General features: G+C 41.7%; 1 protein-coding gene across 4 annotated transcripts; it reads right to left on the bottom strand.

Moving 5' to 3' along the window:
• Positions 1–1,158: 1,158 nt before the first annotated feature.
• Positions 1,159–49,970, bottom strand: PRDM11 (PR/SET domain 11). Of its 4 annotated transcripts, none has more exons than XM_074230517.1 (8): positions 45,501–49,970; positions 43,764–43,885; positions 42,072–42,175; positions 38,292–38,554; positions 33,130–33,197; positions 19,077–19,264; positions 14,419–15,060; positions 1,159–10,623 (listed from the first exon to the last, which is right to left on the bottom strand). In XM_074230517.1, the coding sequence occupies exons 1-8, from the start codon at positions 45,600–45,602 to the stop codon at positions 8,459–8,461; spliced, it is 3,654 nt and encodes a 1,217-aa protein (XP_074086618.1). In that variant the 5' UTR covers positions 45,603–49,970; the 3' UTR covers positions 1,159–8,458. The 4 variants fall into 4 exon arrangements, with proteins under 4 accessions (XP_074086618.1, XP_074086619.1, XP_074086620.1 ...); XM_074230518.1 differs by having other exon boundaries at positions 48,166–49,970; XM_074230519.1 differs by lacking the exon at positions 14,419–15,060.
• Between the last annotated feature and the right edge of the window lie 72,697 nt (positions 49,971–122,667).

Genomic DNA, 122,667 nt, shown 5'->3' with positions numbered 1-122,667 from the left:
GAGGTTTTTTCTTTCAGAAAGGTGATATTAACATATTAATACATATGTAATAATAGATTTCTAGATATTCCCCCTTACCCCCCTTTTTATTTTAGCTTTTCTTGGTGATTGAAATGAACTGTTCAGCAGCAAAGGGAGCGAGAGAGAGGGAGGAGGGGAGAGAACAGGGTGGGAAAAGCCCCCAAACCAATCTCTTGGTTTTCCCAAAGAGACAAAAGTGAAGATCTGGAGAGAGGGGATGCAAGTGGGAAAATCTGTGCCTTCACTTTTTTTTTTTCAACATTGTCCCTCTAGGGTCTCCCTGTCTTCTCTCACGGAGGGTCTAGGATTGCCTCCATGCCCCGAGGAGCTGAGGTACAGTGCATAAGGGATCCCTACCTACCCAGGGGATGCCCCATTTCCAGACAGCCCACTTGATTGCATTTCTATGGAGGGAGAGGCAGAGATCAAGCCAGGACTGTACATATCTCAAGCTGGGCAGCAAGGGGCTTTTTGAAGCCTGTTTGGCAGTTGTAGCCCAGAAGAGACCATGATGGACTGGGTGGTGGGGACTGGTAGAGCTGGGAGGTTGGCACACCAGAGGCAAGATCCCAGGACCCTGGATTGCAGTAGAAATGGGGATCTATTGGAAGATGAGGTACATCGGTAGAGTGGTGGGGAGGTGAGGATATGGTCAGGGGCAGAGGAGGCTGCTTCATCTCTCTGAGCCTTAGTTTCTTCATCTTTAAAATGAATTGGGAAATGGGGTTGGAACAGAGGACCTGGCTCAGAGATTTTAGGAGGTGACCCAGTTTGAGAGCTGGAGAGTGGACTTGGCCAAGGGGCCATCCAGCTGCTCAGTTCTGAGGTTAACCACCAGACCTCTTCTGATCCCTTCCTCCTCCACCTCTCCCTACCTCCTGTGGAAAGAAAACTATTCAGCTGCATGTGCAGCTGATTCCCATCAGGGCTAGATAAGCCCTCCACCTATGGTAAATATAAGATGGTACATCCAAGCTGCTCTATTTCCAGGGCTATTGCTGCCCCAGACACCTTCCCGGGAGCCAGGGAAGGACAGAAGAAGGAGGTCCTACTGGTGGGACCTCAGGCACTGGCCCTTGAATCACAGAATCAGAACAGTATAAAAGGACTAAATAAACCTGCCTGGGGTGGGGGGTGGGGGGTGGGGGGTGGGGGGGATGAACCTCTTGAGAGGAAGAAGAGGAAGAGGATGGGGGAAAAAGTGCTGTCCTGAGCTGAAGCCAGGTTGTGCAAAGTTGATTGGGCTGAAGCCCTTGGTTCTGAACTTGAGTAATTAGTGTGTGTGTGTGTGTGTGTGTGTGTGTGTGTGTGTGTGTTGACCCCATTCTAGCAGCGGGTGCCCACTCTGATCTCTTTATTGTCATCTACTTCTCATCTTCACCTGCAAGAGCACTGGTGAATTAATGGAGAGACAGACCTGGGTTGCTGGGCTTCAAGGGTCAGGACCAGAGGACTCAGATACCTTGGCTAGTGATAGCTCCATGAGTTTTAGGCTTTTCTGCTTGCTGGACCAACTATAGTGTTGGTCCCACTTTCTACCTTGCTGTGTCACTCAGGTACCAGACACTGCTGAGTAGCAGCCACTCTGAAAATTCTTGGCCACATTCCAATTGCCCCTTAAATCCCTGGCCTGGGGTGATGAGGGCAGAAGCTACTGCTCACCTCATGGAAGACACCATCTCCCCATCTAAGACAAAGGACACTGGTCCCAATGGCTGGGGGTGGAGATGAGGTTCTTGGGAACAAGAGAGCAAGCTGCTTCCCCCGACTTCCAATGTTGACTGTCCCAATGTCCTAGCAAAGAATAAGAACATCTCTTGGATTCTCCATGAGGAGAATCTTCTTCTGCCCCTCAGAGATAGGCATTCCATGGGGCTGCCTCAGCTCTCAATAGACTATTTTTATATCTAATCAAAAGATAGAAATGTATAAATATATAGGATATTATTTCTAGATATATAGACCATTTAATCTGTTCCTCTGCACGTATACATACTGCATATGTCCATATATACTCTCTCTATATATGTATGTATGCACCTAAATTAGACACTGATATAACCCCTGCATCCATGAATACACTCTATGCGTCTCCAAGGGAGACTGGAATTGCATAGGTCTTGGGGGGGGGGTGATACCATTTTAAAGATTTATGAGGGGAGGCTCTATAAAAGGAGGCACGTACCATTTTTTCCTACCCCAAGAAAATACCTTTCTTTAGGCTAACATGCAAAGATGAACTGTACACCCCATTCTCTACCCATGGAAAGCATACTGGCCAATATTCTGAAGTAGGGGAGGTCTGGATGATCTTACTGACAAATTTTTCCAGTCTGAGAATTCTGGAAGGCTAAAAGCTCCAGAGCAGCCTCTGGGAGGATGGAATGTGGAACAGGGGTAGGTGGATTTCATGGGTCCAGAAAGGGCCCTTTTCTTCTCTAAGATAGACTGACCTCAGCCCAGAGCATTCTGGTTAGGTCAGGATGGTTATATCAGACAGGGTTCCTGAGCCTCCTGTCCAAAATACTGGGTGAGTAGGCTCAGTAGAAATGGTGAGGGGAGACTCAGGTTTGGTAACTTAGGCTAAGTGCTTAGAGGAAAAAAATCAAGACTTTTTTTCCAATCTGAAGAGAAAGTATTCTAATGCAGAATCACAAGTCAGAAACCTGCTAAACACTGGACCAGATGGTGTGTGCCCCACTACTGCCAAAAGAAGGGGGGGGAATTGGATGTTCCTAGTCCAAAAGCTGGAGGTTGGATATAGAATGCTTCCTCTTAGAGAAGAACATGAAGAGACAAGATGGCGCCAAGGAGGAAACTGAAGGACTAAGAAGGTAGGGAATAGAAAAGAAAACAAGAAAGGAAGGTAACCAGGGTTTGCAACTGGAGTTGCCCCTGGCTCTTAACATCGCTTCTCAGGACAAAGGAACATCATTAGATGCCTTTCTGACATCTTCTCCCATTTAGAAGGAGCTTGGCCTCTCTCAGGTTACAAGGGGAAGGATAGGAGACATCCTTACTCTCCCTCGTCAGCCTTTACCATAGAAGCAAACCCAAGTGCCTTCAACTCCTCCATCACACCCTTTGCTCTACTCATCCCTATGTCCTTCTTCTTGGTACATTTTTGAAACAACACACACAAACACACAACAAAATTGAAATAAAAAAATCCCTTTCCAGAGAACAAAGAAATTAGCATCAACTGCTAGGTCAGGACACTGGTGAAATGTGACATGGAAACACATGGCAGGACTCCAAGTCATAGACGCACAACCCTGAATTGCATTAGCAGAATGGTGCTCCTTCTCAACACCATAGAGACAACAGAACAGGGAGGGCCCCATACCTAAATGAGAATGAGAGTATAAGGATGGGAGAGATGAGAAAGGACCTTAGATAGTGGAACACAGAATGAGAAAACTTCAAGATATAAAACAAGGAATGTCAAAGTTGGAAGAAAGCCCAGAACATAGATTTTGGAAGCACCTTAGAACATGTAGAGGTTATTAGAACTCTATCTTGGCATGAAAAGATTTAATATGACAACAAGATAGCCTACAATACATATTATGAAATGCATGAATAGAGTACTCAGAATGTCAGTACTGGAAAGGATCTCACTCAGAAAATAGAACATAAAATAATAGAATGTGATGGTTCTTCAGAACCAAAATATCAGAATTGAAAGAGAACTTAGAACTCAGAATTCGGAGGTAGAAGTAATTTTAAAACATAGAACATTAAAGTGAAGAGACTTTAGAACATAGATTGAGCTATAATGGACCTTAGAACCTAGAAAACAGAATGTCTGAACTGGAAAGTACCTTAGAATATAGAATCTCTGAGGTAGAAGGGATTTTAGAAACATTAGAATTAAAAGGAATTTTAGAACATAGACTGAGCTATAATGGACCTTTGACCCTGGAAAATAGAATCTCTGAACTGGAAGGAACTTTAGAACATAGAATGTTTGAGGTAGAAGGGATCTTAGAACATTAAAACTAAAAGGAACTTTAGAACATGCTGTATGAAACATGACGGACCTTAGAACCTAGAAAATAGACTATCTGAGTTGGAAAGAGTCTTAGAAAATAGACTGTTAAAACTGAAAGTGACCTTAGAATCTAGAATGCTAGAGCTAGTCTGGACCTTAGATGAATTACATTATATTAGAGCAGGAAGAGGCCTTAGGATCTAGAAGTCAAGTTGAACAAGGCTTTGGAAATACAGAATGTCAGAGTTAGAAGAGACCTGAGAACACAGAGAATTCCATCTTCAGAGATCATCTAGTTCAGTTTCAGCATTTTTCAGACGAAGAAGAGGCCCAGAGAAGTGGTGACATGATTTTCCCAACATCACAGGTCTTTCCACCTTGAAACTCTCTAGTCTTGTACAAGTGGAAGAGCTGTTATGAACAACCCAACCTAGAACAGCAGTGGGTTGTTAAAAGACATTGTGTACTTTTCCAGAAACTGGGAACTGACTATTCTGCAATGACCTGAGTCTTATAAGAGATTAGAGGGTCATTCAGAGACATCACCTCTCAAGGATTTATCTTGAAGACCACACCAGATTGTTCTCTCATGAGAAATGCAAGGGCAAAAATGGACCCCCCCAGTTTAAAAGCACACAATGTTAGTCAGGGACCCTTCTCTCCTTTTCTTGATTCTATTGTACCCATTTGACCTGTTTACAAATGAAACCAAATGAAACCTTACCTTGCCCTTGCACAAGAGACTAAATTTTCCTCAGACAGTCCATGGTCAGGATCTCAGAGGGAGAGAGATCATTCCTGATCAATGCCAAGCCCACAGTTCCCAACTGGGACTGTAACAGAGAGTCCTGGGGCCCCAAGAAAAGGAGACTGTCAGTGGTGACTCAAAGGGGAGGTCTGAGGATCAACTTAAGGGAATGAGAAATAGACTATCCTGGACAGTTCACCTGAGAGTGCCGTCTACCAAAAGACCCCTTTCAAGAAGGCTGAAGGGGAAGGAGTAGTTTAGGAGCATGGGGACATAAGGATTCACAGGTTAGATCTGTTGTGGAGGAGGATCTGATCCCTTGGAACTAAATGGCACATGACAGAAGGCCTAACACAATGAGGCAAGATTACCAGGCCTTCTACCTGGGTGGTAATCTGCTAAAGGGCTCATGTTTCCCTGGAAGTTTTACATGGGACAGCCAGAAGCTCCTGCTTCTTCAGTCCTTCCCACACATTCTACTCCATCCAAGCTGGCTGAGACCACAGGAGTCAACCCAACCTTATAGCATAAGACGGGAGAGACTACGGTCCCTTGCTAGTGGACTTTTCTGGAGACTGGAAGGCCACTGAAGGAGGATTTAGGACGGAATGCTGACCAGAGACCTACGGTCATATCTGTGTCTAACCTTCTAGGACCAGAACCTAGGGCTAACCCCAATGGGTTTAAAGCCTGAGGCCTCCCCCATTTTACCTTTACAGATGAATCAAAGGATGCCCATCCCTGTAGGGCAGGCTAGGAAAAGGTGCATGGGGCAGATGACTTTGGGGATATCTTGGCACTAATCTTTAAGTCCACCCCAGCCCTCACATATTTCTCCCTGTCTTGTCCAGCCTTGCCAAGCTACCTCAATAGAAATCCTACAGATATGTTTGTGGGTTTGAGTGTGGTCCAGGTGGGGAAGAAAAGGGGAAAAGGAGGGGTTCAGTCTAATGCTTTCCAGGAAGTACCCAAACTAGTTGAAGATTCAGAGCTGGAAGGGACTTCAGACTCTTGGAATCTCTTGTACAGAGAAGGAGACCAGCAAGGAGTGACTTGCCCAAGGTCACAAAGGAAGTAAGTGGAAGACCAGGATTAGAACTCTGGTCTTCTCACTCTAAATTTAGTGCTCTTTTAGTGACATCACTACTGCCTTCCCATCACCATACCTACCTGATGAATGCAGGGGAGTTAGGGATCAGTGTGAAGCCAAGGCAAGTGGGCCTACTCTTTGGGGGTAAGGCAGGGAGTGCTTGAATCCTTAGATATGGTCCTGCCTACCTCCCTCCTAGGTTAGGGTAGGGGAGGGTACAAGTGTAGAGAATAGTGGGTGAGTGAGATTCAGGTTGGGTTGCTTTGTGTCATTGTGGAAGGCAGCTTATGAGGCCCGGCAGTGGAGCAAGTAAGTGGGAAAGACTGGATTTTGACAACATGCTACATCACTGTTGAAAACAAACAAACAAAAAAGTTCCAAAAATAATATATATAATATATATAATATATTTATATAATGAAAAGCTATCGACTAGCAGCAATGGTTCTAGAGTTCTCTTAGCACCAAGACCAAGGGGGATGAGGGATGGGGGTGGAACAGGATAGAGTGAAAGAACAGGGAAGGGAGAATGTGAAAGGTTCAGTGTTGATGACATCTACACCAAGGGTTCTAGATGGTCAGCTTCTGGTGAGAGACCAGGTCCTCTGAGATAGGAGAAAGTGAGAGAGGACCCCTTCTCAGCCCTGGTGTTTCTCAACAAACCAGGCTGAGGATGCTGGTGACCCGACCGCGCCATTCCCCATCTGACCCATGCCGCTGCCTATGATGAGGTGTGTGAAATGTGAACGGTCCCCACCCCCGTCCAACAAAATGGACTTACATCCATATGAGAGGGAATTGGATTTTGATTTAAATACATGTGTATATATAGACATATATATACATACATACATACATATATATATGTCATCCTTATAAATAAGTACAAAAGTTTATCAGCCCACATGATTCTTTCTGACTCCCTTAGGAGGTCCAGTGGTAGTAAATGAATGAAAATAGCCCTAATTTAGACTTCCTTGGTCTAAATTGGTATTTGTCTCAGAGGGCAGGTAAGTGGCTATTTCTAAAGCTTATGAAAGTTTCATTTGTCAGTATCTGTGTGTGTGTGTGTGTGTGTGTGTGTGTGTGTGTGTGTGTGTGAGAGAGAGAGAGAGAGAGAGAGAGAGAGAGAGAGAGAGAGAGATTATTCATTTGTAATGCCTTCAGGTAGGCTTTACTCGGACCCATGTCCAAGCATATAAGCATATCTATGATGATGTGCATGTTTGTGTATGTGAAAGTGCATCTGTGTGACTGTGTGTGCAACCATCTAAGTGTGGCTGTGTGTAGGCTAATTCACTGAGAGGCCTGCCCCACTTTTTACTTTTTTCATTCTCTTTAGGACATTTTTACCCTCTAAAGAAGAAAGACTTCACAGGGATAGACAAAGCATCCAGCTTCCCGCAAGCTTGTGGACTGTGTGATAAAACCTTGGTCACAAGAGAAGCAGTGAACCTCTGGGAAGTCTCCATTATGACTAACCCAGGACTCACCTTGCATTGATAGCACCCGCTATTAAATAAGAGCAGGTATTCTGTGACTCCATTACAAAATAATAGTAACGCCACCATCCCACCCCCCAACACAACAATCTTATGCCTACAGAATATAAATAATTAGAATATCTGTTTTGTTGTTGCCATTTTCTTATTTTCAGCCTCCAATCTCTGCCTTATTTTGGGTCTGGATTTGGAGGCTCATTGACTGTTCCCAAGGGCCCCGAAACTGAAAGTATTACTGTCTTATCCCCTATGACATCACAAGAGAAATGTAAATAGTCCACTCTCTCTTCCACCTGCTTCAAACCCTATCATCTATTGCCACTGGTAGACCACGTACTGAAGGGTCCCTGGGTGGACACCAGGGAAGGAGCAAGGGGAAATGAATGGATTGGCTTTCCTCCTCCTCCCATCAGCAGAAACTGTGGAGCCGGGATGGATAAAAAGGTGCCATGATTTGACTGACACTTTTGCTTCTAAGACAATGAGAAAAATAAAATCAGGAAGTGAATTCCCAAACTGAAGTAAATGGAAGGAGAAGGAAGAAAACACTCCATTTTGCAAATTGCCATCGGAAACAACAAACTCAATTCTAACTGGGCCAGAACCAGTGAGCAAAGCACCTTCCCCCCAAACAAACATAAAGACAAAAAAGACAACGACTCCTCTGACCAACCAGAGTAACCAGAAAACAAACAACAACAAAAAAACACCGAAAACCCAAATGAGAACGTACATGAGGTGAGCTACCAGAGAGGTGGTTGACAGAGACCCGTCATTTTAGCTTATACTGTTGGTTGATTGTTAGACTGGAACCCCACTGACCACATGGGTCATGATGAGTTAAGAGTGAATTGCCATGGATATTGCAGCTGCCAAGTTTTGTAGATAAGAGGAAAGTGTTCAACATCATCTCATTCTGAAAACTCCAAGTAGCTTCAGTCAGATGCATGTCCCCTTAAATTTTTTAAAAAATTTTCAGTGTGGGTTTATATATATATATATATATATAATATATTTATATAATATATCAAAGCTTAGGAGTATAGATATTTTTCTTTAAAAAAATTATTCAACAGCTTGGTAAAATCTGAGGCAATGACTTCCTAAAGATCTGAGTAAAATTCTGACCCATGGTCCACGCTTGGAAGCATTGGCTTCTGGTCCAGGGCAGACATCCTACTGAGGACTTCAGCAGACAGTGTGTAACTATTGCCAGACTTCTCCTCAAACCAGCTATCCAGTGCCCTCTTGGCATCAAAGTTGGCAATGGGGGGTCCATTTACAGCAATTGTCAAAAGGTCACTGAGCTGTTCCAAGGTCAAACGGGAGCGATTGTTTTTACGGACTCGCTGGAGGGCGACTCGGCCTTTCTCACAGCAGGCTGTAGATGTGGGAAGGACCTTAAGGATCTGGATGATTTTATTCAATAGGGGAAACCTCTGTTTGTACTTGCATATGTGACTGATCAGGTCTTTGAAACCATTTTTGGTGTAGTAGTCGGCCTTGAGTTCTCGCCACTCCATCAACAAGCTTCCCCTCGGGTCCATCCCCTCTCGGCAGATCTCCCTGGAGAACGATGGGATGGCTTCCAGATGGTCAAAGATCTGTACCATGTCCTCTTTGCCATAGCTCATGAGCTCCTCAGTGCTCCTAGGCCAGGCTGCCAGGTCAAACACCTGGCAGGCTTTCACAAAGGTCCGACTACGGGAGTCAAACCTCTGGGCCAAGATTACCTGGGTTTTTTGGCAGATCTTCTCCCGAATGGACTGAAATTTGGCCTCAGCCACCCGCAGGTTCTTCACAGCAACACCGTTGAAGCTCTCTCGGAAATTCTCTTCGAACTCTTGCAGGTACTCCCCGGGAGAGTCGGCCAGCCGACTGATCTCCTGGATGGCTTCCTCGATCTTGTCGTCCACCTGGGACACAAGGAGGTATTCTCCCTGGAAGATGTAGGCCAGGCGGGAAAGTACAGCAATCACGTCTAGTAAGAAGTAAATCAGCTTTATTGACTGGTAGTCCATGAGGAACTGGAGTAGGGCCAGAGCAATGGCAGATGCATCTGCCCGTTGTGTTTGCCCGCTGATGTCCTTGAGGTGGGCAACCACTTCCAGGTAGTCCTTGATTAGTGCATTAAGTACATTCTGTTCTCCAATGATCCACCTCACGGCCCGGATATCTCCCAGAAACTCTGTCTCCTCGCAAAGGGTAGAGGCCGTTAAACGAAGCTCACACATTAGGCGGGGTGAATAGCGGTAGAAGCTCAACAGCTGCTTCAGGTTATTCTCGAGCTCCTCCAGGCAAGGGAGCTCCTTTCCACTGATAGCATCCAAGATTTCCAGATGGGGCCGGTGCACCATGAAGGGCAAGCAGAGTAGCCAGGGCAAAGTCTTCCTGATTGTCATAAACATGCTAGCCCTCAAGCTGGCTGTGATGTTGGCCCCATCCACACCCAAGCCAATGGTTGGTTTCTCATCCTGCAGCCTGATCCCCAAGGAAGAGAATGCCCTATCTAAAGCCTGGAGATAACTATCTGTGGTTGAGAACCCCAGCTCCTGTAAGGACAGGAACTCTGTAGCAGGGGGTCCATCGCTACTTGTATATTGGACATAGACGGCCACAGTGTCAGCCAACACATCATCACTCTGTCCATCCAGGATGATGCTAAGGAAGGGTGACTGACGGATGCGCTCTACCAGGTCTTCCCTCAGAGCCCTGGCAATGTGGTGAATCAGAATTTGGCAGTCCCCTTCATTCATGTACTGGTCCACCACTTTGAGCTCACACTTCCTCAGCAATTCTGCCAAAGGCCGAAAATCAAAGTAAGGTCTGCCCTCCAGGGCCAAGTGATAGGCCGTATTGAATAGCAGGGTCATGTTCCGACACATTTCTTCTGTCTTTTCAGGGTGCATACGGAGCTTATAGAGCTGCAGGCATTTCTTATGAAGGTTGCTTTGGCTATGGAGCTTGATGGTATGGATCTTGAACTGTTTGGAGCCAATGATGAAGGCCGAGGTCCTCGAAGACTGCACGGTGTACTGGCGACAGACATGGCACCACATCTCATTGAGCGTGGGAGAGTACCGCAGGAACCAGAACTTTTTCAGCCACTCCTGCTTGAAGCGCCGGATCCGGCGTCCTGTGGCAGAGGACATCTTTGAAGGTTCATCTGTGGCGGTGATCATCTCATTAGAGACAGACTCGTCGGCCGAGTCCACCTCCTGGTCATCGTCCTCCAGCATGGTCGGGACAGAGACCACACTCTCTGAGGCTGGAAGAGAAATGGAAAGGGAAGTTTATGTCCTGTTGGAAAGGACATGGGATCTTCCAAAGCTAATGCATTATTATCCAAGTCTTGTACTAAATCAAATGAATAAATGCCTCACTTTTGGATCCCCTTCTTAAAAGATCTAATTTTTATTAAATTTATTTATTAAATTATTTTAATTTATTTTGTTAAGTATTTCCCAAATTTAATTTTTGTAAATATACATCTTTGGAAATTTTGAGTTTTAAATGCTCTCCCATCCTTTCCCCCCCACCAATTGAGAAAGCAAACAACATAATCTTGATTATCCATGTCAAGTCATGAAATCATTTCCATATTAGTAAGGGATCTGTTTTTACCAATAATACTAGTGACTCCTGTCAATCATTCAAATGCCAACTTGGCTAGCTCTTGCCACTTGGCATGCTCCTGCACTGTATCCCCTCACTCAGAGTCAGGGCATACTCTTGAAATGCAAAGAATCTTCCAGTATTCTGGCTCTGACAACTAAAAGCACTTACTAAATAGTGAGACTTTTATAAAGTCCCTTCTCCTCTCTGGGCATTAATTTCATTCTATAAAATGAAGACGATAAAGATGTGAACCACTCATCTCTCCAAGTTGCTGCAAAGAAAAGATGTAAGAAATCTCAAAGCACTAGGTTCCTGATTATTACAAACTATAATTTTTGCAGACTATAAGCCCTTCCTGCCTCAGGGAAAACACTTCTGTCCATTATGTTGTCAAGGAAGGAAACCTATCATCTGGAAGCCAACTTGGAGATGAACCTATATGGAGTGAGCAGCTGATCCTCAGAGGACAGGCACATGGTGTAAGTCTCTGGGCTCAGCTTGGAAGACTTTGTTGGAGCTAAATGGACTGTCCTAGTCTTTGAAAATCCAGGCTCACTTCTCTAGTGTGATGAGCCATTGAAGAAGGATTCAGAGAAAGAATGAGACATTAAGATAACAGAATTTTTAATGATATGTTTTGTGGGGTGTGTGTGTGTGTGTGTGTGTGTGTGTGTGTGTGTGTGTGTGTGTGTAAACTTAAGCTGAGTAATTCAGCAAGGCAAACTGGATGCCACACAGATTTGGAGAATGAGATGGAGCAATAACTTCTGGGGATCTTGGTCACTGTTGCCTGCCATGTCTACAGCCAATTGATACTAACAGCCCTGGAGGCAGTCATTACATAAGAGACCAATGAGATTTTAGCTAATTCCCCATCCCCAACCCATCATCGTCCTTCCTTCTGGTGAACTTGTATTTATTTTTAAATATTTTATATACAAGAGATAACAGTATATTTAGCTTTAGAACCAGAAGACCTGTGCTGGAGTGCTGCCTCTGATGGCAACCCCTGAAACCTCTCATTGCTACTGGTAAATCTCTAAGATTAAATAAAATAATTATTTTAACATAATATAATACCATATCATACCATACCACACCACACCACACCACACCACATCATACCACATCATACCATACTATGTCATACCATACCATATCATGTCATATCATAACAAGATATGGTATGGTATGGTATTATAATATAATAAATATTTCTATACAATCATATAATAAATAATATATAATTGTAATTATAATAAATAATATACAATTATATCATTAGAATGACCAACAATATATGATCATAACAAGGAATACTATAGAAGTATATTATTATAATAAATAATATACATATATAATAATAATATAATTGCATTTTATAAGTAATAGTATATGATTATAATATAATAATAATATGCTTACATTTTAATAATAATATAATTGTATATTATAATATTAAAAATAATAAGTTAATATTAGTAAAATGCAACAAACATATCAATCTGTTTTGATAGTGGAAGTCTTCTGAATTGGGAACTGCCTATATTCATTACACCACAGATCTGATCAAAAGCCAATATTTTAAATATACTGTATATATGTGTGTGTGTATATAGACATACATACATACATATATATATATAGTCTCCCCAAATATATATGTGTGTATATATATATATTTATATATATACATTGTAAACTTCCCGAGAGCAGGGACTGCTTTATTTCCATACTTTTATCCCTAAAACATAGCTCACAGAGACACTTAATAACTAATTGCTAACTGACTGACCGATTACATCATTGCATAGGTGAGTCAGCACCTCAATGGGTTATATGTGGTTCCTCAGCTTCATGGTCATTCATACCCAACAGATAAAAGTGATCAAGAGGAAGAGGCAGGTCCATGAAACCAAATGTAGCTACCAGGGGCTCTGCAACTTACCACCCCAAGGACAGTCTATCCTTCTGGTTATTTTAGCCCTGGATGGAAAGATGGCAGAAATGGTAGAAGGTTGGGGGAAATTCAGTGCAAGGGTCAGACAGTTTTCTTAAGAGTAGCATTTCTAGACTCTCCTCCTAGATTAAAAGACTGTGTCTCAATTTCTGGGGTTTTGAAGAAGGCTTCCCAAGTGCATAAATGCCAAACAGAGCTTCTGCAGACAACATCAATATGTCTCAATTATCTATGCATTGCTATTCTGTATATAGATACAATTATAAATATATTTGTGTATATAAGTATATATATATATATATTTACATATATATCCATATGTCTTTGTGGATGTGACTAAAAATAAACATTTCTTTCTATTTACAGATTTTTGTCAGCTTCTTTTCAGCTTTAAAGTTCAACTTTTGTCAGAAATAGCTATTTGAAAGGTATTTTTATAACCCACTCAATATCTTTCTGATTTCATCAACAGTAACTTTAATTATGCATAACCCTTTTAATTTTATATAATTAAGTCTCTTGATCTTGACATTTATGATCTTCTTTTACCCTGTTTTGAGTTACACATTTTTCATCTATCCTCATCATGAGAGATTTAACCTCCCATCATTCCCAGTTTGTCAAACTGACAAACATCAACAAGAGATTCAATGTAGCTTTGTGTCAGAGATCAGGGATATTTTTTCCAATCAATAGATAAGGGGATAGCTACTATCGGGTAGCTGATGTTCTAAAGGAGTTCTCATCTCCCAAGGACTGGAAACCACAGGACCGGGTTGTATGTCTTACTACTCATTTGCAGCCTGAGAAATAGGTGCTATTATTATCTCCATTTTAAGATGAGGCAAATTGAGGTGAAGTGATTTGCCCAGGATTACATAGTCTGAGACAGGATTTGAACTCAGGATTGGAATTTCTTGACTGCGGGCCTGGTGTCTATCCACTTTGCCACCTAGCCAGGCAAGGACTACTCCTTGTTTATAGTTCCTCCTTCACATGGTTGGCACTTGGTATTGGCTAGACTGATAAAAGTTAGGTCACAGGAGACAACATGTCTCTCTACTCTTGGAAAACCACTGTACTCCTCCCAACTTTATCTTCCATCCCAACCCCAGAAACAGTCTGAAAATGGGAGAGACTGTCTGGACTCTGAGACCAGTTTCAGGGATGCCCTCTATGGGGTTCTATCACAAAACAGTCAAGAACAGAGCACACACCCCCTTCCTGTGGTGAAACTTGCTTTATTGACAAGGGGCAGGGATACAATGGAAAGTTCTGGAATAGCCCATCCAGTGGAGAAGAACACAGGTCAATGGGACCTTCCCCACCCTGAGGCCATCGATGCCCTCTGCCCAAGGGCCACCCTGGTTCCAGACACACCACATCTCCCTTTGGAAGGCTCAGGCAGGGGCACTTCTGGTCACCCTCTGCACTGCCTACTGTGTGTTCCTCCCTCTAGCCATCATCTCAACCAGGCCAACTCACCTGTGGGATCTGAAAACTCGGGGAGCTCCGGTACCTGGGGTGGCAGCAGAGGGGGCTCGGGCAGCTTCCCGGACTTGAGCATGTCCAGTTCTGCCTGTAACTCTCGTATCTTCTTTTTTAGGCGGATACAGTTAGGGCAGAAGGAAGTGGTGGGGAGCTCATGAGGGTCGGATGCAAGGGAGGCCTCGGCTGGGCTGTCTGCCTTGAATGATGAAGGTTCTTCTTCCTCATCCTCCAGCAAGCCTGTGTCTTTGGAGGGACCATAGGAAGCCCCTTGGGGAGCCTTCCATTCCTTCTCCCCCTGGTTCCTGGAGAGGTCCTGGGGTTCATGGGATACAGCCATCCCACACTGATCATATGCATCTTCTGAGTGGTACTTGGGAGCTTTCCTGAGGACGAGGTGGGTGCCTGGGGCCAGAGGAGGCTCCTCAATCTTTGCTGTCTCCAGTGAGGCCTCCAAAACATCCTTGAAGATGAGATCAATCTTCTTCTTCTTGGGTGGAGGGTGGGCATCCACCTCATCAAAGCCACGTTTGAAGGCGCTTTTGCCATGTCTCAAGACCGTGAGCTGAAGAGGGCCTCGAAGGTCCTCCTGGTGATCTAGGACCTTTTCAGGCTTCTCTCGCTGCAGCTTTTTATCTCCTAGGAAGGAAAACCAGGGTGTGAGGAGGTGGGGAGAAAAGATCAAATTGGAAACACCCAGCTAGATTAACACAACCATCCTCTAGCCACCCATGGCTGGTGCTGGCTTCCAGATCCTACTCAAAACCTTAAGGTTTTCAAAGATACATTATTTCCTTTTATAATTTGGTTGAATCAATCACTTACTTCTCTAGTCCTAAATTTCTTCACTGTGGAAAATGAGGGGTTTAGACTTAGATGAGCTCCAAGCTCCCTTCCAAGTCTAAATAACCAAGTTTTCAGGAGCCATTCATTCATTGAAAAAGGAAAAACTTGAACAATATTTATGCTCCCCACCCCACTCCCTAGAGAACCCCAGGACCCTAGAGAAAGATGATTCATATAGCTAAATTGGGGAGAGGATGCAAAGCCAAGCCTGTGAAGTCACTCCCCACTCCCCACTCCAGTTTCCAAGGTCTCCTCCTTCATCCCTTCTCCCACTTTCACTCCTAACAACCTGGATGGGGGTAGGGGGGTGGGGTTGGACAGCTTCAACTTGGTAAAAGGTGTCAGGAAGAATAATTGTTGGAATTGAGTCTATGAGTCACTGGCTTCCCTGTTTCCTATCCCTGGACAACCTATTTTACAATAAGACCTTTCCTCTGGACCCTTCTCTGAAGTCAGAGGACCAGGTTCAAATCCTACCCAAGTTACTATCCATGTGACCCTGACCGCATAAGCCCTCTGTGCCTCAATTTCCTCATTTGTAAAATGAGGTCAACTAGAAGTCCTCTAAGGTCCTTTCCATGGCTAGACCTAAGAATCTTTTTCCTTGACTTAAAAAAAACAAAATCAAACTGGACAATATAAGAACAAGCGAGGTTTTTCCTTATCCTCAGAACTGTTAGTGTTTGCCCCAACAAAGTCCATCCCCAGGACACACACACACACACACACACACACACACACACACACACACACAAACACACACACACACAGATACATAGACATAGACAATACATGGGGAGGGGAGAGTCAGAGAGAAAGAGAGACAGAGAAGTTACATTAGAGTTATTATGTTACTGAAGACTCCCTTTGGGGGTCTAAGGAGAGGCAGTAGTAGGGAAAAGGTCATTAGGTTTAGAGTTAGGAAGCCTGACCCTGCTCTTCCTATCTCTAGGATCATAGAGAAGTTGGTTGACTTCTCCCAGGCTTCAATTTCCTCCTTTACAAAATGCAGATATCAATACCTATAGGGGCTGTCCATGAGATTTAAATGAGATAATGTCCATAACAATGGGCATGCTTATTAGTTCATCCTAACCAGTGATTAGCTCAATTTGAAGCTACATTATAAACCTGATGTTAGATAGGTAGATAGATAATATAATTGATAGATAAATGGGAATAGATAAGATAGGTTATTAGACAGATGACATATAGATTAACAGTTGTATAGAAAGATAGATGGCTAGCTATATGGATAGACAGATGGGTAGATAGGTACATTGATAAATGTATGTATAGAAAAGATAGCAAGATGGATGAGTAGACAGATTATATATGCTTGGGTAGGTAGATGAACAGATAGATGATAGAGTTAGACAGATAAATAGATAATTGATAGAAAAATAAATGAGGAGAGATAATAAGATAGGCAGTTAGACATGATAGGTAGATTGACAGTTGGATAAAGATAGATGGATAGTTATAGGGATAGACAGATGGGTAGATAGATTATATATATATATATATATATATACACATATATATATGTATATATATGTGTGGATGGGTGAATGGACAGCTAGATGATAGAGTTGGATAGAATAATTTATTAAGCACTTACTATGTGATAGTCTTGTGCTAATCTTTGAAGATAGACATACAAGTAAGTGAAACAGCCTAAAATTTATAGGTAGGAGGGACTTTAACAATAACCTAATCCAATATTCTCTTATTATTCTTAATTCAATAATCATTTATTAAATGACATGAAAGGGAAGACCTATGAGGGTCAACATTTCAAAGAATCACTGATTCTCTGTGTGGGCAAGTCACTTATCTTATATTCTTTGCATCCCAATGTGGGAACATCTAGAAGGAGGACTTTGACAAATGCACAAATACAACACACACACACACACACACACACACACACACACATGATCTGATCCAAAAAGCTGAATATATCAGTGCTTCTGGGCTTTGTGTCCAAGCTCATTCATTTCTTTCAACATGCCTCTGCATCTCTTAAAAACTTCCATGAGTTTTTATCTGTCCTTTTGATGAAGATCTCCATTGACAGGGCCTTCACTCCCACCTGAGGCAGCCTATTCTTTTGCAGGCCAAAGCTTCCGGTTCTCTTTCACTCTCTTGTTGCTTTCCCTTGGTCAGGAACATCATCTCGTGCATCTCTACTTGTCTTCACACCTTTTTTCATGTATATTTTGGGATCCTCTTTTACCAAAGCTCTCTTCTCTATTGCTCACTTCTCTAAAAAAGGTTTCCCCTCATATCTCTCAGCCTCTTCTGACAATGAAGGGCATTTGAGAGAAGACATCAGGAAAAAACAAAACAAAACCAAAAACCTATTGTAAACACTCCTGGGGGAATCCAAGAAAGTTGAAACCAAGAGTTGAAACTTTGATGGCCCCAGACAAGACTTCTTGTTTCCTTTTCTTCCAGCCCCATGCTGCCTTCAGAGACCTCTTCACTTCATTGGGTAGCCCCCGGTGCATGAATGATAGTCAAAAGAAGTTTATGACAATATTCAGGTCTCTTCAAAAGTCAGATTGAATTTACACTGAGGAAATTCTCTCCAAGAGATATCCCCAATTTCAAGGACTAATATCCCCAAACTCAAGAACTAGAACATTCAGGAAATGAGCTTAGTGTCCACTGAGTCATGAGACACCTTTTACCAAGTCAGGAAGCTGCTGCATGCTTAGTAGAATTCCAAGATTTCAAAGTTGAAAGGGACCTTTGAGGTTATCTAGTTCAACCTATACCTGAGCACGAAGTCTCACCTTAATGACCTCCAGTGATGGGGAGCTCACTACCCACTGAGGCATGGCTACATGTTAAAAGCTATGATGGTTGATAGTTTCAATTTTTTCTTTAAAAAAAAATAACTTCAATAGGCCAATTCTATTCCTTCCCATCTCCTCCACTTTTCTGTGCAATACTGAATAGATTCATGATCTAGTGAGTTTGACCTTATCCTTTATAGTTTGCAGATGGATCAAATGGACTTGGAGACTACTGGATAAATTTTATGAGTGAGGACTAAGAAGACTATGAAATTAGTTTGAAGGTAATACTAAGAAAAAACATGGATTTCATGGTTGACCAGCAAGCTCAAATGCCACTCAGGTTGTTGTAATGAGAATATTTTAAACTATTCCTTCTTGTAAAATTTTTATGTTCCAATGGAAAGGGACTCATTGTTTTTATTCCCTCTAAACATCCAACATTTATTTGTAAAAGTTTTCTGGTGCTTCAGCAACATTATCTTTTGGACAACCATGTGGTCCAAAGGCCAAAGAACAAAAGGAAGTCAATAGTTCAGCAAAGTATCAAGCACGGGAGTAGTGGGAATTTGGCCTTAATTTGAGATGAAGAAATAGGTCCTAATGAGATTCTTTGCCTCTTCCTCTGACACTGAAACTCCACTTCTCCCTGCCTAATGTTCTGGAATATTTGGTAAGGGTCTTTGTTCTTCTGGATATTCAAGGTAAGGAAATAAATATTTATATAGGGTAGGACATTATAAACATCCAACTAAAAAAAAACCTAAAATCTCCCCCCTTACTTTCTACAAATTTTTTCATGAGAAATTTATTAATTTTTCTTTTTCTTTCATCCCAAAGACAGTGGCAATCTGAGCAGGATAATGAGTTAGAGAACTGTGAAGAAGCTTAGGGCATCTTGTTTAGAGTCCACAAATAGGTAACACTCCATCAACCAGGAAGGAAGGTTGAGATGCCATAACAGAAGGGGCAGGGACATGGGTCCATGGGGGAGGAAAGGCTCACCTCTGGTCAGGTTGCGCTGTATTGTTTCCTGGGACATGCTGTGTAGACGTTTCATGTAATCCTCACTGTACCAGACTCGTAACCGCTCCCCAGGTCGGATATCACGGCACACCCGAAAGTATATCTTTTCACTGTGCTGGAAGGCCATCAGATTCTGCTCTCTTTCCTCTCGTGAAATGATCACATATCTGGGAGACAGGTAAAAAATAGCATAGGCTTAAGCATCAGGTCCTTAACACATCCTTATATAGAGAGATATTCATATGGAGACAAAATGGAAAGAACACCAGAATAGGAACTGGAGGACGTTGGTTCAAATTTGAGTTCTGCCTATGTGACCTTAAGTCAGTTAGGGTTAGGATTAACTAACCTTAGGTAATTCTAGGTAATTCAGGGTTACCCTGAATCTCAATATACTCATCTGCAAAATGAAAGGACTGGGATAGATTGTCTGGTTCATTCTAGAACCTACTAAACTCCAAACCCCTTATCCCAAGGGTATAATTCCAATTATTTTTCTTATAGACAACTCATCCTCCATAGTTTCAAAATAGAACTCATTGTCTTCCATCTGAAACTCACTCTCCCCAAAAATGCCCCTTTTCTATTGAGGGAATCATTATCCTTCAGATTATCTAGGTTCTTTGACTCCTCCCTTGACTTCACCAACAAAATCTAATCAGTTATCAAATCTGATCAATTAATTCTATCTCAATAGCTCTTATATCTATCCCCTTTACAACACTTATAAGATACCCTCTAGTTTAAGCCTTCATCACCTATTGCCTCAACTATTTTAATGGCTTCATAATTGGAATTCTGGTTTCTGGTCTCTGCCCCTTTAGTCCATCTTCCACATAGTTGTCATCATAGTCTTCTGAATGCTACCTCACCATGTAATTCCTGCACTCGTGAAGCTTTAGTGTTTCCCTACTGCCTTTAGGAAAAATACAAATTGCTCAGCTTGACTTTTTTTTTTAGGTTTTTTTTTTTTTTTTTTTTTTGCAAGACAATGGGGCTAAGTGGCTTGCCCAAGGCCACACAGCTAGGTAATTATGAAGTGTCTGAGGTCGGATTTGAACTCAGGTACTCCTGATTCCAGGGCGGGTGCTCTATCCACTGCATCACCTAGCTGCCCCTCAGCTTGACTTTTAAAGCTCTAACCTACCCTTCCAGGCAATTGCATATTGCACCCCTTCATACATTTCACATCCTGGACAAATGAATACTGGATATCACATCTCCTAACTCTTCTACATTAGCATAGCCTATCCTCTATGCCTGAAATGCATTTCTTCCTCATCTGTTTCAGAATCTTTATCTACCTTGAAGACTAAGCTCTGGTCTTACTCATTTTCTTTATTCCCAGGTCTGGTTCACAGTAGGTATTTGATTAATTCTTGTTGGTTTGCACTGGATTTGTAAGACAGAGAGATAATAAAAAGTGCCTCCTTGACCACTGTAATATGCTATGCTGACAAGAATAATAGCTTAGAGTCAAATGGTCTGAGTTAAAATCCTGGCTCTGAGATTTATTTTCTGTACCCTGCATTTGTATTCTTCCTCTGAATCTCTGGTTAGATGAGTTTCCTTTCAGTTTTAGATCTAGGACCCTTCCGTCTCCTAAGTGGCTGAGGTTAGGTGAGCCCTGCAAAAAGCATGAAATACTATTTCAACAATAAGAACTCCTTTCTTTTACAGATCAAAAACTTGAGGCTCAGAGAAATTAAGTGACTTGGCCAAGTTCACAAAGATAGTCTTGGGACAGATGATAAGATGCAATCAATAATGCAGTGGAAAAAACACAGAATGTGGTCAAAGATCCTGGGTTCAAGTCATGCCTCTATCACTTACAGGATATCCTTGAGCAAATCATTTCTCTTCTATGGGTCTCAGTTTCCTTCTTTGTAAAATGAGTGAGTTGTATGTACTATATGGCCTTTGAGATCCCTTTCCACTCTAGATCTTGGATTCAGGAGTCTTTCCCTAATTATTTGGATGACTGTGGACAAGTCAATTCCCTTCTCTTAGCCCTAATTCCTGAATCTTTATTTTGAAAGGATTGAACCAGAAGAATGTTAAGGTCCCTTCCAGTTTCAAAGCTTATGATCTATAAGACATGGGAGGCTGTCAAGAATTCTGTCTATTCAATCCAACAGCCAAAGTTTATTAGTTGGCTCCTAAATTTGAATAGTAGAATTGTTTCCTGCAATCAACTTTAATGAGGAAGAAAGAAATGGGTTCTTATTTCTAAAAACAAGTCCTAGGGAAAACCAAAAGAGCCAGGAAAGATTGATGATAAAAAACTGATTTTCAGGGCACAGATTCTGTGACTCTATTGGATTCTAAGTGCGGCCCTTGAATTCTACAAGAATTTTCCATTCAGGAACATTACAGTACCTCACCCTCCTTCGTAATCTACCTTGATGCCTCACTTCTTGTGTGGTGCAGAGGTGACCCTGGGTCTCTGAAGGTTGTGCCAGAAACCTCTGGCAAGTGTCTTTACCTCTGTTGCCTCAGTTTCCTGAACTGTAAAACTGTGGTAATAATAGTATCTTCCTTTCAGAGTGGTTGAAAGGATCAAATGAAATATTTGTAAAGTGCTTAGCATAGTGTCTGATAGGCTCTTTTGTTATTGTTCATTCATTTTGGTCGTGTTTGACTTTGAGATCCCATTTGGAGTTTTCTTGGCAAAGATACTGGAGTGGTTTGCCATTTTCTTCTTGAGTTCACTTTAAACAGGATTAAGTGACTTGCCCAGGGTCATAGTAAGTATCTGAGGGAGACCAAATTTGAATTCCAGTCTTCCTAGCAGACACAGTACATACCCATAGTTTGTACTGTATCAATGCTTATTCCCTCTGTCCCTCCCTTCTCTTCCCTACCCCATGGAGAGTAAGACTTTGAATATGTCCATATGATGTCTTGTGTTTCTATTGTCCAAAGACCCATCTCACTAAAGGTGGAAAGATTCATTTCTAGAGCTGACCATAAGGAGATGATTTATAAACCAGCGTCTGACTCATGTTCATATCTTTTTAGGCTTTTTTTTTTTGCAAGGCAATGGGGTTAAGTGGCTTGCCCAAGGCCACACAGCTAGGTAATTATTAAGTGTCTGAGGCTGGATTTGTACTCAATTACTCCTGACTCCAGGGCTGGTGCTCTATCCACTGCGCCACCTAGCCACCCCAACCATATTCATATCTTAATAAAGGATTGTTGATTGATTGAGGCAATTTTTTTTGTACAGCAACTCATGACACCATCTCCATAGGTCATGGAGGGGCTTCTATGACCTGTGTCTATGGGGTTATAATAATAATACATGATTCTAAAAGTAGTAAGTAATGATAATAATATCATAAAGCATCCATGGACATATCATTTTAATCAAATTAATTGCTAGTATGGAATATAACAAAAATTTAGTGCAGTTTTAAGGTATGATGACTTAAAATGGAACCAAGATTTTTTGGGACATCTTATAATTAGATGTTAATTTAAGGTTTAGAAAGTACTTTGTAGATATTATTTCATATCTTTTAAAAAGTCTTTTGATGTATTTTAAGTCTCTGAACATTAATCCCATATATATGCATAATAAGTCTTATTCCACTCAGATCATCTGAAACTTTTGGTCCCACTATTCCAGATAACTGGACATCTTCTCCTAACTTAAATGAACCTTTAAAAAATCTCAGGTATCTGGTCAAAGATTTGGGGCATGAAAGGATCTCAGATGCCATCTAATCACCTCATTAGTCACCTTTCAGAATTCTAGAGAAGGGAAGAGACTTGGCCAACATAACTCAGGGGAAACTAAAGTCAGGATTTGAATGTATGGTCTCTGACTCTCAAGAACATACTCTTTGCTATGGAACAAGTGATTTCTAACAATGTGGTTTCTTTTAGAAATTGTGAATGTGAAGGCATGAAGGAGTTTAGATGTGCTCCTAATAGTCCAGGTCTCCCCCCCTCCCCAATTTGGCAAATATTCCGATAACAAATCCCCAATGACTTCAGTCAGGGTCCTGTGCCTATCCCACCCTGTGAAAGCACAAAAAAGGCAACAATTTTTCCAGATTATTCTGGGCAAGTAGTTATTTCCCAGGTGGATTGATGGAGCTTCTATGCCATTTTATATTATGAGCCATATTGAAGAAAGTCATATTACATCACTGAAAAACAGAATGTATGAGGGAAGGGAAGAAGGGGCTAGGGAAAAACCCTTAAAAATCATCCAGATGACTGCCAATAGTAGAAACCTCAGTAGCTATTTCTGTTTCATTTGAAGTTAGACAAATCAATAAAATACCAAAGAGTCCTAGACTAGATGTCTCAAGGTTTTCCCCTCAACACTGCTGACTCTGACATGGAAAAGTTCCAAGGAAACTCATTGTCTGTTGGTTTTTCTCTAAACAAAGCAGGTTTCCCAGCCAAGTCCAGAAATGCCTCAGATTCACCTTAAGAAAAATAAACTTCTGTAGATTCAGTTGGCTATAAGGCATACGTAAACAGTAGTTGGAGTGAATGTTTCTGACATAATAAAACTCCTAAGGCAGTTGACTGAAGGTCCTTCAAGCATATCAAGGATTCTAAATCTCTTTCCTGCTCAGTAATAAGACATATATTTTTATACATTCTAGCCTTTCCCATTCACTTAAATGAAAAGTATTGGTATTAACATTTGCATCCTTTTCATTTGGGATATTGTATACAGTAAGTGCTTAATAAATGTGGGTTGATTAAGACCTTTAAAAATACTTCAACTGTTTCATGTGTATCTTGATTACTTAAAGGCATCAGGAGCTGTTTTAGCTGCATCTTGGGCTTTTCTTTATCTACCACAAGATGAAGTGAAAAGCTAAATACAGTTTTCATTCATTCATTCATCTTCTTATTTTCTATACTCCCATTAAGGCCTAGTGCAGGGCTAGGCTCATTCATTCGTTTTATTATGTTTTACATTCCCAACATGACCTATTGGAAAATAAGCTCACTTTTCAACCATCCCTCCATCCATCCATCCATCCCTCCATCCATCTATCCATTCATCCATTCATCTTATGTTTTTCTGTATCCTAAATAACATCAAGAAAAAGTCTGGGTACCATCATTCGTTCATATATTTCTAAAGTATCTACTTTGTGGGATGCATAGCTAATAGTGCTGGGGAAGATACAAAGAGAATTAGACATAGTTCTTAACCTCAAGGAACTTACAATCTATTAAAGGGGATCAGGTATGGGCAGATGAATACAATAAAAATTAGAATATGCTAAGTGCATGAGAGAAATACAAAGGACCTTGGAATCAGATCAGGAAAAACTTGTTTCCTGTTAGACATCTTCATCGATGAAGAAATAGTATGGGCTTAGAAGGATGAATCGGATGTCAGGAAGCACGATATGGAAAGGGACTGTGTTCCAAAGATACTTCCTAATTAGAGTGGTAGTGGAGGTATCCAGAAAGCAGATAGGGCTCTTCTACATACCATCTTCTTTTCAATCTGTACTAGCTTCTCAAAGACCCAAGGACACTCCATGATGAATTGGGAGAGGAATGGTAGGGGTAGGGGTAGGAGAGGATAGAAAGTGAGTACACACCAAAGAAAGAACTTGAATGCTAGGTATATTAGAAGTGTTAGATATTTCTTTTTATTGCCATTTTAACAAAAATACTTCCAAAGGAATTTTTTTTGGGGGGGATGAGGGTGGGGTGAAGCATTGCCATAGGATAAGGGAATTCTCAGCTCAGGTAGCAATGAAATGCTTTTCTAAGAGATCAGATTGGAGATGGAAGGCTGAGGAAAGACTTTGGGACACTCATTGTCTCCTTCTCTACTTCAGGCCTGAAAAGGATGGAGTTTAATCTGCCATGATGAGTCAGGGAGGGATCCACTCTCCAGGCGTACGTGGGATGGATGGCAGTCCTGATTCAGGGGACTACCGTTTAGACTAGCCTTGGGGACAGGAGCCAAAAAGAAAGCACAGTGAGGCTCACTGGGTTGAACTCCCCACATTCGTTAAAGCCAAATTCCCTCCCTGACACCATGAAAGTAGCTTTTATGCCATACATCAAACACTAAAATGATACTAAAGAAAGCTATCAAGGTGCATATTTTTATTCTTACATATTTTCTTATCTACAAAAGAGCTCTAGACAACCAGAACACCAAAAGGGATCCCAATGCTATTGGAATACCAGGAGGAAGGGGAGAGAATGCCCATTTCAGATGCTCTCTTGTGAGCCCCCATCTGGTCCATCCAAACCTCATCTTTGTCCCACCAAGACAGAAGAGGGGAAGAAAGATTCCACCCATGGGAAGTCTGCTTCCTCAGTGTCAAAGTCAAGAGTTCAGGGTCAAAAATAACCACAGGACAGGAAATAGGGTTGGGACAAAGGCCAGGCTTCCTCATTAAAAAAGGAGGATGCATTCACTTTTGTTATCATAGATTGAGCACTTGGCTGGTGGAAAGGAAAGAATGGAAGACTGAAAGACAGAAGACCCACATATATCTTTTATTGGTTCCTTGACCTTAAGCAAGTCACTTAAAAATCTCTCTGGGCCTCATCTTCCCCTCCTGTAAAATGAGACTCAAAATCTCATCACCACCTCCTAGTCTCATGGGAGTGTTCTGGGTGGGGGGGTCCTATGAAACATTATGTTATGAGTGAGCTTTGTAAGGTATAGTGAGTTGGCTGTGAACAGGCAGAGCTATTCTTCAGGGGGGTTCTCTTCCAATTCATTCTGTTCTCTTTCACAGATACCCCTGCCTCACCAAAAGCAAACACAAAACTAAACTCATGTAATGGTTCATACAAAAGCATGTATGCCAGGGTTGAATCTAGGAGCCCAGGCAGGGGTATCATCAAGCAGAGGGCATGGATAGTTTGCCTGACTGTACTGATCTTTCATCAGCATGCCTAGGGGCCTATGATCATGAAAGCTGAGCCACCTGCCTAGACTACAGTCAGTCACCATTCCAATCTCTTATGAGTGGGAAAGTCAGAATTCCCACACAAACCTATCCAACTTAGGTTGACTATCCAATGGGATGAAGACCTCAGGGAAAGATTCACTGAAACTAATGAACACCCACTGGTTCCTAATAGACCTCCAACTTTGGCAGGAGAAAAGGAGGGGGAGGTGACTCAGCCCTACATGTCTAAGGAGTCAGGCTGGGACTATCCTGATGATATCCCTAGACACTATGAATTGAGACGAGGAAGCCTTTCTTTGCAATGAAGGCCCCTGCTCTGGGATGGTTAACCCATTTCTATATGCTTTTCCAGTTCAGTCTGTTTTGGTTAGAAATTGTGTTTTCTTTTCCGAGATCGAGTAGTCCGTGCGGGTGGGGTTGGCTCCAGGTTGGGTTCTGCTTGGTGGGGCTCAGGCTGGAGTGGTGTGTCTGTGGTAGCCGCCAGACTGGGTCCCCGCTGGAGTGCCCGGACTCCATCTCGGATCTCACTCAGCGTCTGGCACATCTGGCTGACCCACCCAGTCAGTTCCTTCATAGCCTGGCCAATAGTATGCATACTGTCTGCCATGCCCCGGTGGACAGTCACCAGCTCCTGGCAAAACCGTTGGAAAGGTTCAGACTCCTGAGCATGAGAGTGGAAGTGATGTCGATCAAAGCCTGAGAGTGGGGGGCTCTGGGAATGGGGTTGTGGGGGTGCCTGGGATGATGGATGGGGCATGTCCTCTGGCTTTGCTCCCACTGTCTCTGATTGGTTAGAGGAGGACAAAGATTGGAAGAGGGCTGGCCTGGTCATGTGGGCAGCTTCTTCTTGATCTCGATGCAGAGATGTCAAAGGAGGCTGATGTGAGGGTCCAGGAGTCTCCTCATCTTCATCATCTTGGGAGAGAGAAATCAGAAATACATAGGATTAGCCAGGAGAAAAAATTGACTGCCCCACAGTATCTACTGTCAGGTCTTTCTTATTTTGACCAGGGACAGGAGGTGGTGGTTCTTACAGATTAAACTCAACAAGATAGCCAACTTCTTCCCTCACGTTCTATCCTTCCCATATTAGATAGTGTTCCTGCCATTCCAACTGAATGGAGGCACAATAAAGGTAGAGAGATATCATACTCTTTGGTTATCAGCACACGTGGGGAGGTGAAACAAGGGTGAACCACACTTCTCTTCTGCTTTGAAGACAGCACACTGAACTAGCAATGAGAAGACCATGACCTTCCCAGCTTTGCTACCAACTACCTATGGGACTTTGGACATTCTCTGGGCACCAATTTCCCTACCATAAAATATCTTAATACTAGTCTAGATGATTTCTAAGGTTCTTCCCTACTCTAATATCTCATTGTCTATGTTCTAAAGTCTCTCTAAGCTCTAACATTCTATATTCTAAGATCCATTCCAGCTCTAACATGTCATGTTCTATGGTCCCTCTAAGCTCTAACATTCTATGTTCTAAGCTCTTCCAAGCTCTAACATTTGATATTCTAAAGTCCCTCTCAACCCTGACATTCTATGTTCTAAGATTCTTTCTCATCCTAACATTCTGTGTTCAGTATTTTAAGGTCCCTTCTAGTCCTGATATTTCATATTATATTCTAAGGCCCCTTCTAGCTTAGATGTTTCGTGATTTTTTTTTTATTGTTTTGTGATTCTTTTGTGTAAAAGGCTCACAGTTCTCTGAACTCCAAAGTCTTGACTTGCCATTAATGAGTATTTTGGTGCCACCTCGTGATCATCATGAACACTGCAGTATTAAAATGTCAGCTTGGGGTTGGGGTGGGGAAAAGGAAATGAAGGGAAGAGGGGAACTGTTTTTGAAGTTGTGTGTGAGTACAGGATGGTGAAGGACAATAGAAACCACAACTTTCTAACGTCTCCACCACTACCATTTTCCAGTCACTAGAAGAGATCTTGTGACCAGAGGGAGGACTAAGGAAGTCCTTGGAGTATTCTTTTGGGACTGGTCATTGGCATCCCCTTGTTCACATGCAAAGGTCATCTTGAACAAGATAACTAGCTAAACGTATAGTCTTTCAATGACTGAGAGAAGACTCTCCATGCTAGCCGGTTCCATAGTCTCTCCACATCTTGTAATGGAAAGCTTCCAAGCTTCACAGTTTCCAGCAACTACACTTCCATCCGATCTCATCTATCACCCCAGCACTGTTCTCATCTCCCTGGGGAACATGCCACCTGTGGATACACACCCATACACACAGTCCTACTCCCAAAATCAAGATCTCAGAAACCAGATAATCCATGACCAATGAATGATGAGGGACCTGTTCTTTAGAAAGGGAGTTTCATAGGCTGAAGGGTTGAGGGAGTCTAATGGGTTGAGGGAGTCAAAATCCCTGTAGTTGGGTAGGGTTGTAGAGAGTTGGCTGCATGGTGTAGCCGATGACTGAGTCAAGAAGACATGCATTCAAATCCCACCTCAGAAACTTAAAACGTGTATGATGCTGGACAAGTCACAGTTCTAGCCTCCCCAATCCCCTTTTTCAACTACAAAATGGGTAGAGTTGGACTCAATGGCCTCTAGAAATCTAAGATCCTATTATTTCTAATCTATCTTATATGAGGAAGCCAGCAAAGGTTTAAATGACTGCTCTAAGGAGTGACTTTTGAGACCATGAACATGCAGATTATAGTGATGATCTAACAATCAGGAAGACCTGGGCTCCAAACCCATGTAAGATATTAGTATTTTGATCCTGAGTAACCTTTCTAGGCCTCAGTTTCCTCATGTCAAAAAGAGGGGGCACTAGGATAGTTGGCCTCCAAACTCACATCCAAACTCAAAAGTTATGAGTTTGTGAACTCCTGGTTCCAAGTCTGTACTCCATTGACATGGGGCTTTGGGAAGAAGACTCTGGCCTCCAAAAGTCAGCTGCCCACCAGCTGAGCTTCCCTGATAACTCTTACCTTTTCTGTCACTCTAGTTTCTCAGTAGCTAGCTGAGCAGGCCCAACACCAGTATTTAAAGAAAGTTAGCTCTCAGTAGAGACAGTGGGGCTGGGAATAAGGTGGGACCTGAAGAATTTGGAATTCCTGTGATGGAAGAGAGGCAGATCCCCGGGTGGACTCCCTCAGCAATTCCAAATGATACCAAAGTCCTAAATGACTCCAGATTACTAGACCAGGATACTCTGTTCCCTCAAAACCTGGCCTAAGAATCAGTCTGTGTGATATGGAGAGAGAGTAGGAGAGACAGAAAACTTGAAAGAAAACAATATGGAAGTGAGAAATGAAAAGAAAGCATGGAAGGAGAAAAGACAGAGAGGGAAGGAGGGAGGGAGGGAGGGAGGGAGAGAGAGAGAGAGAGAGAGAGAGAGAGAGAGAGAGAGAGAGAGAGAGAGAGAGAGAAGACAAAAGGTAGAGAAGGCAGAAAGAACTGTGAGAAGTCAGAAAAGGCAGAGTGAGAACAAGGAGCAGGCAAAGAGACAGAAAAGCCCAGAGGAGGCAGAAATGGCTTGGACACTCAGAGAGATTAGGGAGGAAGCAGTGGGAGATAAAGGATAGGGCAGAAGGTTAAAGAAGTGATACTCACAGCTAGTCGAAGGACTGTCCACACCATTCAGATCTGCTCTTGGGAAGCCACGGATGGAATGGGAGGTGTGCAACGTGGACTCAATAGCTCTCTCGTGGGCGGTAAGGATAATGGTAGGGGGGTGACTTCCACTGCCAGGACCAGACAGTGACTTCTGCATGATGGCCAGCTTGTCCTTAGTACGTCTCTTCATATCATCCCATCTGTGCTTAATGTCCTTCACTGAGCGGGGCACTTGACTGATGGAGGTGATTTTCCGAGCTATTCCTTCCCAGATCTTGTCCCTGTCGGCATGGGACAGCCTCATCGTCTCCCTCCCAAAGAGGACAGCTTCGTTGTGGGTCACCTCAGTGACCAGAATGTCCAGCTCATCCTTGGAGAATTTAGGCTTCCTCTTACGTTCAGTCATGGATGTCATATTCCTTGAGTTGAATATCCCACAAAGCACAATTGGGTAAATAGAAATCAATGAAGGGTTGGGATGGGGGGAGGGGTTCCTGCCCCTATCTAACTGGACTTTCCTAAGAGGGAGCTGACAGGAATTGGCTTGTGGCTTTCATTACCACTCTTGTCTAAGACAGCCCCCTCTATCTTCCCCCAACAGATAGAAGGAACCACCAAGTCCAAGAGAGAATAATACCCAGATGAATGGGTCAGAGGGACACCAAGGAAAGGGGAATATAGGCTATGTAGTAGGTACGAGGCTTCAAAGAAAAGAATATGACAAGAATCCTTCCTCTGCAACCCCAAGTGTAGAGTCACAATGTATATCAAAGCTCACAACACAACTCCCAATGACACAAGACCCTCCAAAGAACCAAGAAAGTGATTGCAAAAGGAGGAAGGCACCTGAACTCTGATGCCCAGGAGATAAGGTCCACATTGACCAACTTCCCAAAGCTAAGCAACATCTGGGAGAGTCCTTTCAGTAGAGAAGCAATTAGGCAGCCTAGAGGGAATGGGGCAGGGACATCCAGGAAATTCAAGACTCTGCTTGTCCTCAGCAAGTCCTGCCCTCAAAACTCAACCCAGTCTCCTGGGCAGCATTCTACCAGCACTACGATCTCTACCTGAGAAAGGGTTTCAAGGAAAAGGGAGTGAAAAGTGGGAACCAAAGCCAAGTCCACAGCTTGGTTCACCTGGAGAAACCATGGTGGAGAGTCTCATTCATTCCTCTTGGAATCACAGTCAACATTTATTAAAGACTAAGCTTTGGAACTATAAAGACAAACAAGGGGTTTGAAATTAGAGGACCTGGAGACAAAAGGAAGTGCTTCTCCTTGCTTCCTGTGTGACCAAATAACCTAGGTTCAAACTCTGGCTTTGCCACTTATTACTTGCATGAGCTTGGGTAAGTCACTCAACCTCTCTGTTTTGATAAATTGAAGAAGTTGGTCTAGGAGGCTCCTAAATTCTCTTCCAATTCTTTAATCCTTGGACTGTCTTGTGAAATGAGGGAGTTAAATGAAATAGTCTCCAGAATCCCCTCGAGATCATAGGTGTGACTCCAAAGGATCTCTACTTGCAACCACATTTTGGAAGCACAATAAGAAGAAAGTGAAGGAGATTGGCAATCTGGCTTTCCTGCTTGTTCCTCTGGAAGCTGACCAGCTCATTCCAACCAGTCTCAAAGAGTTGGCTACAGGAAGGGTTCCTGGTCCCCCAAAACAAGGCCCCTGTCTCCAGCAACCCCAGCAAGAGGGAAGATGTATGAACACTTGTTGGGAATATCACAGAATCAGTAACTATTGAGTAAAGTGGTTAGAACACAGAATTTGGACTCAGAAAGACCAGAGTTTAAATCCTGCCTTAGATTTCCTAGCTATGAGACCCCTGGAAAGTTCAATTTCTCTCAGTATCAGATTCCTCATATGTAAAAGGGGAACAATAGTAGCACTTATCTCATATGGTTGTAGTGAGGACTCATCCATCCATCCATCCATCCATCCATCCATCCATCCATCCATCCATCCATCCATCTACTCATCCATTCAACCATTCATTCATCCATCCATTTAATCTGTCTGTCTGTTTGTCTATCTGTCTATTTATCTATCTATAATGATATACATACATAAATATTATGAGCTCTGTATATTCACATATATAGTGCTTTACAAACCTTAAAAATCATTATTATCATTGTCATTATCATCATAATCATTATAATTACTATTTGCATGCTCAGGAATGCATGTAAACATGAGCCTTTTAAAAGGTTGGAAAAGGATTTTCTAACTCTTATCACTCACTCATTTACAGGAATTAATTCATTTTTATTCATTCTAAAAACCAAAATAGTAGCTATTCCAATGCAATAGTTTGTCTGAAACCAGGGAGCCTCCAATCCCCTCATCTCATTTGCATCAAGCCCATTCCTGACCCCTGCCCTCCCCCTATCTTCCTTGCATTTCCCCAGTGATTCTTTTTCTAGGGAACTGCCTATTGCAAGTAAATGCCTTAACCAAAGAGTAGCCAAGTCACATGGACTTGCCTACCTCTCACTTGACTACACATCTATGCCTTGACCAATGGCACCCCACCCCAATCTGCGAGGTCAAGTTCACAGCTCATGTATCCTAACTATGTCTATGGGGCCACTATGAGTGGATGGAAATTTCTCAGTCTTGTTTGGAATACTGCTTGAATTCATATAAGATTGCTGTTGAACACAATCTTGAGTTCATAGTTCCCTAAGGAGCTAGCTTCTCCTCCTTCTTCCCAACCTAGTCACTGAAAGAGAAGCACTCTTTAGCACTCTACAGTTATAGATTAATGTTTTTTGGAGTCAGAGGATGTGGGTTCAAATCCTGGTTTTGCCATTTAATGAAGGGTGACTTTGGGAAAAATCACATACCCTTTTGGCTTCTATTTCCTTAGCTGTGAAATGTGGGGATTGGTCCAGATATGCCCTACTCCTAAGTCTCCTAAACCTCTGACAATAGTGACCTCTCCACAGTCAAAGTGCTATGACAGCTATTGAGGTCACTTAGTATACCCTAAAGAGTACTATTTTCAGGACAAAGATGAGGTCCCTTAGGTGATTAAGGAAGAGTAGGAAGGCTTTGGGAAACACTAGGGAGGAGGAGAACTTCACTCCCTTCCCTTGTTCATAGTTTCCTAAAGAAACTAATTTCTCCTAAACAGAACATAGGCAGGGGCAGTACATAGCCCCAGAAGGCTTTGTCCTATCCTCATCCCAAGAGTCTTGAACCTCCATTGCCTGGAGGTAGCCCCTTTAAAGAAAGTCTTGTGAAAAGCTAGCAGTAAGTCAATTTCTTCCCTATTTTCCTTCCTATTTTCACCCTATTTTCAGGGTTCCTATGGCATCAGGACCATTTCTTCTTACCCCTTTGGCTGGATGGTGGCAGGAAGTAGAATCACATTGAGTGAGATATTTCCAAAGCATGCCTTGTAGGCTCTCTTCCCTCCCATGATAACTCCCCCCATGCCCCACACTCCCTGACTCCTTCATTTGAGGGGGTGACAATGAAGCACCCCAACAGAGAATAGGACTCACCTCATCCAGTTGGCTTTGGTTTCATCCGATCCATCGATAGACTTGTAATGGTTATTCTTGTCAACAATCTGGAAAGGCAAAGAAAGAGTCTGGCAAAATCAGGGCAGGACCAGGCTAGCTAACTTACTACTACTTCTGGGTTCCTTCCCTCAAATTCAGAATGGAGAGTCCCACTCTTGCCCACCCTGCCTGGGTTCAACTCCATAGGACAACTCCCTGAAAATTGTCCCCAGAATGACTGTGTGATCTTAGGGGTCGATGTCAATACTCTAAGCCCTGCTTAGAATGAAAACATTTTATTAAACATTTGTTATTTCTCTAATCTGGGCAGTTAGGTGGCACAGTGGGTAGAGAGCTGTGCCTGAAGTCAGAGAGTCCTGACTCTCCCTTGGGCATTTACTATCTGTGTTACCCTAGACAAGTCATTCAACCCTGCTTGCCTATTTCCTCATCTATAAAATGAGCTGGAGAAAGAAATTGCAAACCACTCCAGCAATCTTTGTCAGAAAAACCCCAAAACGGGGTCATGAAGAACCAGATAGGACTGAAATAGCGGAACATCAACAGCAATATGGCTCTAATCTTTTTACTGAAGGCTAGAGATATAAAGGGGAAACAGTCTCTGTCCCCTCTAACAGAAGAGACAGTATATATTGAGAGTGGTGGTAAGGTTTTGTTCCGGCAAGTCCCAGAGATGGTGAGTGGGCACTGGGCAATCTAACGACAACTACTCTAGAAGCAATGATGATAATATTAGCTAATATTTACAGGTTGGTTTTAAAGTTGGCAAAATGTTTTACCAATATTATCTTATTTGATGTTTTCAGCTTCTCTAAGAGGTAGATTTTATTTTTTGCCCTCCTTTTATAGATGAAAAAACTGAGGGAGACAGAGACGAAGTGACTTGCCCAGAGTCACACAGTTAGTAAGTTTCTGAGGAAAGTCAAATTTGAACTCAGTTCTTCTTTACTCCAAGTCTGGAGTTCTTTCCACAGTAGTACCTAGCTGTCTCAAATGACTTAGCATTGATTTGATTATGGTTCCCACAGTAAGAGGTTGAAAAGATGTGTGAGTGAGGAAGTGAGAGTTTTATGGACAGCAAGATGACAGAGATCCTGTTGGATAGAATATGAAGTATGACCTGGCCAGTTACATACAGGAATATCCAGGCTATGTTAAGAAAAATATAATCTGTCAGCAAACTGACCTCTATTTTCCCATCTGTATAATGGGGACGGGAATGGAATAAAGTTTTATTTAAATGAGACAGTGTTTTTGGTTATAAATCTCTAACAAGCCCTCTCTTCAATCTCTGCATGATACTAGAAAGAAATCTGAAGTGCTTGGAACAACCTGGGAGGGATCAGGTAAGTAACGGAATAGATACGCCATCACAATTCCATGAACAGTATATCACCCATGGTAGGCACTTATTAAATGTTCACTGATTGGTCTCTCAATGAATCCCCATGTTCTCTTCAACACTGCATACAGAATGTACATTTAGTTTCCTTTGAAAATGAGATGATATTCGTAAAAGCCCTTAATAAAGTACCTGACTATAAATGCTGATTCCCTTGCCATCTCCTTTCTCCTTTGATATTCATTGAATTCAAATTAAAAAATAAAATAAAGAATGCTGCTAATGAACTGATTTTAGCAAGGATATTTCTAACTGAAAACCACCCAGAGGAAGAAAACAAGGATTCTAAAGAGACTGGAGACCACACCATGGGGAAGAGAAACCCAGCATGCATGGTGTGGTAAGAGTGATGGATTTAGGGTCAGAGAACCTGAATTTGAAACCCATTACTATAGTGTGAAGTTAGTTTAGTTATTTAACCTTTATAGGCTTCAGTTTCTTACCTGTTAAATTAGGGTCATGAATTTAAGGACTTCTGAAATCTCTTCCAACTCTAAATGTATAAGCCTATAAATTGGGGGTGGGTTATGGCAACTGTCTTCAAATATTTGGGCAGGGTATAACCAAAAGAAATGGGTCCAAGCTTGATGTCAAATAAAGGGTACTAACAATTAGAACCATCCCCAAGAGAAATGGGTTGCCTAGGGAGGTAGAGGGTTCTCCCTCTCTAGAGGTCTTTAAACACAGATTGGATGACCACCTCTTTGGTACATAAGGGGAGATTCTTATTCAGGTATGGGCTGGACTCAGGTTCTAAAGTCCCCTCCAATTTGGAAATTCTGTGTAATCGGTAAAATGGGGAAGTAGGTCTAGGTGGTTTCAAAAGGCCATTCTATTTCTGATATCTAGAATTCCATGTTCTAAAGTCCCTTCCAGCTCTGACCTCCTACATAGAATGTTCTAAGTTCCCCTCTCGTTTAGAAGATCCATGTTCTAAGCTACAGGTCCATGAACTAGTTAAAAATTTTTTTTTGAATTTCAATATTATTGCTTTCCTTTGTAATCCTACTATTTATGTTGAGTATTTAAAAGCATAAGTCTGAGAAAGTCAAGAGTCTATGATGCAAAAAAGTGAAGTATTTTTGTTCTAACAGTTCAGACATTCCAGTCTTCAATGTCCTTTCCAACCTCGAGACCTCTGCTCTAAGATCTCTAACCATTCTAATGTTCTACATCCTATGATTCTCCTCCTTTGTTAAAACATCCTCCCAGGTGTCCTTTGAGCCCGTGCTATAGGTCACCTTGCCATTAGTCACATATGACACTCCCTCAACTCTGCTTTTTCTTATGGGGTCTCTCAGATCTGGAATTGTCTCCCTGCCTTCTGACTTCTCCGGCTTCCTTTCCCACTTCCCCTTAAGGCTAGTATATTTCCTCTAAAACTTTCCCTCATTTATCTTTGATTTATTTATAAGTGTGCTCTCCCACAATTAAGACCATGAACTTTTTGAGAGCAGGGGCTGGGTTTTTCCCCTTTCTTCACATCCCCAGCAATTAGCAAAGTGATCTTAGAAGGACCAGGCCCTTCACCTCTTTGAGACCACGTTCCCTCATTTTTAAAAAAAAGGATAGCAATTTCCAAAGCCTCTATTTCACAAGACTTCTTTGAAGAATCTCATGACATAACATATTAAAGCAATTTATAATTTTTAAGAAGCACATAAATGGTCATTACAGTGATGTCATCTCCCTTGCAAGAATGTAAGCTCTCCGAGGGCAGGGACTGTTTCATTTTTGTTACCTCAGTGCCTTTAAAAGAAGATGTGACTTAAAGAATGTGAATGAAAGGTGCTAATAATGTTCTCTGGAGCATAGATTGAGAGCCAGAAGGACTCTCAGAATCGTTAATCCAAAAGCCTCATTTGAGAGATAAAGAAACTCAAACTCCGAGAAGGAGACTGACTTCTTGAGCAAGGGTTTTGGGGGCCAAGTCATCCAGCTCCAATTTCAAGGCTCTACCCCTAAAACCAGGCTGGTCTCAAAATTGGATAGGGGACCCAAGTTCACCATCCTAAAATCCTGGCTCAGATTTCACAAGGGATGACTTTATTTAGAAAGAATCATAGTGTGACAACAGCTTCAGGCTGGGAGTCAGGTCTGGGGTAGAGTTAGGACTCTTTTTCCTAGTTAGCAATGCAACCTCGGGTGAGTCCCTTTTCTCTCTAGGATTTGATATCATAAGATCATAAATTCAGAACTGGAAAAAGTCTTTTTAAAGTCTTTTTTGCATACAAAAGGAGAGAGGGACTGGATCAGATAACATCTAATCTCTTTTTCAGCTCTGGTTTTTCTATGTTCTAAGGCTCCACCCTGTTCTAATGTTCTAAGGCTCCTTTTAATTCTAACATTCTATTTTTCTAAAGCTCTTCCCAGTTCTGACATTCTGTGTTCTAGGGACATTCCTAGTTCTAACATTCTAAATTTTAAGGCTGCTCCTAGTTCTGACATTCTGTGTTCTAAGGTCTTTCTCAGCTGTGACATTCTATATTCTAAGGTCCCTCCCAGCTCTTGACATTCTATATTCTTAGGTCTCTCTTAGTTGTGATATTTTATGTTCTAAGATCCCTCCCAGTTCTGGCATTCTGTGTTCTAAGGCCCCTCCCAGTTCTGACATTCTATATTCTAAGGTCTCTCTTAGTTGTGACATTCTGTTTTCCAAGGATCCTCCCAGTTCTGATATTCTATGTTCTAAAACTTCTCCAGTTTCTGATATTCTGTATTCTAAGATTCTGCATTCTAAGGTTCCTTTCTGTTTTGACACTTGGTTTAAAGGTTCTTCCCAACAGCGATATTCTATGTTTGAAGGTTCCACTCAGCTCTGACATTCTTTAAGATATTTCTCAGTATCCCATTTTCTAAGGTCTCTCCCCTCTCTAACATTCTTGGTTCTAAGATCTCTCCCAGCTCTTATATTCCTTTCCTCCTTTTCCTTCTCTCCTCTTCCTTCTTTTTCTTTCTTATTATATAGACACTTTAATGAGGCATTTTTACAAATGGACAGGAAGCAGATTGGGGCATGCTACCAGCCTCAGATGCAATTCTGTGTCACAGGTTAGTTTACTTCTTGGCAACATGATGGCTGAACCCTTGACATTATCTATTTTTTCACAAGGATGCCTACATTGTCTTCAAAACATGGGAAAAGTCATCTTTCCTTGGGCGTCACTTGTGCCACCAGAGAGCACTGCTGGAGAGACATCCTTTGAGAGCTCTGTTTTCCCCTCCTTAAATATCACCTTATCTCCCATCAGCTCCATCTGTTCTATCTCCCCTTAATCTCTTTAACTAAAAGAATGGACAGTTTTTTGCCCTATCTTATTGGGAAAGTTGGTAAGGACTGTGCTCCAGAAGACCTATCATATCCTCACTTAGGCACAAAAGAGAGAGGAAATGCAGAGGACTACAGACATTCTTTGTCCTAGGGCCATTTAAGTTGCCCTAAGCAGGACTTGGAATGATGAAATATGATCATAGCTTTGGTACTGAAATGGTCCTTGAATTTACCTCCCTCATTTTACAAATATATCCAGTGTCTTTGCCAAGTTTCCACGATGTTTCCTAATGATTCTCCTGTTACCGGGTGGGCTCCTCAGTCACATTGGGTCTTAATCTGTGGACACAACAGGATTTACTACCCATCTCTTAGTGATGAAGAAGGGGTCTAGGAGCTGAGACCTAGGCTCTAGCAGTGAATTCCTGCCAAGGATGCCCCACATGAGCAGCAGAGGGGGAAACTCACCAACCAGGAGAAGAAGCCAGCTGATTTATCCTGCGTTGAGATCTGCCCTTCGTACGGTCCAAAGATGTGTCCCTTAGGGATGACTTCATTCATGCAGCGAACATCATTCTGCCCACTGGTCTCCTTGACAACTTCCATGCCAGGTGGAATGGTGAGGGCTGCTCGGTCAGGGATGCCCATAGGCACGGGTGTGTCGGACACAAACACGGGTGGGCCATGGTTGGGGCATTCATCAACAAAATACTCTTGGCAGGATTCACAGACTGCAGGAGCAGAAGGGGGAAAAGTTAATTAGCTACTGGAGAGCAGGAAAGCATCCTTCACAGGTAGCAGGCCTTTCTCATTGGCCTCAGCTGACTCCCAAGGGAGGGACTGCAGGGACCAACAGGAAACAAGTGGGTATGGGGAGGCAGCATGGCACTGAACTTCAAATAAAAAAAAAATCAGGGTTCAAATCTTACACCTGACTACTTGTATGACCCTGAGAAAGTCACTTAACTCTCTTCCTGTCTCAGTTTCCTCATCTGAAAAGTGGGGATAACAATAGTGCCTACCTCCCTGGGGTTGTTGTGAGGGTCAAATATGAGGATATTTGTAAAAACTGACAAGATTAGGTACTGTATTGAAAGCATCTAATTTATTACAGTTGTCATTATTGTAATTGTTTAAATGAGTTGGACTTCTCTCAAGTTATGACTGGGATTTAGATTCAGACCACCCCAATTTCCTCCTTGGGTAGGACTTTGAATAAACTACTAACTCTCTTGGGACCCCATTTTTCTCATCCGTAAAATGAAGGGGTTGGACTCAAAAGTCCCAAGGCTCTTTGCATCTCTATATTTGTGATCCATAAATGAGAATATCCTCTACAGGAAGGCTTTCCCAAGCCCCACCAGAGTCAGTTCCCTCCACCTCCCCTCCAAAACACCATATTGAACTCTACTACATTGTATTTCTTTGCATTAGCTTGTATGTATTTCTAGACACACCTGTTGTCTCCCCCATTAGTGTCAGCTTCACCAGAGCAGAAATTGATTCAGTCTTATTATTTGCATTCCAGAACCTAGCCAGATACGATGTAAATGCTTAACAGAGTCTTGCTGAACAATGGCCAAGCAGGATTTTAAGGATTTATAAAGAAATATATTACCCACTTCCTGACAGAGAGGAATCAGACCCAGAGAGCAGGTCAGGAAGCATATTGCTTTGGAGGTGGCCATTAAGGGAATCTATTTGCTTGCGATACATGTTCATTTTGTTTTTGTTTTTCTCTTTTCAAAGGGAACAGGAATAGGAGGGATAAGAAACAAAAAAACTAATATTAATAAATAATTTCTTGTTGATTGGTTGCTCTATGGGCCTTCCAGTTGCAGTCATCTCTTTTCCAGGGTCTCCTCTAGTTCTCAGACCCCTTCCAGTTTTGATATTCTGTGTTCTCAGGCTTCTTCTAGCTTAACAGATACTCCATGTTCTAAAACCCATTTTAACTCTGACATTCTATGTTCTAGGGTCCCTCCTGGCTCTAATACTATCAGTTCAAAGACCCCATTCAGCTCTCTGGGTTTCAAGGTCCCTTCCAGCTTTGACATTTTACTTTCCAAGATCCTTTCTAGTTTTCATAATCTATATTTTACGGTTTCTTTCAGTTCTAACATTCTATGTTCTAAGATCTCTCCTGGTTCTAACATTCTTGGTTTTAAGAGCCCTTCCAGCTTTGACATTCTGTGTTCTAAGGCCTCTTTTAGCTCTGACATTCCATTTTCCAAGGTCCCTTCTTGCTCTCATACTCTATGTCCTTGTGGTTCTTTTAGTTTTGATATTCTGTATTCTAAGGCCTCCATCAACTCTGACATTTCATGTCTTAAGTTCCTTCCTGACTCTAATATTCTTGGTTCTAAGATCCCTTCCAGTTTTGACATTCTGTGTTCTAAGGCCTCCATCAACTCTGACATTCTATGTTTAAGATCTCTCCTGACTCTAATATTTTTGTTTCTAAGACCCCCTTCTAGTTCTGATATTTTGTGTTCTAAGACCTCTTTCAGCTCTGACATTTCATTTTCCAATGTTCCTTCTAGTTCTCACATTCTATGTTCTTAGTCTTCTCCTAGTTCTGATATTCTGTGTTCTAAGGCATCCATCAACTCTGACATTTTATGTTTAAGATCCCTCCTGACTCTAATATTCTTGGTTCTAAGACCCCTTCCAGCAATTACATTCTGTGTTCTAAGGTCTCTTTCAGCTATGACGTTCCATGTTTCCAAGGTCCCTTCTAGCTCTCACAATCTAGGTTCTCAGAATTCTTCTAGTTCTTATAGTCTGTGTTTTATGGCCTCCATCAGCTCTGACATTCCATTCTCCAGGTCCCTTCTAGCTCTCACGTTCAATGTTCTCAGATTTCTGACATTCTGTGTTTTAAGGCACCTTCTTCACTCTTACATTTTACAGCGTCTTCTAAGCTCTCATATTCTCTCTTCTACATTTAGAGGAGACCTATTCCAAGATTCTGAGTTCGTGTCATTTGAGAATCAGCTGAAGAAACATGTAATGGCTAACTGGAGAACACCAAGACCTCAGCACTTGTCCGGTATATGAAAGGTTATTATGTACAAGACAGAGCTGGTTTCTTATTAGGTAATGGACACAAGTTTCCAAGAGATAAATTTGAGCCTGATGTCAGGAAACCATTCTCCATAATTACAGCTGTCCAAGAGTGCTGCCAGAGGAGGTAGGGAGCTCCCCCTGTTCAAGGTAAGGGGAGGTAACCTCTGCTCTGCTACTGTATGATGTGATTTCCTGTTTTAGCCACTAGGTGGCGCGACAGTGCCTAGTGCTGGGTCTGGCGTCATCTACCTGAGTTCAAATGTGACCGACCTTGGACATTTATTACCTGTGTGACCCTGGACAAGTTACTTGGTCCCATCTGCCTCAATTTCCTCATCTGTAAAATGAACTGGAGAAGAAAATGGCAAACCACTCTAGGATCTTTGCCCCCCAAAAAACACCAAATGGGGTCAAGAAGAGTAGGAGATGACTAAAAACTGGCTAAACAATGATGGTTTGGACTTCTATCTCTGAGGTTTTGTAATTGAAGCATTCCATAAAACTAGAGTTGAACAACCCCTTTCACCCTCCCTTTCCTGATGCCTCTGCTTTTCTCACTGCTATTCCTTCCCTCTGGGATGACCTCCTTTTATCTTGGAAGTGTGTGATTATTTACATGGTGTTCCTCCCATTCTAAGAGGGCAGGGATTATGTTGTTGACTTTCTTTGGATTCAGCCCAGTATCTGAACATCGTGAGTACTTAATACTTGGTGATCTAAATGACTGATTGACCTTTCTTATCACCACTCTCCCTATGGAAAGCTGGGACCACCTGCGTATAGGACTTGGGGCCACCATCTGTGCTCCCCATTGCTTGAGAATTACATGGAAGCAAGCCCGCAGAGCATGACTGCAGATTGTTTCCCCTGCTAGGATGTTGAGTCACGGGTTCTGACAGTCTCGGGCCCCACTCACACCCTCAAAATGTTGAGGCTTAGAGAAGGAGTTGGGATGAGCCCTCAGAGTCTCTCCTCACCCATCCCCTAAGGTTCCGAGGTATTAGGTTCTAACAATAGTCGCCAATGACTACTTCGCCATAATCTTCTAGTGTCTCTAAGAACTTGCTTGAGCATGTCATTCAGTTCCAAATTTGAGATCCTTCCTGACCTCCCCCTCCATGGGGGTAGGGGAAGACTCATATAAAGGGAGTGGGGAATGCCAGTCAAGGCCCCACTTACACCAGAAGTCTACTTGCTGGAAACTCTTGGTCATGATCAGCTCTCGCTTCCCCTTCGGTTTCTTGGATTCCACTTCCATGGATGGAGGGTCAGGCCTCCCGGAGCTGGGAAGGTCAGGGAAAGAGACAAGGAAACAGAGAGGAGAAACTTGGTTGGGCCAAGCACTAAGGATAGCAAGAGAAGCTAAAGGCTAGGCTGGCTATCCTAGAAGTGGAGCCCCTCCCCCACCCCAGACCCTTTCTCATCACCTCCGGCTACCCACTTAATGAAACCAAATCCAGCTCGCCTGTTGACAGGACAGATGTCCATCTCCTGCCCAGTCCAGTAATCTGCAAAACATTCTGACTTCATCAAGAACTGTCTTTTGACTTTTGACTTAAGAGTAATCCTCTCTATGGCCTCTGTGCAAAATTGGACAGGTGTCAATATTAAGGGAGTGTGGTAACAAATTCCAAATGGGAATAGCTGAGCACTGGCACTCAGGAGAAATGAGTTCAAGATCTGATTCTTTCGTTGTGTTCTGGGACCTCTTTGACCTAAGGGTGGTCACTGCAGCTTCTCTGGACCTTCCTTTCTTTGGTTTAAAAAATTAGAAGAGGGGAGAGGATTGTGAATGACATAATCTCTAATATACTTTCTAGATCTCAGGCTATGATACTATGATCTCTTTAGCATGAATATTTTGTTCTTAGATCTTTTTGTTTCTAAAATTCTATGCTCTATTTTCTAAGGCCCCTTCTAGCTCTGACTTTCTATGTTCTGCCTTCTTTTTTTAATTTTTTTTATGTTCTGTCTTCTAAAGACCATTCATCTCTAATATTCCATACACTTTGTTCTAAAGTCTATTCTAAAGCTCTAAAAGTAACATTATTTTATGTTCTATGGTCTCATCTAGCTCTGACAACCTCTGCTCTATGTTCTAAGGTCCCTTCTAAACTCCAACCTTTGATATTGTCTTCTGAATCAATACAAGTATTTGGTTATAATCCCAAAGAAATCAAAGAAAGAGTTAAAGAACCCATATGTACCAGGATATTTATTTAAGTTCTTTTTATAGTGGCAAAAAACCCCCAAAAACAAAGATTGGAAACTAGAGGACTGTCCATAAACTGGGGAATAACTGAACAAAGTATACAAACAATTGGAATACTACTGTCCCATAAGAAATGTGCAAAGGGATGATTTCAGAGAAAGTTGGAAAGACTTATATGAGCTGACCCTGAGTGAACAGCACCAAGAGAACAATGTATCCAATAGTATCACTGCAAAGGCAAACAACTTTGAGAGACGTCAGAATCCCACTCAATGACCAACCTTAATGCAAGGGGACAGATGATGAAGCTTGCTACCAACCTACTGACAAAGAAGTGATGGATTCAAGATAAAGAATGAGAATTGGACATGGTTAAGTGTTGACTCTGCATGTGTTATAGGGGTTTTCTTTTTTTTCTTTTTCAATGAAGAAGGGAAAAAATTAAATGCTTATAAATTGAAGAAATTGAAATTTTTAAAAAGTCTCTTATTTTAAGTTCTCAAGTCCGTCCAGCACCGAAATTTTATATTCCAAGTCCCAAGGTTCCTTTTTATCTCTAAAATGTGGTGATTCTTATGACTTAAGCATTTTCCCTGATGACCCAAACCCAGCCTCTACCCACAATGCCCTCTTTGGCAGCATGATAGAAGATACCTTACCAGGGCTGACCATAGTCCTGGTCCCGTCGGGGTGAGCAGACCTCTGTCTTCACAGTCACCATCTCCCCCATGGAAGCCTGGGTATGAGCCAAGCAGGCCTTCAGGTTCTCAGTCATTCTGTTCTAGGGACAGGGGAAAGGGGAATTGGGGAAAAGGAACAAAGAAGAAAGGAGAAAGGTATGAGTGATGGAGTGGGGAGAGTTAGGAATTAGTTTCCTGTTATCCTTGAAGCCAATAAACCCCGGTCATTGTTGGAGGAAACTTCAAGAACATGAAAGACAAAAATAGATGAATAATGGCCAAGAGGAAATGCCATTTCTTCTCCAAGCTGGTCTAGGGGTTACCTGAAACCATGAGAGACACAGGTTTGGGGGCAGCAAATGGCATAGGCAATGAAGCAGCCCAGGTTAAATAGGAAGTAACTCAGTGGCTGGTATGAATGCAAGGAAAGGTTGCCTTCAACTATGCCCCCACTCCAGATCATAGAATACAGGTCAAGAAGGTCCCACTCAGTCCCTGGGCACATAGGTGAACAGACTAGAGATAGGATGAGGATCAGGGAGGAAGCTCTAAATTCAAATCCAAAGTCCTGCCCATTTTGTGTGCTTGCTAGTGGATTCATATGATCACAGTATCAAGGTTTTAAAGATGATGATGATGATGATGATGATGATGATGGTGATGATGATGATGATGACCATCATCACAATAGCAAATATATATACATATGGCTTTTATGTAAAAGGCTTTGGAACATTAATCTATTTTATCATCACAACAACCCTGGAGGGGCAGGGGAGTTAGGAACTGTTATCTCCATTTAGCAAAGGTTAAGTAACAAGAATAAAAGTCTAAGACTAGATTTTAACTCTGGTCTTTCTGAGTCTAGGTCCAACACACTCTCTCTACTTTGAACCTAGCTGTTTTAGCACCAAGAGGGCCTAAAAACCATTAAGTCCAACTGTAATATTTCACAGATGAGAGACTTAACAAGGTCTTAGAGGCATATGTGAGAGGCTATTAAAATCTTATTGCAACCTGGAAGCCCCAGAAAATAGAGCACTGACCTTAGAATAAGGAAGAGATGAATTCAAATCCAATCTTAAACACTTACTATCTGTGCCATCCTGGGCAAGTCACTTAACCTAGTTTTGATTCAGTTTCTTCAGACTGTTAAATGTAGATCATAGCTGCACCTATCTCCCAGAGTTATTATGAATATCCAATGTGATATCTCTAAAAGGGTTAAAACACACACACACACACACACACACACACACACACAGGACTTTTCCTTTAAAAACAGTTCAACAGGGGCAGCTAGGTGGCATAGTGGATAAAGCACTGGCCCTGGAGTCAGGAGTACCTGGGTTCAAATCCAGTCTCAGACACTTAATAATTACCTAACTGTGTGGCCTTGGGCAAGCCACTTAACCCCATTTTCCTTGCAAAAAAAACCCCTAAGAAAACCAGTTCAACAAAACCATTTATTATGGTAACTATGACTGTTAGCACATATAATCTACTATTTCTCTCTTTTTTTTTAGGCGGGATAACAGACATAAGTGATTTGCCCAAAGATACACAGCTAGTAAGAATCAAGTTGTGAAGCCAAATTTGAACTCAGATCCTTCTGACTCTAGGGCTGATGCTTCATCCATTATACCTCCGAGCTGCCCCTCTACCATTTCTTAACTGCAAGGAAGTATGTTTTACCCTCAATTCTCCAGAACCAACCTTGGCCACTACTTTTTGACTTGAATTCTGTATCTTGTTAGCATTATTGTGGACACTGAATGGATTTTCTCCTGGTTTTTCTTTCTTCTCTCCACAAGTCATGTTTCTCTAAATTCTTCATATTCATTATTCCTTTGAAGGAGGAAGGGAATCTGGAACTGTAATTAGATAAGTTTGGGAGAACTGATAGGTCCTGGTATGGGAAACTCCGTCTAAACAAACAGAGAGGCAACCTTTTTTAGTTTTAGTTGTTGAACATTGCCATGGGAATCGATAATCAATCATTCAGCAACACTGTGCTATGCCCTAGCCTAGAGATAGAAAGAAGGAAAAGAAACAGTCCTTGCTTGGAAAGAGCTTACAATGTAATCGAGTAGACAATAGGTAAACAAATATGTCAGGTTATATGCAGGATGACTAGGAAATAATTAACAGAAGGAAGGCAATAGAATTAAGAGGGCTTGGGGAAATTCAAGGACTAGCCACTGATCATGTGGTCAGCGGCAAGGCATGAACTTAGGTCTTTCCTGAACAGTTATCTATCCACAATATCTTCTTCTCCTCCAACTCTGATGCTCCTTGAAATTCAGTGACCATTCAATATATTCCTTTTCTCTAATTTCAGTAACCTATTTCCCAATCCCTGGGAACCCACTTAAAATGCTGTCATGGATATTTTGATGCAAATGGGGCTTTTCTTTCTTTCCTTAGTTAGCCTTCCTGGGGTAAAAATCTGGTAACAAGATCTCAAGGTCAAAGGTTATGAATAGATTTTTCTCTATTTTCAGTCAATTCATCATTTAACAATTGCTATGTTCTAGTGCTGTAAAGCTACATTTTTAAAAAAAGACTCTCTGCTCTCAAATGATCTTCAAACATTTTTGAGAATGATTAGATTAATTGAGCTCCATCAACAATGTACTACCTACCTATCTTTTCACAGACCCCCCAAAATTGACTATTTCCTTCTTTGGCAATTGATGCCATGTCCTTTCTCTACAAAGTATAAGGCTCATACAAGGCAGGAGGGAGGGGAGGGAGGAGATGGCACCTTTGAATGGGAGACAAGAGTTGAGAGTTGATATCTAGGTTAGACAGCCCTGATTTGGGAGGTGTCACCAACGAAGCCTAGGCATCTCTCTTTCCCCAGGTCTTAGTCCCTCCTTTTGAGCCTCATTGATTAAAAATGTCTTCGGGTTCCTGTGGACTCTTTAGGAAACACAGGACTGGATTTAATGCAAAGATGGGCCACAAGTCACAGTCTCCCCATCTAGGCAAGGAGGATCCCAGTTGAACCTCAGACATAAAAAGTCACTCCTGTGGGTCCTGCCTGGTCACACCCATCTCAAAACAACCAAGTCCCTTTTAACCACAACCCCAGGGCCCCAAAACCCAGCTGGCTGGCAGCATGACTCTGGTAAACACAATGACTCCACACATCTTCTCCCCTCCTCCCCAACCCCTTTTACAATTTACAAAGCACTTCCCTCTGTTGTTGTTTGCCCTTCGTTCTCGAAAAAGACCATGACATCAGGGAGGTGATGCCATGACATGCAAGTGAATTGGATTTAAGTGAGGGAGGGTTGGGCAAAGTCACCAGCCTTGCTTTCTCCTCCAGAGCTAGCAGGTAGTGAAGGTAGTATTAGCCTCATTTTACAGATGAAAAAAACTGAGGCTCAGGTCATTAAAAAACCTTGTCTATAACATGGTCATTATGGTCCTTAGATGGTAGCCACTGGTCATGAGTTCTCATCTTGACTCTGATCTATATATTGTATGTCTGTCTGTCTGTCTGTATGTATGTATGTATGGCAGCCCCACTGAGCCTCAGTATCCTTAATTATAAAGTGGAAAGCTAATCTTCAAGGTCCCTCTGAGTTCCAACTCAGGTAAAACATATCGTTAGAGTAAAACATTCCTCTAAACAATAATGCATGAGAGGGAGACTCAAACTTTGTCATAAGCCCACCTCAGTTAGCAATACTTAGGGTCTGCCTGGATCCAAAACAGGGCTGAGGCCCCAAGTCAGAGCAGTAAAGGGTGGCAACTCGATGTCAATGGGAATTTGGAGTGCAAAGCCCAGCTTTGCCACATTAATGCAACATAACTGAATAAGCATTTATTAAGGATTTATTGTATATCAAAGGTTCTCTCTAAGGAGCCAGGGATGGGAAAAGAAAAAATGCAACTCCTAGGTGGCCTTAGGTGAGTCACTTCCTTCCTCTCTCTCTCTCTCTCTCTCTCTCTCTCTCTCTCTCTCTCTCTCTCTCTTTCTCTCTCGGACCTGTTTCTTCCTCTGTAAAATGAAGGGTTTCAATCAGACTTCTTCTGAGGCTCCTTTCAGCTCTAGGGCTGTGGTTTCCCAAACTGGCTAATGAGTCCAAGCTTTTCCTTGCATAGAGAGGGAAACTGAGACCAGGGGCTTGCTAAAGGTTTCCCCCCAGGCCACCCAGGTAAAGGAACAGATGGTGCCGGATCTTGGGCTGTTTTCACTCTCCCAGCTGACTCTCAGCATCAAGCTCTGATCCTCAAGCAGGGAAAGGGAGAAATAAAACAGGCCAGAGACAGAAGCTGGGCTGAGGAGACTGACCTAGGAGGGGAGAAGGGGGTACAGTCCCAGGGGGCAAGATGGGGAGAGATGGAAGCTCCCTTCCTTTTTACTAACCTTCCCAGCAGGCAGCCGCGGGGCCACATTCTTTTCAGGGACATGTGCCTTCATGCTGGCCTTGGGGGCAGGCAGTTGGCTGGGGTTTCGGGAGGGTGGCGGAAGCTGGGAGGCCAGGGAGGGGGGCAGCTGGGCTGCTGTGTGCCCGAGAGCGGGGAGAAGGGGGGAGCTCCCTCTGAAGCTCAGCTCCCCCTCCCACCCTCAAAGCACAGAGGCCTGTTGGAGGCAGGCCCAGCTAGAGAGGGCCCCACTTACTGGGCCCCTGGCTTTTTTCCCAAGAAGTGTGTGAGCTTGTGTGCGTGTGTGTGTGTGTATGCCTGTGCCTGTGCCTGTGTGTGTGTGTGTGTGTGTGTGTGTGTGGTGGGGGGAATCAACAGAGTTCCTTTTGGGGGCCTGAAGGCTCACCAAGACACAGGACTGGAAAAAAAGGAGGGGAGAGAAGGAGGGGTGGTGGGGGATGGTGGAGGAAGAGAAGAGGAGGCGGGTGTTTGGGTGTCTGGCTCTGTGTGATAGGTGCTGGGGTGGGGGCAGGGCTGACCTCGGGTGGATGCACTAGAGGATGGGGGGGGCAGGGGGCCTTGGGGCCCAGGGTGATTTCAGCAGAAAGAGGGAGCTTGGACTGGCCTGCCGGCCCGTGGCTCTCAGGGCTGCCTCTTGCTAGCCTTGGGTCAGAGCCCTGAGATACCTGGCTGGAACTCCCTTGGCAGCCTTCTCTTTTCTGACTGACTCTGGAAAATGGAAATTCAGGCTCCCCACTCTGGAGACTGTCTTGCCTCCCTCTAGCTTATGTCCCTATACTGCCGGGAAGTGATTTGACACAGATCCCATCTACTACTGCCGAGCCTCCAAAGCGCTACTGGAACCCAGGTCAAACCTCACCCATGGTGACTGGTAACAACAATAAGATTTACAAATCACTTTCCAAGTGTTATCTCACAACAGTCCTTTGAGGCAGGGACTTTTATTATTTCCACCATGTTACAAATGAGGCAAACTGAGGCCAAGAGGCATAAGGCTACTAAGTGTCTGAGAGGAAGGATTTGAAATCAGGACCTGATTTCAGGTCCATCCACAACCTTAAAGTCAGTCTTAGACTTTTCAATGTGGTTACAATCTACCCCCTTCTTCCCCCCAAAAGGAATCTCACCAACAATGCCTAGAAAGTATGAAGGGGATGAGAGGGGACTTTTATCCTTTTTTTTTCCTTTCAGATGGGGAAACTGAGACCTAGAGAAGTCAAATTAAAAAGATTTTTGTACTGTAGCTCTAAAATACTAAAATACTTTAGAGCTAAAGGTAGCAAGGTAGTACAGTATAGAAGAATGTTGGTGTTTAAAAGATTCAAATTCAAATCTGACCTCAGTCACTTACTGTCCGTATGACCCTGAGCAAGTTACTTAACCTCTGTCAACCTCAGTTTTCTTAACAGTAAAATGGGGATAACTCTATCTACCAGGGTTGTTGTGAGGGTCAAATGAGATAACATTGTAATGTTCAACACAATTTTCCCCTTCTCTCTCCCTTTCCTTTCTTGTTTCCTTTTTCTTTCTCCCTTCTTTCCTTCTCTCCTTTCTTCTTCTTCTTCTTCTTCTTCTTCTTCTTCTTCTTCTTCTTCTTCTTCTTCTTCTTCTTCTCTCTCTCTCTCTCTTTCTTTTCTTTTTTGTTTTCTTCTCAAGGCATTCAGGGTTAAGGGACTAGTCTAGGGTCACACAGTTAGCAATAGCCAAGGTCAGATTTAAATTCCAGTTCACTTGACTTCAGGGCCAGGGCACAATCTCCTGCTACTTAGCTGTCCCTCCCTCTCCTTTTCTTCTTCCCTCCTCACTTCCCTCCTCACTTCCCCCCTCTTTCCCTGCTTTCCTTCCTTCCTTCCTTCCTTCCTTCCTTCCTTCCTTCCTTCCTTTCTCCTTCCTCTCTCCCTTCTTTTCCCCTCTCCCTCCTTCCTTTTCTTTCTCTTTTCCTTCTTCCTTCCCTCCTTCCTTCCTTTCTTCCTTCCCCAGTTTTCTCACCAGTTAAGTGAAGATAAATAATAGCATGTATCTCACAGAATGGTTGCAAAGCTCCAATGAAATAATGTGACAAATCCTATATAAATATGAGTTATTGCTACTCTTGGAGATCACCAAATCCACCTTTCTCACTTTATGAGGAAATAGAGGCTCAAAGAGGCTTCTGCTTCAAGCATGGTCATAATGACAGTTAGGAGCAGAGGCAAAATTTGAATCCATATCTTTTGACTCCAAAGTCAAGGTTACTTCCACTGTACAACACTGTCTCCCATGAAAAAAATCCTCATTCCCCATTTAAAGCATCTATGGGCCTCTAACAGTGACTGGACAAGATGGCCAGAAGTGGGCAGATACATTGATACTTGTTCAGTAACCAACTTCTCCTCCTGGGGGTTCCAGAGCTGAACCTGAGCCTTGGCCATTTGCTTGGCCAGCATCCTTGGGATTTCAGGCAACAACAGTGTCCTTAGGTCACTTTCCTTCCATTTGAAGTTTTGTTTGGATTTTAGAACCAAGAGAGTCCTGAGAGATCAATCCAGTCCAACCTCTGTCCCCTACAACCTCCTTTTAAAGATTAAGAGTTCAGAGTAGGAAGTCATTCCAAGTCATCCTGGGAATTAGCAGGGTGGTCTATGTGGTCATCCTTCCGTATGTGTGTGATGCTTGAAACAAGGTCCTTTCCCTCTCCAGACCTTATTCCTCAACCTCAGCCAGGATAGGGGAAGGGGTACGACAGAAGAATGAACTCACACAAACTCACTTCTCTGTCTCTCTGTCTGATTCTCTGTCTCTGTTTCTGTCTATGTCTCTGTCTCTTGTCTGTCTGTTCCTTCTCCCTTCCCATGCCACTCTTAATTCTATTCAGAGAAAAATCTGGGTGAAGCCTCACTGACTGCTGTTTCATTGCAATATGCTGCCCCCACCCACTCTTACCCCAAGCTGGACAAACCCAATCTGCCACAGCAGAAGGTATTATGGAATAGATTTCTTTTAAAAAAAATTATTTAAGGCAATGGGGTTAAGTGACCTATCCAAGGCCACACAGCTAGGTAATTATTAAGTGTCTGAGGCCAAATTTGAACTCAGGTTCTCATGACTCCAGGGCTGGTGTGGCTTTGCCACCCACTGCCTCTGGGATAGATTTCTATTACAAACTACATTCTTGGGGCTATAAGGGAAGAATTCAGAAGAATCTTAAAACAGATAATGTCAGAGCTGGGAAGGATCTTAGTACATGTGTCAGAGATGGAGATGGGCTTTAGAATACAGATTGTCAGAATTGGAGAGAACCTTAGAATATGGAATGTCAGAACTGGAGAGGACTTTAGAACATGGAATGTCAGAACTGGAGAGGACTTTAGAACATGGAATGTCAGAACTGGAGAGGACTTTAGACCATGGGATGTTAGAACTGATGAGAACTTTAGAACATGTAATATCAGAATTGGAAAGGACCTCAGAACGTGTGTTAGAGTTGGAGAGGGCCTTAGAACATGGAATGTCACAACGGGAAAGGACCTCAGAACATGGAATGTCAGAGCTGGAGAGGACTTCAGAACATGGAATGTTAGAGTTGGAGAGGGGCTTTAGAATACAGATTGTTAGAGTTGGAGAAGACCTCAGAACAGAGAGGATCTTTGAACATGTGTCATAGCTGGAGAGGGGCTTTAGAATGCAGATTGTCAGAGCTGGAGAGGGCCTCAGGGCATGGAATGTCAGAACTGTAGAAAACCTTAAAACATGGAATGTCCAAACTGGAGAGGACCTTAGAACATGGAATGTCAGAACTGGAGAAGATGTGTTAGAGTTGGAGAGAGACTTTAAAATACAGATTGTCAGAGTTGGGGAAGACCTCAGAACATGGAATGTTAGAGTTAGAGAGGACTTTTGAACGTGTGTCATAATTGGAGAGGGCTTCAGAATGCAGATTGTCAGAGCTGGAGAGGGCCTTAGGGCATGGAATGTAAGCTGAGAGGGGCTTTAGAACACAAAATGTCTAAGCTCAGAAGGATCTATGAATAGAGACTGTCAGAGTTGGGAGGGGGGTCTTAGAACATGAAATATCAGAACTGAAAATACATCAGAATATGGACTGACAAAGCTGAGAGGGACTTCCTGACTCAGAATGGCATGAATAGGAGGGACCCCAGAATACAGACTGGATAGATAGTGCCTGACGAAGAAGGACATTATATATTATGCAATTTGCTTGCCTTATCCAAACTTTTCAATATACATGAAAGAAAACCAAGGCCTTGAGAGGAAATGAAGGGTGAATATCACTTGGATAGATAATGGGAAAGATAGGACTTGAATCCAGGTCTCTGGATTTCCAGTCCAATGCTTCCCTTGGAGCTCAGGCTGCTGGCCAGAGCGCCTCTCTGGCAGACTCTGAGGTCACCTGCAGCTTGGTGATGTGTCCCTCTGTGAGCCAGCTGACTCCTCAGGGTCTGGAGGCTTAGAGTGTAGTCAAGCTCCAAGGCCAGGAAACAGTCAGAGCTTTAAGAGGCCCTGGGGCTGGAGGAGGGCAACTGGTCTGCCCTACATGGATCCTGGGACCAACCCCAAAAGATTCTGAAATTCCTACTCTTGTCTGACCAGGTCAAGAAATGGGGAGTAATATTCTGTACTGTTGAATGCTGAGGTGTGTCCGCCCTTGTTTCTGCCAAGATCCTTTGATGGGAGCAGTATATCATAATTAATAATTATTATTATTGTTAATAATTATAATTAATAATAGTAATACAGTAACTTATACATACTTTTGACCCTTACCTCATTCTTTAGTAACTTGGAAATAGACCTAATGTTAACCCCTGTACTATGGGACCAGAAATTTAGGGGAAATAATCTAATCCAATGACACTGGAAAATAACTGGGGAAAGCGAGAGTATAAAAACACTAAATCATTCAGGATCTTTTGAATCTCAGTTTCTCCACCTGCAAAATGAACTGGATGGACCAGATGTCATTCCAAGACAGAGGTTCTTGACTTTTAGTATGTGTCATGGATCTTTTGGGCAGCCTAGTGAAACCTGGGGATCATTTCTCATAGTAATATTTTTTTTAATTTCATAATTGAAGGAAGGGCTAAATTTTAATTGGATGTTATTGTAAATTAAAGACATATATTTTTCCCATCCAAGTTCACAGATCCTCTCCTAGAATCTATTCATGGATCCTTTGCAAGGGTCCCCAGATTAAGAGCCCTTGAGTTAATTTAAGCAAGTGTCCCTTCTATTTAAAACCAAAATTATGATTCTACTTATAGTACTCAAGAGTTAAAAATAAATCAAGTACTCAGAAACAGACTAGGACAGAGTCATTCATTCAAGAAGCAAAAAAAACAGCACTAAACAAAACTAGGAAGTGATGTCCGCCTTCAAGGACTTCTCATTCTAATATTTATATTTAGGTGAAAGTAGGGACTAGAGATTGGAACCTGACCAGGATTTTACTGGTCCAGGGAACTCTTTTTCTCTTTGAAACACTAGCATCTTCACTAACAGTTATAATCTTACAGGGTTACCTACAATATTGAGAAATAAATTGATTTGTTTAGGATCACATAGTCGAGATTCAAACGTAGGGCTTCCTTATTCTACATCAACTTCACTATTACTGAACTGTAAGGGAGATGTACGTGGGAAGACAAATATAACATACTGCCAATGAAGTAAAGCAAACTATCCCTGGGGTATTTATTATATAACAATGAGAATTATGCCATAAGCTAAATAGTTTAAGAGGCAGAATTCAGCTCAACCACAATGGTTAATGCTGATTATTAATTGAAGAGTAGAACATTAACCTGAGCCATTGGTCACAAGAGATACAACATGGTTTTGCTTAAATTCCCCCCGACTTTAGAAGAAAGTACTGGTGGCACTGTGGATAGAGTGCTGGGTCTGAAATCAGGAAGACTTGTCTTCATGAGTTCAAATCTGGCCTGGTACCCTTGCTAGCTATAGGACCCTGGGCAAATGACTTCACTCAATTTGCCCCAGATTCCTCATCTGTAAAATGAACCATAGAAGGAAATGGCAAACTACTTCAGCATCTTTGCTAAGAAAACCCCAAATCAGGTCACGAAGAGTGGAATATGACTGAAAGGTGACTCCGAAACAAAAACTAACGTAATTGAGCACTGCATCATAAGCAACAACAAAACCCAACCCAAAACATTTGTATGGCCGGGCATAATAGTGAAAATCTGGCTTTAAGAAAGATAGAGACTGGTGGATCACTTTGAGACTGGGAGCTCTGAGTGTGTATCCGACATGAGCTGACTGGATGCCTGTACTTAAGACACAGATATGAGAGGTCTCCTGGGAGGGGGGGGGGGGGGGGGCGGCAACCAGCTAAGGAGGAACTAAAGAGAATAAATAGGTCAAAGTACCTGGGCCAGTTACCAATGGGATCTGGTCCAAGGGTAGCCACTGCATTTGCAGCTTGGGTGACCTCCAACTTCAAAATAAGCAAACAAATAAACTCTATTAAATCTTTTCTAAAAATAAATAATGGGAATCTAATAGGTTCATAGCTTGCTAAAACTGAAAGAAAGCTCAGGGTTCTTCTAACCTATGGATCTCTTTTTTTTTTAAGGTTTTTGCAAAACAATGGAGTTAAGTGGCTTGCCCAAGGCCACACAGCTAGGCAATTATTAAGTGTCTGAGGTCGGATTTGAACTCAGGTACTCCTGACTCTAGGGCTGGTGCTCTATCCACTGTGCCACCTAGCTGCTCCACTATGGATCCCTTTTAAATAATTGAAAGGTATTTAAATAATTTAAATAATTGGAAAGATTAGTGAAAATAATATGATTTTTTTTCCTTCATCCAAATTCATGAACCCTCTAAAACTTGTCTATGGATTCAGATTAAGAACCTCTGACCAACCCTCTCATTTTACAGATGAAGAAAACAAGTCCCAGAGAAGGAAAAATGACTTACAATTTATATATTGGAAGGATCTAAGAGGTCACTTAATATCATTTTCTCATTTTACAGGTAGGGAGGGAGGCCAAAAAAGGAAATAGCTTGCCCATGATCATGCAACAATTGATAGAGTTCATAAAGCTCAAACCCAGGTCTTCTTCCTCTTTCAAATGGATTACATTGCCTCCTTTCTGACATCAATATTCTTTAAATTATCCACAACAACGGAGGGACATTCATAAGGTTAAGTGGTATGTCCAAGGTTATCCAGATTCTAGGAGATATGTCTTCCAAGGAAGGATAGCATGGTGGTGTGGGAAAAAAACACTGAACTTGAAACCATAACATGTGAGTTCAAATTCCTGTTCAGCTACCTGATGGCCATAAGCAAGCCACTAGAATTTTCTGGGCCACAGTTTCCTCTTCTATAAAATGAGAGAGTTGGATTAGATCAAGGTTTTTTAAGTTTTTTGTTTCTTGTGGTCTGGAGAACTTTATGGACACCTCAGAATAATGTTTTGAAATACATAGGAATACAAAGGAAACCCATTATACTCAAATGTCTTATCAAAAGATTTCTAAATCAAGCTCCCAGGCCACAGATAAATCTGAAATCTCTTCAGTTCTAGATTTTTTTTTTAATTGTAACCTCCAAAGGTAAGAGATCCATCCTGGACTGAAAGAAAAAAAAAAATCACTTGGATTTTTTACCAGCATCCAGGTAAGGGTGGAGGGATTTCAGGCAAATCACTTCCCTCAGTTTGCCCCAGATTCCTCATCTGTAAAATGAACCATAGAAGGAAATGGCAAACTACTTCAGCATCTTTGCTGAGAAAATCCCAAATCAGGTCACGAAGAGTGGAATATGACTGAAAGGTGACTCCAAAACAAAAACTAAAGTAATTGAGCACTGCATCTTAAGCAACAACAAAACCACCCAAAACAATTGTATGGCCGGGCATAATAGTGAAAATCTGGCTTCAAGAAAGGTAGAGACTGGTGGATCATTTGAGATTGGGAGCTCTGAGTGTTACTGGGGTGGGAGAGGAACTTTCTTGATTGAGGTTTCCTAGCTAGGAAAAGGTCAGTTTGACTGAAAGAAGTCACAAAGCAGCTGACAAGGCTAATTAGCTTTTGTCACTAAGTCTGGAGGTGAGAGTCACAGGACCATGGGTTTAGGTTGCAAGGGATCTTGGAGGTCATAGAATCCATTCACAAATAGGGACACTGAGGCTCAGTAAGAGGAAATAAGTTGCCCAGCAGTATAGAGTTATTAAGTATCTAAAGGGGGGGTGGCTAGGTGGTGCAGTGGATAGAGCACCAGCCCTGGAGTCAGGAGTACCTGGGTTCAAATCAGGTCTCAGACACTTAATAATGACCTAGCTGTGTGGCCTTGGGCAAGCCACTTAACCCCATTTGCCTTGCAAAATACCTAAAAAACAAAAAAAAATTTTAAAAAGTATCTAAAGGAGGATCTGAATTTAGGTCTTTCTGACTCCAAGTCCAGAACTCCCACTAAATTATCTAGCCCACGTCACCCATCCTTAACTACCCTGGCAGTTCCATCATCAACTTCTCCACAATACCCCAATCTCTCCCACTGCTGCCCAGAATGCCAACACCCAATCCTTCATGGTAATGTTTGAAGAACAGAACAAAGTGAGACTTCCTTTGTACATTGAAAACAGAGATATGCCACAGGCATAAGAAGGAAGACAGAAGAGTTCTAGGACAGAGGGACCTTGAAGGGAGTCCTATTAAATCAGTTCCTTTTTCCTGCTCTTTGTAGAAGTCATGTTATTTGTCCTTCATTCTCAAAGAGGACCATGACATCAGGGAGGTGATGCTATGATATGCAAGTGAATTTGGTTTAAGTGAGGGGGTGGGTGCTGTGCAGTCACCAGCCTTGCTTTCTCCTCTGGAGCCATCTGGGTTCAGTGGCCAGATACAGATCAGCAAGACTGGAGATGGCCCTGGATGCCATGGGAGACCTTGACCTTTTTAAGCTAAGGTCCTCAACAGTCTCAATGGGAAAAAAAATCATTTTGGAAGCAATGAATTATAATTTACATTCCTTTGGGTGGGGTTTTGCAGGGAAGGGAAGGAAGGAAGGAAGGAAAGAAGGAAGGAAGGAGGGAAGGAAGGAAGGAAGGAAGGAAGGAAGGAAGGAAGGAAGGAAGGAAGGAAGGAAGGAAGGAAGGAAGGAAGGAAGGAAGGAAGGAAGGAAGGGAGTTGTGCTGCTCAATCAGCCAGCAGGTGGCAGCTCCTAAAAGAGAAAAGCAGTGGGAATGGTGCTGATATTTGCTCCCTATACAACTTAGAGCAAGTCCCTTCACTGCAGCAGCTTCCTCATATAAAAGATTTGGATGAGATGATCTCTAAGGACCCTGCTATTTTCAAAAAAGTATAGCATATAGGTATTATAGAAATGCTGATTTCTCTTTCAGCCCTAAAGCTTAGGACCTTCCTTCTGCCAAGTTCTCCTGACACATAATTCCCCATGTTACTCCCCATCACTAATGCTCATCACCCATAGTGGCAAGCTTTCACTAAGTTTCATTATTTATTATTATCTAGTTGTATTATTATGTTACATGTTAACCCTAATTTATTATATAATTAAGATAATATAATAATTAATATATATATAATTACTACATATAATTAGTAAATGATAGTATAAAATAATTATAATAAATAATGTGATTTATTATAATCTTTATATTGTTATTAATCACACTATTCATTCATATTATTTACATTTGCATAATGACTCAAGATTTACAAAGCACTTTCTTCCTATTACCACTGTGGCTGGAGGTTATACAAACATTACTCCAGCAATGTGGCCTGGTGCTCTATACTTTGGGAGTCAGGAAGACCCCCAGTTCAAATCTGACCTTAGACACTCATTAACTGTGTGATCCTGAGCAAGTCATGTATTTGTTACCTGCCTCAGTTTCTTTTCTGTAAAATGAAAATAATAACCATACCTATCTCAAATGAGATGTTTGTGAAGTGCTCAGCACCACCCTGCCTGCTTTAATAGATGATTGTTCCTATCCTCATTTCACAAGCCAGGTTCATAAAACTGAAGTGTTAGAAGGCACCTAGAATGGAGAGGAGTTTAGTCTGATTCTTTTATTTGAGAAAAGAGGAGTCTGAGGCTTAGAAAGATGAAGTGACTTCTCTAGCACACAAACCACTACAGCATCACTCGTCATTTACAGATGGGGAAACTGAGGCAGGAAGCGATTTTTTTTTTTTTTTTTTTTAAGTGAACTGCTCAGAGTCACACAAATAGTAAAGGTCTGAAGCTAGATCTGAACTCAGGTCTTCTAACTCCAAATCCAACTCTCTTCTCACTATACTAAGATTCAGAAAGTGATCTGTCCATCGTTACACAGTTAGGATCATAGGATTTGGAGGGAAAGAGACCTGAAAAGCATCAAGTCTATTATTCATTTTTTGGATGAGGCAACCGAGGCACAGAGAGGTTTTTCTTTTAAGTGACTTCTCCAAAGTCTCAGAATAAATGACAGAGTCAGGATTTAAATTTAGATCTTCTTAACTGCATCTGGAACTCTCACCATTATGAGAAAATCAAAGTTAGGATTAAATCCTGGTCCTTCAATTGCAAAGCCTATGGTCTTTTCCCAAAACTGAGTTCAAATAACTCAAATAACTTGCCCAAGGTCACTGGCCTAAGGTAATAGACTAGGAAGTTCTCTAGAAAACACCACCTTCTTTTCCAGTCACCCAAGTTCACAATTCCAAATCAACTCCTCATTCTCACTCACTTACTCCAAGGATCCCATCAATTGCCAAATCTTGCCATTTTAACCTTTATACAATCTTCCATATCTATCCCTTTCTTTCCATTCATATAAGTGCCAATGGTGGGGGGTGGATCATGGGGTGCAACAGTAAAATGAGAAGAGGGATCTAGGGATAGGGTAGGAAGAAAGAAGAAAGAAAAGGAAATAAGAGAAAGAATGAAAGGAAGAGAGAAGGTGAGGAAGGAAAGAGGGAAGGAAGGAGGAAGGAAATAAAAGAAAAGAGAGAAGAAGATGGAAAAAAGAAACGTTAGAGAGCCAAGGAAGGGATAGGGTAGTAGGAAAGAGAAAAGGGAAATAAGAGCAAGGAAGAAAGGAAGGGAGGAAAGGAGGAAGGAAAGAGGGAAGGAGGGAAGGAAGAAGGAAAGAAGAAAAGCAAAGCAAAAGAGGAAGAGGAGAGAAAAAAGGAAAGGAGGAAAAGAAGGAAGGAAGGACAAAAGAAAGAGAGGAAGGAGAGGAAGGAAGAAAGAAGCAAAGAAAGAGGGCATTTAAACATTTTTAAGCACACAGGAGGGAACTGAAGGCAGGCCAGAAAGAATTCTAGACTAGAAAGAATCATAGGCAAGAAAGTTTTTAATGTTACTTGAAATTATTTTATACAGACACACACACACTGCAAATCCCTTGCAGAATTATTCTGAAAGGGCTATTAGGTGATCCTCTGGCTAATGCACTGAGTTTGGAGTCAAGAAAACCTGAGTACCAATCCAGGCTGAGATAGCTACTAGTTGTGAAACTTGGGCAAATCATTTAATCTCTGTCTTTCTCAGCTTCCTTAACTGGAAAATGAGACAAAGGACAGAACCTGCTTTCCAGGGTAGTAATGAGGATCAAATAACAAAATATTTCTAAAGTGTTTTACACACAGTAGGCATTTAATCATTTTTGTTCTTCTTCCCCCCTCTTTTTGGAGACACTATAGTTGGCTTAGAAATCACAAGATTTGGTTGTAATCTTCTCTTGGTTATTAACTCTGAGACTCAGTTTCCTTATCTGTCAATGGACTGGTTTGAACTACAACCACTTCAATCTAATCCAACAAATCTTTACTAAATACTTACTATGTGCAAAACAACTTTGGTAGTCAGGCTATTAAATACTTCTCTGGACCTTAATTTTTTTTTTTATTAAAGATTTTATTTATTTTGAGTTTTACAATTTTTCCCCTAATCTTACTTCCCTTCCCCCACCCTCCACCCCCACAGAAGGCAGTTTGTCAGTCTTTACATTGTTTTCATGGTAAACATTGATCCAAATTGAGTGTGATGAGAGAGAAATGATATCCTTAAGGAAGAAACATAAAGTATAAGAGAGCAAGATCAGACAATGACCTTAATTTTCTAGATTCTAAAATTAAAGAGTTGGGTTATATGACTCCTAAGGTCCCTTCCAGGTTTAAGTTTGTAAGCCAGTGACTTTGCTCCAAATTCTGGCAAAGATGTTTGTCAGTCTCAGGTGACTACACAGATAACTTCTTCCTGTCTGAAACTTATTTTCCTCATCTATAAAATGGGAATAATAACATTTTCCCAATCTTCCTATTATGATGAGTGGGGGAGAAGTGCTAGAGAAATGTTAAAGTTCTATAGGACTAGGAAGTTTCATGCCATTTGCCTCCCTACCCTCAAGGAGCTTACTTTCCACCTTGGCAATACTGCATAAAGAAGAAAAGTATACTCATACTTTGGAAGAGAACCTGTGAGGTTAGGTGTAGATTTAGAAGGTATCACCAAGGCAACCAGTCTCGCCAATTTAGAAGTGAGGGAGCTGGGCTGGGGGTGGGGGGCACAGCTAGGTGGTACAGTGGATAACGTAAAAGCCTTGGACAAAAGCACAGGAGTTTAAATCTCGTTTAAGACACTTGACATGAATTGTGTGACCTTGGACAAGTCACTTAATGCCACTCCTTCACAAATTAAAAAAAAAGGAATGAGGAAATTGAGACCTTGGGAGGGGAAATTACTTGACTAAAGAAATATTGGCATATAAATTGATAGAATTAGAATGCTGAAGGTCTGACCCTCAATCCAACAACTTCTCTGTTATACTACCTCAACCAAGCCTCAGTTTTGATCTGAGAAGACAGAAGGAAAAGCTAACAATAAGGGGTGGAGTTGAGGTCCCATAGGAGGTCATACTTGAATTAATAAAAATAATAAATTAATAATAATGGTGATGATGATGAAAACATTAATGATAATAACAGAATTTATGTAGCATTTTAAGGTTTGTAAATGCTCTCTGAATATAATTTCATTTTATCTTCACAAAAACCCTGGGAGGTAGGTGCTACTTTTTACAGATGAGGAAATTAAGGAAGATTGAGCTTAAACCCTGAAGCTCAGGGTTATACAGCTATTAAGAGTCTGAGGTTAGATTTGAACTTGTCTTCCTGATGCTAGGGTCTGATGTGCTATCCACTGGATCATCCAGCTGCTAGGAATTCTAAAAGGTGGAAGTGAAGAAGGAAGGCATAGATTACCTGTGGAGCTTCTGAAATGAACTTCAAATTTTCTCCAGGCTCCAAAGCTATGAGCCAGGCTTAATCTATCTTTTAAGGTCTTTCCCAGCTCTAAAATTAAAAGCTCACATAAAAAATGATCCAGGTTCCTGCATCTTAGGGCAGTCTGGGAAGTACAGTAAATAGTAAGGCCTGAAGGTGCCCCCAGAGTGGCGACGGATGCTGCCACCCATCACTATTACTTTAACACATACACACCTCTTCCTTCCTACTCCTCTGCTATATGCTTATGACTGAAAGGGAAACTCCACATTCTGTCCAAGAAACAGCCCCAGAATCTGCTAAGTCAAGATACCCAGAGCAAGGTGGTTTGAAGGCATCGATTCTGAGGGGTCTATTATCAGTTTAGAAAACTAATGCTGAGAGGGAACAACTGATCTCCAAATGGGTTCAGACTAAGCCAGAGACTAAGAAAGGAGAAAGTTTGGCTTCCTGGGGAAGCCCATTTGGTGATTGTATGTATGCCTGTACAGAATAGAGGGGTAGAAGGGTTTGGAGGAGACAGAGACATACAGACAGAGACAAAGAGGAGCAGAGAGAAACGGAGAGACAGAGGCAGAAAGAGAGACAGAGAGGGAGAGGGAGAGAGAGAGAGAGAGAGAGAGAGAGAGAGAGAGAGAGAGAGAGAAGAGCACAAGTGCAGCAAGAAGCTCAGACTGGCATGCGTGGCCCTTCCAGCTGGCAGGGGCTGCTTCCACTTCTCACACACCCGCCCCCGGATGGGAAATGATTCATGAAAATGGAGAGGGTAAAATTAGCCAGAAGGCAGCAAAATAATTTATGCGTCCCAACAGTCCCAGGCCGGCCAACCCACGCTCCCAGCTCCACCTGGCATCCCCTATGCCCATAAGGGATCTGCCCAGACGGTGCCTTCTGTCTCTGGACTCAGCCTCTTTAGGGAGATGGGTGCTGGGGGTGGGGTGGGGAAGGGTTTACTTGAAATAGGTCGAAGGAGCAGGGATTAGGTGTTGGACATTGTTCAACAGAAAGAACCATTAGTTTTTCTCCATGAGGAGTCAGGAGACTGAGGTTCAGGGCATCATACATCCTTGACATGTTCTCCTGGAGGCCAGCCTTTCAAGATATGTTATCTATATCTCTGCCCCACCACCTGCTGCTGCTCCTCTCACTAATGTCAACCATTTGCAATCTGGTTTCCCACTTCATCACTCAACTGAAACTACTGTCTCCAAAGTTATCAATGATCTCTTAGTTGCTAGATCTGAAGGTCTTTTCTTAGTCCATGTCCTCCTTAATCTCTCTTCCTAGCATCTGATGCTGTTGGACACAATTTCTTCTTGAATGGTCTCTTTTCTCTGCTATTATAGGACCCTGGTTCTTTCTGGGTTCTCCTCTTACCTATCAGACCATTCAATACTCTCTTCATACAGATCAAGCCCATGGCTGGGAGGGTCTCCATGAAGCTCTGTTCTGAGTCCCCCCATCTCTTCTATCTCACACTCTCACTCAGTGATCTCATTAGCTTTCATGAGTTCAATGATCATCTCTAAGTTTGATGATCTCCATATCCAAATATCCCGCTCTTGCTTCTTGCAGTCACAGTATCCAGTAATCAATTGGCTATTGGGCATTTCCAAACTTCATTAAATTCAAAACAGAACCCATTCTATTTCTCCTCAAACCCTTGTCTCTTCCTGACTTACCTCCTTGCTTTGAAGGCACCTCCAGCCTTCCCTTCTCCCTGTCCTCAGGTTCAGCAACCCATGCCTCCTCACTCTCCCTTCACCCCCTCTCTAATCATTTATCAATTCTTATATGTTCTACCTCCATGTCTATCAAGTCTAAGTCCAGGGATCCTTCCATACCAGAGACCCAAGTTTGCAGACAAGGTAGAAGTCAGTACCTGGGCCACATTGCACAGGGACATAGAACTCACAACCTTAACTCTACAAACAGCATGGCCTAACTCACCACACTAACTAGCCCCAGTTCCAGTAGAAGAACCAACCAACAGCAGAATCTGCTAGCACAGATTACTACTTCCCTTCCCCTCAACTACTTTCCTGTTAGAATTCTGACTATCCATATTTTTACCACCTGGCTGCCTTCTGACCTTAGTGATGCCTTTACCCCTGCAGACCCTTCTTCCCTCCAACAGGAGAGCTCATGTCCATTCTCCCAAACCTCTGTTCTCAGAGTGGTATCTTTACATGTTGGAATGTAAGCTTTTGAGGGTAGGTCCTATTTTTTTAATGCAATTATATTCCTAAGGTTTAACACAATATTGGGACATGGTAAGCACCTGATAAATGTTCCCTCACTCTATATCTATTTATCCATCCTTTTTTCTATCCTTCCTTCCTTCCCCTCTCTTCTTCTTTCATCCTCTTCTTTCTTCTTTCTCTTTTCTCTCTCTTCTTTCCTTTTTCTCCCTTCCTTCTGTTTCTTCCTTTTTGCTTCCTTTGTCTTCCTTTTTTCTTCCTTCCCTTTCTTGTCTTCCTTTTTTCTTTTCTTCCTTTTCCTTTCCTTCTTTCTTCCTTTCCTCCTCTCCTCTTCCTTCTTCTTCTTCTTCTTCTTCTTCTTCTTCTTCTTCTTCTTCTTCTTTTTCTTCTTCTTCTTTCCTTCCTTCCTTCCTCTTTCTCCCTTCCTTCTTTTTTCTTCCTTCCCTCTTTTTTGTATTCCTTTTTTCTTTTCTTCCTTCCTTCCTTTCATTTTATTTCTTTCTGTCCTTCCTTCCTCCCTCCCTCCCTTCCTTTCCTCCTTCCTTCCTTTCTTCTTTTCTATTTATATTTCTATGTTTTTATCCAGTTTCCTCCTAGACTTTGGACCTGGGTCCTTTTAGGTGGGGAGTATGGAATCAAGTGGGGAAAAACCCAAAACATTGGATTTAGGCGACCTGAGCTAAACTCTCACCTGTGACACTTATTTCAATTTGTGACCTGGCAAATCAGGGTCTACTCTCAAGCTACTTATCTTCTCTGAGTCTCAGTATCCTCTTCTGTCCAATAAGAGGGTTTGTGACACAGACTCCTATGGTAGTCTGGTGAAACCAATGGACTTTGCAGAATATTTGTAAATGTACATAACAAATATGATTATAAAGGAGATCAAGTATATTGAGACAGTTATCAAAATGTTTCTCTCTCTCTCTCTCTGTCTCTCTCTCTCTCTCTCTCTCTCTCTCTCACACACACACACACACACACACACACACACACACACACACACACGTTCATGGACCTCAGGTCAAGCAGGTCAGTCTCTAGACCCTTCCAGTTCTAAATTCTATCAGTCCATGACAAAGTAGAATAGCCCTGAATGTCTGCTACTGACAAGTTTTTAGCCTATGGTGAGAGGCAGGTTCCCTTCCAGGGCAAGCCAAGGTTAGCAGAGGTGGACAGAGTGGCCTTCTGAGGCCAGCCAGGAAAGGGGAGGGGATCCAGCCTGGCCCATTTCTACCCCTATGCACCTCCCTTGTGGAAAGAGATAAAATCAGCTGGTACAACAGGCCCCATTCAAAGCCAGTCAATCTGTCTGCCAGCCAGGATTCAGGTTACTGTACTCCAGTGACCAGGGCCAAGGGAGGGGGTCAGTTTGACCTGCTTCCCTTCCACTCACTGGGTACTGGCTTGGAATCTCCAGGGCTCCAACGTGCCAGGAAATTCAATCTCCAATAAGTGCATTCCCTGGGCAGCAGTCCTCTATGGGAACATTCCCATCCCAGAATTCCCCAGCAGAGAGGACAGGCAGAGTTAGACCCTCTGCTCTCCCAGTGATGGATTCTTTCCATTGGGTAATGGGGCTAAAGTTAGAATGGACTTGAGAGGTCATTTAGCACAACTCCCTCATTTTCTAGATGAGGAAATTAAGGTACAGATAAGGGAAATGGGCAGACTTGCAATTTGAGAAGTATTTACCAAGCATTCAATATTTAAAAATAATAAGAGCTAATATTTATAAAGTGTTTACTGTGCGATTGTCTCTGTGTTAAATGCTTTAATATTATTCTCCATTTGAGCCTCACAACAACGCAGTTTACTGAAGAGGAAGGAGGGATGGGTAACAAGGTATATATAGTACATTATGTACTATGTATATTACTGTATATTAATTATTGTTATATTGTATTAAATTATGTTGCTATGTTATATCATATTGTAGTCTATTCTATACTATTCTATTATATTGGATTATACTGTAATGGATTATGTTATACTGTATCATATCATATTATATTATATTTATTATAATATTTTTTTTAATTTTGAAGGAAGTAAAGAATTAAAAGCCATTAGATCCAGGCAGTTCATACACATTCAGTCATTCTTTAGTTGTGTCCATCTCTTTATGGCCTCCTTTGGGGTTTTCTTGGTACAGATTCTGCAGTGGTTTGCTATTTCCTTCTCGAGCTCATTTAGGTCCACAAAAAAATGGAGGTACAGGAAGATAAGTCTTCCTGACTTTAGACCCTAGCCATTGTATCATCAAGTTGTTTCATCCAATCCCTATCCAAAGAACATTTAATAAATGCACATTGGCTAACTAATTTAACCTCTCTGGGTTCTAGTTTCCTATCTAGAAGATGAGAGAACTAGGCTAGGAAATCTCTAAGGTCCCTTCTATCTTGAAACCTATGCTTCTATGACTTCTCTGAGCCTCAGTGTTCTCACCTGCATATTGGGGATAATACTCTACAAACCCTAGAAGGTTGTTTTGAGGGAAGAACTTTGTAAACCTTCAAATGCTGTATAAAGAGATGTTTCTGTGGTTGCAACAATGTGATGAGACACTAAGCAAAATAGTATTCATGGGGGCGGCTAGTGGTGCAGTGGATAAAGCACCGGCCCTGGAGTCAGGAGTACCTGAGTTCAAAGCCAGTCTCAGACACTTAATAATTACCTAGCTGTGTGGCCTTGGGCAAGCCACTTAACCCCAGTGCATTGCAAAAACCTAAAAAAAAATAGTATTCGTCAGTTTTCTACACTGATGCACCTAATTTTTTTTTAATGAAAAACTTGGATTTTGTGAAACTTTAATGATGAACTCTGACCTCAAAGAAGAGAGAAGAAGGCATTAACTTCATTCTTTGCAGAGGTGGGAGACTATGGGATGGAATTGTCCATATAATGTTGGGAATGGACAATACAATTTGTGGGTCACTTACTCAATGTTCTTTAATCCTGTTTTTTAAAATTTATTGTTATAAAAGATGGTTTCCTGGGAGTGAGATGGGGGGAGAGAATAGCATATTGGTAATTATTCCAAAGAAACCCAAAAAGATTTCAATAAAGGAAAAGGCAGTCCAGAAATCTAGCTATAAATCATTTTCAATAAACAAAGAGTGGGGATTAGACCATCACTGTAGTTGGTGTAAAGGAAAAAGAATTCAAATCAATTCAACAAACACCTATTGGGCTTAACTATGAGTATGACGAGAATAAACAATTCCTGCCTGCAAGTAACTTACACCCTACTGGAGTTGGGGGGGAAGGGAGACAAAGCATTTACACAGACAAATAGATACCAAGAAATACCATCAATGCGTACAAGAAAAATAGCTACAATGAACTGCACAAATTAATGTCAAGAAGGAGAGGGCACCAGATGTAGTTAGGTGACACAGTGGATAGAACACTGGCCCTGGACTCAGGAGGTCTTGAGTTCAAGTCTGATTTCAGACACTTGATGCTTACTAGCAAGTCACTTAAGCCCATCCCCTTGCAAAACAAAAACAAAAAAATGAGAGGATATCAGCAACTTTGAAGAAAGCCAGAGATAATATGAAGCCAAGGTTAGGAGATAAGGTCAGGACCTCTCCTTTACTAGCAAGACTTTATAACCTTACTTTCTTTATCCATAAAATAGAATGATAATAAGACTTGGTTTGCCAACATGGTTAACAAAAATGACAAGTCTTTAGAAAAAAGTAAAATGTTCCATAGATATACAGAACCTAAGCACTAGAAAGGAACTCAGAGATAATATTTGTAAACCTTCCAGACAAAATTGCTAACTAGTTTAAAGAGAGCCTTCCTGAGACACTGCCTCCCAAGGGAGGTATTTTATGTTTGGCCATCTCTGGCCATGTCATATGGGGAGATGATACATAGTCAAGGTGTTCAGAGCAATGAGTTTTACTGAGCTGGAAGTCTTAAATAACCAGCTTACCATCCTTTACCAGATCCCATTTGACAGGCAAAGCTGGGCTTTTTCTCACTATTCCCCAGCACCAGTGCTCTGGATAGTAGGCATTTGATATTGGTTTAATGAAACGAGCTTAAATCTGGCCCGTATACCATAGGCACTTAATGTTTGCTTAACAAAACAAGTTAGGAAGAATTTGAGTTCAAATGTTTCCTGTACACAGTAGGCACTTAATATTTGCTTAATGAAATGAGTTTAATTCTGTAATATAGGTTCTTTACTTGACCAGATTTCTCCATCTTCTTAAAAACCACTTTGACTCTGTCCCTGGACCCCTCCCATCTACTTTCCATCTTCCCTTTCTATGATATCTTCCCTGGTTAGTATATAACCTCCTTGACAGTAGGGACTGTCTTATAGTTATATTCTAGACACTTTGGCCAATTCAGATACATAGTAAAAACTTAATAAATGCTTCATCTAACCCTCTCCCCTTGCCCCTCTACCTACCTACTTACCTACCTATCTACCTGTCTGTATCTGTCTAGCTAGCTATCTAGCTATCGTCTGCCTATCTGTTTATCTATCATCTACCTGTCTATCTATCTACTATCTACTGTCTGTCTATCTACATGCTTTTACATGTCTGTCTGTCTATCTATCTATCTATCTCAACATATAGACCAACTACCTGAATACAGTTGGCACACAATAATTGCTTAATGAAATAAGTTGATAAAGTTTAAATTTAGATGAGACAATCAAATGAAAAAATGTTTGTGAAACACTTAACACAATGCCTGGCAAATAATAGGTGCTTAATAAATGCTGTTTCTCTTTTCCCTTAATGGTACCTAGATAAATGAATGGAACTAGTAGCTGACTTTCAGCCCTTTTCATCAAGTCCATGACTTAGTCCAGCTAAGTGCTTGCTGACTGTTTGATAGCAAAGAACTTTCTTTCTTCCCAACAGCCAGTGGGATTGGTACTAACGTTAAATCCATATTACAGATGAGGAAGCTGAGGGAGGTAGATGAAATGACTTCTAAGGTCCCTTCCAGCTCTAAATAGATAAATTTATAAGACTCAGAGAGTTTATGTTATTTGCTCAGAGTCATTAAGTCAGCAAATATCTGAGGTGGAATTTGAACTCAGGTCTTCCTGACTCCAAGTCCAACTATAACACCATATTGCCACTATGCAAAGTATTTCCCATTTAACAGTACTATAAGGTAAATAGTGTATTACTGACTGTACCCATTTTACAGATGAAGAAACTGATTCTCACAGAAGCTCAAGATCAAACAGATAACAAATAGCATTCTTTTCTGGAATACCTCCCTATGTCCCCAAACCTTTCTATTCTGGTGAGAAGATGAAAATGACTTGTCAAATTGTTACTTTTCAGGTCTCCCTGAGGTGGTCTCCCTCAGCAGGGAAGGTGGCTAGATCTTGATTTTCGCTGGCTTCCATTTTACCAAAAACCAACCAAGAGCTAGGACCTCTGGATGTTGCTAAGGGGACAGTACTGAGGAGGACTCCACATGGTAGGAAGGATTCCGTATGGGATGGATGACTCCACATGGGTAGAAGGACTCTACGTGGGTGGGATGATGCCACATAGGTCAAAACTAGAACCATCCCTTCTTTGACAAGGATCTAATTTTATCCTTCAAGGAGCTCAAGGTACCTTAGAGATCAAATTCAGAGGCTCTGTCCTTATGTGGTAGAGTTCTATTGGTTCAGAGAGCAGCTTCCCAGGACAGTACAGATTGTCTCCTTGACCATGATGTAAACCTTCAAAAACCACATATTTTCACCCAACCATTCCATGGGCTCATAAGAAGGACTGAGCAAGATAGTGTGAGAACATCCTCATCTTGCTTTGGATTTTTATGTAGTCCAAACCTGAAATTTCACTGGAATAGGGAACTGAGTCACTCTTATCCTTACCTGGGCAACTTGTCTTAAATTTCCCTGGGAGAATTATAGCAAATCTGTCAGAGGTGGGACTTGAACCTAGGTCTTCCTGGGTCCACGGCTCTAAAGCTCTGCCCACTAAAAGAATCTTTTCTATCATTTCAGATTATCAGATATAAAAATCATAGAATATTAAGTTTGGGAGGGACCATTGATAGATAAATCTATCCTTAACCACCATTTCCTGATGAGCTTCAGCCATGCTCTCTTAATTCTTGACCAGATTTCTCCATCTTTTTAAAAACTACCTTGACTCTGCCCAGGGACCTCTCCCATCTACTTTCCAGCTTCCCTTTCTTTGATGTTTATAAGGACTGTCTTTATTTGTATAAGCTTATGTTTGTATTCCAGACCCTTAGGTCAATAGTAAAAGCTTAATAAATAGTAGAATTATAAAATAATAAATTGTATATATATAAAATTATACATAGTAAAAGCTTAATAAATGCTTCACCTCCCTGTGTGTATCTGTCTCTATCTCTTTGTTTCTCTCTTTCTGTCTCTCTACTGCCTATCTACCTGTCTACCTATTTAGTCTGCCTATCTATATGTCTATCTTTCCATCTACTTGTCTATCTATCTACATGTTTATCTATCTTTTTACATGTCTATCTACTTATCATCATCATCATCACTCTTTTTTTTTAGGTTTTTGCAAGGCAATGGGGTTAAGTGACTTGCCCAAGGATACACAGCTGAGTAATTATTAAGTGTCTGAGGCCAGATTTGAACTCAGGTACTCCTGACTCCAGGGCTGGTGCTCTATCCACTGCACCACCTAGCTACCGCATCACCACTCTTTAGATGTTTGTCCTTCAATCTTGAAGAAGACTATGACATCAGGGAGGTGATGCCATGACAAGCACATGAATTAGATTTGAGTGAAGGTGTGCTGCCTCACTTTCTCCTCCAGAGTCATCTGGATTCAGGGGCCAGATATGAATCAGGAGGACTGGAGATGGCCCTGGGTGCAAGGCAATCAGGGTTAAGTGACTTGCCCAAGGTTCCTCAGATAGTAAAGTGTCAAGTGTTTGAGCTGAATTCTAACACCCATCCTCCTGCCTCCAAGGTCAGTGCTCCATCCATTGCATCACCTAGCTGCCCTATCACTCTTTATATATCTATCTTCATTATCATATCTCTCTATCCATCCATCTATCATCTCATCATCATCAATATATATATATATATATATATATATCTTTGCATTATATTTATCTATCTTTCCATTCATCCATCCATCTGTCTATCATCTAGTCTAATTCTCTCATTTTATTGCTAAAAATGACCAGTAAGAAGTGATTTGTCCAAGGTGACACAGCTAAAAGTGGTAAACCTGTTTTCTGATCTCTTAGATTTCTTAGATTCAAGAAACTAAAATTACATAATCTAATGGAATTGAGATTTGGAATTTGGTCTTAGCCATTCCACTAACCATTATATGACCTTGGTCAGGTTTAGGTAATTCTTTTGGGTATCGGTTTCTTTCTCTATTAAATGCAGCCATTGGAGTAGATGTTACAATTTCCTTCCAGCATGGAAGACCTATAAGCATAGATCTTAAGATCATCCTATCCTGGAAAGGACCTTAGACATCAACTAGTGTCATCCCCTCAGTTAATAAGTGTGAAAATGAAAGCCCTGAGAGGTTCTTGAATGATAGGGAAGAATCATTAATGGTACAAAGAAAGGGTAGGGCAGCTGGGTGGTACAGTAGATAAAGTTCTGGGCATGCAATTGGGAAGATTCATCTTCTAAATTCAAATCTGACCTCAGATACTTCCTAGCTATATGACCCTGGGCAAGTCACTTAACCTTGTGGGCCTCAGTTTCCTCCAAATGGCATCACAAAAAGTCACAGATGACTGAAAAAATGACTGAATAATAAAAAAGGCTAAAGCTCTTGAGAAGATATAAAATAAACCTCATTTCCTTCTTTTTAGACATAGGGGACTATGGATACAGAATTGTACATATACTGACACTGGGTTGTGAAGACTTTTTTGTTTTGGGTTTTTTTGGGGGGGTTTTTTAAATCACAGGGGATAGATTATTGCAAAAGGAAGAAGAAATGAGGGCCATGTTGGAAAGAGATCTTTATTTTTTCAAATGTCATCATTTGGAGGTATCTTGGGCCTGATTCATTTTTATTGCTTTTTGGACTTATTTTATTAGACTTTTATTGGACTTATTTTATGCTCCTCTTAATCCCAAATAAGTCACCCCAGGATTTACTCCTGGAAGGAACCTTATAAAGTATCAAGTCCATTCCCCTCATTTCATAACAGGAATTTGAGTCTAGAGAGGTAAGTCAGGGACTCAGTTTACTCTCAGTCCACTGTGTTTCTCACAATAACAAGTTTCTAATGTTTGACCTCAGGCAAACCCCCCCAAATGAGCCCTTTAGGAGAAAATCAGAAAGACCTGGATCTGGGAACCTGCCTATCCTCTCCTAAGGCAGCAGAGTCTAGAGAGAAGCAAGGTGAAGAAGCCAAGCTCCAAGACCATTTCTGATGCATCTCATCACAGAATCCTAGTTTCAAACTAAGTGTGCAATCTCATGGGATTATTGTGAAGAAAGTAGTCTGTAAATCTCAATTCAGTCAAAAATGCAAGAGATATGGGGGTAGAGGGTGGGAGGAAATCTAGCCCATCCTACCTAGGAGAGTCACCAGATTCCCAAAGCCAAACAATGTGCCTGGGAGATTAAGCCACCCCTTGCCTGGTGGATACCACCTCCTGGCAGAAGAGGTGAGATGGGGAATAAGAAGGTGTGGTTTGCAAAATCCAAAAGGAAAGTTGAGTCAGCTTCCTTTGTCTGCTCCCCAGGCAGAAGGAAAACAAGCTTAGAGAAAAGGGAGAGGCAAAGACCTATGGACAAGGGGCAGCTAGGTGGTACAGTGGATAGAGCACCAACCCTGGAGTCAGGAGGACCTGAGTTCAAAACCAGCCTCAGACACTTAATAATTACCTAGCTGTGTGGCCTTAGGCAAGTCACTTAATCCGATTGCCTTGGGGAGAAAAAGACCTATGGACAAACACTGACCTCCCTGAGCCTGAGTCATATGGGTCACAGGATTTCAGATACAGAGTTGGAAGGGACTATAGAGGCCATTGCATCCAACCCCCTAATTTTATAGTTGAGGAAACTGAGATCACAGAAGCAGCAACTGGCAGGACCATTCTTACTTGGGTCCTACGATTCAAGATCTGATGGATACTTGAGAAGATGTTGGCAGTTCCTAAAGTCTCAGAATTCATATTCTTCCAAGAGGAAGGTAAAAATAAGTTTCCATGAAGGCTAGAGAAAAAACACACACCCCATGAAAGAACACACACACATACACACACACACACACACACACACAACACTCCAGGGTCTTCCAAAGAAGCCTGGAAAGAACCTTGGCAATCAGATCAGTATTCTTCTATTAAAAATAGTTAACTGACTTTCAGAGAGATCAAGTGATTTGCCCACAGTTGCACAGCTTAGGGTTGGAATTTGAACCCAAGTCTTCTGAATCCAAAATGACTTCCCTAGAGTTGTTAACTACAATTACTTCTATTTTTATAATAATAATTGATGATGGCCCCCAGCATTCCCGGGTGAACATCTGTCCTTGGGCTTCAGGGTCCACCCAGCACCAGCAGGAAGATTAGGCTTGGTCAAGGACCTATCAAAACTTTGTTCAATCCAGCACTATTCCCCAGTCCCACAAAAGGGGGCCCCACCAGGATGGTGGAGTCAAAAGAGAATAGAGATTGGAGTCAGAAGAACTGAGTTTGAATAATAGCTTTACTACTTACAGATGGGGTCACTTGGGGCAATAATTTTGCCAGTCTGGACCTCTATTTCCTCATTTATAAAAAGAGGGAAGTAGGTAACTTGACCTTAAGGTCACTCACAGATCTAAAGCTTATCATGATAGATTCTAGAACCAGATGGTACATTCATGAATTTCCCTTCTCTGTCCCTACTTCTTCCTTCCCCAGACCCTGCCTCATCCAATGCTGACAGTCCAAGCAACATCCCCTTGGTCCTCCAGACACACCCAGCTACCCCCCGCCCAACATGCCCACCAGGAAAACCTGACTCACCGACCCATGGGCCCCAGGGACCCCCAATAGCAGCAAGGTCTGGAGGGAGGACCCCGTTGTGGCAGCTCCTGGCGCTCCCAGATGCCAATCCAGTGACCTGGACAGAATAGGGAATGTTGTGTGTCGCTCACACCCTGGGAGGCCCAACTGCCGAGGAATATTAGCTCACCGAATGACTCATTGGGCAGCAGGCGAGAAGCCGTCTGGCTTCATCAGAAAGAGCCCAGTTCTCAATAGGGGAAGGAGCAAATGGCTCCATTTGCTGACACAATCAAAATGTGGAGCTTTAACCATGGACAGTGAATAACAGTAACTAAAAAATAATCACAACAATAACCACAACTCCAAGCATATTGCCTCATCTGTAAAATGAGAGGGTTGGCAGAGGACAACATGGCATATTGAAAAAAATGACAATGATATTGCCCTGCCATGCAATATTCAAGGTTCTAAGGACCCTCCCGCATCTGATATTCCATGTTCTGAGGATCTTTCCTAGCTCTGATATTCTGCAATCTATGGTTTTTTCCCAGTTCTGACATTCTTTGATCCAAAACTCTTTCCAGCCCTGTCCTAATCCTCTCCCCCTGCCCTGAAATTCTATCTTTCTACAATCCCTCCAGGCTCCGATAGTCTCTGTTCTAAGGTCTCTCTCAGTTCCAACATTCTATATTCTAGCTCCGAAATTCCCTTTTTTAAGGTCTCTCCAAGGTCTGCCTTTCCCTATTCTCAGGTTCCTCCCAGCTCGGCTATTCTATATTCTAAGGAACTTTCCAACTCGCCATTCTGTATTCTAAGGTCCCTTTCAGCTTTGACATTCTATTTCTAACATCCTTCCCAACTCGGACATTTTCTGTTCTAAGGTTCCCCCAGCTCTGACATTCTGTTTTGAATGTCCCTCCCAGCTTTGATGTTTGATGTCCCTCCCAATTCTAATATGTTCTAAGGGCCCTCCCAGTTTTCACCATCTAGGTTTTAGGGTCCCTCCCACTGCTGACATTCTATTTTCTAAGGTCCTTACCAGCCCTGACAGTCTTTAATTATGTACCATCAGACTTCTAACTATTTAAAATACTCTTCCATCACTTCTCACTCCATCTGATCCTTACAATCCCATCAGCAGCCAGATGTTCTATATTCATCAATTTTATTAAGTTAAATCCAACAAACATTTATTAAATGTCTACATGTTTGACAGAAACTAAAACAATCTTTTCTGTCAACCTTTTCTGTCTTGAAATGGACCTGAAGACAAAAAGACCTGGGTTTATTCCTGCCTCTGCTACTTTGCAACCATGGAAAAGGGATTATACCTCTCTCTGCCTCGGTTTTCCTCATCTATAAAATCAAGTTTTTTTTTAAGTGAAGTGACTTTTAAGGTCACTCTCTAAATCTATAATCTTAAGCCTCTACCACATGACAAAACTGAGGTACAGAGACTGTTAAGTGGCTTATTTACCTAAAGTCACATAACTTATTAGTGGACAGATACTCCCCTCAGGTGAAGTAATACCTTAACCCTGTCCTTGCTTTAATAGATATCACTGTCATTGCAAAATATAGAATCAGTCCAGAATCTCAGTTTGAATGGAATTACAAGATGACTTCTATTCCAAACTCCCCTGAGCCCACTCCCAAAGACAAGAATCTCTTCTATATCCAAATCAAACTATTATAGAGACCTTGGGATGAGTTATAAGATGTATATGTTCACTTTAACTATCTATCTATCTATCTATCTATCTATTTTCTATCATGTCTTCTGTCTGCTTGTCTCTATCATCTATCTTATTTTATACTATGTTATTAATTCTTGTTTTTCATTCCCTCATGAATCTGTCTTCTTATAGACTATTCTCTAGTCTTGCCCCCTCATTGTGAAAATAAGGAAACTGAGTCTACTATTATTATTGTCGTCATCATCATCATCATCATCATCATCAATATAGGCTCCTATTTAAGAGTTGGGAGAAATCTTAAGGGTTGGTTAGTTCAAACCCCTCTTTTTACAGGTTTGGAAACTGAGGCACAGAGAAGAGGCAGAGGCAAGATTCAAACCCAGCCCTTTTGACTCCAAAGGTAGCATGTTTTTTTCCATTATACCATATCCTCTTTTCTTTCTTCTAAGTCATTTCTTCCATTCTTCCCTCCTATTTCCTTCTTTGCCTTGAAGAAATCCACACCCTTATATCCATTCTCTTTATCTCGCCTCAAGTTCCCCCAAACACCCTTCTCTCAAGTCTCTTCTGGTTTCTTCCCTTTCCCCAACTCTTTCATCCATCATCTTCCAGAGATGATGCCCTAGGCACTGTGGTCTCTCTGTCATGCATCTGGTTCTGGGAAGAAGAAAGGAACTTGGCCAGCCTTGACAAAAAACAAAAAACAAAAAAAACAAAAAATCCAGCACAGGCTTGGGGGCTGGAGACACTCTTCCTTCTCCCTTTTCTCTCTAGGGTGAAGTCAGGAAATGTCTACCCCAAGCCGGCAAGAACTGGACTTCCTCAGTCTCCCTCCTTGAGCCCTCCCTTTTCACCCAATCTGCTGACCCTCACATGCCAGGGCTCTCAAGAAGCTGTACCTTGGAAGGAGGTAAGGCTGAGCCAATCCCAGGAGGGTCCTAGCGGGGGCTCCCCCAGGTGCTTCATCCAAGCCAGGGACAAGAGCCACCCCTCTTCAGGCAGGAGTGGGTGCTCCCCAATCCATGACTGTAGATCCATCTGCCTGTTCTCCAGCCCTCAGCTTCCGTCCCTCTACCCACCCCCCACCCCCCATCCCTCTCCTTTTGTTAAAGTGCAGAGATAGTCAGAGGAGCCGCATGGGGAAAAATGACATTGTGGGGGCGGATCCATATATATTCCCTCAGTGACGTCCATACCAGCCCTGCTCTGGCTCCCAAGTCAAAAGTTAATCTGCCCGGCGACTGGCACCACACACTCCACCTGGGAGCTGAGCAGCCTGCTGGGAGCCGGTTGATTCTTCTACCTGGGAGGAAGCCTGGCCAGGGTCTGCAGGGGAAAGCTCTGTGGAGAGCCTCTAGGGTGGAGGATGGGTGAGACACAAAGGCCCCAGGAGTCCTAGGACTTAACTCAGAGCAAGAATAACCCAGGTATATTGGGGGATCTGTTGGGCAAGGGACTCAGGTTCTAGTCTAAGCTCTGCTAGCCATCCTCTAGCAGCACCTGGGCAACCCACCCAGGCAGTCCCAGATGTCCCATCCAGAAAGGGAGAAGGAAAGATAGGCTCTTTCCACCTATCTCCCAGTTCTGACATTCCAGATTCTAAGGACTTTACAAGCTCTGGCATTTTGTGTTCGAAGGTCCCTTTCAGATGTGACATTCTATGTTGCAATGTCCTTCCCAGTTCTGACATTCTGTGTTCTATGGTCCCTCTCAGTTCTGATATTAAGTGTTCTAAGGTTCCTCTGGTTCTAATATTGTATGATATAAAGTCCCTCTCAGCTATGACATTTTAAATCCTACTGTTCTTCCCAGCTCTGATATTAAGTGTTCTAATGTTTCTCCAGTTCTAACATTTTATATTATAAAGTCCCTCCCATTTCTGATATGAAGTGTTCTAAGGTTCCTCCGACTCTAGCATTTTATGATATAAAGTCCCACTCAGTTGTGACATTCTAAGTCCTACTATCCTTCCCAGTTCTAACATTCTATGTTCTAAGGTCCCTCCCAGTGCTCACATTAAGTGGGTTCTAAGGTTCCCTCCAGCTCTGACATTCTGTGATCAAAGGTCCTTCCCAGTTCTAATATGAAGTGTTCTAAGGTTCCTCTGGTTCTAGCATCCAGCTCAACTGGGATATTCTACTTTATAAGATCCCTTCCAGCTCTGGCATTCTGTGTCCCCATGTTCTCTAGGTCAGTTAGATTGATTCTCATGTCTCTTTATTCATTTTTAATTGAGGTTTTGCTAATGCTTTTTGTTCTCGTATCATAATCTAAAGATTTGCCCATGAACCCTGTGTCCATTGAGTTTCACCTTGAAGCAAAGAAAAATATCTAATCAAAATTAACCGTCCTAACAATAATACATGATAATGTATGCAACTGTCTGCATCCACAATTGCCCCCTCCCCCCAAAAAGGAAAAAAGAAATGTAATCTCTTTTGTCCATCACCAAGACAATACATAGCAGTCAACTGCATTATATTGTCCTTTCCACTATTGTAGTCATCCTTCATAAATATATATATATATATATATACATATATATAATTTTCCTGGTTTATGAGTCAATTTTACAAAACACAGTGGGATATTACAGTGAATTAATTGATCAGCTAGATTATAGTTTAGTTTTTAAATAAAAATTTAATCTGTCTCTGTGCAAGTTGCTCACACTGGTGCCAGCTTTATTCTTTAGGACTAAAGAGCACCCAACTTCTGACCTGAAAGTGGGTCATCTGACTCTTTCACTTCACCATGATGGTCAGCATCTGTTCAAACCTCTACCACTTCCCCAGGGTCTTTCCTTCAGATATCCCTCAACAGAATTCTCACTTCACTTCCATCACAGAACTGACCCTGCAAGGGGTGCCTATTCTTGTCATGAGCTGATTGGGGGCAGGAGATTTTTCTCAGTGGCACCAACCTAATTGTTGTAGGCATCTGGGAGGATAACACCCTGCTGGGAAAAAAGAGGGATGGAGGCAGAATTAAAGGACACAGTGGGGGAATGTTGGTGGATCACACCCCCTTGGGGTCCATAAGCCCCTGGGTCCAGTCAGGCTGTCCTCTTTAGATCATAGGAGGCTAGATTTGGAAAGGATAGGGTCTTTGAGGCTCTTAGATCTGTCCAATGATAACAAGGGGGAAAAAGTCCATTTCCTTTCCCTAAAGTTCGGCTTTCCAAACTCTGAGTTCCCTAAGTCTTCTCTCCTCCAGATTAAACATAATTAAACTTCCTATGTGCTGGTCTTTGGTCCCTCATTATCCTCCACTACAAAATGGGGGGGGTGTTACATTATATTTGCATCATATATATATATATATATATATATATATATATATATATATATATATATATATATATATATATGGGTTGCAGTATATAGGGTTCTTTAACCCTAAATTTATGATGCTAGGACTGGGGTTGGGGAGGGAAGAGAAAATAAATGCATGTTAATTGAAAAAAAAACTAATTAAAAATCTCTGATGCTACAATTAAAGATCAAGAAAGAAACACTATGCTCTTCCCACTCTTCCTATGTACCCTGACTATCCCTAGCCTATCTAAATATAGCCTATGGGCCAATTCCCTTGGATTTAAGAAGAAAAGTTGCTTCTCATTTAGAAACCAGGACTTGTCTGGTAAGCTCTCTCCACTCCCCCCCCCCCCCCCAACTGCTTTTCCTATTAGTCCCAAGATCACCTTGTCATTTCCAAATTGGGCAGCACCAGCTGCTGCTCCAGTGACTCAAACACCAATGGACATCAAAAGAGGGCTTTCCAGTTCTGGGGAGACCCCAAGTCTTCCTCATCTCTAACAGGTACCCAACCTGGAGGTCTGAGATCCAGGTGCTCCTCCCCACCCTCAGTTGTTTATCCCCAACCCTAGATATGACACACCCCCTCTTCCCAAGGTCAACATTTGCCAGGAGCTTTTGTCTGGTAAGTCACCTTTATTATGACTGTTTTTTTTTAACAGTCACATTTGTACCATTCCATGTAGATTTAAATCTGTAGGGGGAAAGGTGCTTCTTCAAAATAGCAGCATTTCAAAAAAATTGGCTGTGTGTGTGTGTGTGTTTGTGTCTGTTTTAAACAAACCAGCTTGTTTCCTATAGCAACCTCTGGTGCCACCTGGAAGAAGGTATCCATTGGGTCCCACTTTTAAAACTCCCACAGTACAGGTGGTCAGGGTTTCAAGAAAACCAAATGAGGACAAGAGAATGATAGGAAGAAGGTCTAGAGAATTAAAATGGCTAAAACTGGTAAAGCACCCATTCTGTTTCCAAAGTTCATTTTCTCCCTTGAGTCTCAACAACTATGTGAGGTGGGTAGATGCTACAGGCTTCATTATGTCCAGTTGTCAAGTGAGGAAACTGAAGCTGAGAAAGGTTAGATTTGACTTTACCAGATTCACACAATTACAAAGCAACAGAAACAAATTTTGAAGCCAGCAACAAACTAAACTGCCATTTTTGGGGGCTAGGTAAGAGACAATTTGGTTTTGTGGAGAGAGAGCCAGGAAGACTGGGGTTCAGACATACCCTGGCTTTGTGACCAAGAACAAAATACCTTCTTGTCAACACTTTGAGCTTCAGATGAGTAGAAAAAAATTGTAGGACCTCATAGGGATGGGAACACTGGACCTAGAATTGGGAGGGTTTGTCTTAATGCCACGTTAGACATTAACTCATTGTGGGACCCTTTGTTAATAACTGCATTTTTTAGAAAATTTAGATTTTGATTTGGAGCTGAAAAGAAGCATAGAGGTCAGCCTGCTCATTAAAAAATGGCTCAGAAGGGATAAATTGATTATGCAAGATCCCAAAGATTGTAAATGACAGAGGTCTCAGCTTGGGGATGGGGATGGTAGGATGATTAAAATTGAACCATTTCCTTCTCCTCCCCAAAAGTAGGCAGATATGCCTAATTTAAAGGCATATATTTAATAACCCAAATTATTAGCATTTTCCTCTATCACTTTCTGAGTCTAGGCAATCAATAAGACAATGAATCTAACCTGGATTTATAGAGTTTGTCAGATTTCCAAGGTGTAAACTCTCACATTGAAAATAACTATAGTTCTCAGTATGAACCCCTTGCCTCAGGATCAGTTTCCTTCTGGGTAAAATGAGAATAAGAGCATCCACCTATCAGGGATGTGACAAGACCAGAAAGCATAAGGGGAAAAACCTTTGGAGTGCTATATAAAATCAGTTATTTTTAATTATTATAATGAGTTGGTGATGAGGTGATTAACAAATGTTCCTGGATTAATTAGGAGCAAAGATTTAGAGCTAGAAGGGCTCTGATCAATAGTTCATTTGGATCCACTTGGAGGGTGCTTCCTTATTATTTATATTAAATGGTGAGAACCAAATAATGAGGCTAAGGATGCAGGATGCAAAGTCATAGACAAAAGCAGACCCTGTCCTCAGGAAGTTTACCTATTTCTTGGGGAGCATGCTAGTCTCTTTGTTTTGTTTTTAGGTTTTTGCAAGGCTAACAGGGTTAAGTGGCTTGCCCAAGGCCACACAGCTAGGTAATTATTAAGTGTCTGAGACCAGATTTGAACCCAGGTACTCCTGACTCCAAGGCCGGTGCTTTATCCACTACGCCACCTAGCCACCCCCGATGCTAGTCTCTAAGTACCAAAAATATGCACAAATAAATTTCAGGAAGACCTGAGAAATGGAGCCATCAGAAAATGTGTCACAGAGGAGGAAGCTCCTGAGCTTTGAAGGGAGCCAGGGATCCTAAGAAGTGAGTAAGAAGGGAGTAGATTCTAGGCACAGGAGGGAAGAGACTCAGAGAACCATAACCAGTACAGAGGCAAAGAATCTTCCTTGCCTGGAACCCTGGTGACCAATCACCAAACATTTAAGAGTCTATTATGTCCTATGTACTAAACCTGCTAAAACAACTACAAACTTTTATTAAACACTAATTTTATGTAAAGCTAGGGATGCAGGGGCGGGAAACACTAAGAAAAAGGAAACTTTCACAAATAACCATGACAGGAGAATAAATATGCTGGAAGCCATAGATCCACTGTACCACTTTTGTCATCCCAATCTGTGTGCAACTCAGTTTCCTCCTTTGTGAAATGAGGGATTTGGGGCTAGACCTCTAAAAAGCGATGTATTGATAAATGTGTAACCACCAGTTCTCAAAAGAAAAAAAATTTACACACACACACACACACACACACACACACACACACACACACCTTTTAAGTTGAATGTATATTATTAACATTTTCTCCATCACTAGACAAACCACAGTGAATAAAACAACAATTAAAAGCCTAATTTGTAGCATTTGCTGATTCCAGGGGTGTAGATATGGCTTGCCCTCCCAACTGGCCCCAGCACAGTTCTCTTAAAATGCCTTTTTCAGGTCTGTAGTTGTATGGAATCAACATGAAAAACTTGAGGGGGCAAAGACCACTTTCAAGGAAAGTGAGGGGCAGGGGAAAAGGGGAAGCCCAAGATGGTCTCAGGGTTGAGGCAGTATCTGAGAAGAGTCCAAGAATCCAAAGCAATTTCCACCCTTGCTTTTCACCCTAAATTTGAAAGCTGCACCAGGACTCCAGAAGCCAGAACCTCAATTATATGTCCACCCAGAACATCCTAGACTTTGTGTGACTTCATTCATTTTTCAGTTGGGGAAACTGAGGTCTAAAGAGGTTAAATGATTTGTCCAAAGTGATTTGAATCCCGGGATTCTGACTTTACAACCAAGACTGTTACTGAGTTGACTATCTGAGCAAAGAACAATAGACTCAAAAACTGAACGATGTGGTTGGAAAGGCCCTTAAAATATAGTGTTCTGTATACGTTGCAGAGCCAGAATTTGAACCTAGAACCTCTGACACCAGATCCACTGTTTTCACTGAGCCACTTGAGTGGTGATGGGCCTGGATTCAGGAAGACCTGAGTTCAAATCCAAATTCAGACACTTACTAGCTATGTGAACCTATGTAAGTCATTTAATCCTTTTTGCCTCAGTTGGAGAAGGAAATGGCAAACCACTCCAGTAACTTTGCTAAAAAAACCCCCAAATGGGATCACAAAAGAGTCAGACATGACTGAACAATAACAACAACAAAGATTATTTCCTGTTTTGAGTTAATTAAATCCTGTTCCAGAAGCAAATCGGGGCCTGTAATTCTTTTTCATCTTTCTGCAACCCTCACCTTACTCCAGGATCCAAATTTTTTTCCTGTTAATGCTACAATTGTGGCTCTGCTCAGGTGTTCTGACTCATTCTACAGTTTACTAACTCAGCAACTAAATTTCCCAATTTCACTGGGCCTCAGTTTACCCAAATTATATCATAATTTGAGACATTTGACTAGATTGGAGTTCTTAATCTGGAGTTTGTGAAGTGTAAAAACAGTTTTGATAACTATGTTTCAACATAATTACTTTCCTTTGTAGCCGTGTGCAATTTCTCTTAAGCTTTTAAAAACATCCCTAGAGCAGAGAATAGCAGAAGTAGAGAAGGAAGTTTAGAATGTAGGATGTAGAAAATTAGTACATGAAAACTTCTAGTCCATAGACCCCTTTGGCAGCATTTGGTGAAGTCTATGGTCCCCAGGCTTGGAATGTTTTTAAGGGCATAAGATAAAAAGAAAGGAGGCCTTTTTGAAACCCCCAGCTGGTAGTACTCACCCCTCCAAGAACATCTTGTATAGATTATAGATATAAGGTATCCCAGAAATCTCAGTGCAACTTAAACTTTTAATAGTTCAAAATAGCTGTAATAACTTAAAAGCTATATTAGACCTTTCGGGATGCCCTCTATGTTAAATATCTATCTATCCATCCATCCATCCATCATCTACCTATCAAGTCATCTATCCTTCCATACATATATCCATCTATCCATTCATCTACCCATCCATCCATCATCTGCCTATCTAGTCATCCATCCCTCCATACACATATCCAGCTATCCATTTATCCAACTATCTATCATCTACTTAGCTGTATACACATACATACATATATCCATCGATATATCAATATCTACCTATCAATCTATCAATCTCTTTAATCTATCAGGTAGATAACTATATAAATACATGATATTTCCTTAGATAAGACTATAAACTTCTTGAGAGCAGAGACTGTCTCTTTTCCCTTTGTATGTCCAGTTCCTGGCACATAATAGTCATTTAAGAAAGACTAACTGATTAATTGGGTTAAATGGACCATCTAAGGGAGTCCCTTCTATCAATGATATTATTTATTCAAAGATTCTTTCTTGCTCAAATATTCTATCTGGTCAGTACCCTGGCATTCTATCAGTCAATCAATAAGCATTTATGTTTCTATTATATGGGGAGATTTTACATACATACATACATATATATGTGTGTGCATTCAAACATATGCATGTATGTGGATATCTGCCATCTATCTTCCTATTCATCTCTTTATCATATCTATGGGTATGTATTGCTTTACTCCTCATGTGTGTGTGTGTGTGTATATATATATATATATATATATATATATATATATATATATATATATAAATATATATATATATATATATATATATATTCTTTATGTACACATACACACAGAATTAAACAATCCTTAGGACCTTACATTCTAAGGAGGATATAAAACTACAGACATCTAAGTATATGCAGAATAAATAAGAAGAAAAAATACAAATCAATACAAAATCTTGATACATAAAGTCTGGGAAACAAGGCATTCATGGTTTGGGGAAGGAAGGACAGAGCTAAGGAATGGTTTCATTCAGAAGTCTATGTCATAAGGTTCTTTCCTGCTCAGTTCCTCCCTGGTTCTATATTTTATAATTCCTCAGATATCATTAAGACGTAAGGTCTGTGAGGTCAGAGCCTGTGCTCTTGAACTTGGGTATCTCCCTTAGTGAGCACTGCCATTGTCTCTCTGACCCTAAGTTTCCCCATCTGTAAATAGATGACTGCCTTCTTCTAAGTTTACTATAAGGAAAACAAATACATTAGGCTATATTAATATGAGTTGCTATTAGGTATCCTTGAAATGGCTCTGCAAGAGTTGTCAACCCTCCCCTTACCGCCTTAAGGAAGAGGTTGGCCTGGGTAAACCAAACAAGTTTGCTCATAAGGTCAGTGGATATCTTAGTTTTGGCCAAATGACCCAGATGGGGAATCATCCTCTATTACTAATATTGGAGCCCATCTAGCCTAACTTCAATCTATTTTTCATTATTCACCAAAGGAATAGTCTCCTTCCTACACACTTAGGTTTCCTAGAAAGAGAATGTCAGAGCAGGAAGGGAGCTCAGAACATAAATTTTCAGATCTTGGAGAGACTTTTAGAATGCAGAATGCCAGAAATGGGAGGAATCTTAGAACATGTGATACTAGATCTAAGAGGGATGTTGGAACATGGAATATAAGAGCTGGGATCTTAGAACATGTCGTATCTGGGAAGGATGTTTGAACATAGAATGTCAGAGTTTGGAGGGACTTTAGAAGGGAGGCTGTCAGATCTAGAAGGACCATTAGAACCTGAGATGCCAAAGTTGGGAGAGATTTTAGAGCATAAATAAAATGTCAGAGCTAGGGAAGAATTTAGAACGTAGAATGTCAGTCCTGAAAAGGGACTCAAAACAGAGAATGTCAGAGCTCATAGGACAGATGATCAGAACTGGAAGAGAATCTTAGAACCTAGAATTTCAGAAGTGGGAGGGAAGTTAGAGGCCATATAATCTGACTCCATCATGTTAAAGATAAAGAAATTGAGAACTGGGCAAGGTAAATAAATGACTTGCCCAAGGTCAGTCACCAGCTAATTATTAGCCAAGGATTCATCTCTTTGCCTTTGGTGCTGGCCTTTATAGGTTCCTTTATAGGTTTAAATGTCCCTCAGAGGAGAGCTCAGAACACTCAGGAACACTCAGCAGGGGTTCTTAACCCAGGGCCCCTGAACTAGATGTTTAACATCCTGATGGTTCAATTTCAATATTATTGGTTTCCTTTGTATTTTATGTCATTCATTTAAAAACATTGATCAGAGAAGGGACCCATAAGTTTCACCAGACTGCTTTTGGAGTCCAGAATACCAATAAAATTGGGATTAATGAGTCTCCTAGATTCTTCAGTGCCAAGAGAAAAGAGTAGCAGGAAAACAGTGAAAATGAAGGGAGGAAGGGGGTGCAGAAGCTTTGCTCAAGACCAGTCTCCTATTTGACAATCCTGCCAAGGGCTGGTGCTGCCAGGAACCCTTGTAATGGCCTGTGAAGGCCATTGCTTGCCTGCCAATGATCCTAGGGAAATTATACTTCAATTACAAGGCCAAGTCCTTGGGCCAATTACTAAAAAAAAAAAAATCACCATAATTCAAACTGCACTAGTCCTGCTGGGGGTTAAAAGTAAACAAAGAGTTAGTGACATGCCCTGGGAAGTAATGAGTTCCCTGTCACTGGAGATATTCACAGGAGTTGGATGACCACCAAGGTTTCTTGTATTTCTAAGTCTATGATTTTAATGGTCTTGTGGGTAGCACCTACCTTCCAGGGTGGTTGAGAGGAGATAATATTTGTAGAATATTTAGCACAGGGCCTGAAACATGGAGTTTAACAAATACTTATTTCCTTCTTTCCCTCCCTTCCTTCCCTCCTTCCTTCTTCTCTTGCTTCCTTCCTTCCCTTTCCTTCCTTCCCTATCTCCTTCTTTTCTTTTCTTCCCTCCTTCCCTCCCTCCTTTTCCTTCCCTCTTTCTTTCTGCTTCTTTCCCTCTTTCCTCCCTCCTTCTTCCTTTTCTCCATCTTTCATTCCTTCTCTCTCTCTTTTTCCTTTCTTCTCTCTCCCTCCCTTTCCTTCCTTTCTCTCTCCTTCTTCCCCTTCCTTCCATCCTTCTCTCTCTTTCCCTCCTTTCTTCTTTCCTTCCTCCTTTTCTCCTTCCTTCCCCTTCCATCTTCCTTTCCATCTTCCCTTCCTTCTTTCTTTCCATGTCTCAAAATCCAGTGATCTTTCCCCCATACCATCCTCTCCCCCTATGAGGAAAGAAATCATAGTTGTATTTCTGGCCTTTGTATGTACTTGGGTGTGTGTTCTTTGATAGTCTTTGAGATTCCTATTTGCTCTAATCCTGCTTCAGCTTGTCACTAAATAGAGAGCAGTATGATGCTATTGATTTGAATTCTACCTACTTCCCACCTATATGACTTGGGCAAGTCCCAATGTTTGGAGGCTTCACTTACTTTATTAGTAAGACCCAATTGTTAAATGAGATGCTCTCCAGAACTCTTTCCAGCCTGAAGAGTCCTCTGAAACCCCATCTCACATCATTAACTACCTATTGGATATGTTGAACGGGCTATCCCAGAAATATCTCAACCTCAGTAACATCCCAAACAGAACTCCTCACCTTTCACCATCCCCTTTTCAGAGCCTCCCCATGATATTAAATGCACAGACTCTCCTTTGAGTTCACTCTTCACAGTTGCTCATTCCACCTTTCCAACCTGTGGCCAAATCTAGTTATTCCCTTCTCCAGCAACCCATTCTTTCTCTCATTTCATGTGCCTGGCCAATATCATTTCTCACTGGACTACTTCTATAGATTCTCCTAAAACCCAGTTGGGTGGGTGGCACAGTGGATAGAGGGCTGGGTCTGAAGTCAGGAAGACCTGAGTTCAAATCTAGCCTCAGACACTAACTAGTTGTATGACCCTGGAAAAATCACTTTACCATTATTTGCTTTAGAAGCAGCCAAGTAGCTCAGTGAATAGAGTGCTGGCCAGGCCTGGAGTCAGGAAGACCTGTGTTCAAATACAGCCTCATACACTTGCCTACATTTTCTCTTCTGTAAAATGAACTGGAGAAGGAAATAGCAAACCAATTCAGTATCTTTGCCAAGAAAACCCATGGCAGTGGCAGTGTGCTATAATCCACTGAGTCACCAAGAGTCAATTAAGACAATCAACAATAAAGGGCATTTCGGGCAATGTTACTTGGCCACTAGTACGCTCTGGTCTACTAAGCTCTAGGCTCAGACACAAATTCCTCTGTTGGGAATCTAAAAGCCTTTACCACCTGGCCCTGACCTCCCCTCTCTACCTTAGTTTTCCACTAATCCTTTGTACATTTTACAGTTCTGGCTAAACTGTCTCACTTGTTGTTCCTCTCTGTGCCTTCGTAGGCATTGCCCCCCATGCCCTTGAAAGGCCTTCCTCACCTCCAATTCTTAGAATTTCTAGATCCCTCTAAAATGAAGTTTATAGGCCACCTCCAACATGAGGCCAAAATCCCTGTTCTGCTGGCTTATATTTCCTTCCCAAACTTACACTGAATATAGGTGGTATAGGTGGCACAGTGGGTAGAACATCAGTCCTGGAGTCAAAAGGACCTGACTTCAAATCCAGCCTCAGACACTGACTGACTCTGTGGCCTTGGGCAGGTCACTTAACACTCTGCCTCTCATCCAGGGCCATCTCCAGTCATACTGATTGATATCTGGCCATTGGACCCAGAGGACTCCAGAGGAGAAAGTGAGGTTGGTGACTTGTCACGGCACCCTCTCACTCAATTCCAGTTCATGTACATGTCACGGCATCATCTCCTGATATCTTCTTTGAGACTGAAGGACAAGGGACAGCTAAGTGGTGCAGTGGATAGAGCACCTATCCTGGAGTCAGGAGACCTGAGTTCAAATCCAGCCTCAGACACTTAATAATTGTCTAGCTGTGTGACCTTGGGCAAGTCACTTAACCCCATTGCCTTAAATAAAAAAAAATTTTAAAGAGAGAATGAAGGACAAACAACAAAAATCACAATGTAGTATATGTATTATATCTCCCAATAGTCTGGAAACTTCTTGAGGGTAAGGACTATTCCCTTTCTGTTTTGACGTTTCCACAGTTAAACCTAGTACCCAGTACATGGTACTTGTTTAGTCATCCAGTTGTGTTAGATTCTTTGTGACCCCATTTGGGGTTTTTTTTTTTGGCAGAGAAACCAGAGTAGACTTGCTATTTCTCCTTACTGGCTCATTTTTACAGATGAGGAAACTGAGGCAAACAAGGTAAAGTGACTTAGTGTTTAAACTGAGATCTTCCAGACCTAGGACTTTGTCTACTTTATCCCCTGAGCCAACTGTCACATATTAACCCTTTATAAGTACTTGTAGATTGATTGATCCTATGCAGTAGTGTGATGGTCAATGTTTAACAATATGTTCTCTAGAAAATCCCTAACCACTATTAAGCTTATTCTGAATTATTAACAGTTCCTCCATCATTTTCTTAAATTTATAAAATCAAAAAGCCCCCCAATAAATGAAGCCCTGATTGGTAGCTTTGTTGATTTCTGAGGTATATATAAATAAATACCCTGATGATGTAAAAATCCACTGGAGAACCAGCTCCAACACACTCCTACGTGTGTCCTGGGGGTTAGTTATCCTGGGTTTCCAAAGGTTGTATTAGTAGAGTATCATCTCTATCAGATCCTATAAGCCTGGAAAGGCTTTGGGTGTGGGCCCAGAAAAGCACAGATCCCTGATTCTGAAGACCAGCTTAGCTAAACTGGGAGAGGGTCATCCCCTGGTTGGCCCAGTCATGATGAATGTTTCTGTCCAAAACAACTGGTGATAATCATCTCCAAAAGAGTAAGGTGGGAGGAAGGTTTGTGATCTGCATCAAGAGACCAGGTACCCAGAAGGATGAAGTCATTAAACCTTGAAATAGTATTTAAATTGACTGCATATGTATAATCAAGGTCATTTGCTTGTCTTCTCAGGAAAGGGGAAGGGAGAGAAAGTAGAAAATCTGGAACTCAAAATTTAAAAAAAAAATGCTAAAAATTTTTACATGTAATAGGAAGAATAGAAAAATTCCTCCAATAGTATATGTGCACACTTTTTTTGTATGTATGTGAGTGGAAGCATAATAATTAGAGAACTAGCCTTGAAGCTGGGGAGACCCAGGTGCAGGGTCTGCTGCTGTCTCATGCTAGCCGTGTGACCTTGACCAAGTCACCTTAATATTCTAGTCTATTCAATTCTCCAAGTGACAGAGAAAGCACCAATCCATCTTGTTAGAAGGCAGTTCCCACTTGGGAGTTCCCTGGACCAAATATCTATGAACCATCACATTAGACATGCCAGTCAAGAATGGTTCCCCCAGCAGAGTGAAGAAGGCAAAGGAAATGTTCTTTCAGTTACTGATAGGAGTATACCCAGCTGCATGGGAACAGCCCAGAGACAGTCTGAGGACCTCCATGTGTGATCTATATATTTTTGTTTAAGTGATCTTGGGTTAGTCTCCATCTTCCCTGGGTCTCCGATTCTCAGCTGCAACATGGGAAGTTGAAGCAGAATGCTTCTGAGGGTCTCTTCAAGTTCCAGATCTAAACTTAACTTCCCTGGGTCTCAGTTTCCTTATTTGTAAAATAAGAGGATTAGTTGAGCTCACAAAACTCCCCAAAGGTGGGCCTAACCATATTAAAATGTAATTGGAAAATGTTTAATGAAAGAAATACAATAGAAGAGGTTTTCTAAGTCAATATAAAGCCTTAAAGATTCCTTTCTATTTGAATTTGACAACAATAAATCAGATGACCTCAGAGAACTTTGCCAGCTCTTGTTTGAGTCCACAATCTAGTTAAACTACAAACATCCTCAGGTTTCTCCAAATGTCGTGTTAAGGTTGTCGTATTCTGTTCGCTCCCATTTTGCTTTATCTATCTAGCTAGCTAGCTAGCTAGCTAGCTATTCATTTATTTATTTATTTATCTTTTATTTTTTGCAAATGGGGTTAAGTAGCTTGCCCAAGGCACAGCTAGGTAATTATTAAGTGTCTGAGACCGGATTTGAACTCAGGTACTCCTGGCTCCAGGGCCGGTGCCCTATCCACTGCACCACCTAGCTGCCCCTCCCTCCCCATTTTGGCCAGGACCTTCTGGATAGTCAAATTGGTCCATATACTTCCTAAAATGTGGTTTTCAAAACTGAAACACAATACACCAGCAAGTTGAAACTCTGGGAGATTCCAACCTTCAGGTATCTTCTAAGTTGAGTCCTATGATCACAGGTATGACCTAATTCTGGATTTTCTTTTTTGGTTTTTGCAAGACAATGATATTAAGTGACTTGCTCAAGGTCACACAGCTAAGGTAATTTTTAAGTAGCTAAGATCTGATTTGAACCCAGGTCCTCCTGTCTCCAGGGTTGGTGCTCTATCCACCACACCACTAGTTGCCCCTGCCTTAACTCTAAAAATAAAAGTTGTCACTCCAACTGAGCACTCTGCAGCCCCCTTCCCCCTAGCATATTCTCTACTACCTGCCCCAGTGAATCACAAGGGACTTTGGGTATCACTACGGAAATTTTCTGCCTAAACAATCATATCTTCAAGTCTCCCCTCTACAGCTCAATGCAAGTGATGAATACTCAGGATACCAAAGTCCATGGAATGTTCTCAGCCAAGTTCAGACAAAACATTTAAAGAAACTTGTAAATGTGTTTATGAACATCAAGAGAAAGCTTTCATTATGCCTCCTCTAGTTCAGTAGTCAGGGAATTGGGTGTATTCCATGTCAGCCCCTTTAAATTATATACCATGGCCTATATAGATGTGAAGCAAACACTGAAACAAATGACAGCGAAGGTATGATGTTTCCTGAGGTTGCCTTGGGCAAGAAGAAAGGGTACTCAGATTTCCAGACTGAGGCTATATAACATCTCCACACAGGAAGCCAGGAGCACCTGGGTTGAAGACACATCCCTGATACATAACTCGCTGTGAGACCCTGGCCAAGTCCACTTCTCAGTGCTGGGGGCTCTCTCAGTTTCTAAGAAGGTGCTGACCTGAATTGTGTAAGAAGTTCCCAAGATCAGCAAAGTCACAGGCTCTGTCCCTATGCTTACCTATGTTGAATATGTTTATACACACCTATTCTTTCTTTCACTGTAGAATCTATGCTCTTTGAAGGCAGGGCTAATTCACTTTGACTCCATAGCCCTAGTGTGGACAGACCTTGGTTGGTTATTTGATTGACTGGACTTGAATGTGAGCTCAGCTGGGTGAGTATGATGGAGAACCTCCACCTGGGGTGCCTATATTTTAGTTTTGTCAGCCACATTTTTAGGAAGTATACGGACAGATTTGACCGTCTAAAGGAACCTGGCCAAAATGGTGAGGAAACAGAATACTGCACCCTAGATAGAGCATTTGGAGAAACCTGGGGGCATTTGTAGTTGCCTGGGTTGGAGACTCAAAGTAGAGCTGGGAAAGATCTCCAAGGTCATCTGGTTTATTGATGTCAGTAACTGAGTACCTGGGAGGCCTTGGGGCAAGGAGGCTGGAGTCAGAGTCCCTGGGTTTAAATCCTTCCTCTATCACGAATTACCTGTGTGACCTTGAGCAAGTCCCTTAGCTTGCTGGCTTCAGTTTCCTCATCAAATAAGACTGAGCTCGCTCTCTACCCAAAGAATAAGTCCCTTAGCTTGCTGGCTTCAGGTTCCTCATCAAATAAGACTGAGCTCGCTCTCTACCCAAAGAATAAGTCCCTTAGCTTGCTGGCTTCAGGTTCCTCATCAAATAAGACTGAGCTCGCTCTCTACCCAAAGAATAAGTCCCTTAGCTTGCTGGCTTCAGGTTCCTCATCAAATAAGACTGAGCTCGCTCTCTGCCCAAGGAGCAAGTCTCTTAGCTTGCTGGCTTCAAGTGTGTCAAATAAGGAGACTGAGCTGGCTCTCCACCTAAGGCCTCTCTGGCTGCTTCTCCTCCATCTGTCATCTCAGGATCCCGGCTCCTTTTCCCTTCCTGGGCCCCCTGCTTCTTTCTCTCTGACTGAGGGAGCTGGCTTAGAGGATCATGCCAACTGTCTCAGATGACTAGCCTGATGCTAAGGGGCTGAACGCTCCCCCCTCCCCCCCACCTGAGTTTTTCCAGGGGCCAGGCGCGGGTAGCCTTCCTCAACTTTTCCATCTAGCCATTCCCCCGCGAGATCTGCATTCTCCTGGAACCAACCTGCCTCGGCGGCTTCCCGGGCTGGAGAGGAAGGTCACCCTATGACAAAGTTTCTGCAGTTTCTGCATGAGAAAGTACCTTGGGGCCTCAGGGAGAGGCGGGGGGGGGGGGGGGGGCATTCAGGAGGGGGGGCAGGTCCAACCCTGGCCGGGGCAGCGAGCCCCAGAAGAAAAGCACCGCCCGCGGGGGGCGGGGGGGACGCCCGGGGGCCCTTCGCGGAGGCCGCGGCGAGGCCGGGAGTCCCCGAGGCCAAGTGCGAGCCCGGGCCGCGCCAAGAAGTGCAACTGACCGGGAGAAGTAGGCCAGCGGCGGCCGCGAGCCGCCAGCGTCCCAAGCCCCGCCCCGCCCGCGTCCCGGCCTTCTCATTGCCGGCGCCCGGGCCTCGAGCGCGCCTGCCATTGGTCGGCGGCGCCGTCCGTCCCGGGCCCCGCCGGAGGGAAGGGGGAGGGGGCCCGGGAAGGCTACATTGTAACAAGGCGGGAGGCGGCGGCGGCGGCGGCGGCGGCCTCCAGACTCCCGGGCGGGAGCCGCTACCTGCGGAGGCTCGGCCCCAGCTCGGGGCGCCGGCCGCCCCCCGCCCCCCGGCGCGGCCCGCGCGCAGCCCCTGCCCCGGGCCGGGCCCGCGGCCGGCCCGGCCCGCCCCCCGCGGCCTCTGCGGCGGCCGCCCCGGCTCTCGCTGGCCGGCCGCCCGGCGCTCCTCGAAGCCATTTTCATTGGCCACATTGGCGACCGGAGGGCCGAGCCGACTCACCTTCCCCGGGATCCGGCGGCGGCGGCGGCGGCGGCGGCGGGGGGCGGGGGGCGGCGGCCCCCTGGGTGGCGGCCCCCGCGGGGGCGGCGGGAGCGCCCCGGCTGCCGGCGCCCCTAGGCCCCGGCCCGGGAAACTTTCAGCGCCGGCCCGGGAGCGGCGGCGGCGGCGGCGGCGACTCGCGGCTCCTCTCCCTCCCAGCTTTGACCACCATCTTATTAGTACAGGAAATGACATGGAAAACGGAAGAAAGCGGCGTTTGGGGCCGACGCGGACCCCCCAAATCAGGGGCCGGAGCTGGGACACACCAGTCACTTCCCAACTTGGCCCGGAGGCGCCTCCCGAGTCCCGCGGGCGCCCCGGCCGGCCGCGGGAGGGGGCGACGCTCTCGGGTCCCGGGGCGGCCAGCCTGGGAGGCGTCCCCCCGGGGGGGGCAGGGGGAGCCCGCGGGGGGGGGGCGGGGAGGGGGCACCCCGGGGGGGGGAAGGAAAAAAGGGGAGCCCCGCTCCGGGCTCGGGGCGCGCTTCCCAGGACGCAAAGTGAGCACAGGAACGGGTATTTGGGAGAAGGCGTCCCGAGAGGGGCTGCCCCTTGGGAAGGGAACCCCTGGACCTTGGTTTAGAGCGTTAACCCTTTCGAGGCCCGCAGCAGAACACCTGCGCTCGCCGCCCCTTGGCGCGCCCCCTCCGGCTTGCATTAACCCATGCGGTGCCGAGCTGCCGGGGGAGCCCAGGCGACTTCGGGGGCTCTGCTGGGGAGAGCGAGCCCGGCCGGGGGGGTGGGCCGAGGATTAACCATTTAGAGGGGGCGAGACGGTGAACTGCACCCCCTTTCTCTGCCCTCTTCCCATTAAACTCCTCCTGCCGAGGCTGGTTTTTAGCCTAACCTCGAAGAGCCGTTCAGTCCTATCCCGTGCCTCAGTTTCTCCCACTGCAAATGAAAACCAGGTAACCCGGCGGACCGGGGCCTCCTTGGATGGGAGGAGTTACAATGTATCCTCCTAATGAGGCTCCCGAGGGCCCGGCCGGCCTGGGGAAGTGGGGCAGGACCCGGCAGACACACCCCCTCCCGCCGGGCCGGGGCCACTGTGGCTCGGGGGAAGGTGACTTTCCCGGCATCCTGCTGGAACCGAGTTTGCCTGACTCTAAACTAACTGGCCGGCAGTGGGATCGCCCCCAGGTTCTCTCCAGAGCTAAAACTGCTGGAGCCCTCGGGTCCGGGCCAGGAGCAGCCGTGGGCAAGTTCAAACCTGGTCCTTGCCAGTTTCGGGATGGAGAGGAAAAGGAGCCGGGCCCCATTTAATAAACGACAACAATAGTTTTCTAAGAAAATAAATTTCGCTTGGAGCTCCTACCAGTGATGCCGCCAGCAGAAGGGCTGATGCTGCTGGTCTCTGTGTGTGTTCCCATCCAAACGATGGATCCACGTTCGGGCAGTGAGAGGTGAGGCAGAGGCCTTAGATCCGAGAGGATTTATAGACTAGTGAATGCCCAATATCGAATAATGAATATTGAGGTCAGAGCTGGAAAGCCCCTTGGAGGTCCTTAGGCCGATACCCTTATTTTTTTTTAAAAGAAAAAAATAGTGAAATGAAGATCACAGACCGTGTAGGCTCAAGATCTGGGATCCCGGGAGATCACTGCCAATTTGACAGCGTGAAGCTTTTAGGAGATTAAGATTAAGATTAATTTCCTCCCCAGGTAAAGAAAACGTGAGGCTGGAAAGAATATTCCCTTTGGAGACAGATTGTAGGATCATAGCTTGAGAGATGGAAGGGACTTTCCAGGTCATCTGATTCAAATTCATTTTAGGGTTGGTTTTTTTTGCAAGGCAAATAGGATTAAGTGACTTGCCCAAGGCCACACACAGCTAGGTAAATTATTAAGAGTCTAAGGTCAGATTTGAACTTAGGTACTCCTGACTCCAGGGCCAGGGCTCTATCCACTGTGCCACCTAGCTGCCCCCCAAACTCATTTTATAGAGGAAGCCCAGGGAGTTTGTGACCCATTCCAATTCTCCTGGGGATTAATCGTCAGAGGTCAAATTTGAATACAGGACTTTTCAAGCCAGAGTCAGTCATTATTTCACTATCATAAGAAAGAACCAGATTTAGGTTCCAGCTAACACTTGCTGGTTAGGTGACTCAGGTTATTCCATTCTTTTGTGCCTCAGTTTCCTCAATGGTGATTTAGGAATTAGAATGTTTATACTGTTTCACAGGTATGTTAGGAGGATAGCACTGTGTATACCTTAAGGTTCTAGAGAAATGAAGGTGATTATTATAATCTGGAAAATTAAGGTCCTAGTTCTTCCACTACAGAGCCAAGTGGAAGATAGATTAAGACAATGGCCTTGACATTCACTAGTACCCATAAAATGCTATGTAAACATAAACTGTGAACCCAGTAGTTCCCATTAAAAATAGCTGAACTAAGGCTAGGTGGTTATTGCCACTGTTGATCACCCCGACAATCCTATCCAGTTGGTGCCTCCCACACCCACCCGTGGAATTAGAGATGTTTGGCACATCTCACATTCAGCCACTGTCTAGATGGTAGCAGTCCATTGGCATCAATGGGTCCTATGTAATGAGAGGAAGAGAGAAACTTGGGAGACATTTATAATAGATGGTATTGGGTATTTGGCTTTGGATAAATGGAAGCACAGTCACCGCATCATTTCATTTGTTTTCTTGGCTCCTGGCAAGAAAGGCATGCAATAATTTTGAATCTTTAAAATGAAATCATAGAACACAGAATGTCTGAGTTGGAAATGAGAACATGCGAGAGCTAGGCAAGACCTCCATTCTGACATAGTGTCAGCCCACTTAACCCCGTTGGCCTCCTATCTGAGGACATAGTCATCCTGATCCAAATTTGGCCACTGTGCCTTGATGGCTCTGGAGGAGAAAGTGAGGCTGGTGACTTAGCACCCCTCACTCAAATCCAATTCACATGCTTGTCATGACATCACCTCCCTGGTGGCATGGTTTTCTTTGAGAACAAAGGACAGATAAGCATGCCAGCTGAGAGGGACCTTAGAACGTGGAATTACAGAACTGTTTGGAACTTCTTTGGATATGGAATTTCAGAACTGGGAGGACCTTCATAGAACATAGAATTTCACATAGGGATCTTAGATTATGCCTAAGATAATGGACTAAAAGACAAAGGAGAATATAGAAAAGCTTTATATGATAACTTGCATGCATGACAAGTGAAATATTTCGGCCATCACACCCTCACCTACCCTAACCAATCAGTTTCTAAGTCTGGTAGATTCTCGATCTATCCCCCTGCATTTCAGTGACGAAGTGGCTGTCCTATTCCTTTGCCACTTTGTCACCTTCCCATCTCCTACCTCACCCCACCCCAAAGTTCTTTACAATTTGGCTACAACCTCCTACATGGTGTATTTCCCATCATTCCTTCATACTCCCCCATCACAAACACAGTGTTCTTCTAAACTTAGCATTCTTGTCCCTGTGTCTAGGCTGATCAAAGACAATGCTTAAGGACTTGGGATAAAAAATGCCATCCACCTCCTGAGAGGAAGTGTGGAGTTTGAATGCAGACCAAAGTAGACTATTTACCATTTTTAAAAATTTTGCTTTATATTTTATATAATTTTCCTTTTGTTCTGATTCTTCTTTCATCTGGAAATACGCTTAACATGGTTATACATCTATAACCCATATTAGTTTCCTTGCTGTCAAGGGTAGAGGGCAGGGAAGGAAAGGAGGGAGAAAGAAAAATGAACTCAAATCTTGGCTTTGATCCACACTGGTCTTCTGAATATAGGCAAGTCCCCCAAATTTTCAGGACCCGGGGTACTTTCTAGGACTGTCATTTTGACAAGTAAGGAGATAAAAGGAAGTTTTATCCACCCAGAATTAGTTCCCTTACACTAAAGTAGCTACAAATGTTGACAAAGAAAATAATGTACAACACAGTGTACAATTTGCAGAGCAGACAAAGATAAAAATGACCCAGAATCTACTCTCCAAAGAGCTTACCACCTAGCAGGAGGGGAAAGGCGTGCAGCAAATCACTGTGCTCTTTTTAGGGAGAGTGAGAGAAGAACAGAGAGGTCCAGACAAGATCTAGGAGAAGTTTCAGCAAAGAAGAATAATAGAGCTGGTTAGGTTTTGAGATATCGCTAAGATATTCCACTGGCTGCCTAGGAGTACAGGGTCAGGACTCAAGTCAACTTAGTTTCCCGAATTCAAATCTGCTCTCAGATATTTATGAGCATTTTAGAGATAAGTAAATAAATCAGAGGAGTAATTTGGCCAAAAATTGTAGAGCTGGAACTCAGGACTTGCCTTGGGCAAGTCATTTTATCTTGCATGTATCAGTTTCCTCATGTGCAAAAAGGAGTCAGAGAAGGAATTGACAAACCACTTCAGTATCTTTGCCAAGAAAACTCCACCTGAAGAAAAGAAGTTGGACATGGAGAACAATAAGATACTCAACTAATCTTTTTAAGCAGGAAGTCAAGGCTGAATCCCTCCCCACCCCAATCCCACAAAATTTTATGAGAGGTAGATTGGCATAGAGCACTGGATTTGGAGTCAAGATGATCTGGGTTCAAATCCTGCCTCTGGTATTTGCTATCTATGTGACCCTGAGCTAGTCACCTGACCTTTCTGAGCCTCAGTTTTCTCATCTGTAAAATGGGCATGGGTGGTAACTCCTGTCACAAAGGAGGTTTTTGTGAGGATCAAATGAAATATTCTAGGTAAAGCATTTTGTGAACCTTAGAGAGCTCATATAAATGTGACCATTAATATAATTCCCTGTATTTGGCATCACTTTTCCAGTGATATTCTGGCTTTGGTATATAACCAAACAGAACAGGACTTAGTTCAATTCCACTCAAAGAAATAAATATGCTTTGAACACTTACTAAGTTCAGAGCACCATAGGGAGCAGTCAGTCTGCTAAGGGCTCTGGACACTTCAGAATCATTTTGGTAAATGTATAAAATAAAAAAGGAGTCTCAAAGAATCCAGTTATATCGCAATGCAGTTTTCAAAATATTTAACAAACAAGTTCATGGACCTCCAGGCTAAGGGTCTGTGATCTGGTAAGACCAGACTAATAAGCAGGAAACAGTTACTTAACAAGACAAGATGCTATTTGACCTTTTTCAAAGGGGACCAATGGCGTGATGGGATGATATCTTGACTTTCCAGTGAGTTGAATTTAAGTGAGGCAAAGTTGCACAAAGTCATCAGCCTCACTCTCTCTTCAAGAATCATCAAAATACAGTGGCAAAACAAAATTCATGATGACTGGCGATGGTCCAGGCTGCAGAGGATGACCTTAGCATCTTCAGTATCTGACCAAACTCTAAGCAATGGCACAGTGCCTGCTTCAGCTACCTTCTGGTCTCTGGAACAAATTTTTCTCAGCTGCCCTTTCTGCTGGGGGAAGTCTTCATATTCGTGGGGTAGACAGTTCTTTAACTTAATCTAGTGGAAACCATTGCCCAGAAAGTTTTACCAGGGGGTGACCAATGGATGCGCTATAGCTTCTTGGAACCACAGATAAGAGGTAGGTGACAGGTAGACAACAAAGGATGAGGAGCAACCCTGAAAAGGGCTCAGGGAGCCCTCACACCAGAGGTACTAGTCCTCCCTGAACTCCCCATATACCCCAATGAGACAAGATTATAAATGAACAGTCAATGAAACAAACATATTAAATATCCATCATGTGCTCATGAGAGATACAAATAAAACATGAAATGACTTGTTTTCAGAAAATTTATATTCTACTAGAGGAAATGTGTAGGTGTGTATGTAAGTTTATATATAAATATATATAGTGATATATATTATAAATTATATATATATATATTATATATAAAATGAATAGGGATAGGAGGAAGCGCTAGCCTCTGGGGAAAGGGAAGAAGGGGGAACAGGAAGGGCCTATTAAGGAGGAAGAATTTCAGCTGAGATTTGAAGGCAGTAGAGATTATAAAGAGGCAGAGGTAAGAAGGGAAAACATTCTAGACAGAAGGTGGCTCAAATGAATCTTAAGGCAATTGGAGAATTGTCAGATGTAGCCTAGGCCCTCAAGGACTTGAAGAGGAGAGCTGAGTCATTTATGTAACCTTGATTATTATAGGGGGCTGATGTGAATAATGAGAGCCTCCCTTGAGATTGCTGCAACGGAAGAGCTGGGCAGTATAACAATGTCACATTTGATATCACTTAGCTTTGTTACAACAACTGGTAAGCTGTGCAAATGTTATTGTCCTCATGTTTGCTTGTTTTGTTTGGATTTGGAATTTTATTGGCCTAGGGATCCTTCCTGATTTGGGGAAATCTGGCCATTGAAGCATCTTAGCACCTTATTCATTGAGAAAGCCTCCTCCTCTCCCCACCTCTCACTAAGCTGTTTAGTAAGTTGCCCAGAATCACATGGTATGAATCAAATAGGACTTGAACCCAGTCTCTTCATGATCCTGAACTAAGCCTCTCTTCTTATATTACATAGTATCTCCCACTGCACTTTAGACATAAGTAAATGAATCAGAGGAGTGACTTGTCCAAAAGTTACAGAGCTGGACCTCAGTTTTCCTATTCTGGATTCTAGATTTCACTTTTATTTGTAAGATGAGAGGATGAGACCATCCGATAAGCTCCCAGGTCTCTCATGGCTCTCACGGCCTAGATTGAAAGGTCTCTTCCAGCTCTGACATTCTTTCTTCTAAATTCCCTCCCAGTTCTGACGATCTTATTCTAAACTCCCTCTCAGCTCTGACATTCTCTGCTCTAAGGTTCCTCTCAATTCTGACATTTTATGCTCTACATTCTAAAGCCTCTCCCAGTCTTGGCATTGTATTATATGATGTAATGTGCCTTCCTGTACTTGAGTCCTCTGCATTTCCATCAGCTATAAGATCCTCAGAGACACTGACTTAGTCTTTCAGATCCACTTCCTCCCCTCCTCCCAATAGTACCCTTAACAATTCTTCAAACATAGGAGAAATGCTACTTGAGAAATACTGATTGAATTGACTTCCATTTAGGTAATTCTCACCTCAATAACTGCCTGACTATAGCTGCAATACTTCCCCAGCTTTCTTCTTAGTTGAAGGACCCCCCCCCCCCCAGGGCTATCATTCAAAAGGTGCTGGACTCTCTCCAGCTTTGGGGAACCTCATAAAGACAAATGACTGTGATACCTGATTAAAGTCTGTTAGTGCTAGAAGTAACCTGCAAAGTCATCAAAGATAAACTTCCTTTTCACAAATGAAATTTGACCACAAATGAAATTTGCTCTTAGGTACAGTGGTTGTTGAAGTAGTCTGGGGACTCCTGGAGGGCCCCAAGAGCCTTTCAGGAAGGTGCACGAGATCAAAGTTTTCTGTAAAAAATACTAAGACACTTCCAATATATTAATAATTTTAAAAACATAAAAAGAGGTTCTGAGACCCAAGAAGCTTGAGAATGCTGCTGCTCACTAGTGGTAGAACCTAGAACAACTAATGGATCTCCAGATAGAATCTGGAAGATTATTCTGGATTATCTTGTATTTAGTAGATCAATCAACAATTCTTCTTGAAGGCTAAATGGTAAGTCCAGAGAAGGATGTTGTGTGCAGAGTAGGGGAAAGAGGAGTATTTTGGAGAAGTTGGCAGGGAACCTTGAATAGAAAAGCTTGTGAGACCAACTTTCTACTCTCAGTGAGCTTAGAACCTACTTTTAGAGTGCAAATAAATTTGGGACATATATATCACATTAGACCGTAAATCAGAGTATGTTAAAAACTGGGAAGTTGAGGCTTTGAATATTACAGGTCAAAAACAGGTCAATAGTGATCAAGGAGAACTTCCTGAAGGGGGTGACATATGAAGATTGGTAGGATTTTGGATCATTGATGGATAAACGTTCTAGGCAGGGGGGAACTTTTCTGGAAAGCAAACAGCATGGAGAGCAGCTATTATAAATATGCCCATGGAAACACACATTGGGAGGACTAATGTAAAGGTCTTTTAAAAAATGGCTTTTCCATAGGGGAATTCAGGGAGGCATGAACTAAGCTCAGGAAAGTAATAAAAATAACAATATGATTTATATATATATATATGTGTGTGTGTGTGTGCGTGTGTGTGTGTATAAATATACATATATATATATATCCATACACACATATCATTTATTATGCATCAACAACTGTGTTACAAATATTATCTCATTTGATCCTCACAAATTGATCCTAGGGAGGAAGTGTTATTTTTATTCTCATTTTACAGATGAGGAAAATGAGGCAGACAGCAGTTAGGTGACAGGATCACATAGCTACTAAGTATCAAAAATGGATTTGGGGGGCCCTGGGTGGCACAGTGCATAGAGCACTGACCCTGGAGTCAGGAGGACCTGAGTTCGAATCCAGCCTCAGACACTTAATAATTCCCTAGCTGTGTGGCCTTGGACAAACCATTTACCCCCGTTGCCTTGCAAAAACCTTAAAAAAAGGATTTGAACTCAGTTCTTCTTGTCTCCAGACCCAGATACTCTATCCATTATGCCACTTTAGCTCCCCCACATGACTAGAACTGAGGATTTGTGTTGGGGAGCATAGGAGATCAGGTTAGATGAATGGGGATAGATTGTTATGGGTTTATAGGACCAACAACTTAAAGGGACCTTAGATCATGTCTGGTCCAAGCCTCTCATTTTGCCGAAGAGGTAACAGACCAAAGAATTTAAATGACTAGTTATGATGACAGAGTCAAGATTCCAAATTTGACTCCTCTGACTTCAAATTCATCCCTCTATTCATTGTTCCATGTTACTTTTCCACACTCATTATGCAATCAGGAAATTTCCATTACCACTGTTACTGTGTGAAGATGAAAGTAAGGTGAGTAATAATCACTGTTGTCATGAATGGTATAATAACCAGCCTCGGATCCATAAGTTTAGACAATAATGTTTATTATGATTATTATATTTCCCCCATCATCATTAATAGAGATAGCATGACATAGAGGGAGGACATTGGCTTCAGTTTTTGCTCTGACATTAGGTGTGTGACCCCAGATGTGATCCTCTGTAGATAGGAAGTAAGTAAGTTAGTCGAGTACAAATGATGGAATTTTAGAAATCAGCAAGATACCCACTTGGAGGTGAACTTCCTGATACACTTTTCATCCACTATAATTTCTGCAGCCACATACTCTCGGCACTATAACTAGTCAGTGTAGTGTCATGGGCCAACTGAACCAAGTGAGGGTGGAAGGAAGGAGGAACCAGCAATAGAAGAGGAATCCCCCACAGAGTTCAGTCCCAATCTTTTTTTTCATACAAAGCTTGCAAGTCTGTATTTTTTCAGAAAATTGTTCCGTAGGATTGGCACAGTAGAATGCTAGTAAGGAAAACCTATATTCAAATTCTACATCTAACAACCTGAATTCTAGTCTGTACCTACAATATTGTAAGCACCTATCTACAGCAGTCACTTTAATGTCTCTAACCTTCCATATCCACCCACATTTGTAAAATTCAACCTTTATGACACAAAATCCTCAGACATCTTCACAGTTCAGGAGAAGAATACAGACAGAAGGGGCACTGCAGGCAAGGGCTTGGTAGTGAGAGAATGTGGCTCAGTAGATAGGTGGGACTTTGGGTGTGATAGATGATTAATAAGACCCCTGTTTTATTCCAATCAGTATTAATCAATTTGCTATGATTTCATAGGGGTAGTGATTATAAGTTTTGTATATTAGACTCCAGAGCTATGAACTGTGTAGATTGTAAGTTCACTTGCTTAACCATAGGATGCTAACTAGAGGACCTCCATCCTTGTTATGGTCACCCATCCCAGAAAGACAGAGGTGACTCTATTACATGGCAAGGGCTACCCCCCCTCCACCAGCTATTTTTTGTTGCTCTTCAATCCCTCATTATCCCTCTATTGCCTAACATGGGGAGGTGACCATGAGCACTTGACCAACAGCGGCCCTGTTTGCCAGCCTGCGGCCTGCCTGCCTACCGGGTCATTTGCCCAGGGTGATACTTTGACATCTCTTTATCTGTCCAGTTCATGAGTCTGCTTCTCAACTCAGTAGGACCTCCTGAAAAGTTAAGGTAAGTCTGTCAAGGTCATCAGTTCATTTGTCAATCAATGGGATTCTGTATTTGTGCAGACCTTCTTGGAGGTCTGGATCATCTGGATATCAATAGATTGCCACTGAATCCTATTGACTCCAGGGGAGAAAGTGGGGCTGGTGTCTTTACAGAATCCTGCCTTGCTTAAATCTAATTCACTTGCATGACATGGCATCACCTCCCTGATGCATGAACCTCTTTGAGAACAAAGGACAAGCAATACAACTTCTGTATCAAACACGATAAAACTAATATCCTAGAGGAATGGAACATCTCAGATTATGAAGAAAATAATAAAGTGTTATTGACTCAGAGCTCTGCTACAGTTTCTTTTACTGTAGGTTGAACAACCTACAACACAGGGGGGATAATAGGTAGTAGATGATAGATCTAAGGTGGTCATACCTCTAGGTTAGTAGACCAGAAGAATGAGGCTAAGGAGCAGCCTGTCCCAACCTTAGATCAGCATCCTGGGGGCAAAATCCCATTAGCTTCATCTTAGTTATGACTGTCACCTTTGTGTATTGGTAAAGTGCTGACTTTTTAACATGGATATTTGGGTTCAGAAAGGGGCAGAATTTTGTGTAAGGACAACTTAAATGAATTTGAGAAGAAACAGCCTCTCATATAAAATGTTGAGGAGAGATCCAGACTGTTCCGAGGGCCTAAAAGGAATTGCTCCTCAGATAAATGAACTAAAAGAATTTATCTGAAGACTGTGCATTGTGACCTATCAGTTCATTTCCATACTATAAAATGGAGGCTTTAAAAGTTATAACAAATTATAAATCAAATTATAATTTAGATTCTACACGAAGTTATATAAGGACTGTTGGGTCATACTTGATAGAAAGATATCATAGATGAGATTCACATCATAGGTTAGAAATAGGTTATGAAGAGGACCTGATCTGAAGCTCCAGGAAACAAGAGGAGCAAAGAAAAGGAGACCGGGTCGGCAGAGTCAGGGGGGCTGGATTTGGAGTCAGTACTACCTAAGCTGCCTTAAATATTTCCTAGCTGTATGACTCTGGGTTAAGTCACTTAATTGCTGCCTGCCTCAGTTTCCTCATCTGCAAAATGGGCATAACAATATTATCTACCACCCAGGATTATTGTGAAGATAAAATGAAATAAATGAAAGCGGTTCATAAACCTTAAAGTGCTATAAAAATATCAGCTATTAGCATTATTAGAAATCCTCTCTCCCATCACTTCCTTGTCATGGTGGGAGGGGCTTTTATAGTCCAAAATAACTATAAGCCACACCATCCAGCATTACTCAAGACAGATAGGTCATGGTAAAGAGTTCTGACAAAAAGTGATCCACTGGAGAAGGAAATGGCAAACGACTCTAGTAACTCTGCCAAGGGAACTCCAAAGATAGCGTAACAGTGATAAAAGTGATGACATCAGATGAGTCCCTCAGGCCAGAAGGCGAACACCATGCTACTTGAAAATAGTTCCAGTGCTCAGGAAGCAGTTGAGTCAAAGCTGAAAGGGAGCTCAACTGGAGATGTATCTGGTGGCGAAAGAAAAGTCTGATTCTCTAAAGATCAACACTGCAAAAGAACCTGAAATGTAAGATCTTTGAAGCAAGGTAAGCTCGATGAGGTCAAACAGGAGATGGAGATTAAATATCAACATTTTGGGTGTCACTGAAGTTAAATTGACAAAAATGAGTGAACTTAATTCAGGTGATCACTATGTATGCTCCTGTAGGCAAGAATTCCTTAGAGGAAATGAAGTAGCCCCTCATAGTTAATAAAAAGGGTAAAACTTGTCTTGGGGCATAATCTCCAAAATGACAGAATATCTGGTTGATCCAAGGCAAACTATTCACAGGAATTTAAGTCTAGGCTCTAACTGTCAATGCTGAAGAGGTTAAAATTAATCAGTTCTATGAAGATCTAATATCCTTTAAAAATAACAACAAAGAGGCATTACATTCATCCTAGGGAATTAGAATGCCAAAATAGGAAAGACGGTGAAATAACAGGATCTTGGAGTTCAAAATGAAAGAGAGAGTTCTGGCAAAATTACATACCAGTCATAGCAAACACTCTTTTTCAACAACTCAGATGACTTTACACCTGAACATCACCAGATCGACAATAACAAAATCAATTTGACTATAATTTTAAGTCAAAGGTAGAGACATTCTATGTAGTCAGTTAAGACAGGACCGTGAGCTGGTTGTGGCTCAGATGATGAACTTCTCATTGCAAAATTCAGACTGAAACGGAAGAAAGTAGAAAAACCCGTCAGTTCCTATGTGTGTGCATGTATGGTTATAATCTAAATAGCATTCCTCATGAATAGGAAGTAGACGGTATGGATAGATTGAAAGGATTAGATGTGGTAAATAAAGTCCCTGAAAAACTATGAACATAGGGTCTAGTATTGTATAGTTGGCAGTAACAAAAAACATTCCAAAGAAAAAGAAGAGCTAAAAAGCAAAAGGGCTATCTGGGGGCAGCTAGGTGGTGCAGTGAATAGAGCCCCGGCCCTGGAGTCAGGAGGACCTGAGTTCCAATCTGACCTCAGACACTTAATAATTACCTAGATCTCTGGCCTTGGGCCAACCACTTAACCCCATTACCTTGCAAAAAAAAAAAACCTAAAAAAAAAGGACAAAAAAGGGCTATCTGATGAGGTGTTATAAATACTTGAGCAAGTAATAAAGGGAAAAGTAAAGGTGAAAAGGAACGATAGACTCAACTGAATGCAGATTTCCCAAGGATAGCAAAGAGAGATAAGGTTTTCTTAAATGAGCAATACAAAGAAAAAGAAGAAAACAATAGAATGGAAAAGACAAGAAAATTATAGATATCAAGGGAAAATTTCATGCAAAAATGGGTATATTAAAAAACAAAAATTTTTGGAACTTAAAGAAGAGATTAAGAAGAGAAAGGTTGTAACTACAGAACTATACAAAAAAAAGATCTTAACATCACCCTTAACACAATAATCTCAATGGTGTGGCTAGGGATCTAGAAACAGCCATTCTGGAGAATAAAGTCAAGTGAGCCTTAGGAAGTATTGCTCATCATAAAGCTAGTCAAAGTAATAAGAACATGTTAAGCTGAACTATTTAAAATCCTAAAAGATGATGCTTTCAAAATTCTGCACTCAATATGCCAACCAATTTGGAAAATGTAACAGTGGTCTCTGGATTAGAAGAGATCCGTTTACATCACAATCCAAAAGAAAGGTCAAAGGATGTTCAAATTACTGAATATGCACTCATTTCACATGCCAGCTAGTTAAGATTTTATAAGTTAGGCATCGGCAATTAGAAGAGCAGACTTTTTCAAAGAGGCAGAGGACCTAGAGACCAAATTGCTAATATTCACTGGATTATGGAGAAAATAGGGGAGTTCAAGAAAAATTTCTGCTTCATTGACCACACTAAAGCCTTTGTCTATGTGGATCTCACAAGTCTTCAAAGAGATGGGAGTCCTAGATCATCTTACTTGTCCCTGGAGGAACCTGGTTGCAAGCCAAGAAGTAATAGCTAAAACCCAAAATGGAACAACTGATTGATTTAAGATTGGAAAAGGAGTAGAACAAGGCAGTCCTTACTTATTTAATTTATATGCAGAGTACAGCATGTGAAATACCAGGTTAGAGGAATCAAAAACTGAAATTAAAGTTGCTGGAAGAAGCATCAACAATCTCAGATATTCTGACAATATATTCACTCTGATGCTAGAAAATGAAGAATTAAGAAGCCTCGTGATGAATATGAAAGGGGAGAGTGTAAAAGCTGGTTTGAAACTTAACATCAGAATAAATGAAGATCTTGGCAACTGTTCCCCATCACTTCCTGGCAAATAGAAGGAGAAAAAAAATGGAAGCAGTGTCAGATTTTATATTCTTGGCCTTAAGGATCACTGCAGATGGTGACTACAGGCATGAAATTAAAAGACACTTGCTCCATGGAAGCAAAGCTATGGCAAATCTGGACAGCATACTAAAAAGCATAGACATCACCTTGCTGACAAAGGTCCATATGGTCAAAGCTATAGTTTTCACAGTAATGATAAAAAGTTCTGGGAGTTGGATTATGAGGAAAGCTGAGCATTGCAGAATGAATACTTTTGAATTGTGGTGCTGAAGATTTTTGAGAGTCCCTTAAACAGCAAGGAGGTCAAATCAGACAATACTTACATTAATTCAGGTCCCCCCCCCCCCCACTGGAAGGTCAAGTACTGAAACTGAAGCTTCAATGATCACATAAAGAGTTGATGAGACTTTGGAAAAGCCAAGCTGGGAAAGATTGAATGCAGATGGAGGAGGGGACAGAAGAGGTTGAGATGGAGAGATAGTGTCTTGAAAGTAATGATCATGAGCTTGGACAGATTTCAAGAGATAGTAAAGCAGAGAAGGGAATCGGAGGGCTATGGTCCATGGGGATATGGATTCAGATATACCTGGATGACAGAAGAATAATATTTATTAGAAAGCAGATTTTAGAAAGGTGAAACTAGAAGCAGGAAAGAGAACTGAAGCAAAGTCAGAAGTCACAGAAAGAAGAATGGGTTAGGGGATTGCAGAAAGGAGCTGCTTGCCGAAGTCAGAATTATTGAGAGAATGCACTAAAGCCTGGTAGACTCTGAAGCTGCTGGAAGACCATTAGAAGAGGCCTGAATCTTGTTTCTTTGAGGGCTCATTTCTCCCTATTGCTTTAGCTATAGCCTCAGAGAGGGGAAACTTCTCAGGGTTGCCTTGATTGCCCTCTGTTTTCCTCTATGGTTTCAGAGGAAGAAACAGGGAGGGGGACATGAGGGAGAAGAGCAAGGATATTGCATTTACTCTGTTGTGAGCTGTTTAGATGATAAAGAATCCCCCAGTCTGAAGAGCTGGCTAAGGATATTCTACTTGACCTTATCACTATCTTTATCTTGAAAAAGAAAAACTCTAGTGCACCAGAGAAAATCTGAACAGCTTAGGAACTTTCCAATTTAAGGGAACTGTTAACATCTTAACGCTTTCTCAGCACCTTGACCCTGGTGACTCTGAGCCAAGAGTTTGTTTTGCTTCAGTGGCCCAAGATTAGCTGAGAAGACATTGATAAGTAGGAGGGGGAGCTGAGAGGACCAGAAAGGAACTGGTATCAGAGAAGATAGGTGACTTGTGGTACAGGTTATTTTCTTAAGAAGAAACTAAGGATAAATCAGAGACTATTATCCAATCATTAGTTGTCTCAGCAATGGGTCTCCTTGCACTTCTAATCACTCTTCTCTCTTCTCTCATTCCAGCCCACAAATGTTAAATACATTGTGAGAGATTATGACTCAAGTTTATTGGTTGACTATTATATTTTTATTAGGCTTCTATTGAATAAATACTATGATTATTTATGTTAGGTATTATTATCATGTTATTTATTAGTTATTATGTTAAGTTTATTATTTATTAAATGTTTTATATCTGAGTTATTGTATCATGTTTGTTGCTTTGTGTATATATATATATATATATATATATATATATATATAGAGAGAGAGAGAGAGAGAGAGAGAGAGAGAGAGAGATTAGGTTGTAGTTTATTTTTTTTCTGGGAATCCCCAGTCCTACCAAATCTTATTTTGGGTTCAGTGAGTAAGTTATATAGTCAAAGATATGGTTTTTCCAGGAGCAACAAATGGTTGTGAGAGTTGGATTTTAAGAACTGCAGAATTGAGGCAGCTAGATGGTTCAGTGGATAGAGCACCAACCTTGGAGTCAGGAGGACCTGAGTTCAAATGTGACCTCAAACACTTAATACTTACTTAGCTGAATCACTTAACCCCCATTGCCTTGCAAAGACCAAAAAAAAAAAAAAAAAAAAGCAAAAACAACTGCAGAATCGAAGGGAGTGGAATCAAGATAATATTGTATACATTAACAACATTGTGAGGTGATCAACTATGATGGATGCAATTCCTCTCAGCAATGCAGAGAGCTGGAATCACTCTGGGAGACCTGTCATGGATCTTGCCATCCATGTCCAGATGAAAACAAAACCCCCGAAACCACAAAATCTGAATTAAAACTATGTTCCCTTTTAAAAAATTTCTCTTCTGTTTTTCCTTCCTATTCCATGGTTTTCCTTCTTTCCCCCTTGGTCCTAATTCCTCATACAAAAATGACTAATATGTAAAAGATGTTAAACACAAATTACACATACAACATTCACTAGACTGCTCATCTCTGAGTGGGGTAGGGAAAGGAAGAGTGGAAGAAAACTGTGTAACATAATTAGGCAAGTTGATGAAGGTTGAGAAACTTTTATAAAATGTAAAAATAAAATATCAATCTCCCCAAACCCCTATAGAATTGACTCTTTTGTATTATGGTGCTGGAGAAGACTTTAGAGAGACCCTCAGACAGCAAAGAGATCAAATCAGTCAATATTAAAAAAAAATTAACTCCGGCTATTCAAATACTGAAGCTAAAGCTGAAATACTCTGGTCATATAATAAGAAAATGGGACTCATTGGAAAAGACTCTGAAGCTGAGAAAGATCGAAGGCAGAAGCAGAAGGAAAAAGAAGAGAATGAGATGGTTATATAATGTCATGGAAACAACAAACAAACTTGGACAGACTTCAAGAGATAATGGAAGATAGAAGGGCCTGACTTGCTATGGACCTTGGACTCATGAAGAATTGGACCTGACTTTAACAATAACAATGCTTCTGTTAGGAAACTTTCTTTGACATTGTCCAAATTTGCTTCTTGCAACCATCACTCATTTTTCCTGGTTCTGCCTTTGTGGTTAAACAGAATAATTCAAATCCCTTTTCTACATGATATACCTTCAGATACTAGAAGACAATTATCATGTTCCCTATGGTTTTTCTTTTCTCTGATTGATGTGATTGGGTGGGAAAAATTTGAGTTCAAGGCTTGGAATCAGGAGACTTGGATTTGAATTTCTATATCTCATACTTTCTCTCTTTCCCTGGGCAAGTCTCCTTAATAAACCTACTTCCCTTTTATTATATTTTTATTAAAAAAACCCAGGACAATCTATTTTTTTTTTTGTCTAGAACAGTTTTCATTTATTATTTCTTGGAGTATAACTCTGATAAAACTTTTAAAAAGTCTTTTCTGTTTCAAATAGAGTGACTTAATTAAGCCATTAAACTCAAATCACGATGGCTTTTTGAATGGCCAATAATAGCCCCAACTCCATACTCTATGGTTCATTGTTTTCGTTTTGATGGTTTAGAATAAATATATTTAGCAATTCTTTTCTGTTCTGTCCAGAAACTTTGACAGTCTTCCCCTCCCAAGCTGTTACTGGTAAATTAGATCATCTTTTGTCTCAATTCTTACATTGTCCTTAGTCATTGAATAGGAATTATTTTAGATAAACTGAAACCTGGGAGAAAAGCATAATTTAGAAAGGTCAAGGTCACCCACTGCATCCCAGTTCAAAGTCATCTCCTGTCATCTTTATATTTGTCTTAGGACTGGACTTTGATGACTTTGAAGGAATAAGTGGGGCTGTTGACTTTGTGTAGCTTTGCCTCACTTAAATTCAATTTAAGGGCAGCTAGATTGCCCAATGGTTAGAGCACCAGTTCTGGAATCAGGAGGGCTTGAAGTCAAATCTGGTCTCAGACTCTTCATGCTAGCTGTGTGACCTTGGTCAAGTCACTTAACCCTGATTACCTAGCATTCAGGGCCATCTTCAGTCATTCTGATCCATATCTAGCCATTTAATCTAGATGGTTCTAGAGGAGAACATGAGACTAGTGACTTGGTACAGCACCCCACTCCTGAAGTCCAGTTCATTTGCTTGTCATGGCATCATCTCCCTGATGTATCAGTCTTTGTCGAGAATGAAGGACAAATCGAATTTACATGCAAGTCAGCCATTACCCTTGTGATGTCATTGAGCTTCAAGAGAGACAAGGATGAACAACAACAGGATCAAATAACATTTTTCATTTGTTTGGTTTTGGTTTTGAGAACACATGAGATTAGAGCGGGTTTATAAGTATCAGGGATGGAACAGTTAGTAGGCAGAGAAATCTTAAAAGAGTTGGAGAGAGAAAGAGAAAATAAAGGGCTCCTGGGGTGGCTAGGTGGCGCAATGGATAGAGCCCTGGAATCAGGAGTGACTGAGTTCAAATCTGGCCTCAGACACTTAATAATTCCTTAGCTGTGTGGCCTTGGGCAAGCCACTTAACCCCATTTGCCTTGCAAAAAAAAAAACACCAAAAAAAAAAAAAGAAAAGAAAAGAAATGGCTCCTGAAGGAGATAGGAGAACATGAATTGAGAGACTACAAATGGAGTCTTAGTCATTTCATTCTCTCACAGTTGTTCATCCTTCTTTCTCAAAGTTAACCAATGCTATCAGGAGGGGCATAGCTTGACTTGTAAGTGAATTGGATTATATGAGGCAGTGTTGTACAAAGCCACAAGTCTCATCCTCTCCTACAGAGTTATCAGAGTCTAGAGCTAAGACCTCCTCTCTAAGACTGAGGTAAAGGAGGAGAGGATATTGGAATGAGGTTTTGAAATTTAGAGCAGGAAATCAAGATAACTCATGGAGGCTGATTTCCCAGTCACTTATGAAATAAGGTCGTCTCTTGAGGAAGATAGGCAGTTTGAGGAGTTAACTTGGATCCTTGAGGGGAGAAAAATGTTTAGAAGAGACATTGAAAGGAGTGTCTTGGGGATTAATCAGAGATGAATGAAAGGAGAGCCAACTTGAGACTAGATTATATGAATTTATCTCCAGTCAGCATTTTTTGTGACTTTTTTCCACTTTTATTCAAGTGGTTCAGCTGTAGGAGCAGAGAAGGTATGATGATGGGGATGATCAAGGGTTGAGAATTTGCACCTAGCATATAGCAGAGGGACAAAGAAGCAAAGTATTGAAGGGTAAAGGCCAGTGCATACTTGAAATGGCTAGCCATGGAATTAAGGCTGAAGGATTTTAAGAAAGGGAGACTCAGACAGGTATACTGAAACGGGAAAATGACAGTTCAAGGAGGAAAGAACTGGTCTAGGAGACATTTCCCAGCATAGGGGACAAAGAATGACATGGGTTTGTTATCAGCATGGGACATTTCAGAGTTTATATTGTGAAGGTGAATAGTTTAAAAATGACAGTGAGGTTGATGGTTATGATTAACCCTTTGTGTACCCAAGGTAGATTAGAGAACGTGACCATGGGGACTGGAGAGATTGCTGAATTAGGAGACTAGAGGGTTAAGAACATCATGAAGATGATCATGGGAATTACCAAGAACAAGGACAGGGACTGTGATACTGAGGAAGACATGAAGTCAGGCACTGACTTCCTTGAACAAAGAGAGAGAATGCTCAGGAATTGCTATATTGGCTTAAATTAGATGATAGATAGAGTAAACCTCAAAGAAAGAGAATTGATTGAATGATTGTGACAGAGAAAGAGTATGGAAGTAATGGTAGGGAGCAGCAATAAGGAACAAGAAATATGCCAAATCATTCTCTTGGCCAAGTGTGTCAGAGCATTTGCCAGGAAGAATGGCCAGCATTGGAGTAGGAGGCAGGGAGGTGGCATCTTGAGCAGGAAGCCAATTTTCAGTGATTTCAAGAAGCTGAGAGGAATTTAGAAGATCTATAATAGAGGACATGTTATTAATAGCAGAATAGGGACACTGAAGCACACAGGGGACATCAGGGCAGGGGAGAATAGCACCCATTCAAGGTAGGAGAGGAAAGAAAATGAAAGATAGGAGGAGAGTTAGCAGGGGAAAGAAGTTTTAAACTCCTTCTGAGCAGACCTTGTTCTAGAATTACTCGGATTAAAAGAGGAGGAGCAATGATTTTATTAATTTTGCATCGGGGAAAAATCAAATAGAGCAAAGATTGTAAAATGAATCATCCTTGTGGTTATAGTTCAGATTTTTGGTTCAAAGGTGATCCTGGGGGGGGGGGGGGCTGCAGCTAGGTGGTGTAGTAGATAAAGCACTGGCCTTGGAGTCAGGAGTACCTGGGTTCAAAGCCTTGGAGTCAGGAGTACCTGGGTTCAAATCCGGTCTCAGACACTTAATAATTATCTAGCTGTGTGGCCTTGGGCAAGCCACTTAACCCCATTTGCCTTGCAAAAAAAAAAAAGGAAAAAAAAAGTGATGCTGCTGCTGGTTGATACTCCTACACTAGTGTTGAGCAGGGGAAGAGAAGAAATATAAACTAGCCATCTGTCTTCTAGGGTGCAGAAAGTCAAAGTTGAAGAGGATTTGAAAATATAGTATGCCAACTCTGGATGAAGTTGGTTAATGCTATGGTGATTTTTAATGATAAAATCTGGGAATTTTCTTTAGCTTTTTGTCATTCAGGTTCTTCCTGGTTTCCACAGCTTCATAGACTCAGATTTTGATCAGACTATAAATTCTGACCTACTATACCTACCCCTTTTCCCTTAGTTTCAAACAATCTGAATTTAGTTTAACAGGATTCAGTATGATTATTCAATAGAATGTTTTGCATTTGTCTTTAGTAAAAGGAACTTTGGGGGAGGCAGAGCCAAGGTGGCAGAGTAAAGGCAGAAATTCCCACAAGTTCTCCCCAAGACCACTCCAAATATCTTTAAATAATGATTATAACCAGATTCTAGAGTGACAGAACTCACATAAAGACTGAGTGAAATAATTTTCCAGCCCAAGACAATTTGGAAGATCCAGGGGAGACCAGGGTTGGAAAGAGCCCAGCCACAGTCTGGGCCATGGCAGTAACACTGGAACAAACCAGTTCCAGACATCCAGGAATAGCCTGCACAGTACTTGAGTCCCTGGGGGTACCTGGATCTATGGCAGCAGTGGTGGTTTCCACACTTCTCAACCCAAGGATTACCAAGGACAATTGGGAAGAGCAGCAGGAAAACTGCTGCACCAGAGTGAGCAGGAAGCCCAGTCTAGCACAGGTCTCAGCACAACCTCAGCCCCAGAACCAGAAGCAGGCCAGAGGAGCCACCAGGCAGGAAGCCAACCAGCTGCTACTTCCAGAATGCACAGCCCATAGACTGTAAGTGGGTCAGGAGAGACTACAGAGGTCTTCCTGCTATCCCTAGGACAGGACTCTGTGGCTTTGCCCATATTCAGATCCCAACTGCAGTCTGGATCCCAATTTCAGGAAAAGGAGCTTTCCTCACAGTTTCATGGCAAAAGGAGTGCTTGTGATCATCCACAGTCTAGAGCATAGGCCAGGAGAGCAGTCAGATTCTTCCATAAAACCTTGGAGGAATTGAGGTCCCTGGGAGTATTCCTGAAAACAGTTGCAAAAATCCTCAATAACTTGGTGCAGTGTCTCCTCCACCCTGGAAGCAGAGCCCCACCTTAACAAAGAGTTAAAATCAAGTCATAGGCTGGAGAAATGAGCAAACAACAGAAGAAAAAAAAATCCAACTATAGACAATTACTTAAAGATAAAAATACACACTCAGAAGATAACATAGTCAAAGCTTCTGTATCCAAAATCTTCAAGAAAAATATGAATTGGTCTCAAGCTATGGAAGAGCCTAAAATATTTTCTGAAATCAAGTAAGGGAAGTGAAGGAAAAATTGGAAAGAGAAATGAGGGGGATGCAGGAAAATCATGAAAATCAAGTCAGCAGCTTGGTGAAGGAATTATAAAAGCCTGAAGAAAATAACATCTTAAAAACCAGTTTGGATCAAATGGAAAAAGCAGTCCAAAAAGCCAATAAGGAGAAAAATGTTTTCAAAAGCAGAATTGGTCAGATGGAAAGTGAAATACAAAAGCTCTTTGAAGAAAATAATTCCTTCAAATGTAGAATGGAACTAAGATAAGCTGATGACTTTGTGAGAAATCAAAAAATAATAAATGAAATCAAAAGAATTAAAAACTAGAAGAAAATGTGAAACATCTTATTGAAAAAAACAACTGACCAGGAAAACAGATCCAGGAAAGGAAATTTAAAAAATTATTGGACTACCTGCAAGTCATGACATAAAAAAAGTCACTAGACTTCATTTTTCAAGACATAATACAGCAAAATTGCCCTGATATCCTAGAGGCAGAGGATAAGATAGAAATGGAAAGAATACACCAATCGCCTCCATTTAGAGATTCCAAAAGGCAAACCACCAAGGAATATTACAAGCAAATTTCAGAACTCCCATATCAAAGAGAAAATATTACAAGTTACCAGAAAGAAACAATTCAAATATCATGGAACTACAGTCAGGTTAACAAAATTTAACAACTTCTACATTAAGAGTTTGTAGGGTTTGGAATATGATATTCCAGGAAGCAAAAGAACTTGGATTAAAACCAAGAATGAACTACACAGCCAACATCTTCTTTCAGGGGAAAAGATGAATATTCAATGAAATAGGGGACTTTCAATTTTTCCTGATGAAATGAACAGAACTAAACAGAAAGTTTGATCTTCAAGTGCAGAACTCAGGTGAAGCATAGAGAGGGTGGATGGGAAGGGAAAATGATGAGAGACTTAATGATGTTGAACTGTATGTATTCCTGCATGGGAAGGTGATAATGATAACACATATGAACCTTCTCATTTATTAGGGTAGTTAGAAGGAGCATATACAGACAAGGTATAAGAGGAAATTGAATTTAAAGGTACAGTAGATCCAAAAGATGGAGTTAATGGATGAGAAAGGAATATATACTGAGAGATGGGGAAAGGAGAGGTAGAACAGGGCAAATTATTCCCATATAAAGAGGCAAGGAAACCTTTTGTAAAGGAGTAGAAGAGGGGGAAGGGGGGGAGTGAGTGAGCCTTTACTCTCACAGAAAGTGACTCAGAGAGGAAATAAAATTCACACTCCACTGGGTATAGAAATCTATTTTACCCTAGAGGAAAAGGGATGGGAGAAAAGAGATGGAGGAGGGGAGTATAGGTAATAGATGAGAGGGAAGATTGTGGGCAAGAGTAGTCAGATCCAACACACTTTTGAGGAAAGACAGGATGAAAGGAGAGAGTGAATAGAATAAATGGGGGGGTGGGGGATAGGATAGAGGGAAATACAGCTAGGAATAGCAACTGTGGGAAAAATATCGAAGCAATTTTTTTTGATCGATTTATAATAAAGAATACTATCAATCCCAAAGAAAGAGTTGATGGTGTCTGAATATAGACTGAAGCACACTTTTTTTCCCTCACCTTATTTTTCTTGAGATTTTTCTTTCTTTGTGTGTGTGTGTGTGTGTGTGTGTGTGTGTGTGTGTGATTATGCTCATTTTGACTACTGTAGTAATGTGTTTAACGGCTACACTTTTTTTCTGCTTTTTGCAAGGCAATGGGGTTAGCTAGGTAATTATTAAGTGTCTGAGGCTGGATTTGAACTCAGGTATTCCTGACTCCAGGGCCAGTGCTCTATCCACTGCACCACCTAGCCGCCCCATAGCTACACATTTTTAACCTGTATGAAGTAATTTGCTCTTTCAATGTGGGGGAGTAGGGTGGGAGGAAGGGAGAGAATATGAAACTCAAGATTTTGAAAGTAAATGTTGAAACTTGTTTTGCATGTAGCTGGGGTAAAAAATTTTAAATAAATAAAATAATCCCCCCCATTTTTTTTTTTGAAAAGGGGAACTTTTGGAGTGGAGGGGATGGGGAAAGTTATGCCATTACTCTGGCAAGACAGTATGGTAAAAATGGAAGAATACTTGTAGGAGTTGGAAAATCTGGATTCTAGTTATGCCTTTGTCACTGTAACTAATGGTATTATATACATTCTTTGTAAAAATGAGGGTATTGAATAAAAGCAAGGGCTGCCAATACAAACAAGCAAAAAATAACCAACCCCTCCCAACCTCAAGACAACAAGCAATCTACTATATAGATAGAAGATATAGAAAGAGGAGATAATCTCCAGGGAAGGCACTAAAATGAAGAATGGGGTAGAGCTTCTTGCAAAAGGGGAAGGGGATTATCAAGGGCATGAAAGAAACCTGGGAATTCAGAAAAGAGAAGTGAGAATTCTTAAAACAAGCCTGAATGGACTAGAGTCTGAAGATCATTATCTGTGAAAATTGGGAAAAAGAATTTAGCCTGTTTGGTCTAGATAAGAGGAGACTTAGAGGACAGGGAAACTGTCATAAAGTATATATTCTGTCATATGGAAGAAGGAACAGCCTAATTCTATTTGACCATGCAGGATAGAATAAGAAACCAAAATGAAATTTGAAGAGACATTTAAGATTGATGCAGAAAAACATTTTACACCCTAACAGCAACATGGGGGTGATGATCAACCTTGATGGAATTGCTCATTCCGTCAGTGCAACAATCAGGGACAATTTTGAACTATCTGCAAGGGAGATTACCATCTGTATCCAGTGAAAGAATTGTGGTGTTTGAACAAAGACCAAAGAACCTTCACTTTTGAAAAAAAGTTATCTTATTATGTAATTTTGCTATCTCTCATACTTTATTTTTCTTCCTTAAGGATATGATTTCCTCTCTCATCACATTCAACTGAGATCAATGTATGCCATGGAAATAATGTGAAGACTAACAGAATGCCTTCTGTGGGGGTTGGGGGGAGGGAAGCAAGAATGGGGGGGGAGGGGCAGCTAGGTGGCACAGTAGATAGAGCACCGGCCCTGGAGTCAGGAGTACCTGAGTTCAAATCCAGCCTCAGACATTTAATAATTACCTAGCTGTGTGGCCTTGGGCAAGCCACTTAACCCAATTTGCCTTGCAAAATCCTAAAAAAAAGAATGGGAGAAAATTGTAAAACTCAAAATAAATAAAATCTTTCTAAAAAAAAAGAAATGTAAAAAAATACTTATCCAATAAATCACATAGTTAGAATTCTGAAAAAAAAGATTTATGCAAGCAAGCATTTCCTAATAATTAAAGCCAAATCAAAGTGGAATGGAATGTTTTAAGAGATAGTGACCCTGCCCCCCCCCCCCAAGAGTTCTATTAAAGCCTGGTGACCACTTTTTGAGAAAGTTGAATCTCGAGGGGATGATTACTCTTCTATGGGATGTTGATGATCTCTGTTCTGTGCTGGATTAATTGACTTCTGAATTCTCTTGCAGGGGCAGCTAGGTGGCATAGTGGATAAAGCATCGGCCTTGGAGTCAGAGTACCTTGGTTCAAATCCAGTTTCAGACACTTAATAATTACCTAGCTGTGTGGCCTTGGGCAAGCCACTTAACCCCATTTGCCTTGCAAAGAAAAAAAAACCCTAAAAAGCCCCTCTGAATTCGCTTGTATACTGTCTAGTCTGTGATTTCATGATTATGTGACAAGATAATCTATAAAGTACCTCCTAACTTTGAGATTCTGTGTTCTAAGGTTCTTCTCAGCTCTAACATTTTATGTTCTTAGGTGCCTCCCAGTTCTAACATTCTGTGTTCTAAGGTCTCTCTCAGCTCAAGGTTCCTCCCAGCTCTTACATTTTAGTTTTAAAGTCTATATTCCAAAGTCTCTTCCAGCTCCGACATTATATAACAATAGTAGATGGTATTTATATAGCCCTTTAAAATTTACAAAGCCCTTTCCATTCATTATTTTATTGAATCCATAGCACAAACCTAAGGGGAGGTATTTTTTAAGCTAGCCCTATGATTTTATTGGCATAAAGAATTTCTGTGAAGAAATCTGTTGACACCTTATAAACTTAGGCATTTGTCTAGATCATTATGAAGACAAATTGCTTTTTGGACTTTTGATTGGTAGGGCACTAAAAAGGTAGTTTAATTTTGGTAGAATTTGGTAGAATTGTCATTTTTATGACAATTATGACTACTGTAATAATGTATTTCTTGGCCAGGGATCTGAGCTCCATATTTTCATCAGATCCCTTTGCCCAGAACAAACAATAAACAAATCCCTACCCCCTCAGGCTAAGGGTGGGCAACAGAGTTCACTCAATGGAAAGAGATTAACTCCCTCCCCCAGGGCTCAGCACATTATTCAAGGTCAACTCCGACCCTGCTGCTGAGGGCCCCAAACACTCCAGAGAAAGCAACCAGTGCTCCCTACTGGTCAGCCCTTGGAATTACTAAGCCAAGTGACCAAAGCCTCTATGATCTTCAAAAGCAAACCTCTGAGAATCAGCCCTGCCCCCAACAGAAGATCCTAGAAATATGAAGAAAGGCCAGCAAAAGGGGGGCCCATGGAGAAATATTTAGAAGAAATAGATTCTAACCCAGAGAAATCTAGCACTTCTGAGGAGAATATGAATTGGTCTCTAGTCCAGAAAGACTTCCTTGAAGAAATAAGGAAGGAGTTTACAAATCAATTGGAAAAACTGGGAAAAGAAACTCAAGAGAAAATTAACACCTTGCAAAAGAAAATTAACATCTCATAACAAGAAAGAAAATCCTTGGAAAATACAACTGGATAAATACAAAATTAGAATAACTCTCTCAGATCTTCAACTGGGCAAATGGAAAAAGAAAATGATTCTCTCAAAACTACACTTGGGAAAATGGAAACCTCCTTCAAAGATAGAATTGATCAACTGGAAAAGGAGTTGCAAAAGGTAAATGAAGAAAATTCTTCTTTAAAAAAACGAACGGAATCAGTGGAAACTAATGACTTCATGAGACAACAAGATTCTATTAAACAAAACCAAAAGATCAAAAAAAAGAAGAAAATGTAAAATAACATATCAGCAAAACCATTGACCTCAAGAACAGATCAAGAAGGGACAACCTGAGAATTTTAGGCCTTCCTGAAATCATTGAAGAAAAAAAAAAGCCTGGACTTAATATTACAGGATTTAGTGATGGAAAATTGCCCTGATTTCATGGAACCAGAGGAAAAAATAGTTATTGAAAGAATACATTGATCGCCTCCAGAAAGAGATCCTAAAATGAAATCACCAAGGAATGTTGTAGTCAAATTCCAGAACTATCAGATACAAAAAAAAAAATTCTACAAGCAGCCAGAAAGAAAAAATATTAAATACCAAGGAGCTACAGTAAGGCTTACTCAGGACCTGGCGGCATCAACATTAAGGGATTGAAGGTTCTGGAATGAGATATTCCGAAGAGCAAGGAAGCTTGGAATGGCAGCTAAGAATCCACTATTTGGCAAAACTGAGCCTTCTCTTTCAGGGGAAAAGATGGACATTTAATAAAATGAGAGACTTCTAATATTTCCTGATGAAAAGACCAGAATTAAATAAAAAATTTGGACATCAAAAAAAGAGGCTCAAGAAACACATGAAAAGGGAAAAAAAAGGGTAAAGGGAAAAAAACTGCTATCCAATAAGACGCAACTGGCTATATATGGACTTGGGAGAAAGTCTCATAACTCTTGAGAATTGTAACTCTATTAGAGAGAATATACTTAGCCAGAAGTGATGGACTCTCATAACTTTTCTATGACTCAAATAGAATGATTTAAAAAATACCTCCTTAAAAAGGGGGACAGTAAGGAGATGGGAGGATGGAGGAGACTGAATGGGGGTAAATCTCATTATATCAAGAGGTATAAAAGACCTATTGTAATGCAGGGGAAGAAGGGAGGAGGTGAGAAACACTCGAATCTTCATCTCATCAGACTTGGCTTAAAGTTAATTTAGACACACTCATTTAAGTTAAGAAACTTAGCTTACCTTTTAAACATTAAAAGGGGAAAAGGAGAGGGGGGACAGGGAGAGGGAGAAAAAGGGGAACTAACAGAAGGAAGGGAGGGAAGAAGGGGAAAAGGGAAAGGGGATAGAAAGGGAAGGGGAGTTGATATAGGAAGGCAAAAACACTGAAGGTGGCAGTATTCAGAAGCAAAACACTGGGGAATATGGATAAAGGGGGAAAAGGGGAAAAATACAAAGAGAAGGAAGATAGCATGGAGGGCAATAAAGAGTTAGTAATTATAACTTTGATTGTGAATGGGATGAATACCCTCTTAAAAACTTAAGTGAATAGCAGAGTGGATTAAAATCAGAATCCTACAATATGCTGCTTATAAGAAACTCATTTGAAGAAGAGAGATGCATATAGAGTAAAAGTAAAAGGTTTGAGCAAAATATATTTTTGCTTCAGCTGAAGTGACAAAGCAGCTGCAAAAATGGATAGCATTAAAAGAGATAAGGAAGGAAACTATATCCTCCTAAAAGCTACCATAGCCAATAAAGTAATTTCAATACTAAATATGTATGCACCCAATGGTACAGCATCCAAATTCTTAGAGAAGTTGAAAGAGCTACAGGAAGATATAGAGAGCAAAATTCTACTAGTGGGAGACCTCAACCTCCTGCTTTTGGATTTAGATAAATCTAATCATAAAATAAACAAGAAAGAAGTCAAGGAGGTAAAATAGATTGTTATAAAATCTACATAAGATAGACCTATGGAGAAAATTGAATGGGGATACAAAAAATATACTTTTTTTCTGCAATACATGGCACACAAAAATTGACCATGTACTAGGACATAAAAACCTAATGATCAATTGCAGAACATCAGAAATAGTGAATACATCTTTCTTAGATCATAATGCAATAGAAATCATATGCATTATTGGACCAGAGAGATATAGATCCAGAACTAATTGGAAACTAAATAACCTCATTTTAAAGAATGAATGGATCAAGCAACAAATTATAGAAATAATTAATTATTTCATCCTAGATAATGACAATAATGAAACAACAAAAATGGCTGTCAGGGGATATATTATATCTTTAAATGCTTACATGAATAAATTAGAGAGAAAAGAAATCAATGAACTAAATATGCAACTAAAAAAATTAGAGAAAGAACAAATTAAAGCCTCCCCAATTAAGTACCAAATTAGAAATTCTAAAAATTAAAGGAGAAATTAACAAAAAATCAAAAGAAAGCTATTGAACTAGTAAATAAAACCAATAACTGGTTTTATGAAAAAAAAAACAATAAAATTGATGAACCTCTGGTCAATTTGATTAAAAAAAGAAAGAAGAAAACCAAATTGCTAGTCTCATAAATGAAAAAGGTGAACTCACCACCACTGAGGAGGAAATTAAAGTAATAAATTGGGATTGTTTTGCCCAACTCTATGCCAATAAATTTGACAATCTAAGTGAAGTGGATGAATATTTATAAAAATATGTTGCCCAGATTCAATGAAGAGGAAATTAAAAACCTAAATAACCTATCTCAGAAAAGAGAAATTCAACAAGCCATTATTGAACTCCCTAAGAAAAAAAATCTCCACGTCCAGAAGGATTCAAAAGTGAATTCTATCAAACATTGAAGGAACAATTGGTTCCAATTCTATATAAACTCTTTGGAAAAATAGGTGAAGACAGAACTATGCCTAACTCTTTCTATGACACCAATATGGTGCTGATACCTAAACCAGGAAGAGTTAAAAAAGAGAAAGAAAATTATAGACTTATAGACCTAATATATATATATATATATATGTATATATATATATATACATACATATATATATATATAAATCTTAGCAAAATGATTACAAGTCATCATTGGGATAATACATTATGATCAAGTAGAATTTTTCCCAGGA

This window comes from Macrotis lagotis, chromosome 3, assembly GCF_037893015.1.
Source record: "Macrotis lagotis isolate mMagLag1 chromosome 3, bilby.v1.9.chrom.fasta, whole genome shotgun sequence".
NCBI classification, from domain to species: domain Eukaryota; kingdom Metazoa; phylum Chordata; class Mammalia; order Peramelemorphia; family Peramelidae; genus Macrotis; species Macrotis lagotis.
The sequence above is the reverse complement of the archived record's forward strand: the minus strand, read 5'-3'. Positions and strand labels throughout refer to the sequence as shown.

Bases quoted from the DNA above. Each gene is read 5' to 3' on its own strand.
- PRDM11 (XM_074230517.1), bottom strand. From the start codon at position 45,602: ATGACTTGTGGAGAGAAGAAAGAAAAACCAGGAGAAAATCCATTCAGT. The intron at 38,555-42,071 runs GTAAGTGGGGCC...CTGCTCCTGCAG, and splicing joins CCAGCAAGTAGACTTCTGGT to TCTGTGAATCCTGCCAAGAG. The intron at 15,061-19,076 runs GTGAGCCTTTCC...TTTCCTTCCTAG, and splicing joins ACAGCGCAACCTGACCAGAG to GAGATAAAAAGCTGCAGCGA.